The 144,179-nt window shown below is 37.8% G+C and overlaps 1 protein-coding gene across 2 annotated transcripts; it reads right to left on the reverse strand.

Annotated features, from left to right (window-relative positions):
- Positions 1–281: 281 nt before the first annotated feature.
- MAOA (monoamine oxidase A) lies at positions 282–76,088 on the reverse strand. Of its 2 annotated transcripts, XM_036271180.1 has the most exons (16): positions 75,934–76,088; positions 55,549–55,643; positions 47,904–48,041; positions 23,341–23,445; positions 22,629–22,720; positions 18,958–19,099; positions 15,722–15,871; positions 15,304–15,463; positions 14,288–14,384; positions 11,129–11,182; positions 6,588–6,645; positions 5,323–5,420; positions 3,566–3,677; positions 3,303–3,359; positions 2,967–3,114; positions 282–2,271 (listed from the first exon to the last, which is right to left on the reverse strand). In XM_036271180.1, the coding sequence occupies exons 1-15, from the start codon at positions 76,004–76,006 to the stop codon at positions 2,968–2,970; spliced, it is 1,578 nt and encodes a 525-aa protein (XP_036127073.1). In that variant the 5' UTR covers positions 76,007–76,088; the 3' UTR covers positions 282–2,271; position 2,967. The 2 variants fall into 2 exon arrangements, with proteins under 2 accessions (XP_036127073.1, XP_036127072.1); XM_036271179.1 differs by having other exon boundaries at positions 282–3,114.
- Positions 76,089–144,179: the final 68,091 nt, after the last annotated feature.

Below are 144,179 nucleotides of genomic sequence, written 5' to 3' on the forward strand. Positions count from 1 at the left end.
TTTGCTCAAGGTATTACAAGTTAATTAGGTGAGGAAGCTTCGATGAGACTCTACACTGATTATGGCCCAGGCAGACAATACTCTAGCATTTAATCAGCTCCCAGAAAGCCCTGATAAAACATGAGAGTCAATCCAAACTGTGAGAAGTTGAATCAATACAGAGTGGCTTTTTAAACCATCATCCATGGACAGTGCCTCATTGTCACCTCCTGGTATAAGATGTCATTTAACATTGGGGCTATCAACTAAATATAGAAGCCAGGTCTGAGTCAGGGGTAGTAGTGTACTTTATTAACAAATAAAACAGTGCCATACAGGCAAAAGCGTACTTCAATTGCAAAACAAACACATATGTATATTCCCACATGTAGCAATGGGACACATTTCAGACAGAACAGTAGGTACCAAGTTCACAATCCAACTAAATGTAGTTCATGGTTCTTCCATATTTTTTCAGTGTATTATAGTCATTATTTAACAGCTGTGACAAAAACAATAAATTTTAAAATCTAATTCTTGATCTTACAATGGAGTAAGGCCAACTCAGCATTCAGAACTTTGAAGCAGAAGTGTTAACAAGGCCATGCTCTTTCAGCTGCTTAAACTGACTAGTTTCTTTGGATTAGAGAAAAGACCTATGGTATCTTGGTGTTGAGCAATCTTCTAGAAGGTGGGAGCTCTCAACAACTCCTATTTCATGTTTATGCACATCTGGACTGACATCCATTTTGATGCTCAGCCTGTAGGTTAATAGGGCTGATCTAATTAGAATAAATTAATTGGTTTTCTAAAAGTTTGAGAAGAAGGTAATTACATAATCAGTTCTTCAACATTCAAGACGTAGATATGCTATCAACTTGATTACTATTAAAACTTGCCAGTTAAGTCTTTCTCATAAGGTGTGTCAGAACCGAGTTAATCAGTAAGTGAACAGAAACAACTGAAATAGATGAGGGATGTGATTTCTCTAAGCAGTTGGGTATATGTGGCACCTCCTTATGTATTAGAGCATATCCAAGACATTGCCAAAACTCTTAAGTTAGCTAAAACACGTTTCACATGAAAGGTAAAGAACAGCAGATAAATCCTGCTCTTTGCTCTTAGGATATACCTTAAGTCCTCACACCAGGGCCATGACTTAAATTTTGAATTATGATAAGGTTAATTATGTAATAAACGTGGGTTGGTTTCCTTTGGCAATCTTTAATTCCCATTCAATAAAACAACAGATTAGGTTAAGGTGTGTTATAACTAGGATATTAAATAAAATGCTGAATATGGGAGAAGACAGAAGAAGCAGTAGACTCAACAGCTATAAAACAATCATGTGACATTTTATAGAGGGGCAAACGCAATGGTATCACTCTATTATAAAAGCGTAAAATAATTGAGGTATATAATAATTGACCTCATTAATAAAAATTCATTCAAATCTAGCTTGCTTAATACTGTGTGAAGATATGATCTTCCAATTTTTATTTAAAATTTTTGGCACATAAAAGAGTAAGTTTCAGCTATCTAGAAACTTCATTTAAAATTTTCATTCATCGATGATACAGGACAAAGTGTTACCATCTGTCCACCACCTGTGTATTTGAGTCCACTGAATCTTAACTGCTTTATTTGATCACATCTGTGTTGGTATTTTCCTCAGATATTTATATTAAGAAAAGAAGTGTTTTGTGGTTGAAACCTTTGGAAGGAGCTTTAAAAAATCTGGCTGTTTTTAAAATAAGAAAGACAAGAGGTGGTATTGTTCTGGGCCCACATTACTCCTTAGAGAACTTAGTCTTCATACGTGAAATCACTCGATTTCATGTCTTTTATAAAAAATTAATAACTAAGGTAAGTAAATTTATAATATACAGCTCTGATTGCCTTTCTGTGTCTGATAGTCTAAACAAATAACAATAAGAAATGTTTAATGTCTATTTCAGTTAATTGAGAGAAATTGGCATGCTAACATTTACTCTAAGGTAACTTTGTTGAAGACATATTTAAGTTAACAGATCTGTCTAATTCTACTATGGTGCTAGGAAAACAGAAAAAATATATATGTATGCCACTATGGGCTTTCAGATAGCCAGGGTCTACCTGAAAAAAAGAAAATACTGCTTTCTTGAAATCAGTAGAGAATGTTATATCATCAATGATGATTGAAGTGATGTCTAGCCATCTTCCAGGAAGAAGAGAAGATGCTTCATGCAGAGCTAGTCAGGGAGGCATCTTGGGGATAGTCCTGCTACTAGTTCACTTTGCTCTCCTGAGGAGCTGCACAAAAGTCACAGAAAGTCAATTCAATCATTATGCCTTGGTAAACACTATTCTCTTTAAGAAGCAAAAAGGGAAACTATACAGGCAAACTAACACTGAGACTAGATGTCTAGAAACTCTGCAAGAATTAGAAGTGGTCAAGAGATTCCTGAGGCAACAACCCACAAAATATACCCACCCCCCGCCACTGGTCTACCTCCACTGCTTTCATGTATGATTCCCTCATCCAAAGTGGGAGCTTCTCACCCTAAGAAGCTGTGAACCCCTGGGCTCTGGACCTATACATCACCATTTCCTAAGGACTGAAAAGATCAGTCACAAGCTGGGTCTTCACCTATTTAACCTCTACAGAAAGTTAAATGCTTCATTTCTGTAATCATGAGGCATTTTATGTTAAAGGGGAGAAAAACAGTACATATAAATTATTTCTGAAAAGCACTTTAACTTGAAATTAAGAAACTGATTACAAGGTTTTATTCCACCAATCAACACAAATTAGTCTACATAGACAAACAAGACAGAGCATGCTCTTTATGGATTTTAATGAGGTGACTCTGTGAGTTGTTTTTACTTTAACACAGACTAAGGAGCTACATACAGTGCATTTAGCAATAATCTAATGAGACAACCATTAATGTGTCAACCTTTTTCCTTCTGATGGTACTGGAAAAGAGTAAGCAGACACAACATACTTTAGGATCGTTCCAGAAGCCTAAACTTGTATGCCAGAAAACACAGCGCAGTTACTGATGTGGAAAATCCAACAATCTTCAGCAGGCCTGGCACAGAAGGAAGGTTTCTTTCACAGAAGGTATGTGTGATTTCAGTAGCTGGAACATCCTAGATGAATGAATATATATCATTAGCAGAAGACTCCTACATTGACAAGGAGGGGCAAAACTTATCTGTAAAATCATTGTACAATATGCCTTGGAGAGTGGCACCTACAATTACATCAGAGGTTAGAAGACAAGAGATATGAATTTTTCATGTAGTTACTGGTCTAGAGATGAAGCTGCCAAACTTACCTCTGATTCAGGTTCTTCAATGTCTTGCTTTACCACCTTCCCCAGAGCATTCAAGATCTGAAAGAAAGTGGCAATGGTATTATGAAATAAAGTTCTTTAGTTTTGACAGATTCAAGGTCCTGCTGACTACAGATGAGCCCCTTGAGTGGAATAAGGGGCAGAGTAGTAGACATACAGATTTATCAGTGTCAAGATCTAGAAAGACCGGATGCCAACAACATTGCTGGACTCATGAGGGAGGGTGACGAGGCTTCCTTCCTTACCGATCTAGCTGCTCGCTCTCCAGCTTCAACAGCTCCTTCCATATATCCACTCCAATGTGTGGCTGTCTCCGTTCCAGCAAAGTAAATCCTGCCTACTGGTTCACGAATCACCCTTCAAGGAAAGAGAAGTCACACAGTTACCTGTGAATTCACTGAGGATTAAGGAGTCATTTGCTGCCCTAATTTACGCCACAGAATACAGAATAACTCAAATTGTTTTAAAAACTCCCATGCAACTCAGCCAAAGGTGAAAGGCTCCTCCTTGTTTCTGGGTCCTGCACCCAAGGATCTGATATTTCAAGCCAGAGATCAAGCTGTCAGATCATCAATCATTAAAGATGATGTTGACCTTTTCCTAGCCATCCAAAATTGAAATATAAGAACATGCATTAAATCCACAAATTTATTTGCTATATGTCTCTTGTTGTTCTCCATTCTGCTTCCTACATTGTCTTTCCATAGGGGTGCATTCTGCATGAGATCACATCTGATGGCAGACCCCAACCATGCAGGCACTCCTGTATTGTCAGGAGGAACTGTAGTGGTGAATGGGGAGACAGGGAGAGTAAATGATTTCTGGCAAAGAAAAGACCTAAGTGATTATATGTCTGTCTCCTTAAAAATACAACCTGTGTATAGTTAGTGTCTATGAATGTACCTGGAGACTAGATGAGGGCAGGGAAATAGGTCTTCTCTACCCTAAAGGCCTTAATCTCAACCTACTGTCACACCTTTTTCTAATTCAGGAATCTGTGGCTTCTTTTATTCCCGATCCTAGTCTCATCTTAAAGTCTTCTACTTTGACTTCATAACTATTCCAGTTAATCCTGCTATCACATCACTTCTCAGCCTTTTGGATAAGATCAAGTGTAATCCTGCTATCACTAAGAAAGGGTATTTGATTCAATTAATTAAAAAAGAAAACAAATAAAAACCTCATGTAAAGAAAGGGTTAATAAATTATTCTTCCTTCATGGACACAGTAACCTTCAGTTAACTCTCTAGCTCTGTTCCTTTGGAAACCAAATTAAGGTATAATATCATCTTTGTTACCAGGCAACACTGCCTGTGCTAAAAATGTCTCCCCCAGCCCCACAGTGGTAAATCACATCTGGGCTGGGAAGACTGGCATGGACTATAAGTACCTAGTAGGAGGCTATCACTCTGGGCTTTGTTGAATGTGGTGCCTCTTGTGACTCGGCATGTCCTTTGCAGGGACCTGGGACACTATGCCTATGAGGCTGTTACAAGATATAATGGTACCTATTATTGGGTTTTTAGGCCAAGATGGACTCCCCCACCCTGTGTGGTTATCACCTCCTCACACCTTAGCTGAACACAGTGGGGATACCTCCTCCTAAAGATTAATATGATACTGCTCTGCTGGCAAGATGTTTTTAGCCCATGTCCTTCTGTGTAGACTAGTGCCCAGTACTTCAAAGTAGTTGTGTGAAACTAAATGTCTAATTGAACTCAAGAAAGACCCTTGGAGGACACCGCAGCTTGCAGAATTCTCACATGTACTGCTAACATCTGAAATACTCACCAGTGTTCTGCTATTGTTCTATGTATTGACAGATGTTCTATGAACCAACATACTTATTTTCCTATGGCCATCCAGAAATATACAGACTGACTACTTAAGATATTAGAAATAGGAATGCTGACTACTATTTCTAAAATTCCCATTGAGCTTTGTTTATATTGTAAGTTTGGTGCATGTCTTGTATTAATCAGTATAAGTGTCTGGGTAGTACCTTCCATATTGAGTCATGATGCCAGGAGGAAAGTAGGCGGTATAACAGCCACCGGAGTACTGTTCTTCACACCAGTTCTTTTCTTCATAATGCACTGGCTGAAGTTCATTGGGGAGAAAATGCCAAAGAAAAGACAAAGCTGAAATTCTACTAGTCAACAATGAAGGCTCCTATATATTTTACTTTAACAGAAAGTTTACATTTTTTTAAAAAGTTGGACCTGTTTTTGTATCACACTTAAGGGGAAACGTGACAGAATCAAGTAATGGCCTTTTGTGAGGTACCAAGTAACTAAAGATGTATACTTTGACTTTCTCAAACTCTTGACTAGGGGCGATATGAAGTATTCCAGTATCTGGACACAGGGAATTTCTAGGCAGATTCTGAAGTCTTTAGACCTAAGTCTACAGGAAATCCCAGCAATAATCAGGTCCTGGAAAGGTCTGCTCAAATCTCTGGATTCTCTAAATAACAGACTTTACTTCCCTATCTACCACCACATTACTGCTGAAAAAAATGGGGGGGGCATGTAGAATGGGGAAGGGAAGATAAACACAGTATGTAAGAGGGATTCTTTCAGAACCACTTCTCTAAGCTACAAAAGTGAATGATAGGCATTCTGATCAAACAGGGAGAATTGAAGATTAAGATATTTCTCAAGGGACATGAAAGAACAGTTCAAAGATAATTTCCTAAAAGACCCCAAGCTATCTGGTAGGATCTTCAGAAGAAATTTCATTCTCATACTTGTTTTCAGTGGTGGATTGAAAGCACTAAAATTCCTAACTATGCTGTCAATTGAGTCTACTAATGGAAAAATAAATTAGTATAACTTTGACCTGGGCTGAAAGTGTAGATTTAGTTACATTGTCAAGTATGTACTGAGGTGCCTTCACCAACAAATGATGATATATCTAGAATTTTATGTCACAGCAGTCAGATGATATTGGCAGGAGGGCAGGCCATCACTTCTGGGAACTGATCTTATCCACCCTGGAGATAATACCTGCAGCTCCAGGCTCTGACTACAACTGGATACCAGTTACTCAGTGAACATTTAAATAGCCCAAGGGACCACTATATCAGAAATTGCTTGCACCTGACAACAACTTTTAATGGCCTTCTGTAATTGTTAAAGTTGATCCTCTACTAAGCATATCCCTTTATACTCTCTTCATAAGACTGTTAGAAAACCAGAATCTGCTTTGCTTTATTTAGAGCAAATAAAGCAGAACCTGCTAGGTACTAAAGCTGGGTGTTCTTACTTGTAAAGCTTCTTCAGATCCCAGCACTTTGGAGTACAACTCACAGATTATTTTCTTCCTATAAAAAAGAACCAAAAATATTAAGGACGTAATAACTGATGAGTATAGAATAAACACTGTGAATTCCAGGGCTCTTGCTGCCAATGAACCAGATTTATCAAAGAAAATTTAAAATCAGTGGCCTTCTGTAACTACATAAAATGGACAGTTCCATGAATCTCTGCAATCTGATGAACTCCATGCCTCAATACAGTTATTTGATTTGAAGATTCAACAGCATTTTCATTCTTTTTTACATTTTTGCCTCTCTTTCACTACCCAACACCATATCTATTCAATTAAAATGAGGAAATTATTTTAAGTTAAATCCAGTCATTTTAGAGATTGATTCTAAGTCACTTTTCTGTAATATGTAGATTTCTATAATAATTCCTATTATAAGTATGTAGTATGCATGACAGTATCTTTTAACTATCCTATATTTATGTTTTACAGATACTATGAACATATAAAGCTCATTTAATCTTTTAAGCATAACATAAACTATGCTAGACCAGGAGAGGCCTATGGTCATTCCAGTCTAGTAATCTGTCACTTGAGAGAATGGTTTGTGGACACAGGACTCCAAAGGGCATTTGGGGAGTAGGCACGAGGTAATGTTATCTCAAACATAATCTTTGGTTAACCTCATAATTCCTTATGCAATTGACTAGCACAGAACACAAGCATACAATACAATATACAGATGATGTATTATAGAACTGTATCCCTGAAACACATGTGATTTTATTAACCAATGTCACCCCAATAAATAAATAGCCACAAAAAAATCAGTACACTAATTTATCTAAGTACTTCTTGGAAAATATATATTTTGAATTCATAAAAACTCTTGGTAAAATGTAAAAGTTCTAATTTACTAAAATCACCCAGTTTAGAAATGAATGGTTTTATTTGGGGATTTGTTGGAACAGGTTCACATGATGTAGTTATATACTTTTGGTATTTACCTTCTTTAGTCTTTATGTAGTTTAAATATTGAAAGTGCTCCAAAATATTTGTTGTAGGCTAACAAGTAACAGAAAAAAGAGTTGCTAAAATGTGGCAAAGGGTTTAATTCAAATCTGTAAGGCAAGCATTAAAAGCTGGACACAAATGGTCAAAAATGGGTGAAGCAAGGGAGTAAGGGAAGGGAAGGTTATACTTACTATTATTAAATCATATTTTAAAAGATGGCAATTTTATGTTGCCAATAACTTGAGAAAAAAATTTTTTTGTTAATCCTTACCCAAGGATATTTTTCTATTTATCTTCAGATAGAGTGGGAGGGAGGGAGAGAGAGAAAGAGAGAAGGAGAGACAGAAAAACATCAACGTGAGAGGGACACATCAACTGGTTGCCTCCTGCATGACCCCGGCCAGGGCCAGGGACTACTGAAACCGAGGTATGTGCCCCACCAGAATCGAACCTGCAACTCTTTGGTCCGTGGGCTGATGCTCTAACCACTGAGTCAAACCAGCCAGGGCTAGAATAATTTTAAAACATGTTCCCAGTACCTCTGAATACATTTATCCAAATGTTCATGTTTATACCATTTGCATAAATCTCAGAACTTCCATCTTGTGGATACAGTGTTAAGACAGGAGGAGGAGGCAGTGAAATGATAAAAAATGCTTATTGCCACCATTTTACCATGCAACATTTTAAGGGAGAGACAAATGCCACTACTGAGGTGATGTCACACAACATTAGGTGGCGATTTGAGTTCTAGTACAGACAGGAAATTATGGTTTCCTTTCAAGGAGCTGTTTATACTACAGATCAATAATCATAAAAGAAAGGCAGAATTGGAAGAATTCTCAAAACTATTATCCTAGGTCTAATCCAAGGCCCTCATTTCAGAGATAAGAAGGTTAGGGCTCAGTGCAATTAAGACAATTGTTCTACATGACTCTAATTAATGACAAGGCTGAGGCTCAACTCTCCTGAGCATCCCACCTGTAGTAAGCGCTCAGTACAAATTTATTGAAACAAAATCCATCCTCAGCCTAGAATGGTACCCTCTATAATACAGATATAGATGACTAATTCTTACCTACTTCTCATGAGGTTACAAGGAATAATGCAACATTTTGAATGAATTAGAAAACAAAGGTATTGACCATCATTCTGAAAAGTTTAATGAGGCTTAACTTATTTTCAGGACATGTAATAAAATCTTTATTAAAACACAGTGAAACATAAAATTGAATCAACCTACATTGCAGCTAATTTTTCATTCATGAATGATAAACCAGTTATAATAGAAATATGTCATTATTTACTGTATTTCATATTATTGAATCAGGAATGAGTTCATACAAATATATCAAAAAATTATCTTTCCCATTCCTTCTTCCCATTAAAATTAAAAATTTTTAGAAAAGTATGTAACACAAGGATGTTGGAACAATGAACTGACTGATTAGTGGGTTCTAAAAATGATAGATGGGGCAGGATCAGGAGGAGGGTATCAATGGGGAGAAAAAGAAGAAACATCTGTAACAAAAATAAATAAATTAATTTTAAAAATAATAAAAATGATAGAACATATTTTAATGATAGCCAAAAGAGGTCATTGTGTAAATAATTTTGTAGTTGAATTTACCCAGTGGTTTCTAAACCTGGCTGTTCATCATAATCATTGAAAAGCTTGTTAAAACATACAAATACTCAGGCCTCACCCCTAACCTACCTAATCATAATCTATCAGTCTCAGAAAAATATATTTTCCAAATATTCTCTTTTAAAATTTAAGTACAGTTGGTATATAATTTTATATTGGTTATATTAGTTTCAGGTGTACAATATAGTGATTTGACATTTTTATACCTTAAAATGTAATCACCCCACTAATTCTAGAAATCACTGTGTAAACTTATCACAATATTATTGACTACATTCCCCTTTCCCTTTCTACCCATCCCCCACCCCCCTTCCCTTTGGCAACCATTCTTTTGGTCTCTGTTCCTATTATTTTTTTTGTTTTGTTTGTTTGTTTTTTTCAGATTCCACTAAGTGAAACCATACAATATTTTTCTTTCTCTGACTTATTTCACTTAGCATAATACCCTCTAAGTCCATCCATGTTGTCACAAATGGTAAAATTTCATTCTTTTTATTGCTGTGTAATATTCCATTCTGTGTGTGTGTGTGTGTGTGCGCACGCGCGCGCGTGCACACAATATCAAAAATCCTATGGGAGATTTTGATGCAGTCGGTTCTGGGAACTGCTGCTCCAGTCAACGACGTATTCAGACTTCTAAAGGTTTTGCCATATAAAAATTTTTTAGAAGTTCAGATATTATTTGGAATCATAACCAAATGTCTATACCCAGGCTGGTATTTATTTTACTATTAATAAGAAAGGGAAGCAGGAAATCCAAAAGAAAATGTCAAGCATAGTGTGTGTTGTAATGAAAGAAAGTATGCATTAGATGCTATTCCTGACTTTGTGATAAGCTAGATGCAGAGCCTTGGCCAAATCATTTCCCATTACTGGACCTACAATTCTTCCTCTATCAAGTGAGTAGGTGAACACTAAAATAGTTCCCTTCCTGACATCAAATGTCATGGCAGCTTAAATAAACTAATCCATGTGCTAATTAATGTAGGTACTTCTGCAGCCTTTTTTTGACTTCCAAGGTCATCCAAGTAATTCTCAAAGCAAGGGCTGCTAATAAATTTGTTGTTTAATGTTTAAATTAAGTGCAGAGAGAAGTATACATTGGTGTGTGTATTGGTCCTCTTCAAAAGCTAACAAAGGATTTAAAGCTACTGCAAAAGGGGAAGTTCAGAAATTCTCAGAGGCAGCCCCCAGCAGCTAAATTACTGTTTCCAGAAAATATTCTATTTGACCAAATGATTCCAAGGCAAAAACAAAACAAATAAAAAAAACCCAAAACAAACAACAACAAAAACCACGAAACAAAAATACAAGGCAGAAAGAGAGAAAGAAAGAAAGATCCATTGTCTTTATTTTTTTAATTTTTTAAAATTCTTTTATACTAGGAATCTCTTCTGAGAAGGTAACATCAGAACTATGTCTTAGATAATCTAGATAATTCCCCTAATAAAAGGGAACACTTTTATGTACGTAAGTTGAAACAGGTTCAGACACATATGTATGGATTTGCTTTTCAGAAACAGTGCATGTTAGAGAACTTTAGTAAAGGGATAAAGGTCTTGCACAGTGATCAGGTCTGAGTCTCTAAAACTTTTTTCACAGCTAACATCTGCTATGATTTTTCTCCATCTATCTTACAGGGAAACCCTGGCATCTCAACCACTGTAAAATAAAAATATGTAAAACAAAATTAATATATGCCTATGGGGAAGGACTGTGTCGAGGGGGCTGTAGTAAAATACAAAAAAAAAGTTGATTTATTAGGATTTTGAGAATATTAGTGAATTATTGTTTTTCATAATGCTATTATACTGTTAGCGCAACATGCACAATATAAAGCTAACCTGTTGCATAAGTTTCAGAAGTAAATTCTTACCTTTGGTCTTTTTGGAGTTTAGCTAGTTGGACAGCTTTTCGAGCAAGAATGAAGCTGTAGAGAGAGGTTACATTTGAACAATTATATGACAACAGTTTGAGTTGCCTCTTCTTTTGAAGTGCTCTTGCCTCCATATACTGAGCATTAATAAAATCTCCCACACCCTCCCAATATTTCCCTCTACTAGAACAAATGCCATGCTGTCTTCGGTCTGCCTCTGTATCCAAAACCTCTGCTGAGCTGTTGCTCCTAAATGACAGATGGCGTCCTATTTAATATTTACCCCGAAAGATTGGCAGCTTTTGGCATATAGTAGGAAATCAAATGTCTGAAAAATTAATGTTGCATTAAATGATTATCCTGGTAATGACTATTGCCTTCTGTCAAATACTTGATAAAAGCTAGAAAAACAAATATAAATAAGTATCTGTATTGGATGCCATGATGGGCCAGCCAGATTCCTCTTCAGGACCAAGCACTCATTGCCCACAGCTCACAGCTGAATCCTTCTCCAGCAATTCCACTCTGCAGCAGAGAACTGCCTGCTTCAAGATCCCTTGTCCCCCCCCCCCCCCCAGAATGACTAGCGCAGGAGCGCAGTGGGTATAAGACCTAACTCCTTGCTTCAGTGCAGGATACCTCTGAAGGATCATCCAGATCCAGAGCTCACTGTGGGATGGATGGCTTATGCCTCCATTGGATCAACACTGAAAACCAATCTCTTCCTCTGCTTTATCCTGATTTATTCCCTTCTGCACAGGTAGTGATTCCCAGAGCACTTCCCAACAAACCTCCTGCACCCATATCTCATCTTTGAGTTGGCTTCCCTAGTACATTCCCCAAATTTAGTAACTCAGTAAAATTCAGTTATAACCTGTCTGCTTCCCTTTAATCAAACAGACTATATTTGTTATATTAATATTACTAATTGCATATATATTTTAAATAAATAAATTGTGATAAGACATCCTTAGTTATATTATACTACTACTAGAAAACACTTTTTTAAATCCAAATAAGCTAAGGGACAATGATACCTCCATTTGAAAAATGTTTAAAAATTGTATTTCTTTTGTTCTAGACAAAAAAGACAAGTAGATCAGGACTGAAAATGAAAGGGCTAAAAACAAGTATTTCATCCTCTCTCTCACCCCCAAATTAAACTGTTTCTCAATTTGATTAGCAATTCCTTTAGAGCTGTTATTTGAGATCATTTTAGAAAGCAAAGATATAAAAACATATTTACATTAATCCAGAGAACAGTATTTTAGAGGAAGTTGTTTAAGAAATTTGAACTATTGTACTTTATGGGAAATAACATTTTTTGCTTGATTTAACACCTTTTGTTATGGCTTGCTAGTAATGATTTTGGTTAAATTTTAGGTTTATGCAAGAATCAATCATTTTAGACTTATGTGATTATTTCAATGAAAATCACCAATATCTGATGAAAGATTAAATCATTTGGCTAAAAAAACTTCTTAGATCTTGGCTGCTTTTTACAGCTCCTTTTCTAAAGGGCAGTTAGTGTAGGCTATTTCTGTCGAATCTCAAGTTGAGAATTAAATAACCTCTTTGACTTACTTCCATATGGACAACTATCCTGTAAGTTTCTTCAATGTTTTATTGAGGAAATCAAACACACTGGCTTTGGGTTGAAAACATTTCACAGCTGAAAAGTCCAAATTCTTTTCTAGTTTCCAAAAGGCACTAATTATCTCAAACACAATACTGGGCAATTAATACTCCTATCTTCAAGGCTTTCCTTGCTCAGAGCAAAGAGCAGGGTGGTGGCAATATAGTTTCAAGGCAAGAACAGGGTGGAGGCAATTGTCCAGATAAAACATTTTAGAAACTGCCTAAATAACCCCATTACTATATGGAAGGCTTCTGCCATACATATCCTTGTTTATAAAACTGGAGAAAACCCAGAAGGGCAGATGCTACAATATCTAACTCCCAGGGAAAGAAGAACATCATTGTTCTTTCATTCACAAGCAGACTGATCTTGATTGAGTCTCCTAAAATCTCTACCTCGACCTCATGCTTTCCTTTGGCATATAGCAGGTGATGCCAAACTGCAAACTGTAACCTTTCCTGCCCAGAGGGGTTAGAAATGAAGAGGATGTTTGGTTCCTATGGCTATTATGTTGTGAACACCTGCCCTTCTAAGTGAGGCTGATGCTGTTTCTTATATTTTATAGCCAGAGAAGTGGTTATAAAATGTTTTGTTGGCAGTCTGGTTGCCTAGCCTGTTTTCTGTGTCCCTTGGGTCATGGGTCTGCTCCTTTTGTCTTTTGTAATTTCCCTTCAAAGATGCAATATGCATGAGCTCAACTCTCCCAGGGGTAAAGGGGAAAATCACTGGTCTCTAAAAGTCACTCGAATGCTATATGAATTGTGCTCTTTTGTGGCCATGTGGTGGAATAAATAACCGTTTTGGTGGTATAGCTTTGGGGAGGGCTAAAAGATATGGCAACTGGGAGGCTGTGGCACTCCTTACCAATCTGTGGGAGCCCCTTTCCCTCTCTGGACCAGTCCTCAAAGGACAGAGCAGCTGTGTGTCAGATTGAGAGCAGAGGAGAAGAGCTTTCCCCTGGACCATCCCTGGTGAAGGAAGTCATAGAGTGACCTACTAGAAAAAGTGCCATCTACTTGAGGACTGGATCTCCTTCAAACTGCACTTACTAATTGGTTATCCATCTTACATCCCAGAGAAACAATGAACATATTAACATTTGCTCTGTAGAAATGTTTGGAATGGAGAAAAGGATAAATCCCAGAAACCCCAACTTTGGAAGATTTTAAAGAATAAAACAGTTCTCATTCCAGAATGGTTGTGGACATTCTGCTTCTAAGCAGGGTTGTCTATCATACTACCTATTTAGTTGCTTCTTTCACTGTTCTCAATATATAAGTTTTATGGAGGAAAAAATAGATGGGCACAAATTCGAATGTTGTCAATTTTAGTAAAGCTCCCAGTGTTCTTGTGTTATATACAAAACATTACTGTAATATTTTAATACATGGAAACATGATATATTTCTATAGGGTTAGTTGTCATTGCTTGAGCTTGATTACAAAACAAATGTTCTTCCAGTGTCCACACCAATACACCAACACCATTTGGAAAGTGTAGAACACCCAGCTCTAACTTACCCCATGATAGCGGGCAGTGATCCATCTGGCTTGGTATCATCTAGGGTTATTGAAATTGGAGCCTCCTCATCTTGGATGATCATACAACCACAGTAGTCTTAAACAGAAGAAAATAAATAGGATATTGAAACTGACCTCATCAGAGATAAATACATATATATACACATGTATATATATATATGTATATATATTTTTTTTTGCTAAGGGAAAGACAAAGCTTAAACTATTGGTTTTTGCCCAAACCCTAGATTCTATTTGATAGAATCTATTTCCTATCAAATACACACTCTTGACTATACAAGATGTCTGTTCACCCAGACACATGGAAAATGACCCATCTTGATGACCTTTACATAAATATCATGTATGACAAATACATTAGTAAAACTGTAAGATGATCTTGGAGCCCTTGAATACATAGGGAAAGAGATGGGTGTGTTAACGAGAATCACCCCTATTAACTCATGGAAGAAGTGGCAGGAAGGGATCCTTTGAGTATGGGCAGAAGGTTTATCAACAATAGCCACCATAGCATTTCAGCCTTGCCTCATTTAATCCTCACAATAACCTAAGTAGGTCTCATTGTCACCATTTTACACAAAGAGACTGATGCTGAGAGAGTTGAAGTGTCACACCACAGGCCACACAGCTACTAAGCAAGTGAAACCCAGGAATGTGTGACTTCAAAGCAATGCTCTTTCCATGGTCCCCCTTTGCCTCACTCTGCTCATGAAGAGTAAGTGGGAGAACATATGCCAGGAGTCAGGGTAATGGTGGTCCTGCAACTAGTGGGATCTCTTCCTTCCCTTTTACTGCCAGCAGGTATTCTTGGGGTTATTTTGTGTTACGAAGGGTTATAAGAAAAAAAACAACAACTGAGATTTCTGTTCCTTTCTCTACCAATTTGAAACCACTTACCTTTTTTTTTTTCCCTATTCAGTATCTAGTATAATGTTCCTTAAAAAGGTGTGGTTCCTTCAGTTAATATAATTTAAACATGAACAAATGCAGCCTACCCTTCTTCTTCCAAAAGGCTTCCTTGTAATACATCATACACTTAATGATAGCTCCCATTGGAAGACGTTGCACTAACTGGTTTCTCTCAGGTGGCAGCTCTGGAATAAAGTGAATCTTGGCTGTCAGAGTTGGAGGGATGGCACTAATAACATATTTGCACTAAAAGACACAAACGCAAAATACCACCTGGTGTGAAACATGATATTTATCATTTTGAATAACAATGAGCAGTAACAGCATATAAAATGAGGTCACTGTGAGGCAAAAAAAAAAAGGCAAGTCAACCAAGGCTGGTCATTTGGAAGATAGAGCAGGAAACATACCAGCATTAATTATGCTGCTGCTTATATTTGGTAAGAAGCTACAAAAGACACAAAGTCTATTTAATATATGTTCCTTTTGTCTAAATTTAATTACCTCATAAACTTCATGATTCAATGTCTCTATGATGACGTTGTCACCTGACTGATCAACAGAGGTGACAGGACGACTTAGTTTCACTCTGTCCCCAAGACGGCTCATTATCAATTCACTCACTTGACCAGATCCACCTACAAACTTCCGTTCCTACAGGAGAAGGCAGGAAAGAAATGTTATAAAAACCCAAGGAAGGAGTATCATATTTGCCACTGATTAGAAAACCTCCAGAAAGTCAGAGGCCATACCTCTACCCACTGTACACTTAACTGTTGAAAGAACTCATTAGGTCAGAAGCAAAGTCTACCATGAGACCTCGATTATCATGCACTGCAGTTTCTGGCAATGAAAAGCAGATATTAGTTTATAAAATCACAGAATTCAAAGAAATGGTCCCCTATACCAGTGGTCCCTTGACTGGATGCAAATAAATATCAGCAAGTCTGTGGGCTTCAATTGTCCAAGAGTGCAGTGCATGGAAGGAACCCTGAGAAAGTGCTTCTCCCATGAGATATGCTTTCTTTTTTTAAAATCCTCACCCAAGAATATTTTTCCATTGATTTCCAGATAGAGTGGGAGTGAGAAAACAAGGGAGAGAGGGAGGAAGGGAGGGAAGGAGGGAGGGAGGGAGGGAGGGCGAGAGAGAGAGAGAGAGAGAGAGAGAGAGAGAGAGAGAGACATCAATGTGAGAGAGACACATTGATTGATTGATTGGTTGCCTCCTGCATGACCCTGACCAGGGCTGGGGATATAATTGCGACGGAGGAATGTGCCCTTGACCGACCGAGGAATGTGCCCTTGACCGGAATCGAACCCACGGCTCTTTGGTCCATAGACTGAAGCTCTAACTACTAAGCAAAACTGGCCAGGGCTCTTTTTTTAAAATCAATTTTTTTTTTCTAGTTTTATTGAAATGGGGATGCGGTTTCTAACTCTCCTTGTTTCTCAAAGGCCCAGCCAAGGTTTGCCTAGGCAGATTAAAATGTCCTCTAAGAGAACAGGCTCAAGGTGCACTTGTAAATCATCTGGTCATCACCCAACGATGTTCTAAGAATCTAAATCTCAGATTTTGAGTAACTTTTTGCAAAAATGTCTGGAGGTTTCAATGCAGGGACAAAAGGGTGAAAGTTAGGCACCTGCCTGTTCTTCCAGATATTGTTAAATAGTTCCGCTGAGTAGCCCTGTAAGACCATGAGTACTCTGCCCGACTGTGATATGCTACACAAATCCAACTAATCAGCTTAATCTAACAAGGTAAATTCTTAATACAATGCATTTTGTAAGAACCAGGGGAATATACTTACCCGGTTGTAGAAGAATCTTTGAATGAAGCACAGCCCAACATTTGACAATTAGGTACCTCAATCATGCTACTCTAGAAAACCTTGCATGAGCAGGCACACAGTGATTTTTATGCTTTTATAACTAACTATTGTTCTAATACCACTACCAGAGTTCTTTATAAAAATATGTCCATAGTAGTTCAGACCTAAATTCATAATCTGTCTTTCCTCAAGAAACTGGGACCATTTAATTTATACTTTGACCTCTTTTTTCCAAGACTTACATTAAATGTTAGTATAGTGTAAATGAAAAGACCACAGACTATTTTCATGTTGTTCACAGTCTACCCTTCCATGTCTAGTATTGGTTGAACTAAATTACTAGAGAATAAATATAAGTTCTTTATAAAGATACTGTGAGTCAAATATAAATTGTCCTTTTCAAAAGGTTGTGTAGAGTTTGGCTAGAAACATCTTGGCTCCTCTGAATGAGTCAGGATACCCTGTAAAGTAAAATATAACTTTAAAGAAGTAATGTATTATTTCTGCCTATAAGGAAAGGCACAAAAATGCAACTGTCTTGCATTTGCTAAAGCTAAGGGTCAATTGGACAATAACTCTTGGGGCCACAAAAACAACTTGGGGTCTTCTAGATATCTCCTAAGGAGAGAAATAATTCACTTAGTGGAGAAAGATTCTATGCCTTGCACTGTGGAATAGAGCAAAGTTAGAAGTAAACTACTCCTAATTAAACCTCATCCCATTGAGGCATAACATTCCTAGGAAAGAGACTCTTTTTTTTTTTTTTTGATGAGAGAGACTTGAAACAATCTCAGAGGCTAAAAAATTGGAGAATTAGGATTATGGCCTCACTACTGGTTTGCTGTGTACCCAGCCAATAAGCTAAATGAGTCCATAATGGAAGTTATATGAAGCCAGGCAAATTGTAGTTGACAGTAAAACTTTATAATCTAACATGTACAATTTACTATTGAAAAAGTGGTCATAAATCACTGTGAAAAGTAGAAGAAAGAACAGTTACTTCCATTCTATAGCAGTTAACATATACGAATAACTAAAACATAGAATGGGACACAAAAGCCTTATGTCTGGAGTAGAGATCACTTTAAGCACAATACTTTTACAAGTACAATAATCCCTCCTTATCTGTGTGAGATGTGTTCTAAGACTCACAGTGGATGCCTGAAACTATGGATAGAACCAAACTCAACATATACCATGTTTTTCCTATACGTACATACACTTTACGACTTCTCTTTGGCATATCTGAACAGCCAGCATCAGTACTCTTGCACTTTGGGGCTATTATTAAGTAAAATAATGGTTACTTGAACACAAGCATTGTAATACCACAACAGTTGAGATGGCTACTAAGTGATCAACAAGTGGGGAGTATCTACAGTGTGGAGACAGTATACAAAGGGACAACTTACATCCCAGGTGGGACAGAGTGGGAGGATATGAGATTTCATCTTGTTTCTCAGAATATCATACAATTTAAACTTATGAATTGGTTATTTCTAAAAATTTCCATTTAATATTTTCAGACTGCAGTTGACCTCAGGTAACTGAAACTGCTGAGAGAAAAACCGTGGATGATGGGGGATGACTGTACTAGAAATTTTTGGAAAATAGTTATTTCAGTAATTTAGCTCCTCTTTATATAAACAGCTTAATTTTACCTACCTCCAAAAACAAAGAACTAAATTCCCAAAACCTAATTAATCCAAAATGAAACATTCTTTAGCTGTAAAATTATTTTCAAGAATAAGAAAAGGAAATGAGAAATTTTTTTTTTCAGAAAAGTTTTCTGAGATTATTTCAAGCTGCTAATTATTCATGTTCAAAATGCAGAAGCAATTATTAAGACACTGATCTGGGTGAGGGCAAAAATCTCAAATTAAATTATATTTGTGAAAGGACACTTCATACCTGGCCTCCGTTGGTAACCGAGAATATCCGAGTGGTGCCACCACACTGCTTCACATACCACAGGAACCACAGGGCAGACACCTCGTGAGGCTCAGAGGTCACATTGATGTTCACAAAGAGAGATGCAAACTGCTTAGCAGTCCTGGTCACAGAACAAGAGTGGATGTTAGGGATAAATACACATATACTTCACGGGACATTATGTTTTTAAAACACAATTTAGTATGTTAGAAAATATTTTCATGGCTTTTGAAAAAACTGACCAACTCAATTTCTGAAGGAATACATATTTTAAATCTTTGGAAACAATAAACTTTCCCCTTGCTTTTAGGAAATTATGGGCTATCTCCAAATATGCTAATCCCAGTGCAGTCTAAAGGATCAATATGTATCTCGGGGATAATTAAGGATATCTGTTCTCACATATTTGAATAAAATCATCCTCTACTCTCCACCTCCACTGCCCCCATCCTGGTACAGGCTACCAATGATTGGAACCTGGGTTACAATGGTGTCTGCTCATGGTTATCCCTACCTGGTTCTCTTATATTCCCTCTTGATGCTTCTCCAAATTGTAGCCAATTAAGTCTTTTAACAGCCCAAAACTAAAAAAAAAAAATTCCACCCTGCTAAATCCCTTTAATAGTATTCATGGAAAAAGGCAAAAGTCTTGAATAAGGCCAATTAATCTTGCACCTTAAGCATCTCAACCAGTTCTCCAACCTTTCATTACATTACTTTCTTACGGCATCTTTATGGTGCAGGGAATACTGTCCATATTTTGCTAAAATGTGCCGATCTTCTAATATCAGGCCTTTATAAAAGCTGTTTGCTGTTCTCTCTACCTGGAAAATAACTTCTCCAGACCACCCACCCTTCATAGATCCCACCATTCACTGTAGCTCATTCCTGGAACATTCCATCCTTCACACCATTCATCTTTCAGGTCTGCACCCATCCACAGTATGTAATTCTTGGAAGATAGCATCCCCTCACACCATCCATTTCCCCAACCATACCTCAACTACCTTGGTTCATTCTCAGAAGATACTATCTACAAACACCACCCATCGTTTTATTTTATTTTTTTCTTTATTGATTTTAGAGATAGAGAGAGAGATAGAAACATCAATGAGAATGAACATTGATTGGCTACCTCCTGCATGCGCCCCACTGGGGATTTGGCCCACAACCTGTGCATGTGCCCTGATGGGGAATCGAACCAGCAACCTCTTGGTGCATGGGCTGATGCTCAACCACTGAGCCACATTGGCTGGACAAACACCGCTCATCTTTTATGTTTCCTCCTAATCTATGGTGACTCATTCTTGGAAGACAATTTTCCTCTACACCATCCCTTCTTGTATCCCTCATGCACTGTGGCTCATTCCTGGAAGATACCATCCCATTACACCATTCATTCTTCTTGTGTCCATATCAACTGGCTCATGACTGGAAGATAACATTCTTCCACACTATCCAAAATGTTCCTCTCTCACTCCATCCACTGTGGATCTTTGCTACAAACACTATCTAAACACATATTTCATCTCCTATGTCTTCCCCAACAACTGTGGCTTATTCCTGAAGATACCATCCCCCACAGCATCCAGTCTTCCTGTCTTTCCCCTACCTCCATCCACTGTCTTATTCTTAGAAGATACCCACTCCCCCATACCATCCATCTCCCCACCACCACACCCATGGTTGCTCATTCCTAGAAGATACCATTCCCCCACAGAATCCCACCTTCCTGTATAGCCCCATAAAATGTGATTTATACTTGGAAGATACCATCCTTCTACATCATATATCCTTCCTGTCTCCCCCCACAATCACTGTAGAGCATTCCCAGATTATACCACTCCCTCACATAACCTCTCTTTTTGTACCTACCCATCCACTGTGGCTCATTCCAGAAAGTCACCTCTACCACCTAGCCTTCTTGTCTTCCCATCCACTGTGGCTTATTCTTGGAAGATACCTTGTACACACATTATAGAGTCTTCCTGTCTCTCTCCCATCCCATCCATTGGGGTTCTATGCAGAAATATCATTCCTTCACTCCTGGAAAGTTCTTCCCCCTCACTTCATCCAGTCTTCCTGTATCCCTCACCCCATTAATTACTTCATTCTTGGAAGATACCACCTGCACATATCATCCATCTTTCCTGTCCCCTCCCCCATCAATTGAGCTCATTCCTGGAAGACAGTATTCTACCAGTGCATTCACCCTTACTGCCTTCCCCCATGTACTGTATTTCATTCTTGGAAGATACCATCCTCCCACAACATTCATCCTTAGCCATCTACCCGCATCCATTGTGGCTCATTCCTGAGTGATATCATCCCCTTACACCATCACCTCTTCCTGTCTTCCCCTTCCTGTCTTCCCCAATCCTCTATGGCTCATTTCTGTAAGATACTATCCACTAACTCCATCCATCATCTGTGTCTCCCTTTATCTACTGTTGCTCATTCTTCAAAGGTACCATTCCCCCATACCACCCATCATTTTTGTCTCCAACTATCCACTGTGGGTCAGTTTTGGAAGATACCAATACCCCACTCTATCTACCCTTCATATCTTTCTCCATTGACTATTGCTCATTTCTGGAACATGGCATCCCACCACACCGCCCATCTTTCCTGTATCCCCTCCATTCACTGAGGTTCATTATTGGAATATACCATCCTTCACACCATCCATTATTCCTATTTGTTCCTAGTAACTGGCTCATTCTTGGAAGATACTATCTGAACACATCATCCATCTTTCATATCTCCCTCCATCCACCATGGCTCATTCCTCAAATATACCATCTGCACACACCACCCACCTTTCTTATTTTCCCCATCCACTGTAACTTGTTACACTAACCATCTTTGTTGTCTTTTTATCCACAAAAAAACATTCCTGAAAGATACCATGCCCCTACACCTTCTACCTTTCATTTTTTCCTCCCATCCTCTGAGGCTTATTTTCAGTTGATGCTCTTTTTGATTTCTGTTTAAATATTGCTTCATCGAAGAATATTTCTTTTATTCTCTGACATTTCAGGTTCATTGCTATAGTGACTCTCCTGGCATTATGTAACTTTTTCTAAATGCCAGTATCCTTTTAGAGGAATGTAAACTCCATGAGAGTAGAAGTCTTGTTTAACAAATTCACCACTAACCCTCAGTGCTTGGTACATGCCATCATATAGCAACCCCAAACGGTGACTGCATAATCTGAAGTAACTCAGCTAATAACACAGATTCTCACTGGAAACATTATATAGTTTATTTGTTAAAATATACCAGTATCCCTCTAGTTTCATATTTTATATCTATATGGAATTACTTTAATATCTTTCCAAATTGCTTCTTTAGCTGACTGCTATATAATCTGAAAACATAATTACTTGTTTTATTGCAAATCACACAATCCTTTCATTAAAAAAAGGTTCTATTTCATTCACCTACTTTCTTATGTTTTACATTCATTTTATGTTCAAACCTGCTCTGAAATCTCTAAGTGCCCTCAATGCTGCTACTGACTGAAAAAAAAATCATTGTTTACTCTTAACTCTTTTCCAACTGCTTATAAGGAAAAATGCTGTAATTCAAGATAAGATGGAAAGAATTAGCATGGAAGATAAAAGTAAATTTTAAATAGTTAAGATTACTGTGTCCAGCAGATTTTATCAATGAGTTCTTTCATTGTAATTCTGTCCCATTCTTCAGCATGTGGGGCATTCCATGGTGCATCAGCTGGAATCTGTAGAGAAAGAAGGGCTCATATCCAGATGCAATGGTTATTGCCCACTGCCCTGCCAAGATGCCTTGAGAAGAACCTCTGCAAACTTGTCCATGATGGAATGTGTGATTGGCATACAATTCAATGTATATTTAGTGGTGAGGTTGGGATTATTATTGAAAGATAACACCAATTTTAAGTCCCCAATTTAAGTTTGACAGAGTGATGTTATAAAGCCGGAGACTAAGTGAAAAAACTTCAGGGAAAATAATCATTCTCTCCTTTACTACTAAAGTGGCATCACATATGGATAAGACAACTATAAGTAGGATACCTAGCAAACAAGTCACATAGACTCTCAGTGGCATAGAATGGAAAGTACAAAGACATTAGTATTAGACAGATGTGGGTTTGAATCCTGGTTCCTTTGCTGTATGGTCTTAGGGAAATTACGTATCCCCTTGGCATTTATTTTCCTTGTTTGCAAAGTGGAAATACTTCCAATTTTTCAGACTTGTTGGGCTTACTGAAAAGTATGCATCATTACCCAGAACAATGTTCCCTGTACTGTGGAAGGATATTAAACAGTAACTATTGATATTTGAGGAACAGGTCACGTGCAAGCAGAACACAAAGTTTACCTCCTTTCCCATGTTATCCATTGTCCGCCACAGATTGTTGTAATCCAGATATGCGATGGGGTTCCAGACTGGAGGGAATGCACCCCGAAATGGGTAAGTTTTTCCCTGCAACATAAAAATAAAGAATAGTGCCTTAAATGAGGTTAGCATTTTAAAAACTCAAAACCAACCAACTTAAGAGCCATTTTTAAAGTAACAGGATCCTCTAGTGTGTCTAGAGGATCTAGAAGGCTTAAGTGTGTCTAGAGGGCTGAAGCAAAACTGAACATCAAGGCAGGGACATAAGACATAACAGCATTTGCATTCATGTGTGCACACTTGCAAGTGTGTGCATGCATACTCCAATTGAATAAAAATACATGCAGCCAGTAAGTGACAAATAAGTAATGTTCTCCTCCAATATAACAAATTCAAATAACTTGGCAGATTACGTGATCTGATTTCTTCTCTGAAATATAGTACCTTGTAATGCTGTAATACTTTTTGAGACTTCAAATTCTTTATTATCATTACCACCACCATTATTTCTAACATTATTATGATCTTTCTCCATGCCTAGCACAGGTGTAAGCTCTTCATATGCATTACCTCATGTAATGCTTACCCCAACCCTGAGAGGTAAGCACTATTAATATTCCCATTTTATAAATGAAGAAATTAAATCCTGGGAATATTAGCTAGAAAGTAGTAGAATGGAAATTTCCTATTCCTAAAGCATTTGCTCATAAGCATTAAGTTTTCTGGCCTTCTGTATGGTTGATGAAATGTTGCAATAGGCTTGTTCTAAAGACATCTTAAACTTTCCAATTTTTGAAACAGAGAACATTAACGTGTGAAACTCATAAACCTTCCACTCATATCATTTATAATTCTAAAGAGTAAAAATGGAGACTAAAATGCTCTAGGGTGCCTGGCTGGTGTGGCTCAGTGGTTGAGTGTTGACCCGTGCACCAAGATGTCACCAGTTCGATTCCTGGTCAGGGCACATGCCCAGGTTGTGGGCCCGATCCCCAGTGGGGGGCATGTAGGAGGCGGCTAATCGATATTCTCTCTCATCGATGTTTCTATCTCTCTTTCTCTCCCTCTAAGATCAATAAAAGAAAATTTTTAAAAAATGTTCTGGGGTATAAGACGACCAATGAGTCCCGGCTGGTGTGGCTCAGTAGATTAAGTGTCGTCCCATGGACTGAGAGGTCCTGGTTTGATTCCTGGTCAGGGCATATGCCCGGGTTGCAGTCTTGATCCTCAGTGTGGGCCATGAGGGAGGCAGCCGATTAATGTTTCTCTCTTACATTGATGTTTCTATCTCTCTCTCCTTTCTTCTCTCTCTCCCTTCTTCTCTCTCTAAAAACATCAATAAAAACATATTTTAGAAAAAAAAAAAAAAAAAAAGACTACTGACAAGGAAACAATGTCATCTTTGGAAAACGCCATAACATGTTCTGAGAGAAATGGGCAGAGACATTTTACCCAGATCACCAAAATAGCAATGGAAAGGGGAGAGAATGAGGTTAAATAATGGCTCACAATCAGTCTTCACAACAGCTGGTTCTTATTATAATTCTTCCCTTCATTAAAATTGGGAAACATCTACATTTTCCTCTATAAGATAAATTTATATTGTTAACATCTTATAAAAAACTGATCTTTGCTTTGAAAAAATATTTTAAAAAATTAATATGTTTAATTGTCTGGGGGCATTAAGAAATGTATTATAAATACAATTCAACAAAACGTGTCCCACATTCCTAATGAAGTTCTTCTTGGGAAAATGCCAATCACAGTATAATTTCATGCAAGGTCCAAAAGACCCCCTGAGCTTAGCCTTGTTAAACAGAGGTGGAAGGAGAAGTGAAGATTTCAGCAAGAGAGAAGATTCTAGCCTGACAATTTTTTTCAGGAATGGAATATTCTAAGATCATGGAATATTCTAAGAAGATCATGAAGACCCACCATGACATTAATTTTTATCTTACTGATAGAGGCATCAAGTTGATAAAGGGATTATATTAGTTAATATTTTCTGGCTTCTCTGCTTTTATTCCACAGAAAACTTAATCTGCTAAAGAAATGCATATATGTGGAAACAGTCACCTACATGTCACCTCTTCCTTTTTCACAAGCCCATGGAAGACTTATTTCCTCCACAGCCTTCTTCTAAATTAGAGAATTTTTGAGACTACTTTTTGCATGTGTGCATTTCCAAAGTAGTGCAGTAGGAGGGCCTGGGGATGTCTGTTAGCTGAGAATGGTCTGCTAACCAGCTCTTCTCAGCCTCTTAAATGTAATGGCATAGTTTTCTCACAAAGGTGTCAGCAGTTTCTCAATCCTAATCCATTTATCAGCAGAAATATGTTTACAACACAAAAGAGTGAAGCAGCAACTTCAGGAATACTTCCACATGGCTACTGCTTTTTAAAAATAAAAATAAAAAATCTTGAACAAAGGTTAAGTTCATTTTTTGCGCCTATACTGTACTCTGAAATGTTCTTACCCTTCCAATGTGGCCTTTAATCTTTAAAGGATAATGTCTTTGATACAGCACAAATTGTTGATGTCGAGTAGAACATGATGTCCTTGAAACTGTGCCCAAAACACTTACTTCCCTTTAGGAAACTACAACATCAATCTACCAATGTTCATAATACAGGAGACTGTTGCCAGATGACAGTTTATGGCTCCCACGTTATTCTTTATCGTTGGTCATGTAAGATAAGCCAAGTTTATAGTAAGGAAGTAGCATTTACTTATTGGCATGTTAGAGGGTTTTATCTCTGTGTATTTTTATATTTTAGTTAAATAAAAGGAAGTGAGTGTTATTAAAGAGTATCATAGGCCACTGAGGAAAGCTGCCAACTATTTTTCTTTAATCATCTTGGAAATAAACAGATATGTTCTGGGTTGGTTTAGGAACATGTCTCTCCAACCCATATTAATTCCTTGGCACCCTTGTAGTCCCACTGTTTTGAGACAAGCCTATAAGAGAAATATTTCAGTGGTTTCTTCTCCAAAGTTCATAATAATGCTTTAAGTAAAGAAATAATCTAAAAAGAGACCCATTAAATAGAATGATAGTATTGTGTTGTGTTAATACTTAATAAAATAATTTTCTTCTCTTTTCAAATGCAGGTAGCCAAGCTCTTTTCAAACATGCATAGTTCTACTCTACCTTTAAAAAGCCATCATAATCGACAAGGAAAAAAATCTATCCCATTGGAATGTGCTGGTTCTCCCAAGTCTTCACTTAGTTCCCATTCTTTGCAAGACCCTCCCTTCTCCCATCTACTGACTGCCCCCGGGCCCGGGCCCAAGTCCCAGCATTTTCCTTTTCTTCTGCCCAGCCATTTCCCTGGGAAACTCATCTACCATCTGGGTTTGTTATAATATTTGCACACTGTTATGGTTTGCATTTTTTTTATGCCTCTGCTCCTTGTATGTTTCTGAGTACTACCAAATGTTTATCTACAACCTTTCACATTAATTCAAGGGCTGGTAACACATTCCTGAATGTTTGTTCATGCTCTGGTATTTCATCTTATTTTTAGCCCCTCTTCTCAGGATTTGCACAGCTATCAGCTTACACAGTGGGCATTTGAGTTGTGCAGTCCCATCTTTGGTAAAAGATAACCATTAAACTCAGGTATAAATGAATACACATCATTAAGAATTAAATGTTTCAACCAGTTATGCCATCTTTCCTAAGGGATTCTAGTTATATACAGAAATTACAAACAAAACGATTAAGATAGAAATAATATGAATTCTTCTGGAGGCTGTTGGATAAGTAAAGATAATTGATAGAGCATTTTAACAGCTTTAAGCTATCATGCACATGCTCTACAGTTCATCCATTTAAAGTGTACATTCATTGAAATAAGATGAGACAGACAATTGTGACTGCAAAGGCCTCCAGCACAGCAAGGGCATCCAAGTCGAGAGACAACTTGCTCAGCTGTTCAGAAGAAGTACTTGTTCCAGACCAGCTCCAGTGAGAAGCTTAAAGGTACTCAGCACTGGCAAAACCAATAACCCCAGAAGGGAAACTTTGCTCCAAAAGAGAGGTTTTTGCTTCAGGAGAAAACTCTTCAACAACAAGGAGACTAGTTGCTTCAAATTCAAAAAAAAAAGAAATTGATATCATGGCTCTTAGCAAAATAGTGAGTAAAAAAAAAATATTAACTTGAATCCAGCTGAGAGCAGTAGATCAAAGTAAACCTATTGTATAGCTAGGCAAAGAAATAACTGTTTCTTGCACTTCGCTCTTGCCTGCTTTTCCTTTGTTTTATATTTTGTATTTTCTATTATTTACAGTTTATAAATGTTTTGAAATTATAAAAAAATAAAGTGTACAACTCAATGGTTTGTGCTAATATTCACAGAGTTGTGCAACCATCACATCTAATTTTATAACATTTTGTCACCCCAGGAAGAAACCTTTACTCATTCATAGTCACTCTCCATTCTCCCCCACCCCATTTGAAGAACTGCCAAACTATTTTTCAAAGCAGCTGCACTATTTTACATTCCCACCAGCAGTGTGTGAGGGTTCTAATTTCTCCACATCCTCACCACTAGTTACTGTCTAACTTTTTTATTATAGCCATCCTGGTGGGGACAAAGTTGTGTCTTATTATAGTTTTGACTTATGTTTCCCTAATGACTAATGATGGCCAAAGTTAAATCAGGCTTGATAAGTGGAAGGTCATGTTGCTGAGCCCATCCTCGTTGCCATCACACTTTTTAGAGGGCCAACTGAGAAAGTGAGAGTGGAAAGAGATGGTGTGATGGCTTTATACTGTGTCAATTTGTTCAGGCTAAACTGGATTTCCCAGAATTTTCTTTATTATATATTTCTGGATAGGATAGGTCACAAGAGAGATTCTTATGGGAGATTTAGAGAGCAAAAGTGAAGCAGCATTCATTTTGTAGTTCACACACATTGTTGCTTATCTCATGGCACAAGATAGTGGCCTATGGCATCTTGCCATTTTCTACATTGTATTAAAGTAATTTATGTACATGTCTTACTTTTATGACTAGTCTCAATGCACCTGAGAAGAAGGACTATGCCCCACACATGTTTATTACCTTCTACACTGCCTTATAAATACCAAGGTTCCAAAAAAATGCACGTTAAATGACTAAATAAAAGGAGGTATGGAATTCTTGCTTTTATAGCCCATCTCACATCACATTTAGCTCTCCCAGGCCACAGAAAGTGTCTAAGTTTTTCTATATAAATGACATTCTCTTTTCCCAACTCAGACAAGACCTTCTAATGAATTCCAAGTTAAAACTAATGTTTAATATCAATTCCACATACATGCCTTTTCTACAATAGCCATAATCACTATTACCATAAAATTTAGTAGAATTCACTAGGCATAAGATGTTGAAGGGAAAAGAAAAAGATGGAAAACTCAGTTCCTTAGGGAACCTAAATCTCTAAAATCATTTCTTATGTTAGCATTTCTCACTCTGATCTTTATGAATATTATATAAAAACGAGTTCCATGGCCATAAATTTAGGAAACCTTGGCTTATAGTTAAACAGCTTAAAACATTTTTTTAACTTCCAATCCTCATAGGACTCCTAATTTGCTAATGAACATCTTGGCTCTCAAAGACAGAATATGGAGCACTTCCAAAATTTATCTAACCAACAAATTCCCTCTTTGGCAAAGAACTTTTGTGATTCATGTTGCTAAGAAAATATTCCCTTGCCCTGACCAGTTTGGCACAGCAGTTAGAGCGTTGGCCCTTCAAACAAAGAGTCACAGGTTCGATTCCGGTCAAGGGCACATACTTTGGTTGTGGTTTGGTCCCCAGTTCTCAATGTGATCATGTGGGAGGCAACAAATCGATGTGTCTCTCTCACTTGTGTTTCTCTCTCTCTCTCTCTCACCCTCCCTCCCACTTTCTTTTTCTCTCCCTCACACTCTATCTGAAGATAAATGGAAAAATATCCTCAGGTGAGGATTTTTTTAAAAAAGAAAAAGAAAATATTCCCTTAAGCATTCTTTCTTCATATTCTAGCTGGCACTGGCTGGGGCCTGGGAAAACATGAGCTAGAAAGAGGAGCTGTGATAAGCAGAAGACTTATTTTCCAAATGCTACAAATGAAAACATAATATTTTTTTAAAAAATTAATCAATTTATTTTTGTCAAAGAAGTTTCTCCTTTTTCTCCCACTGATTCCCCCCTCCCTGAAAATATATTCTAATGTGTACCTCTCCTGGTCAAGAGCGTACATCATCCCACAACAATTAGTAAAATAAGAGACATAAAATAAAATCATTTTCACTTCTATCTAAAACTGAAAGTGCTCTGTGCTGAGTTTCGGGCCTGGACTTCTGCCCCTTGGAACTGGGCAGTACAAAGAGAAAGTGCATCAGAACGGGTCAAAATGGTCAAGGGGTATTAACTGAGTGCATCTGCCATGTGGATCCTGGTGACTGGGAAGATGCTGTCTGGCCCTCTACTGGGTGGGGTTACCTCAGAGATGGCTCCTTTGATCATGATGGTGAAGACATGATGAGGACTTGCAGTGGGAGGGAGGGGGGACCAGGAGCCATCAGATTCTTAGCACAACCTTTCTAACACGTGTACATCAATAAGTGTTTTTTTTTAAATCTACAGATTGGGAAAAGTCACAGATACTCGAGACTTCTTTGGTGAGTGCCCAAATAATTACGTAGATTAGCAACTTCACCCATGTCTGTGCCCCAGTGATTTCATCTCATCGTTTCTGAAGCCTGATGCTTTTTCAGAGACATTTATCTGTTGAACATAGCAGTGAAAACTAGGCCACTAGGTACTTCGGCAAATGCACAAAATTAAATCTCAGCCTGAAGTTTACTGCGTATAATTTGAGCCTGACACGTTACATGAGAGTTATGGGAATGAAAGGAAATTAACTAATAGTTCAGTAATTGTTCTGTTTGAAAAATCTGACATGAGAAACATGTTGTTTTTTTTTTTTAATAAAAAGGACTCAGTTCCACAGCTTTCAGGATAAAAGTCTACTAGGTTTTCACAAATTATTTTTTCACTGAGTTTGACACAGTAGTCAAAAATCTTGGAGTCCACGTCTGAGAGAGAAGGCTATATAGCAGCATCAATTCTGTTAAGTGGCAGAATGGGATAATGACAGAAAATATTTTCTGGCTGGAATGGAGTGTGCTTATAGGAAAATGGAATTTTCCTTCTTCAGGAAGTGCCCAGCATGGAGCAGGTATGAAATTTATGGGACATGATAAGTTTTTTAAAGTTTCAACTGTTAGAAGGCTATTCTGCAAAAGTTGGAAAATTCCAGACCAATGATTGAGCCTTTCGGTTTAGATGGTGGGTGCATGATCAGGGGTGGGGGTAGGGGCTTCAGAAGGGGAGAATAGGGAGGAAGTAGAAAGCAAGAAGTAGAGAGGTAAGAGGAGATTGTAACTTCAAACTAGCAACTACATTCTAAGCTGCAAGGTCAAAACTTCCAGGAGTTGGTTTATCATGGACATTAAGCAAGTTCTCTTGAGGAAGGTGCTTATGTAATGTTTCATTCCGTTCACAAGGTTCTTTTTGCCATTAGCCAAAATGTTGAAGCCCAACTTCAGGAGGTGATTGAAAAGTTTCACAGCCCAGTGAAAGAAATATTTTGTCTTACATAAACCAAGACAGAAGGGTGACTCTAGAAAACTTCTTAATGAATGGTTAAAGAACAATTTCTGTAGTAATTAACTCCCTATTAAAAATGAATGGAAGGAAGATGAAAACAATTCTGTGGATGGATGATGGTAGCACAGCAGGGTGAATGCACTTAATGTCACTGAAATGTACACCTAAATATGGTTGAGATGGTAAATTTATTATGTGTATTTTGCCCTAATTCTTTAAAAAATTAATGGAAGGAAAATATTTAATAATTAACCTGACTTTGCTACATATTGGACTGTCACTTCAACTGAGTAAAAACTTTATTCTCTTAGAAACCAAATCAGAGACTTATCCCTGAAAGTTTATAGGGAAAGAAAAAGAAAACTTTGAGAGAAAATAGATAATGCTGACCTAGCTTTCTAAACAAGGCTTTTTTTTTTTTTTTTGGTACATGCGCCTAGTGGGAACTGAACCCCAGACTCTCTGGTCCGGAGGCTGACGTTCCAACTGCTGAGCCAAATTGGACAGGACTAAACAAGGCTTTAAGAGTAATTTCTGTCACTAAGCTTTCCTATGACTATAAGTAAATGAAGACCTTTAAAATGGTAGGGAAGCCCTGGCCGGTTTAGCTCAGCAGCTAGAGCATCGGCCTGCGGTCCAGAGAGACCCAGGTTCGGTTCCTGCTAAGGGCACGTACCTTGGCTGCAGTTTGTCCCTGGCTCTGGTTGGGTCGTGTGGGTGGCAGCCACTCCACGTTGATGTTTCTCTCTCTCTCTTCCTCTCTCTCCCTCCCACTCTATCTGAACAAAAAATAAAAAAATGTCCTCGGCTGAGGGTTAAAAAAAAAAAAAATTAAAATGGAAGGGAAAACTTAAAGGAAGTTACTAAAACAATTTTTTTACAAGCTGTATAGTACATACAGCTTTATATTGAATATATGACCAAAGTAAAAACATGTAAATATTTTTAGTCTCTCTGCTTTTAAAAACCTACATAAAATTATAATTTAGAGAGAAATAAAATAATCTTTCTTGCATTACCTCATTTCTACAATCAAAAAAAAATTTCTTATCATGAGCATAGGCCCATTACCACTTGCTTGTCCCTACCTAATAGTTTTTTTTCCATCTTTTACCCTGACTTATAAAAATTACTTTAAATCGAGGGAAGCAACATGGCTGAAGCCTAAGGAAGTTCTGTCCTCTTGCTCCAAGCACAGGAGGACCAGACTTGAGGAGAAATTGCAGAACATTCAACTTAAATAACCACCTGAAAATAACTGTTTGGAAATACTATGAGCAGGAGCATGGAGAGGGGACAGGAAAAGACACAAAGTGGGTGACTGAGCCCATATAGCTGCACAGCAGTGGCTGGGAAGACAGAGGGAAGGTGCAACAGCACAGCTCCTGCTCCTGGAGAGGGGGGACTCAGCCCCACACAAAGATCCCCAAATGAGAGTAACAGAGAAGGGAAGGGGAGCTGAAGCAGCATCAGATAGGGGGAATCAGAGGTGATTCAGGCCACCAGTGGCACTCAGCACAATCCTAAGTTAAAGCCAGTACATATTTACACCACCAGCCTGGAAAGATCCCGATTGTGAGAGCCAGAGAGGCCACAAAGCAGAATGGCACACCTGAGGAGGGGTCTGAGGGAATCACACAGCAGGGAATCTGAGGGCCTGGGTATTTGCTGAAAGAACTTTGACAGGGGCTATCCAGAGTGCCTAGGGAAAGAGGCGTGTTCCTCCCCACCTTGAATTAAGAGGAGGCATCCCTTCCCCTACCCATGGAACTGCTCTTGGCTGGAAATTGGTACCAAAGCCGCAGGGGCTGGCAGCACTGGGGATTTGGACATCTGCCCTAGTAGGAGCCTGGGCAGAAGCCCCACCCAGGGAGACCAGGTCATGCTGAAAGATTAAGGAGCCAAGGATTTTTTTCTATTCTCTCTCTCTTTCTCTCTTTTTTCTATTCTCCCCTGCTTGGGGTGGTGACCAAGGTGCAGCAACCCAGGCAGAGCTGAGACATTGGAAAGAGAGGAAGTTACTGCTTGCCCCTCCTATAAGCTACAGGCAACACCCCCAACACAAATATATTTAAACCACACTGACTGTCTGATACCCTATAGAGCCCAGTACCCTGGCGGGGGGGGGGGGGGGGGCGGGAAAGCAGCCGAGAACAAATATATACAAGTGGCACAAGTGGCGAACCAAAGGCAACCCAGCTTCTGTGCTAGGGAAGCCCAATTCATAGGACTACCTGGGATCTCACCTTGCAGGGCTTCAGCCAGGAGGCTCAGGGCCAGGCAGAGACAGGGATTCACATTGGGCTGCACTAGTGAAGTGCCCAAGAAGACAGAGACTCACACACAGGGGGCCAGATCTAACAACATCTGGGCAAAATCCAGTGAACTCCAGAAATTGCAGATTCTAGGGGTTTTTTTTGTTGTTGTTGTGGCAGTTGTTTTGGTGTGTGTGTGTGTGTGTGTGTTTCATTTTTTTTAATTCAATTTGTTTTGTCTTTTCTTTCCCCATTTTTTTTTACTTTCTTATTCTATAGTTTATTCAATTTAGCATTATTTCTTTCTAAAATTATTATTTCAGTCATTATTTTCTACCTTTTTTTTTTTTATACTTATCCTATTTCTGGTCTCTGCCTTCTTTGCTTTCATACATTCTTTTTTCTTTTTCTCTCTCCCTTTCATAACTCTTTTGGTCTCTTGCATTCTAGTATTCTTTGTGTGTGTGAATGTATGTGCGTGTTTTCTGTTTGTTTGTCTTTTGATCTTTTTGTTGAGGATGGTGCTTTTGTCATTCTTGATGCTGAGAAATATATATATATATATATATATTCAGGTTCTTTTTGGTTTGGTCTGGTTTTGCCTTACCGCTTTACTTTCATTTTTTTCCTCCTTCTTCTAATTTATTTGGTCTCACACCTCCTAGTATTCTACTTGTTTGTGTTTGTGAGTGTGTTTTTTGTTCATTTATGTATCTTTTAATCTTTGTGTTGAGGTGGTTGATTTTATTATTGTTGATGCTGATTTTGGGGGGCTCCTTTTTGATTTGGTTGGCTTTTGATTTGTTTTGTTCTGTCAACACTGGTATAACTGTTGGGATGACAGGGTTGACAGGGGAGGGGTTGAGACTCACAGTTAACAACTCTGAGGGCTGAACCCACGCACGGATGGACAACAGTAATCAACAACTAAATTCAACAGGAGAGCACACATGACACACTCAATGGTCATTCTTAGAGTACCCAGCTCAGAAGATCAAGAAGACTAAACCTCTGTGTCCCACAAGAAGGCCGCCTCACCATGACTGGGAGGCATAGTAGCTTACTTGATATATGCCAACTTGCCTATGCATCCCAATACGCCTCATCTGGCCCTGAACTACCAAACTGCTAAAATGGTGAGACCAAAAATAAAACCCTAAATGAAAGAAAAGAAGGAATCAACAAAAAAGGAACTGCATGAAATGGATGCAAGCAGTTTGTCAGATAAAGAATTCAAAGCAATGAGGTTAAGGGTACGCAAGCAACATGGTGAGAATTACAAGCAATTTAATGAAAACTACACGAGCATAAAAAAAAGAGATAGTAGCCATGAATATAAATCTAGTGGAAATGAAGAATGTCATAGCTGAAATAAAAAAACAAACAAACAAAAACCCTGAAAGGACTTAATAGTAGATTAGAAGAAGCTGAAGACCCAATCAGCGAGTTAGAAGACAAGATAGAAAAAGACACACCAATAGAGCAGCAATCTGAAAAATAAATTAAAAGCAGAAGGAGAGGTTAAGGGAGCTTTGGACAATGTGAAACATAACAACATTTGCATCACAGGAGAAGGATCAGAGAAAGAAATAGAGAAACTGTTTGAAGAAATAATGACAGGAAACTTCCCTACTCTGGTGAAGAAAAAAGACAGACAAGTTAAGGAAACACAGAGATTCCCAAGCAAGATGAACCCCAAAAGACCCCGACCTAGACCCATTAATTAAAATGGCAAATGTTAAACACAAAGAAAGAATCTTAAAGGCAGCAAGAGAGAGAGAACGTTACATACAAGGCAGCTCCCATTAGACTGTCAGCTGATTTCTCAATAGAAACACTGCAGGCCAGAAAGGAGTGGCAAGAAGTATACAAAGTAGTGAAAAGCAAGGGTCTGAAACCAAAACTACTCTATTCATCAAGGCTATCATTCAAAATCGAAGGTGAGGACAAACTGGAGTGGCTCAGTGGTTAAGCGTTGACCCATGCACCAAGAGGTCACTGGTTCAATTCCCAGCCAAGGCACATGCCCAGCTGGGGGGCCTGATCCCCAGTGGGGTGCATGCATGAGGCAGACAATCAGTGTTCTCTCTCATCGATGTTTCTATCTTTCTCTCCCTCTCCTTTCCTCTCCATCTAAAAATCAACAAAGAAAAAACAAACAAATTGAAGGTGAAATAAAGAGCTTCACAGACAAAAAGAGGATAAAATAATTTTGTATCACAAAAACTAGCACTGCAAGAGATGCTAAAGGGTCTGTTGTGAGAAGAAGAAGAAATAGAAAGAGAAGAACACAGGCATAAAGAATAAAAATGGCAACAAATACGTACCTATCAATAATAAGCTTTAAAAATGGCTTAAGTGCACCCTGGCCGGTTTGGCTCAGCAGTTAGATCATCGGCCTGTGGTCTGGAGAGACCCGGGTTCGGTTCCCGCTAAGGGCATGTACCTCCGTTGCAGTTTGTCCCCGGCCCTGGTTGGGTCATGTGGGTGGCAGCCACTCGATGTGTCCCTTTCACATCGATGTTTCTCTCTCTCTCTCTTCCTCCCACTCTATCTCAACAAAATGTTGAAAAATGTCCTCGGGTGAGGATTAAAAAAAAAAAAAAAAATGGCTTAAGTGTTCCAATCAAAATACATATGGTAGGTGAATGGAAAAGAAGCCATAACCCATGTATTTGCTGTTTACGAATGACCCACTTCAGAACAAAAGATTAAAAAAGAATGAAAGTGAAGGGATGAAAAAATTTGTTCTATGCAAATTGCAACCAACATAAGCTGGTGTAGCCATACTTATATCTGATAAGACATAAAAATGAAGGCCATAATAAGAGACAAAGAAGGTCACAACATAACATTAAAAGGATTGACCCAACAACAGGTTATAGCCCTTGTAAACTTATATGCACCAAATATAGGAGCACCAAACTATATTAAAAAAACTTCTGGAGGTCCGGTTGGTGTGGCTCAGTGATTAACCATTGACCCATGTACCCAGAGGTCACGTTTTTGATTCCCAGTAAGGACACATGCCCAGGTTGTGGGTCCAATCCCCAGTGGGGGGTATGTAGGAGGTGGCCAATTGATGTTCTTTCTCATCAATGTTTCTATCTCTCCCTCTCACTTCCTCTCTTGTTAAATCAATAAAGGAAAAATAATAAAAAATAAAAAATTCTGGAGAACTTCAAAAGACATTAACAGCAATACAATCTTAATAGGGGACTTTAACCACCACTGACATCACTGGATAGAACTTCTAGACAAAAAAAATTAACAAGAAAATAGAAACCCTAAACAATGCTTAGATCAGCAGGATTTAATTAATATTTACAGAACATTTCACCACAAAGCTGCAGAATACACAAACTTCTCAATTGCAGACAGGCCATTCTCAAAGATAGATCACATGTGAAGACACAAACTAAGGGGGGAAAAAATCCAAAATGGTGGCAGACTGAATGGAAGCTACACAAACCATCTCCCAGGACCAAACTGGAATTACAACAAAATAAAGACAAATCATTGGGAAAAAGCAACAGAAGCATCTTATGAGGACAATATAAACAGGGACACTGACTTGATCTGGGTAGGACTGTGGAGGCACGAGAAAGGGGCTGGGAGCAACAGACAGCAGCAGCCTTAGCTGTGAACAGCGCCCACGAGGTTACACTCCCAAGCATCTCCACAGCACAGAGCTGGGACAGAACTTAAAACAGCCACAGCCACTCACCTTGGGCTCTGGCAGGGGGAGGGCAGACTGGACTGCAACTGTGTGGGGACATTTGGGATTGGAGGACACTCAGAGCTTTTGCTAAGCTGCAGCCACCCAGGACAGTGGCCATCTTACTCCTTCCCAGGGCTCTGAGGAAAGGCAGCTGTCCCTCCTTGGAGATTCAACCCTATCAGGTTGGGCCATTGAAATGCAAATTGAGGCTCGTTAACAAGTATCTGCCCCACCCTCAAGGAATCCCCTTATGCTGAGCACCTGAGGGAGTTTTTCATGCACCTGAGACCCAAGGATCTTCAAGTAACCACTACTGATAGCCTCTAGGTAAAAAGCTACAGGATACCTGAACCATTCCTGGGCCAATAACTCTAACCAGGAAAGTAAGACTTGACATTGGTGTTTAATGTGGGTCCTCTCTCGCTCATCCAAACCCAGGAGAAGGAGCCACAAACAGCAGAACACCAACACCCACAGGGAAAATTTGGCAGGCTCAAAAGGCCACTGTGCTAGCCAAAATGGAGAAACAACGAAATAAAAGCCAAATAAAAGAACAAGAGACCTCTACCAAATATGAGATAAATGTGGAGCAGTTAAGCAAGTTAACAGAGCTAGAATTCAGAGCCATGATCTTGAGGAAACAGAACAGCATGAGTAAGGATATCAACACCATGAGTAAAGACATAGAAATGTTAAAAATCAACCAATTGGAAATTAAAAACCACCAAGAAGAAATGAAGAATGATATCTCAGAAATAAAGAACACATTGGAAGGTCTAAACAGCAGAGTAGAGGAAACAGAGAACCTGATCACTGAATTAGAAGACGGTAGAATAAATCAACAAATCAGAAAACCAAAAGGGAAAAAAAAATTAAAAAACAGGAAGACAGCTTAAAAGAACTGCGGGGCAACTAGAAACGTGATAATATTCGCATCATAGGAGTCCCCAAAGAAGAAGAAAATGAGCAAGGGTGAGAGAATATATTTGAAGAAACAATGACAGAAAACTTCCCTAATTTGGTGAAGGAAGAGGCATTCAAGTTCAAGAAGCACACAGAGCCCCAAGTAAGAAGAACCCAAGCAGGCCCACACCAAAACACATAGTAATTAAAATGCCAAAAATTAAAGACAAAGAGAAAAGCGTAAAAACAGCAAGAGAGAAGCAACAGGTTACCTACAAAGGAAACCCCATAAGGCTCTCAGCTGACTTCTCAACAAAAACATTACAGGCCAGAAGGGAATAGCATGAGGTAATCAAGGACATGAAAAACAAGGATCTAAATCTAAGATGACTCTACCGAGCAAGGCTATCATTCAAAATAGAAGGTCAAATAAAGAGCTTTTCAGAAAAATAAAAAAAAAAGGCCAAGGGAATACATTAGCACCAAATGAGCACTGCAAGAAATGTTAAAAGGACTGCTGTAATTAGTAGAAGAAACAGGAATAAAAATATAACCAAACTAAACAAAAATGGTAATAAATAAGTACATATCAATAATCACCTTAAAAGTAAATGGACTGAATGCTCTGATAAAAGGACACACAATAGCTGATTGGATAAGAAAGCATGACTCATCTATATGTTGTTTACAAGAGACCCATCTCACAGCAAAAGACTCACATAGGTTGAAAGTGAAGGGATGGAAAAAAATCTTCCAAGCAAAAGGAAAGGAAAAAGAAGCTGGGGTAGCAATACTCATATCTGATAAAATAGATTTCAAAATGAAGGACATAACTAAAGACAAAGAAGGCCACTACATAATATTGAAAGGATCTATCCAAGAGGAAGATATAACCTTGATAAACATATATGCACCCAATACAGGAGCACCAAAATATGTTAAAAATCTTCTGGAGGACTTCAAACCAGAAATTGACAGCAATACAATCATAGCAGGGGACATCAACACCCCGCTGACATCACAGGATAGATCCTGTAGACAAAAAGTTATCAAGGAAATAGAGACTCTAAATGAAGCACTAGACCAAATGAATTTAATAGATATCTATAGAGAATTCCACCTGAAAAAGACCGAATTAACATTCTTCTCAAGTGCACATGGGATATTCTCAATGATAGACCACATAATAGGACACAAACTAAAACTCTACAAGTTGGAGAAGATTGAAATCATATCCAGCATATTCTCGGATCACAATGGTATGAAACTAGAAATCAATTGCAATGAGAACATGCAAAGACATTTGAATATTGGAGTCTGAATAGCATGTTATTAAGCACTGAATGGGTTACTGAGGAGATCAAGGAAGAAATTAAAAACTTCCTGGAAACCAATAAAAAAGAGCACACAACACCCAAAATCTATGGGATGCAGTATAAGCAGTTCTGAGAGGGAAGTTCATAGCATTACAGGCCTACCTCAAGAATAAAAATAAAATAAAATAAAAATCTCTAATAGACTATCTAACTTCACAACTTAAAGAATTAGAAAGCAAACAAAAAGAAAACCCCAGAGCAAGTAGAAGGAAGGAAACAGTAAAGATCAGAGCAGAAATAAATGACATAGAAACCAAAAAAAACAATTCAAAGGATCAATGAAACAAAGAGCTGGTTTTTCGAAAAGATAAACAAGATTGAGGGACCCTTAGCTAGACTCCCCAAGAAATAAAGAGAGAGAATCCAAATACACAAAATAAGAACTGGAAGGGGAGAAGTAACAACTGACACCACAGAAATGCCAAAGATCATTAACAACTATTATGAAGAAATATATGGCAACAAATTCGACAATCTAAGTGAAATGGAAAAATTTTAGAAACACATAGTCTCCCAAAACTGGACCGGGAAGAGGTAGAAAACTTGAACATACCAATAACAAATAAGGAAATTGAAGATATAATCAAGACTCTTCTAGCAAACAAAAACCAGGCCCTGATGGCGTCACAGGGGAGTTTTACCAAACATTCAAAAAGAACCAACACCCATTCTCCTCAAACTATTTCAAAAAATTCAAGAAGAAGAAAGACTTCCAAACTTGTTTTATGAGGCCAGCATAATTCTAATTCCAAAACCAGAAAAAAACATTAGAAAAAACGAAAACTTTAGACCAATATTCCTGATGAACATAAATGCCAAAATCCTGAATAAAATACTAGGAAATTAGATCCAGCAATACATCAAAAAAAATTATTCAACATAACCCAGTGGGATTCATCCCAGGGATGCAAGGCTGGTAAAATATTTGCAAATCAGTAAATGTGATATACCACATAAATAAAATGAAGAATAAAAACCACATGATCATATCAATAGAAGCCGAAAAAGCATTCAACAAAATCCAGCATCCATTTCTGATAAAAACGGTCAATAATCTGGGAATAGAGGGATCATATCTCAACATAGTAAAGGCCATATATGAAAGACCTATAGCCAACATCATACTCAATGGGCAGAAACTAAAAGCATTTCCCTTAATAACAGAAACAAGACAGGGCTGCCCAATTTCACCACTCTATTTAACATAGTACTAAAAGTCTTAGCCACAGCAATCAGACAGGAAGAAAAAACAAAAGGGATCCAAATTGGAAAGGAGGAAGTGAAACTGTCATTATTCGCGGATGACATGATATTATACATAGAAAACCCAAAAGACTTCATCAAAAATCTACTGGACTTAATAAATGAATTTGGCAAAGTAGCAGGATAGAAAATTAACATCAAGAAATTGACGGCATTTTTATACACCAATGATGAACTCACAGAAAAAGAAAGTGAAAAAACAATCCCATTTACCATTGTGGCAAAAAAAAATTAAGATACCTAGAAATAAACTTAACCAAAGAAGTAAAAGACCTTTTTGCAGACAACTACAGGAAATGGAAGAAAGAAATAGAGGAAGATATAAAAAAGTGGAAGCACATACCTTGTTCATGGATTGGAAGAATTAACATCATTCAAATGTCCATATTACCCAACACAATCTATAGATTCAATGCAATCTCCATCAAAATACCAATGACATATTTCACAGAAATAGAACAAATACTTCAAAAGTTCCTATGGAACCAAAAAAGACCCTGAATAGCCACAGAAATCTTGAAAAAGGACAAAGTAGGTGGGATCACAGTAGCAGATATTAGATTATACTACAAAGCTACTGTAATCAGAATAGCCTGGTACTGGCACAAGAACAGGCATATAGACCACTGGAACAGAACAGAGAAGCCAGAAATGGACCAAAGACACTATACTCAATTAATATTTGACAACAGTGGCAAGAGCATACAGTGGAGTAAAGACAGCCTCTTTAATAAATGGTATTGGGAAAACTGGACAGCCACATGCAAAAAAATGAATCTAGACCATCAACTTACACCATACACAAGAATAAACTCAAAATAGATAAAAGACTTAAATGTGACTCATGAATCCATAAAAATCCTAGAAGAAACTGTAGGCAACAAAATTTCAGACATCATACGCAGCAGAATTTTCACTTCTACATCACCTAAGACAACAAAAACAAAGGAAAAAATGAACACACGGGACTACATCAAACTAAAAAGCTTCTCCAAAGCAAAAGAAACAAGAACAACAACAACTACCAAATAACCAAAACAGAACCCAAAGTAGATGGAAGAAAATAATGAAGATCAGAACAGAAGTAAATGACAGAGAGATTTAAAAAAGATACAAAAGATCAATTAAACCAAGAGCTGGTTCTTTGATAAGATAAACATGATTGATAAACCTTTAGCCAGACTCACCAAGAAACAAAGACAGAGGACCGAAATTAATGAGATTAGAAATGAAAGAGTTGAAGTAACAACTGACACAACAGAAATATAGAGGACAGTCCAGCCTTTGTGGCTCAGTGTTTGAGCATCAAACCATGCACCAAGAGGTTGTCAGTTTGTTTCCCAGACAGGTTCTGCCCAGGTTGTGGGCCTGATCCCCAGTGGAGGGCATGCAGGAGGCGGCCAGTCAATTTTCTCTCTCATCAATGTTTCTCTCTCTCTCTCCTTCTCACTTACCCTCTCTCTCTCAAATCAATAAATTAAAAAAAAAGAAAAAAGAAATACAAAAGACAGTAAGAAAATAGCATGAACAATTATATGGCAACAAATTAAACAACATAGGCAAAATAGACAAATTCCTAGATCATACAGTCTTCCAAAACTTAACTGGGAAGAGTCAGAAAACTTAAACAGACCAATAACAACTAAGGAAATAGAAGCAGTAATCAATTATTTCCCTGTAAACAAAAGCCCTCATCCACATCGCTTCACAGAGAAGTTTTCACAGTCAAAGAAAAAAATCACACCTATTTTCCTCAAACTATTCAAAAAATTCAAAATGAATAAAGACTTCCAAGCTCTTTTTATGAGGCCAGCATACTCCTTAAACCAAAACCAGATCAACACTACAAAGAAAGAAAATTATAGGCCAATATCCCTTAGAAACATAGATGCCAAAATCCTCAATACAATATTAGTAAATCAGATCCTGCAATAAGTTAAAAAATTATACACCATGACCAAGTGGGATTTATCCCAGGGGTGCAAGGCTAGTACAATATCTGCAAACCAATAAATGTGATACACCACATAAACAAAATGAAAAATAAGAGTCATATGATCATATCAATAGATGCTTAAAAAGCATTTGACAAAATCCAGCACCCATTTTTGATAAAAACTCTCAGCAATGTGGGACTAGAAGGATCATATCTCAACATAATAAAGGCCATATATGACAAACCTACAGCCAACATCATACTCAATGGGCCCAAACTGAAAGCATTTTACTTAAGAACAGGAACAAGACAAGGATGTCCACTGTCACCACTGTTACTCAACATAGTACTGGAAGTCTTATCCACAGCAATCAGACAAGAAAGAAAAATAAAAAGCATTCAAATTGGAAAGGAGGAAGTGAAGTTATTATTCGCAGATGACATGGGATTGTACATAGAAAACCCTAAAGACTCCACCAAAAAAGCTACTAGATTTAATAAATGAATTCAGCAAAGTAGCAGGATACAAAATCAACATACAGAAATTGTGGGCATTTTTATACATCAATAATGAACATACAGAAAGAGAAACTTAAAAATCCTATTTACTATTAACAAAATAATTAAGATACCTAGGAATAAACTTAACCAAGGAGGTAAAAGATCTGTTCTCAGAAAACCATAGGACATTAAAAAAAAAAAAAAAAAAAAATAGGAGAAGGTATAAAAAAGTGGAAGCATATACTATGTTCATGAATTGAAAATTCAACATCATCAAAAGGTTCATACTACCCAAAGCAATCTATAGATTCAATGCAATCCCTATTAAAATGCCAATGACATATTTCACAGAACTAAAAAAAACATTTCAAAAGTTTACATGGAACCAAAAATGACCACAGCAATAGCCACAGCAATCTGGAAAAATAAAAATAAAGTTCAAGTGATCATGAGTCTGGATATCAGGTTATTACAAAGCCACTGTAATCAAACCAGCTTGGTACTGGCACAAGAACAGGCATATACATCAATGAAATAGAACAGAGAACCCAGAAATAAACCCAGGACTTTAGCTCAATTAATATTTGACAAAGGAGTCAAGAGCATACAATGTAGTATAGACAGTCTCTTCAATAAATAGTGTTTGGAGAAATGGACAGCTACATGCAAAAACTGAAACTAGACCACCAACTTACACTATACACAAGAAAAAACTCAAAATGAATAAAAGACTTAAATGTCAATCATGAAACCATAAAAATCCTAGAAGAAAATGTAGGCAGTAAAATCTCAGACATCACAAGTAGCAGAATTTTTACTGATACATTGCCTAGGGCAAGAGAAACAAGGGAAAATATTAATAAATGGGACTACATCAAACTAAAAAGTTTCTGCATAGCAAAAGAAATCAGCTTCAAAATGAAAAGGGAATTAACCCACTATATGGGAGAACATATTTGCCAATGATATGTCAGCTAAGGGGTAAATTTCCAAAATATATAAGGTACTTAAACAACTCAACAAAAGGAAGACAAATAATTCAATTAAAAATGGACAGCCTGGCCCTGGCCAATTTTGCTCAGTGGTTAGAGCATTGGACCATGGAGCAAAGAGTCACGGCATCGATTCCAGTCAATGATATGTACCTTGGTTGCAGTTTGGTCTCCAGCACTGGTTGGGGTTGTGTGGGAGGCAACCAATCAATGTGTCTCTCTCACATAGATGCTTCTCTCTCTCTCTTCCTCTCTCTCTCTCTCTCACTTCCTCCTATTCTATCTGAAGATAAATGGAAAAATATCCTCAGGTGAGGATTTAAGAAAAATGGAGAGCCTGGCATTGTGGCTCAGTGGTTGCACATTGACCCATGCACCAAGAGGTTGCTGGTTCTATTCCCGGTCAGGACACATGCCTGGGTGCAGGCTCAGACCCCAGAAGGGGGCATACAGGAGGCAGCCAATTGATGTTTCTCTCTCTTTGATGTTTCCATCTGTCTCTCCCTCTCCCTTCCTCTCTCTCTAAAATCAATAAAAACATATTTTTAAAAATCAGCAAAGAACCTGAAGAGACACTTCTCCAAACAAGACATACAAATGGCCAAGAGACATATGAGAAAATGCTCAATGGCACTAATCACCAGAGAGATGCGAATTAAAATAACTATGAGGTATCACCTTATACCTGCCAGAATGGCTGTCATCAACAAATCATCAAACAACAAGTGCTGGTGAGGATGTGGAGAACAAGGTACTATAGTACACTGTTGGGGGGGGATGCAGATTATTGCAACCACTATGGAAAACAATATGGTGTTTTCTCAAAAATTTAAAATGGAACTGCCATTTGACCCAGTGATTCCATTTCTCCTAAGAAGCATGAAACACCAATCAGAAAGGCTATATACACCCCTATATTAATAGCAGAACTATTTACAATATCTAAAATCTGGAAACAGCCTTAATACCCATCAGTAGATGAGTGGATAAAAAGCTGTGTTACATATACACAATGGAATACTATGAAGCTATAAGAAAGAAAGATCTCTCACCCTTTGAGATGATTAGGGACCTGCAGAGTATTGTGCTAAGGGAAATAAGCCAATCAAAGAAAGACAAGTATCACCTGATCTCACTTATTTGTGGAATATAATTAACAAAATAAGCTGATGAACAAAATAGTGCCAGAGATATGGAAGTAGGGAACAGACTAACAAATCTCAGTAGGAAAGGTGGGTGGTGGGTAGGAAGTGATAAACCAAATAACTTATATGCATAACCAATGGACAGAGACAACAGTGCAGTGAAGGTGAGGGGGAGAGGACAGGAAGGGGGAGAAGAGTGTCAATAGGGGTAAAGGATGGACATCTGTAATTTAAAAACTTAATTTAAAAAAATCAAGGCAGAAAAAATTAAAGATAAAGACAAGATCTCTTTTTTATAAAAAAACAATAATCAAACAAACAAAAACAATTAAATCCTCTTTTTCTTTCTTTTTAAACTAAGCAGAGTGTAATGGCATAAAATAAAATACTCTTATCTTGAACATACTTTCACTAATAAGAGTATATAAATCATTTATGAAAAAAGTATAGCCAACAATTCCAAACCATGCACTAGACCTCTGGACTTAGAATTTTAACACAATAATAAAATCCACCTGCTGAACCTAACTGCTGTAGCCTGGGGGTTGCTCAGATGTCAGGTGCTCATTGAAGGCCAGAAGGGTTCTAGATCTTCTCAAGAGACTCAGATGTCAGGTGCTCACTCAAGGCCTGAGACTCAAGATCTTCTCAAGAAGAGAAGAAGCCACTCTCGTTAATGGCACCACGTATGGCTACCAGGCACCTACTTCATCCCTCGGGTCCACAAGAGCCCCTGCTGCCAAATTGGCAGGTAATTTTTGTCATGTCTTGGAGCAGTTTATTAGAGGGGTTCACGAGTTGACTTTCTGCCCATAGAATAAAGAACAAAGACGTGTAGCCAAAAGAACCCTGAGCTTAAGAGCTGAAAAGCCTCACTTTGGCTCCTAAATTCTCTGAGCTTTTGTTTTCTCATCTGTAAATGGGTAGAGATAATGCTTATTACTTTATAGGATCATTGGGAAGCTCAAGTGAGATAAACGATGTATAGGCACATTACAGGTGGAAGGCAATACAAATGCATGGAGTCAGAAGAGATGAATTTAGGAGATGAATAGAAAGGAGACAAAGACATGGTAAGTAGCATCCCTACGAGTGCGTAAACACCTTTGGCTTCTTGAGTTTCCTACTGAGAGGAGTTGAAAGTAAAAGTATAACTTTCTTTAAAGACAAAAAAACACCTGTGAGTTGGTTTAGAAACGTTTTAGAAGCAGCTTAAAAATAAGTGTCTCGCCCTGCCCGGTTTGGCTCAGCGGTTAGAGCATCGGCCCGCAGACCAGAGTCCCGGGTTCGGTTCCCACTAAGGGCATGTACTCTCAAAAAAATAAAATAAAATAAGTGTCCCTAGCCCTGGCCTAGTTGCTCAGTTGATTGGAGTATTATCCCATACACCAAAAGCTTGCAGATTCAATTTAATATCCAGTCAGGGCACATATCTAGGTTGCAGGTTACATCTCTGGCTGGGGTGCTATGGGAGGCAACCAATAGATGTTTCTCTCTCACATCAATGTTTCTCTCTCTCTCTCTCCCTCTCTCTCTCTCCCTCCCTCCCTTCCTCTCTCTAAGCATGTCCTCAGGTGAGGATTAAAAAATAAATAAATGCCCCTAATCCAAAAGAAACACTATTGTAAGCAAGTAGTAAAAGACATAGTTATACCTGGCAAACATTAAGACAAACAACAAAAAATACATCCTCTGCTTTCAACACAGCCTACTGGTTAAACCAAAGTTCAGCTCTTAGCAACAATAACAAAAAATTACTTAACATTCCAGTATACACACATTCTGAAAAGCCTTTGATTATAGTCATTGGCATAGAAACCTGGAGTAAATAGCTGTGGGGAGAATAGAATAAATACAAGGACAAAATGTTTGCTGAGCTGTTATTATCAGGAAAGCCTATGCTGTTTCAAATAAATCTTTATCATACCATTCTCTAAAAAACATGTGTGGTATATATTTATAGTCTCTATTTTACTTAGAGAGGATGTAAAAGCAGGGAGAAAAGTCAGAATGTACGAATTTGCCAATTTCTTCTTCAAAGCAGCTCCTGAAAAATGCCTTGCTCCATCTCTGGCAGTGTTCTCCATCTCCACCCCCTACCCACATTATTATGATCAGAAGCAAGTGATGGAAAAAAAAAATCAAGCATTTCCTCCTTCTTCCCCAAGACTTGGCACTGCAAAATTTAATAAAATGTTCCTACAATCCAATTAAACTCACTCATAAAACAATCATAATAATGGCACATTTTATTTACTCATGCATAACCAAGCTAAACTTTGCCAGAGTCAAGGCTAGGTACAGAGGAAATTATCAAGGCATGTAAAGAAATGTCAGGTAAGAAGGAGAATGAATAACCAGTGAGAGTCTTAAAAAGTGGTCTCAAACTGTTGTGTTCTTTGGGGCCTTAGAATTGCACATAGGGGCTGTGTGTGTGTGTGTGTGTGTGTGTGTGTGTGTGACAGGTACCCCCCCACTCCAGGGAGGGGAGGAAAGGAAACTGAGAGCTGAGAGTTCCCATCCATACTCCAGTTGAACAGGGGTTGGGATGCAGCCTTCAAGGGCTGCTGCAGTAGGTGATGTGAAGGAGAGCCAAGCTGAGACATGACTCCTTGTAGTAATTCCAGGAATCCACTGGGATTTTTTTAAAGATAAAGAATAAAGAAAAGAAAGGCAGAACACTACTTTAAAGCCAAGAGCCTATTTTTACGGTTGCTTCGAGAAAATACAACTCAAAACAAATCCAAATATTTTCCCAATTACAATACTCCCCCATTAGTCCCTTGAGTAAAAATATCAGGCTTACCTTGACATATTGTACAATACGTTCATTTACATTCACTTTGTAAGTTTTTAAGCCCAGCTCCTTAGACAACCTTAGGATCCTGTTCTGGGTGGGTCCAACATAAGCCCCTCCAACATCTACGTAATCAACATGTTTATTCTGCAGAAAGAGAAAAAAATATTCAGAAGACTTTAGTTAAAACTTGAAAAAAAGTTTCTGTTATAATAAAGCATTTACTTTTTATAATTTAAATGTGCATTACATCTCTGATAAATTGCAACTGAAAATAGTAATCCTTTCTCTTTTACTCAAGAAGTGGGTACAACCCTATAGGGTATTTATCAACATGCAACCTCATTTGCATAGTTATTGGTGAGTCTGATTCAGCAATGATATACATAAAAAATAAAAATAAAAAACACTGTAGTACATCCTGCCAATCTAGACCTTTCTAAAAATGTTTAGGTCATTTTTTTATGCTTTTCTTTGGGGTATGTTGCTGGATGAGCCACCCAGAGATTTATTAGGCCTAGTTCTCTGATATCCAACAGATGAAATCTTAAACCAGCCCACACTGATGGGCTCTTGATCTGATTTTAAAACACTTGTAGGGAAGAATGCATGATAGGAAAAACCTATGCAGTGGTATTAAAAAGATCCATGGATCTAACAAATGAGTTTATAAATTCGCAAACCTTTTATTCTTAAACTGAATTTTACTTTACCTCTCTTAAATGCAGTTCTACATTTTTCCATTTTATTAACACATCCCCTAATGATTCAATCAATAATTTAAATATTGGTGAGTTATAACTCTTTCATGTGTTTGTAATAACTTTTTATGGATCTGTTTCTACTTTGTCGTTTATACCTCTTCATGTTGCCTCTTCTCTTTGTTTGCCTGATTACTTTTACTGCATGCCACTCAGTGAATTTGAAAACAATATGGACATAATTTTAATCCCAGGAGGGTGATATCTTTCTTAGAAACAATTTATGTCTGCTTCTGCCCAACACCTAAGTTCACTAAAAATACCAAATAACTCTATTGCATTTTCTGTGCCTGAATGATTTGAAGTTGGGCTGAAATGCACACCTGGCCTAATTCTTTTGCAATTTTCCCTTAGTCCTAGGATGCAGTCCAACCCGAAGTACAAGGGATTTACCAACACATCCCTCCATACACACAACCTTTTCTGGAATCTGGACTTGACCTTCAGTTGCCCTAGCTTTGTAAGACTTTTTAATGTACTACTCAGCCTCTCACTTGCTTCTTTAGTGGTCAGCAAACTACTCCCTCCCCACCACACCATCAGAGCAGAAATAAATGACATAGAGACCAAAAAAAAACAATTCAAAGGATCAATGAAACAAAGAGCTAGTTTTTTGAAAAGATAAACAAGATTGAGGGACCCTTAGCTAGACTCACCAAGAAACAAAGAGAGAGAATCCAAATACACAAAATAAGAAATGGAAGGGGAGAAGTAACAACTGACACCACAGAAATGCAAAAGACCATTTCCCCGAGTAGGGGGGAAAGTAGGTCAATCTTTTCCTTCTAGATGTAGAAGGGTTGGGAAATTTTACTTAATCAGTTCTTTTCAATAATATCATCAAGTATTATTCAACCTTGACTTCCTGAAGAAACTCAACTTCATACTATCTTATTATTGTAGGGAATGCTTTGCTAATTTTTTGTTTAAGATTTTCGTATCTATGTTTATAAATGAGATTGAGATCAACCCATGATTTTCCTTTCTTCTCAAGTCCTTGTTTATTTTTTGCATTAGAGTATTGCTAATCTCATGCAGTAATGATCATACTTTCTTCTATTTGTATATAAATTGAATGATCTCTTTTTAGGTAGGATACACCTATAGAGCTATCTAGGCTTAGTGTTTTTGTTGTGGGAAAATAAACTACAGATTCAATTTATTTTGAGGCAAAAGCACTAATATTTTCTATGTCTTCTTAACTCAGTGTTAATTTTGATAAACTATATTTTTCTTGTAATATATGCATTTCATGTATGCTTCAAGACTATTGGTTTAAAGTTCATGCCATCTTCTTTTCATTTATTAATTCTTTATTACATCAGTAGTTATATCTTCATCTTTATCCCTTTAATTGTTTTTTTAGGATGTCTCTTTTTTTTTTTGAAAAATATTATCAGACACTTGTTTAATAAATCACTTTAAAGAATCAAACTTTGTTTCAATGATCCTCTTTATTAGGTATTTATTTTCTTATAATTGATTTGTGCTCTTTTTCCTCTCTATTTTGGACTTATTACACTCTTAATTTTCTAATTACTTGTATGCTTAGCTTACTCATATTGAATTTTTTTTTTCCTTTTCTATTTAGGCTATACATTTTCCTCCAAGTATTGTTTTAGCTATACCCACAACTTTATTTTAGTATTTTTATTATTGTGCAGTTCTAAGTATTTTCAAATTTCCATTACACTTTCTCTCTAAATCCATGTTTCTAAAAGTTTTATTGTGTTTTAATACCCACAGATGGAATGGTTTTTAGTTAGTTTTATGCATACTTTATACATGTCCATTAGAATAAGATTAATTGTGCTCAGCTTTTTTTATTATATTTTTTTCTTTATTGATTTTATAGAGAGAGGAAGGGAGAGGGGGAGAGAAATAGAAACATCAATGAGAGAGAACATCGATTGGTCCCCTTCTGCATGCCACCCACTGGGGATTTGGCCCACATCCTGGGCATGTGCTCTGATGGGGAATCAAACAGGTGACCTGTCGGTGCATCAGTCGATGCTCAACCACTGAGACATACCAGCCGGGCTTGTTTATTATAAACTTAGAAATGTATGTTAAAAATCTCCTATTCTGTCCCTGGCCAGTTTGGCTCAGCAGCTAGAGTGCTGGCCTGTGGACCAAAGAGTCGCGGGTTTGATTCTGGTCAAGGGCGTGTACCTCAGTTGTGGTTGTCCCTGGCCCCGGCTGGAATTGTGCAGGAAGCAAGCAGTCGATGTACTCTCTCACATTGATGTTTCTCTTCTCTCTCCCTCCTTCCCACTTTATCTGAAGATAAATAGAAAAATGTCCTCAGGTGAGGATTAAAAAAAAAATATTCCACTCTGTAGGCATTTATAATTTTATTGTATTTTATTTTACTTAATTTCTTCACCTTTTCTTTTTTTAAGCAGGAGGAAGAGAGGGGGTAAGAGAGAGAGAGAAACATCGATGTGAGAGACATCGAGTGGTTGCCACCCACAAGACTCCAACCGGGGCTGGGGTCAAACTGCAACCGAGGCATGTGCCCTTAGCAGGAACTGAACCCGGGACTCTCTGGTCCGTAGGCCGACACTCCAACTCCTGAGCCAAACCGGCCAGGGCAATTTCTTTACCTTTTTCACCCAGCCCCACAACTCCTCTCCCCTTTGACAACTGTCAGTCTGTTCTCTACCTATGAGTCAGTTTCTATTTTGTTTGTTAGTTTACTTTGTTTATTAGCTTTCACATGTAAGCGAAATCATACAGTATTTGTCTTTCTCTGACTGGCTTATTTTGCTCAGCAGGGCATTGTAAGGGAAACTGGCTTTTACTCTGAGGAGAGCCATTGGAAGGTTTTCAGTAGAAAAGTGCCAAGTTCTGACTTAGGTTAGTTAGGAAGGTTCATTATAGATGCTGCACTAAGACTAAATTATAAGAAGCAATGGTGAAAACAGGAAAATCAGTTAGAAGGCTATTATAGTAATTTGCCCTACAGATGATGGTGGCTCCTATCAGGTGGCAGCCATGGAAATGGTGGGAAGGGTTGAGTTCTGGATCTATTCTGAAGGCAGAGCCCAAAGAATTTCCAGACAGAATGAATGGTGAGCATGACTCAATGTTTTTTTAAAGTTGTCATCCACTGATATGGGGAAGTCTGCTGGAATAGCGTAGTATTGATGAAGAAGATCAAAAGTTTAAGTTTGAGATATCTGTTCAACGTCCAGGAGATCTGCAAATATCTAACTTCCTTGACAGAGCAGCATATATATTTTATTCAGCATTTTACTTATTTCAATGGGGAGAGTTAATCAGAGTTTTCATTCTGCCATACCAGAAATGAAGTGTTCCTTTGACCTCTTATTTTGTCCCTTATATAACTCTTATGTTCCCTTTTACTAAGTACTGGTGCTGTCCTCCCAAGTTTCTCCAAGATCATTTTAAGATGTGAAATCAGTACTCCAATAAATCTCTAGGCTTTAATAAAGACAGCAAGAAACTCTTGGGAGTTTTGAAACACGATGTCTTTAGAACACTGATATTATCTTTAAAGTAAATAATACTAAATGAAGCAGTAAAAATGTGAAACATTTACAGAATGTTTCTTTACAAAGTCAAAACATTCTAAAAGAGGAGCCCCGGGTTCAGTTTGAAGATACTGGAACTGTAATACCATATTCTGCCATGTACCTCAGTCTTTAGGGTCTTGTTTTCAATCTCATTACTCAATTTGAAGAGGCCTCGAACATGTAACCTTATTAGGAAACAAATACACCATGCCTGTGGTAGCCCTGCAGGCATTCCAACTTCATTAATTTGGTTCTGAAGAATTATAGATGAATCACCCCAGAAAAAAATGGGAAGTTTTGAACCAAGAGAAGATCTATCTGAATCCAGCTGCCAAGTGACAATATCAAATTTGACATTTCAGTACTTAAAGGTCCAGAGTAAATATGGCATCTCCTCACCAAGTAATCCTAACTGATTATGCTATTAGAAGCAATTGTAATAATATTCAATTTAGTTTCTTATTAAATGCCATTTCTGTCCCTGCTTCCTAAAGCCCTTTTTATCTCCTATTTATTTTTAATCTTATAAATGTTAAATCCTAGTTTCTCAGTATTTCAGAGTTCCTTTCTCATATACCTAAGGGGAGTTATAATATCTTGATCAATACACAATAATTCCTGTATAGCATTAACACATATAAATTATACAGCATGAAAAAGAGGCCTGGGGCAATAGCATGTTAGAATTCTCATTTCCCTTATACAAAGAAATTTGTTCTTAACTGAAAATCTGCAATATGACTGATGTTCTTATTTAATAACCAAAAGATTTTAGAGATAAAATAAAAAAGTAGGGCTAAGGGACAACTTAATAACTAGCTTCGCAATGAAAGAATATTTTCTAGAAAATGACAGGAGAATCCTATCTAATAAGGTTGTATAGGCAGAATATGCAATCCTTCTTCTGAACTACAAACACTTGCCTTCATTTAGAATTTGAGTTGGAAGGGAACTTCAAGTACATTTAGATTGTATATCACTGCTCAGATGAGAAAACTGAGATGTAAAGTGCTAATAGGACGTACCCAAGGTAAGACAGTGTGTCAAGCCAGCACAAGGGTCAGAATCAGAGTCTCCTCACTCTGAGACCAATAGTTTCCCAGTGGACTATATCTGAGGAACTATTCAGAAATTCTCCAGATACAATTAATTTGGATTTATAGTAATTTAAAGCCAGCCAGCAAGCAAACAAACATACATCATAAAGCAGCACTTCTATAGTATTCCCTGGAAAAATGTAGATTCGGTTTCAGCAGGTCTGAGAAAGGGCCTAATATTCTGATTTTCTATCAAGCTCCCGGGTGATTTTGAAGTTGCTGGCCTACAGGACGGTTTGAATAGCAAGGCTGTAGAGCACACTTAGAGTTGAGCAAAGTGAAAATAGGCCCATGATACATCCTTGTATATCTAAAAAGGTAGGGAGTGAATGACAGAGGGGAGCATAGAATGGTGTGACTGAAATAGCTAGTATAATATCTGAGTTTAGATGTTGGTTGGCTATTCCATATCCATTCATATTCCCTTTCCTATATCTGCTTTTATTATGCATCCTGAAAATGTTAAATACCTCCTTTCCCAGGCTCCCTAGCAGCTAAGGTAGCTATGTGCCACAACTCTGGCCAATAACACTCAACCAAATGTCTGCTGGGGTTTTCTGGTAAAGAAAAAAATTCAATTGCAGGTAAGACTTAGACCACCTCTTCATGCTCCTTCCTGCTTAAAATGAGGATTTGATGCTTAGAAAGGCAGCAGCCATCTGGTTATCACTAAGCAATAAGCCGACATATAAAAAATGACCAAGCAGAAAGACTGAAAGAGCATAGTCTTGATAACAAAGCTGAACCCCTGCACTAGCCTGGACTACCTACCAACAGACTTCTTATGTAAAATAATTGAATGTTGGTATTGCTTAAGCCATTCTTATTATCACTGCGTAAGCCATTCTGTTATAAGTCAGAGACATATTCTAATTAGAAAGATACTTTCTCTCCTTCCAGTCATTTTAACAGTTCAGTTTTGTCCTTATGGCCAACCCCCAGCCTTTAACACTCTATTTGTGTGCTCTAACAGTCTCATAAATGACCTTCTAACTGCCAAACACAAAAGTCTTTTCAGTCTTCATCGTATATTAAATGCACCTGGTATTTGACTGCTTATCATTCATCCCTTCCTCTTTACTGATTTCCATGGCACTGCTCTAAGTCTGGTACCCCTCCTCTGCCTCCATTGCTTCTATCTGATTCCTCTGCCTCTGTCCCCTTATTTGCATATTCCCCAAACTTTCATGTTTGGTCCTACTTCCTTCCCATCCTATGTCCTCCCACTGTGTACTTTCATCAGCTCTCACAGATTCAACCACCTGCAACCATCTCCCTGAATAATAGTAAACAACAGTTAATGTGCATTTGTCCAGAATGGTGATATAAACCCAAGTACAGGCATACCTTGGAGAGATTGCGGGTTCAGTTCTAGACCACAGCAATAAAGCGAATGTCCAATAAAGGGAGTCACATGATATTTTTTTGTATCTCAGTGCATATAAAAGTTATGTTTATATTATATTATAGTTTATTGTGTAATAGCATGATATCTAAAAAACAATGTACATACCTTAATTTTAAAATACTGTATTGCTAAAACAAATGGTAACTATCATCTGAGCTTTTATCAAGTCAATCTTTTTGCCAGTGTAGTTTTACCTTCAATTTGTAAAAAATGCAATGTCTGCAAAGAACCATAAAGCAATGCACAATAAAACAAGGTATGCCTGTATAAAAAGCAGTGATGTAGTGAAAACTGTGTTTCTTCTCATGTCTAGCTGACCTTACCTGAGTGAAAAGTATCTCTGGCAGCAGCATGCCTCTTAGGGAACAAGGGCCAAGTTAAAAGTTGCACAAAAAAATATGCTACATTTGTTTCTCCTTACTGTAGCTATACTTCTTTTAAGCTATGAATCCTTGGATAAATAAATAAGAAACCTATACTAAGTGCATGTGTGTGTGTGTGTGTGTGTGTGTGTGTGTGTGTAGTGGGTGTATAGTTACTTTGAGTCCACTCAAACCATAATCCCAACTGTGACACTACATACTATATTTAGGTCTCTAGTATGGAAATTATGACACTGTACTAAATATATTTGTTCACATTTGTGTTCTTCATTAGAATGTAAGGCTGTCACTCTTTTGGTGAGTGCTTGTTGAAAAGAAGGGACACTTATTTGATGGAGTAGTTTATGGCTATGGAGGACAAATGGCTTTACTGCATGAACTCTTGAGATCTCCTAGTTCTGTGTATTCCAATGATCCCACTTCTAGTTTATGTGAGATATTATGTATAAGTATTTAAATCACTTACTCTTATGGTATACGTTCTACCTCCAACTCTGTCCCGGGCTTCTAAAACCAAAACATTAACTCCATGTTCAGTTAACAGTTTAGCAGCAGACAATCCTAAAAGAAAAAAAAATAAATAAAATTGAGGAACATAGTAACATCTAAATATGAAACATTCAAGATTTAACCAGGTCTATACATAAAATTAATGCAGGACATCATACACAACCCATTGATTTTGCTGTGTTTCTGATAAATTCTGACCATACCATCATTAATTGAGCCACCAGTTTTATACTCTATCATATACTTTTATTATCTATCATAAGGTTGGTTAACAAAGTATAATAATTTTTAAAATACACTTTTTGGTTTTTGATGTTAATCAAATCACACTTGAGAGAACTCAGTGAACCTTAAATCAACCATTATTGTGCATCTCTTCCAGAAATTCTGATTGTATACAGAAGATTAAGTTGTTGCGGAAACTTTCCCTAGCTGCACCTCAGTATATCTGTACTTTTCTCAACTTAAACCCCTCCCCTTATAATTACCTTCTATGATTTAATATCTGTATTACATGCTTGCTAGATCATGCTTTCCTCACTAGAGTCAAAGTTAGAAAAGGTAGAATTCATGCTTCATACTTTATTCATTCGCTTAAAGCTGAGAACAGATTTTCACCTATACATAAAAACTTTTGTAAAAGATTGATTTTAAACCAGTATAGTAATAACAGAAAATCAGAGAAAATGTTGTGAATTAACATTGTATCAAAGGTGCATGCTATCAACATAACTTATCACTGATATTAATTTTGACCAACTGGATGAGATAGTGTTTGCCAGGTTTCTGTACTGTCAAGCTACTCTTCCGCCCTCCCTTTCCATGATATACTCTTTGGAAGGAATTCTATACACAGCTTACACTTAAGAAGATACAGAGAAATTGCCCAGCCAGTATAGTTCAGCGGTTGAATATTGACCTATGCACCAAGAGGTCACTGGTTTGATTCTGATCAGGGCACATGCTCAGGTTGTGAGCTAGATCCCTTGCAGAGGCTATGCAGGAGGCAGCCAACTGATATTGATGTTTCTCTCTCTCTAACCCTCTCCCTTCTTCTCGCTCTAAAAAAAAAAAAAAGATACAGAAAACAGACTGATGGTTGCCAGAGTCGAGGGGGTTTGGGAGGTTGGGTGAAAAAGTTGAAGAGACTAAGAACTACAAATTGGTAGCTACAAAATAGTCTCGGAGAAATAAAGTACAGCATGGGGAATACAGTCAATAATACTGTAATAACAATGTACTGTGGCAAGTGGGTACTAGAAATATTTGGGGATTCACTTTGTAAAGTATATGATTGTCTAACCACTATGTTGTACACCTGAAACTATTACAAAATGATATTGAATACAAACTGTAATTGAAAAATTAAAATAAAAATAAAAGAAGTGGGAAGTTATATCCCAGTTCCCTGAGGGTGAAGTATGGACAAAAATGATTTAGAATTCTGCTCAAGAGATTTGTCTCTTCTTATTTATGTATTTATTTATTTATATCATTATGGATTCATAAATAACTGTTTTATACCTTGGGTTAAACTCCAATACCATGTTATTTATTTTGTTGCTCAAATCCTTCCAGTTTTGGTCACTGGGAGCTCTTCCAGTTGGCTTGTCTGTCACTTTGACATGCTCCCATCATTTTGTGTGTATGTGTCTGTGTACTTCCTTAATTTCTGGTATTACAAGACGTTCCAGCCTTATCTTGCCTCTCTCTATCTTAGCCCTAGGATCAACCATTACTCCAATGAGTCTTGGTTTTTTTTAATGGTTCTTTTTATTAGAAAACAAGATCTGGGCTCCCGGTGTGCCCCATCGCTACTGGGGTGTCATTGCTTGTAGTCTCTCTCAGAGTAAGAAAACTTATTTTTAAGTTTACATTTTTTATACTTCTAATGCTATTTTATACCTAGTGATCTTTATACTTCTACTACAAAAGGCCAGAAGCAGACTACAGAGATTTTAAAAAGTATTAGAGAGAATATTAGGTTGAAAGCAAAAAAAGAATGACACCAGAAATAAGATTAATAAAATGATACAAATGATACCTAAAAGTGTATAAAAGTGGTTGAGAAGAGAAACTACTCTAAGTGATTTTTAAACCTAGTAATTTAATAGTTCACTTCTAATGACATATAGTCTAAAACCAAACAAGAACTGCAAACATTTTGTTAGTAATCACTTCGTTGGTGTTAGTATTGGTGTTGTTATTTTGAGGCTATTATGTATGTGGTGTGGGATAAAGGATCTGACTACTACATTCAAAATGCAAAAACCTGAAAACAGGAAAATAGCAGATCATAGCAAGGCAAATCTTTTTATTTATTTATTTATTTATTTATTTATTTATTTAATCCTCACCCGAGGACATTTTTCCATTTTTTGTTCAAGTAGAGTGGGAGGGAGGGAGGGAGAGAGAGAGAGAGAGAGAGAAACATCAACCATCAACGTGAAAGTGACACATCGAGTGGCTGCCTCCCGCATGCACGACCCAACTAGTGTCGGAGACAAACTGCAACCGAGGTACGCGCCCTTAGTGGGAACCAAACGAGGGTGTCTCGGGACCGCAGAGCGATGTTCTAACCGCTGAGCAAAACTGACCAGGGCGCAAGGCAAATCTTTAATAATTTTGCAATTTAAGTGGTGTAAATAGGGATGATGAGTTTAAAACAATACAATTCCACTCCTGATTTCTCTCTCTTCGATCATTTGGATTTTACAGAGACCCAAATAAAGTAGGTTAAGAGATTCATTAGGGAGGTTTATACAAAGCAAGTCTGCTAAAAGCACACCTCATTTGAGAGTTCAGGCAATGACAGTCCTGGTTATTAGATCAGGAGAGCCTGGGTGAGAGTGTGCAGCCAGCATTGGGGTTGCCATGGCAATCCCAAACCAAGCTCCAGCTTTAAAGCCAGTGCCCATGGAGATTGCTTACCACAGATTCTGCAGTGCTTCTAGTGTCCTCAGATGGCTACATATCTTTGAAATGGTATAGAAAATGATCTAACATACATAGTGTTCTTGGAGAAGGAGTTAATAATATCTGCAATGAAGCCTTCAAGGAAAAGATCCTTTGCTTCCTGGGATATAAATCTCAAGTACCTTGTCACTGTGGAACCTAGCTTGACACTTGCTCTTGCCTTCTTTACCTCTCCAAAGGTTTTTTCTTTATCTTACCCCTTTAAGCACATTCGCAATTTTCTATTTTAGAAAAAAAGAAATTGGTCTATTTCAGTCATGCCACCATTTCCAGTTAAATTTCTGGTTTTCCTCCCACAACAGATGACCTAGTGTCTCTACTTCCTCACCAGAACAAACCTTGAAAAGTAGCATATTCGTAAGAAAAATAATAATAATGTCCAGTGACCCTACTGTCAATATAGACAAGTGATATAATCATTTGTCACACTCCGTCCCTGTTATCCTGTTTCATTTTTCTCCTTAGCACACATGCCACCTGGCATATTATAAATATTAAAAGTGAGCAAATTCTAAAAACTACTAGCACATTTTCTGGTCTTTGGACCAGTGTTGCACTTTTTAGCAAAAAACAACAGAGAATATATGTGCACATATTTGTTTGGTACATACAACCATTCCTATCTATCCATCCATTCAACCATCCATCCATCCATCCATCCATCCATCCATCCATCCATCCACCTGTATATACATTTATATTTTCTGCTTCCTTTCAGAAATAATGATCTGCTTTAGAAAATGCCAAATCTTCTAATCCCTTTGATAAGTTCAAAGACAGTGTTGTCTTAAATGATAAATAGATAAAAACTAACAATTAATTTCAATTTGTCCTGAATTGGACAGTTTGTCTAGATGGCACTAATTTATTAGATTATTTATTGTTCAGCATTCATCTTCACTTTAGATATATGGATCTCACCCAAGTTAGAGAATACAAGTATCCTTTAATTCATTATTCACCTTATTTTTTTGTTGAAACTTAAAATACACCGAGGGCACTCCACATTGCTATTCTCAGATTTTGCACACTAAGATGCACTGCACTATGGTATATTCCAAAATGTTGTATGGAACACTAGTCCTCAATATGTTCCAGGTAAAGTATCAATGTTCATGGAGGTTAGAATATCTCATGCTGTTTCTCTTTCTGGGAAATATGTGCTGTGCACTAGCATATTAAACACCCTGATACATCCTACAGTGAAGAGACCTGTTTAACTCAGCATTTCTCTACCCTCTGCCTTAAAAGAAAAAAAATATATACCTCATGACACACTTTATGAAAGCTGATTTCATATCTTAAAAGATTGCTCAAATATTTACAGTAATAAACCCTCCTGAGTAGGTTCCCAGGTGAACGATGCCTAGAGTACAAGCTAGGAGTATTGAAACAGATGAGTGGATAAAAAAAGCTGTGGTACATTTACACAATGGAATATTATGCAGCAGTAAGAAAGAAAGCTCTCTTACCTTTTTAGAAGACATGGAGGGACCTGGAGAGTACTATGCTGAGTGAAATAAGCCAGTCAGAGAAAGACAAGTACCACATGATCTCACTTATTTATGAAATATTATGAACAAAATAAGCGTTGATCAAAATAGATCATGGAAGACATGGAAGTAGGGAACAGACTGACAAATCTCAGAAGGAAGGGAGATGGGGGGGTGTTGGGAAGAGATAAACCAACAAACTTATATGCATATATACATAACCAGTGGACACGGACACAGACAATAGTTTGGGGAAAGCAGGAGGGGGTTGGGGGAAGGAGGGGGTCAAAGGGAGATAAAAGGAGGGGACATCTGTAATAATCTCAACAATAAAGATATAAAAAGATATCAAATGTAAAAAAAAGATTATTGAAACAAACCTTTAATGTAGCTCTAGTTTGTGCTCTGCTGACTCTCCTAGATTTTTCTATTTGTCCTTTTTAAGTTTATTTTTTTAGAGAGAGAGAGATAGAAACATCAATGTGAGAGGGAAACACCAATTGGTTGCCTCCTGCACACCCCCTACTGGGGATCAAACTCGAAACCCAGGCATGTGTCCTGACCAGGAATCAAATTGGGACCTCTTATTCCATGGGATGATCCACTGAGCCATACCAGCCAGGCTTACTGTTGATTCTTAAAAGTGACATGTTTCTTTAACTTTGACATTTGTCACCACCTTGGAATGTGTATATTATGTATCATATTAAATTTTTAAAGTTAATTTTCTATTATTCAATGAAATGGTCTCTGGCCAACATAATTCTGCACTTTTGGATTCTTGGACTGAATACTCTGAGGACAACAAATATTCAACATCAGCTCATGCTGAAGTTTTAGAAGCAATATTCCTGAAGCAGGAAAACAGAGAGAAAAAAACATAAATTTTGCTCAGGCACATAGTGACCACTCAATCAAGAAATATTTATCAAATGAAAGAATGAACAAATACATGCAAGAAAAGAGGCTTTAATTTAGGCCATAGGTCATACTGAACTCATTTAATCTGGAAATGGTTACTTTAAACGTCATCTTCATTATATTTCAGAATTTATCCAAAATCCACAGCACTTTCGTCAAACACCGTTTCCTCCATGAAATCATTTCCTTGTCACTCATTTACCGCTCCCTTCTCTGTATCACCACTGAAACCCTGACCCAATCTCAAACACCAAGAGCACTTCAGGCTCATAGTTATAACACCTACTACATAGAAAGGGTCCTATGCCTCACGTGGCCACTGGAAAGACAAATGAACTGGCAAATAGACTAGAGAACTTAACTCTTCCATTTGGGTCTGAATTTTGTCAAATTCTTCCATGACCAATTATCTTTATAAGTTATTACAAATGCATATTAAATCAGGGATGTATACAGTCATGCACAGCATAATGACATTTTATTTATTTTTCTTAAATGATTTTAGATAAAGAGGAAGGAAGAAATAGAAACATTGATGAGAGAGAACATCAATTGGCCCCCTCCTGCAAGCCCCCCACTGGGGATTTGGCCCACAACCTGGGCATGTGCCCTGACTGGGAATCAAACCAGCAACCTCCTGATGCGTGGGTCGATGATCAACCACTGAACCACACTGGCCAGGCCACTGTTCTATTTATTATGATCTTAATGTAGGAAATGCAGATGCCTTATATTTCAGCCAGGATATTTTGACTTTTTGTCACTGTTTATTTAAAATTCTTTACTAGTAACTATCTAATGACCTAATAAATTATTTGAATTCTTATTTTTCACAACTTTTGTGAAGTCCCAGTATAAGACCAAAGTATTTACACTACAGGAACAGTGACATTGAAGAAATTCCCATAACATCAGATATTTATCTGGTGTAGAAAAAAAAGTCTATGCATAAAAATATACTTTTTTGTTTTTTTGGTGAAAAGGTCTAATAACTTTCATCAGATACCCAAAGGGACATTTGCTCCAAAAGGTTAAAAACCACTTATCTAAACTATTCAGTCACTAAGCATTACTACACATATTAGGAACATACTAGGAATGACTTTTTTTTTAAAGAAGTAAATTCTTTATATAAAGACCATTTGACTGAATAGCGTGCCCCATATTTTTAATTCAAATGTTCATGAATCAGTAACATTACATGCAATTATTCTAAAGTATAAATTACTGTGTAACAACAGTCACTACTAGGTTTTAGGTTTTAGACCATCAAGCCTCAAAGTAAAGCAATAATAAGGTTTACTTTAGTTCTCTGAATGACCCTATAGAGCAAGCCCAGGGAGGCGGGGAACAAAAGCAGTACTATTCTAATGGTCAAAATGTAGGAGTCCAAAGTCAAGTTATACCGATAAGAATTTTGTGGCATGTGGCAATTCATTTGACTCTCTGAATATCAGTTTTTGTACTTGTGAGCTTTTATAGGTTGCAATTCAGTGACCCGTGAACATGGTTAATATGTAAGTGAACTCTCAAAGCTTATTATCTGGTTTTCATGTTCTTATTGACACTCTTACCTAATCAGTTGATTAAATGTTGCTACAAAGTGGGGTTTTAATTACTCTGGCCTAGTAACAACTAGAAAAGGTATTTTAACTAAGGTTCAGAGGAGCCATGGGGAAAGTGTGAATGAGCTCCTATAAGAAAGACCCAGGTACTGACTTAAGTTAGTGTAGGACATCAATATGATACATATTGCAAACCACTTTCAGAATACAACATGGAAGAAAAAAATGTTGAGGAACAGTCTGAAAGAGAAAGCTGAAGAGACAGACTGTTAGAAAGCTGCAATTACTTAAAAAGACTGGAAGATATATCACATAGAACTTAATCAATGTCTAATTTTACAAAGTGGCAAAATCATGGTTCAAAAATTTTAAGCTGTCCTGATTCATAATGTTAGACAACAACATACTGAGGAATACATTATCCAAGGAAAATACAAATTACTGATAAAACTATAAAATATTTTTCAAACTAAAATGATAAAACAGTCCTAATGATCAACCTGTCTAAAACCTCACTACATTTAAAAATGCAACTGAACTTCTTTTGATTCATTTTGTGCAGTTCTAATAACTCAAAGGTAAGATGAAAAGTAACTGTCATTATGAAATCTATCCATTTCATATATATGAAAGTATAGTTTTCAAACAAGTGTTGAATAGATGTCTACACATTTGCAAATTCCTGTGTGTGATATAAAACATAACTACAGTCTTTCTGGATACACCTGAATCCAAACACTGGCAAGATATGTCATATGTAAAATATGTTTATGTCACACCTGCACAAAGATTGCATGACCCAATATTTGCCAATAGCAGGCTTCCATATTTCTTTTTCTAAATAATTTGTCTCTGTGATCCAATTATATTATAGTTATACTATACTTATATAATTTTACTATTGTTAAATATATTTTTCATATTAGCTGAGGATTATGAAATGATTCAAATTAATTAGTATTGGGAAAATGCTAAAAATGCCCATTAAATGTCAGATAAACCCAAAAGCTCATTCAACCATGAATATATAAAAAATCAGAACCCAAATAAATGTAATTCTTATATTCTTTGTTTAACATCAAAAGGTTTATAAAGTAAAAGTATCTTAGTTTATTTTTGAGAAAAAAAACAAAAAACAAAAAACTACAAAGTAGGGGCAAAGAAGTACCCTAAAAGGCAGAAAGTTAATACTCAGCCTGCATTCAACCTCAGAGTATCTAAATAACTAAGGCAAAAGAATGAAGTGCATTTTTTAACGTAAGCTTTTCTTAATCACTACAAAACCACAGGTATGTGCTGTCAAATTCTGAATTAAAATGCTCTTAGCACAAATGATTCTTCATGGTGAAATATTTCACCAAAAAAGTAAATTGTGGTATGTTGTGGACTTAATTATCAAAATTCAAAACATTATTAGTTGATTCCAAAATGGCGGCGGAGTAAATGGCAGCTGCACAGACCATCTCCCGGGACCAAACTGAAATTACAACTAAAATAAAGACAAATCGTCGGGGAAAAGCAACAGAAAAGCAGCTTGCGAGGACCATATAACCAGGGACACTGATGCAATCCTGTTAGGATTGTGGAGGCACAAGAGGGGAGCTTACAGACAGCAGCGGTCTTAGCTGTGAGCAGCACCCTCGGGGTTAAACTCCCAAGCAGCTCCACAGCACAGAGAGCTGGGACAGAGTGTTAAAATAGCCACAGCCACTCACCTTGGGCTCTAGCAGAGGAAAGGAAGACTGGACTGAAACTGTGTGGGAACACTCGGGATTTGGAGGGCGCTCAGAGATTTTGCTGAGTTGCACCCATGCAGGACGGTGGCCATCTTACTCCTTTCCAGGACTCTATGGAGAGGTGGCAGACCCTCCCTCAGAGATACAATGACACACAGGTGGGCCGTTGAAATGCAAATTGAGGCCCATTATCAACCAGCATCTGCCCCATCCTCTGGAAAAACGCTTACTCTGAACACCTGAGGAAGTCTTTCATTCCACTGAAAACCAAAGGCTCTTAAACTAAACACCACGAATAGGTTCCAGGCAAAAAGCTAGAGGATAACTGAACCTTTCCTGGGCTTGCAACTCTACCCAGGAAAGTAAGACTTGACAGTGGTGTTTAACATGGCTCCTCCCACGCTCATTCAAACACAGTAAAGGGAGCCATGAACAGCAGGACACCAACACCCACAGGGAAAATTTAGCCAAACTGGTGAAGCAAAGAAACAAATCCCAAATGAAAGAACAAGAGACCTATACCAACGATGAGAGAAATGAACTGCAGTTAAGCAAGTTAACAGAGCTAGAATGCAGAGCAATGATCTTGAGGAAGGACAAGAGCATGAGTAAGGACATAAACACCATGAGAAAAGACATAGAAACATTGAAAATCAACGAATTGGAAATTAAAAACCACCAAAAAGAAATGAAGAATGACATAGGAGAAACAAAGAACACATTGGAAGGATTAAATAGCAGAGGAGAGGAAGTTGAGGACTGGATCACTGAATTAGAAGACAGGGTAGAAAAAATGAACCAATCAGAAAACCAAAAGGAAAAAACAATTAAGAAACATGAAGATGGCCTTGGCCAGCTTGGCTCAGTGGTTGGAGCATTGGCCCGAGGACCAGAGAGTCTCAGGTTTGGTTCCCTCTAGGGACATGTACCAAAAAAATAAAATAAAACAAAACAGGAATAAAGCTTAAGAGAACTGTGGGACAACTGGAAACATAATAATATTCACATCATAGGAGTCCCCGAAGAAGAAGAAAATGAGCAAGGCTTAGAGAATATATTTGAAGAAATACTGACAGAAAACTTCCCTAATTTGTTAAAGAAAAAAGATATTCAAGTTCAAGAAGCACAGAGATCCCCAAGTAAGAAGAACCCAAACAAACCCACATCAAAACACACAGTAATTAAAATGCCAAAAATTAAAGACAAAGAGAGAATCCTAAAGGCAGCAAGAGATAAGCAACAGGTTACCTACAAAGGAACCCCCATAAGGCTCTCAGCTGACTTCTCTACAGAAACTCTACAGGCCAGAAGGATACGGCATGAGGTAATCAAGGTCATGAAAAACAAGGATCTGAATCCAAGACTACTCTACTCAGCAAGGCTATCATTCAAAATAGAAGGTCAAATAAAGAGCTTTTCAGAAAAAAAAAAAAAAAAAAAAGCCAAGGGAATACATTAGCACCAAATCAGCACTGCAAGAAATGTTAAAAGGACTGGTGTAATTAGTAGAAGAATTGGGAAGAAAAATACAACCACACTAAACAAAAATGTCAAGAAATAAGTACATATCAATAATTACCTTAAATGTAAATAGACTGAATGCTCTGATAAAAAGACAAAGAGTAGCTGATTGGATAAGAAAGCATGATTCATCTATATGTTGTTAACAAGAGACACACCTCACAGCAAAAGACTCACATAGGTTGAATGGGAAGGGATGGAAAAAAAATCTTTCAAGCAAACGAAAAGGAAAAAAAAATCTGGTATAACAATACTCATTTTATAAAATAGATTTCAAAATGAAGGCCATAACTAGAGACAAAGAATACCACTACATAAAATTGAAAGGATCGATCCAACAGGAAGATATAACCTTGGTAAACATATATGCACCGAATATAGGAGCACCAAAACATATTAAAAATCTTCTACAGGACTTTAAAGGAGAAATCTAAACCAATAAAATCATAGTAGGGCACTTCAACACCCCGCTGACATCAATGGACAGATCCTCTAGACAAAAAATTAGCAAGGAAACAGAGACTCTAAACAAAGCACCAGACTAAATGGATTTTATAGATATCTACAGAGAATTACACCCCAAACTACAAAATTCACTTTCTTCTCAAGTGCACATGGGGCATTCTCAAAGACAGACCACATGGTAGGGCACAAACTAAGTCTCTACAAGTTCAAGAAGACTGAAATTATATCAGGCATCTTCTCAGATCACAATGGCATGAAACTAGAAATCAAGTGCAACAAGAACAAGCAAAGACATTTCAACACATGGAGGCTACATAGCATATTATTGAACAATGAATGAGTTACCGAGGAGATCAAGGAAAAAATTAAAAACTTCCTGGAAACCAATACAAATGAACACACAATGACACAAAATGAGTGAGATGCAGCGAAAGTAGTTCTGAGAGGGAAGTTCATAGCACTGCAGGCCTACCTCAAGAAACAAGAAATTTTTCTAATACATTATCTAACCTCACAACATAAAGTACTAGAAAGCACATAAAAGGAAAACCCCAGAGCAAGTAGAAGGAAGGAAATAGTAAAGATCAGAGCAGAAATAAACAACATAGAGAACAAAGAAACAATTCAAAGGATCAATGAAACAAAGAGCTGGTTTTTTGAAAAGATAAACAAGATTGATGGACCCTTAGCTAGACTCACCAAGAAACAAAGAGAGAGAACCCAAATACATAAAATCAGAAAAGAAAGAGAAGAAGTAACAATGACACCACAGAAATACAAAGGATCCTTAACAAATTGTAACAAATTACATTCCAACAAATTCGACAATTTAAGCAAAATGGACAAATTTCTAGAAACACCTAGACTCCCAAAACTGGACTGGGAAGAGACAGAAAACTTGAACAGACCAATAACAACCAAGGAAATTGAAGAGGTAATCAAAACTCTCCCAGCAAACAAAAGCACAGGATCAGATGGCTTCACAGGGGAGTTTTACCAAATATTCAGAGAAGAACTAATACCCATTCTCCTCAAACTATTTCAAAAAATTCAAGAAGAACGAAGACTTTCAAACTCGTTTTATGAGGCCAGCATAATTCTAATTCCAAAACCAGAAAAAGACACAACAAAGAAAGAAAACTACAGGCCTAGATTCCGGATGAACATAGATGCCAAAATCCTGAACAAAATCCTAGCAAATTGGATCGAGCAATAAATCAAAAAAATTATTCACCATGACCATGTGGAATTCATCTCAGGGATTCAAGGCTGGTACAATATTCGCAAATCAATAAATGTGATACACCACGTAAACAAAGCGAAGAATAAAAACCACATGATCATATCAATAGATGCTAAAAAGGCCTTTGACAAAATCCAGCATCCATTTCTGATAAAAACGCTCAGCAGTGTGGGAATAGAGGGATCATATCTAGACATAATAAAGGCCATATATGAAAGACCTACATCCAACATCATACTCAATGGGCAAAAACTAAAAGCATTTTCCTTAAGAATAGGAACAAGACAGGATTGTCCACTTTCGTCACTCTTATTTAACATAGTACTGGAAGTCTTAGCCACAGCAATCAGACATGAAAAAATAAAATAAAAGGAATCTAAATTGAAAGGGAGGAAGTGAAACTGTCATTATTTGCAGATGACATGATATTATACATAGAAACCCAAAAGATTCCATCAAAAATCTACTAGACTTAATATATGAATTTGGCAAAGTAGCAGGATACAAAATTAACATCAAGAAATCGATGGCATTCTTATACGCCAATGATTAAGTGACAGAAAAAGAAACTAAAAGAACAATCCCATTTACCATCGTGGTAAAAAAAATTAAGATACCTAGAAATAAATTTAACCAAAGAAGTAAAGGGCCTATTTGCAGAAAACTACAGGACATTGAAAAAAGAAATAGAGGAAGATATAAAAATGTGGAAGCACATACCTTGTTCATGGATTGGAAGAATTAACATCATTCAAATGTCCATATTACCCAAAGCAATCTATAGACTCAATGCAATCCCTATCAAAATACCAATGACATATTTCACAAAACTAGAACAAATACTTCAAAAGTTCCTATGGAACAACAACAACAAAACCCTGAATAGCCACAGCGATCTTGAAAAAGAAGAACGAAGTAGGTAGAATCACAATACCGGTTATCGGGATATACTACAAAGCCATTACAATCAAAACAGCCTGGTACTGGCACAAGAAGAGGCATATAGACCAGAGGAACAGAACAGAGAACCCAGAAATGGACCCAAGGCATTATGCTCAATTAATATTTGACAACAGTGGCAAGAGCATACAGTGGAGTAAAGACAGCCTCTTTAATAAATGGTGTTGGGCCCTGGCTGGTTTGGCTCTGCGGTTAGAGCGTCGGCCTGTGGTCCGGAGAGGCCTGGGTTCGGTTCCCGCTAAGGGCATGTATCTCGGTTACAGTTTGTCCTTGGCCCTGGTTGGGTCGTGTGCATGGCAACCACTCGATGTGTCCTTTTCACATTGATGTTTCTCTCTCTCTTCCTCTCTCTCCCTCCAGCTCTATCTGAATAAAAAATGGAAAAATGTCCTCGAGTGAGATTTAAAAAAAAAAAAAAATTTAAAATTAATGGTGTTGGGAAAATTGGACAGCTACATGCAAAAAAATGAAACTAGACCATCAACTTACACCATACACAAGAATAAACTCAAAATGGACAAAAGACTTAAATGTGACCCATGAATCCATAAAAATCCTATTAGAAAATGTAGGCAACAAAATTTCGGACATCATACACAGCAGAATTTTCACTGGTACATCACTTAAGGCAACAGAAACAAAGGATAAAAGGAACACATGGGACTACATCAAACTCAAAAGCTTTTGCACAGCAAAAGAAACAACCACCAAAATGAAAAGGCAACCCACTGTATGGGATAGCATCATTGGCAATGATACATCAGATAAGGGGTTAATTTCCAAAATATATAGAGTGCTCATACAACTCAACAAAAGAAAGACAAAGAACCCAATTTAAAAAGGGGCAGAGGAGCTAAATAGACCCCTCTCCAAACAGGACATACAAATGGCCAAGAGACATGTGAAGAAATGCTCAACATCACTAATCATCAGAGAGATGCAAATTAAAACAACAATGAGGTATCACCTCACACCTGTCAGAATGGCCATCAACAAATCATCAAACAACAAGTGTTAGTGAGGTTGTGGAGAAAAGGGGACTCTAGTACACTGCTGGTGGGAATGCAGACTGGTGCAGTCACTATGGAAAAGACTATGGTGTTACCTCAAAAAATTAAAAATGTAATTGCCATTTGAGCCAGTGATCCCACTTCAAGGAATAGAGCTTAAGAAGCCTGAAACACCAATTGGAAAGAATATATGTACCCCTATGTTCATAGCAGCACTATTTACAATAGCTAAGATCTGGAAACAGCCCATGTGTCTATCAGTAGACAAATGGATAAAAAAGCTGTGGTACAGCCCTGGCTGGTTTGGCTCAGCAGTTAGAACATCGGCCTGTTGTCCAGAGAGACCAAGGTTCGGTTCACACTAAGGGCACGTACCTCTGTTGCAGTTTGTCCCCAGCCCTGGCTGGGTCATGCAACTCGATGTGTCCCTTTCACATTGATGTTTCTCTCTCTCTTTCTCTCTCTTCCTCTCTCTCCCTCCCACTCTCTCTGAACAAAAAATAGAAAAATGTCCTTGGATGAGGATAAAAAAAAAAGTTGTGGTACATGTACACAATGGAGTACCATGCAACTGTTAGAGAGAAAGATCTCTTATCCTTTGAGACGTGACCTGGAGAGTATTATCCTAAGCGAAACAAGCCAAGCAGAGAAAGACAAATACCACATGATCTCACTTTTTGTGCAATATAATAAATGTAACAGTCTGAGGAACAGGGTAGACCCAGAGACGTGGAAGTGGGGTACAGACTGACCACCCTCAGAAGAGGTGTGGAGGGGGAGGGAAGAAATAAACCACAGAACTTATATGCATGTACACATAACCGATGGACACGAACAACAAAGCTGGGGATGGGGTGGTGGGGATGGGGAGGAGGGTGTCAATGGGGAAAAAAAGGAGAAACATCTGTAACAAAAATAAATTAATAAAAAAAATTAAATTAAAATTAAAAAAAACATTATTAGTCAATCTTCTTGCAAAATAGCTTTTCTGTTTCATGACAGAATGATTCAACCCCTGCTGATTGTATACAGTACTGAGTTCAGGGTGTCTTGTGCTTTCAATTCATTTAGTGGAGCACAGCTCATAAATAAAAATATACACTTGGAATTTCATTTAAAAAATATAAAAATACTTTTTAATCAGCCAAGACTATCCAGTGTTATGACTAAAGTGTTTTCACTGTGTACTCACTAACTGTTCACAGCTCATCAATGCACAAAAATCATAGGCAGATGTGGCACACAAGGATGATCTCAATGGCTACAGGGATCACATCCCTAGAGGCACAGTAGGCAACTATTTCCATCCCTGGAACTCTGCCATGTGCTTTAAATTAAATACTGCTCATATAGGGATCACAGTCTCATGACTCCATCTGTGCTCTTCTGGTCTCTCCTGTTTGGTTTGTCTTTTTCTCATCCCCTTATCTCTACCTGTTAAAGTCCTACTTACCTTTTCAGGTCCCAGCACTTTGTTCATATTTGTAACATTAATATTTCTCTCACTGTATTAATGTCAATTGTTTTCCCACTTGATCACTTTTTGCAAGAGGATGGGGCAGGATGCTACTCATCTTTATATACCTCTATCCTTGTGATCTAGACAGTTCCTGGTATATGGCAGAGTCTCCCAAAATGCTTGACCAAATCCAGGCACCAGAACCACCTCTGCTCATAAATGAGCTACTTTGAGGGATACAGCATTCTCTTTTCCTAGATGTGTTCAAAACTACAGACAGAGAATCACTAAGGAGATGCTATCAAGATGATTAAAATTCTAGGTAATTGGACTAGATAGACTGCCATTTAAAAACCCCTTTGGCCCAAAGACTCTTAAGTATGCATCGTCCCCTGGCAGTGGGCTTTTTTCTCTCTCTCTCCCTAAAGAAAGCCAATTCAGAAATTATCAGTTAAGGGCAGATTTAAAACCTTATATCACTGGTTTTCTGTCATGAGTTACATTTACATTAACTCATGAGTAAAAACCAGCATCTAAAGTCAGTGACTGACTCATTATACTTAAAATAACATCAGGAAATACAGACAGAAAATAAGTGTGAATTGTTAGATATAGATTATAAGCTCTAGAAGAGGAGAGAAAAATCAAGAGGAAGCCAGACTGATCAATGAAAGGATCCTTAATCAGGTAATGAGTAATATATAGAATGTACATGGTCAGAGAGAAGCACTTCCATATTAAGAAAAACAAAGACAAGGAAGAAATAGAGGGAGAATATAAGCCTGTTATAGTACTGAGGACAAGAGAGTAGTGTGATTAAGGCTCTAGTCAGTGTTGGGGATAGTGGAAAATGCTACTTTTCCAACAATCTAGGGCCAGATAATTGGAGGTGTGGAGGAGAGCTTGAAGGGCTAGTAATAGACCATTGAAGGTCTTGCAGAAGAGCGAGGTGATAAAAGAAGTGTTTAAAAATACCAAACCTGGTAGAACACTGCAGCATGGACTTGAGGGGAGAGCCCAAAGTAAAAGGTAGCCACTGTGAAGATGGTCATAACCTAGTGAGCTGAAGGGGTCAAGGTTCTGTCCTGGGGACAGAAATGTCACTGGGAATCTAGAAAAGAAAGAGCCCGGCCCTGGCCGGTTTGGCTCAGCAGTTAGAGCGTCCGCCTGCGGTCCGGAGAGACCCGGGTTCGGTTCCCGCTAAGGGCATGTACCTCGGTTGCAGTTTGTCCCCGGCCCTGGTTGGTCGTGCGGGTGGCAGCCACTCGATGTGTCCCTTTCACATCGATGTTTCCCTTTCTCTCTCTTTCTCTCTCTCCCTCCCACTCTGTCTGTACAAAAAATGGAAAAATGTCCTCGGATGAGGATTAAAAAAAAAAAAAAAAAAAGAGTGAAGGAAGTAAGGAAGAGAAGCTGAGTTGGAGGGCAAGGAGGATTTTTGACATGTTAAATATGAAGTATTAACAAGACATTCAAGCATGAAATATCCAGGAACATATAAGCTATGAGACTGGAGTTTGGAGGAAGTAAAAGGTTAAATCTGGAGATAAGAGCTTTCTATAGATAAGGGAAAGCTGAAGTTCTAGAATGAGAAAGAGAGGAGTACATAAGAGCCCCATGGTGATAAACAGCTGAACCTTGAAATCATTTCAAAACTAGAAATTCACAAGAATATGGGCACAATAAAATAGAAAAGGAACAATCAGTTTTTGGAAAAAAAATCTCAGGATCTAATTGTGTCACAGAAAACATGATTTTCAAAAAGGACTTGATGATAGATGATAGATGATAGATGATGGCCAGGGAATGTAATAGATACCATTATGTGCCTTGGCTGGTGTGGCTCAGTTGGTTGGACATTGTCCTGTGCACCAAAAGGTTGCCAGTTCAATTCCTGGTTGGGCACATGCCTGGGTTGTGGGCTTGATCCCCTGATCCCTGGGGAGATATGTGTGGGTGGCAGCCAATCAATGTCTCTCACATTGATGTTTCTCTCTCTCTTTCTCTCTCTTTAAAAATCAATAAAAATATTTTTTAAAAAAGATATCATTATGCTACTTACAAATGAGCAGGGCTTTCCTCCCACTCAACATACTATATAAAATTATTTAATTGCTGAGTGGACAGAAAAAGGGACTTTGTGGCTGTGAGCTAAACTGTTTTATGTATTTTAATAACAAAAGAGAGATATGTTAAGATGTTGCTATTCTTTGTACAAGTCAGTGATATACAAAATGAAAGATAATTTTGCTTATATGGAGTTGATTTTTAGGAATGTAATTTAGAATGGTGTTCTTCTCGGAGCTATTTTGTTATATAATAGGAGTAATACTGCAGATGATAAATGCTAGCCATATATTATAAGTGTGTGGGTAACGTATTAAAATGTAAAAGTCCTGACAAAAGTTATAGGAAACATTCAAAAACATTTACAACTGATATAGGGACTATTAAAGCATTCCTGGGATACTGCTAAACACACACAAAGATGTGTTTGGGTTCTCAAGAATCTTTAGGAAGTAATGCCTCTCTCTCATTTGCTTATGAAACAGTCTGTGTACAAGGTTTATCCAGAGCCAGACTTGCATTTGTGAACCACCTGGGAAGACACCACAGCCACAAGGCAATGTTTTTGGTCAGTTTTGGTATTAAAAATCACTCAAATCTGAATGATAGAGAATATATGATAGGAATCCCAGTACTTTTTCCATTGTCACTGATGGACTGGAAGCTGGCTTCTGGAACAGGAGTATGAACTTCTGTGCAAGAAATTCCCTTTACTTCCCCCAAATGGAAATCAGGAAATTAATAATTAATAACAACCATGGACAGATCCAGGTTTTGAAGGGCCTGAAGCTTATAGAATTTAGATGCCCTCCCTAAGGAAAAAAAAAAAAGAAAAGAATGCATAATTACAAATATAAGATTCAGTACGAAGCTGGCTATTTAGAATGAGAACCAAAAGGGACATGCAGTTGTAAGGCCATAAAGCATAAGGATCACCCGCTGATGGTAAAGGGAGAAAGGGCAGGTAATTATGCAGAGGAAAAATAAAAGATAAAACGCTCCTGAAGAAATACTGGAGCACAGAACAAGAAAAAGATAAAATATCCCTGAAAGAACCTTGAATTGTGAAATATGGATGATATGGAGATGGAGATGGCAGAGGAGACAGAACTCCTAATCAACTTAACACAACACATGCTCTTATTTTCCAGTGATCAACAATCATATTGCTTCTAGGTTTTTGGAAATACCAGTCCATTGCAGGCACTCAACAAGTGTTTGTTGAATGAGTGAGTGAGTGAGTGAGTGAGTGAGTGAGTGAGTGAATGAATAGAAGCAAGCAAAATACTTATTTTTAAAAATTTTTAGTTATTGATTTTAGAGAGGAAGGAGAAAGAGAGAGAGATATTTGTTGTTCCACACATAGACGCATTCATTGGTTGCTTCTTCTTGTATGTGCCGTGACCTGGGATCGAACTCACAACCTTGGTGTATCAGGATGGCACTCTAACTAACTGAGCTACTCAGCCAGGGCTGGGAAATACTTCTTTTTCTTACTCTCCACCAGGATCTGCTTTCCTCTGATGCTCCAACATACATGCATGTTTTTGCTGGCACTGGCTGGAGCTGTCAAAGCAACAGCTTATGCCAATCTCTTCTCTGGTGATTAAGACTGTTTATCCTCAACAGGCCAAGTAAAAAGCTATCTTCACCCAAAATTAATTTGTAAGCATGCTCAAAGTCTCCTCAAAGGATTATACATGAAAATGGCTTCTGTGGGGCCACTCTACTTACTCCCTGCCTTTTTCCCTCTTTCTAAATCAGATCCTGCAAGTATACTTTAGACATTATTAATATTCTGCTGGGTTGTGGACAGATTAGCATGGGATTCTAGCTAGGGCTGAAACACTATTTGTAAATTTCAAACATTTATACCAATTATGACAACATAAGTGACAATTTAATGTATCAGTCATGATGAGGTTTCCAGGAAGATAATGAAAAGCCTCATGCACCACTCCATTGATCAGCTACAAACCCAAGCCAGGACCAGAAGAATCCAGGCTCACCAGCTGGCTCAACACAGGACAGGATTTAAGGGGGTGGGAGCTCTTATTAAAGGACACAACAGGGAATACCCTGACCTGACCTTGACTCTAACTTCACAAAGGCATTCCCTTTGGGCAATAAATGCCCTACTTCTTCCTGCAAGTTCTAAAAACAGTGGGAGTAGGTTTTTTCTTTTTGTATTGTTCTCATTGAGGTAAAACATAGGTTAATAACATTATATACGTTTCAAGTATACATTATAATTTGATATTTGTATACACTACATTGTGCTCACCACCAAAATTCTAGTTTCCCTATTTCACCACATATTTGAACCTTTTCCTTACCAATTTTTTCTCCTTCCTCTTCAGTTACCACATTTTCTAAGGAAAGGCACTTTAAAAAGAGCAGGACTAGAATAACAGTATTACTACATCAATACTTCAAAAAGCCATATACTGATGTCCTTTACCTTTTAAGGGCAAAGGACTTGAAATCAGTGAGGCAAAGTAGCCACCTCAGAAATTAGAAGTGAGAATCTTAAATAGGAGAATATTATTTAGCTACTTTGCGGCTAAGTGCTTTGACTAGAAATGCCCGTTTCTTGGTTTTGTAAAATGGAGGCGATTATATTACCCACCTGTCAGGACTGCTGAGGATTTAAAAAATCCACATAAGGTGCTAAACAATAAATGCACAGCAAGAGCTGATTAAATGCTAGTACTTAATAGTAGTAATAAAGTATTCCTCTCCCAGTTCACATCACCAACAAAACTGGCACAACCCCCATTCCTACCCTGGCTGGGGCCGCCACTAATGCACTCTCCAATACAGGAAAGAAGACCATCTCCCATCCCCAAACACCAAGGCTCTACTAAAAATCCCCTACTCAGCAAGGACCAGGAACCTCATATTACAGACAAGGTTCCCACTGACCTGAGATGCCGCCTCCTACCACGATTACGTCGAACATATGGCCCGAGGCGCTAGCCTTCTCCCGACTCGCCATGCTCAGGTTGACAGTCTTCCCGGGCGTGGGTATAGGAGAGAGGCTGGCCAAGGGAGGGGAGGACTTTTCTACCCACTCTCCCCAGGAGTCCGGGGGCGGAGCCGATTCTTCCAGGGATAGCTGGGCTGAGTCCCGCCCTGAGGGCGGAGCGGATAATTGTACTGATACCCCGGGGGAGTCCCGGGGCCGATCCATTTCTTCCACTAGCACTCGACGGGTACCTGGTTCTGAGCGCTGGGTGGATACTCGTGCCAACATTAGGGAGGAGTTCACCGGCATAGAAGGTTGTTGTTCAGAACGCCGGAGGGGGCGGGACACTGAGGGCGGGCCGGACTCTGATACTAACCCTCTTGAAGAGCTATGGACTTTGACAGCTTCTTGTACCGAACTCTGTGTGGTGCTGAGCACTGAGAGCGGGGGCGACCCCTGAATGGCCGCTAGTGAGGAGCTCAAAAGAGTGACTGGTTCTTGTACCGAACTCCGTGGGGTGCTGAGCACTGAGGGCGGGGGGGACCCCTGAATGCACGATAGTGAGGATCTCAAAAGAGTGACTGGTTCTTGTATGGAACTCCGTGGTGTGCTGAACACTGAGGGCGTGGAGGAGCTCAAAAGCGTGACTTGTTCTTGTACCGAACTCCGTGGGGTGCTGAGCACTGAGGGCGGGGGGGACCCCTGAATGCACGATAGCGAGGAGCTGAAGAATGTGACCGGTGCTTGTGCTGAAGTCCTTGGAGTGCTGAGCACTAAGGGAGGGTCAGACCCCTGAATCAACGCCAGGGAGTATCCTGAGAACGAGACAGATCTTTGCACAGATACTTGGGGAGAGCGGATTACTGAGGGCTGGGTGGACTCTTGTAATGACCCCTGGAGGGTGTTTGGTGGGGTAGGTACTTGCACCGAATCCTGGGGAAAGCTGACCAATGACGGAAGAGAGTACCCATGTCCTGATATTTCAGAAATACTACCGGGTGCTGGAGGTGTTGGTGGTGCTGATGCCCCGAGGGAGCCGGGCATAACGGGCTGAATGGATTCTTGTGCCAATCCTCGGGGTGTGTTACTGGGTGTAGGAGGTTTAGTTACTGATACCCGGAGGTTGTCAGTATCCGGGATGGAGTCGGGGGCAACCCCCTCAGAGTTGTTGGAGCCTGTGTCCGAAATGGGGGCCCGGTTGGTCAGGCCATAGGCGCGAAAGCCCCGGAGGCCCATGTCAGAGTCTGTTTCAGTTCTTAGGCCAGTACTGGGGCTGAGTTGAGAAGGCACGCTGGAGCTCCAGGAGTCGTCCGCATCGGGTGTGAGACTGTTCGAGTGGTTGCTGGAAAACGAGTAAGAATCGGTTCGCCACTCAGATTGGATACTGGACTCGGATGTGGAAGGCAGGGCCGGGATCTGAGCTGAGGCGGCCGCGACTCCGGGCTCCCGTTCTGCCTCTGGCCCACTCCTGCTACCGCTGCCCTGGGAGGCCTCGGCCTTGCGTAAACTCATAGTTGAGCTAGGGTGAAGTCCTCCTCTCCTCCGCCCGGCCTCTTCCGGCGCTGGCCTCTAAGGCCCGACTGTTCTTGATCTGCACTCTCCGAAGCCGGATCCAGGAAGACAAGCCTTAGTGCCTGGCTCCGCCTTCCTCAACCGCTCGCGGCGCGCGCCTTGTACTCCTGGGTTCCGGGTAGTCCGGTAGCCGGGTGATACCACTGCGAGAGCGGGGGGTTTAGCGGTGCTCGTGGAGATTCTGCGGGTGAACGGCGAGAATATGGGCGTGATCCCGTGGGGGTTTCAATCTGATGATTTTATTCTTATACTTTAACTAAAAAGAGACTGGGCCCAGAGTAGGTTTAAGGAAGCGGGTACTTCAAGGAAGCAGGCCTGGATGGCGGAGTCATAGGCCCCTTGCTCCACTTGGTTTGGCTTGTTCGTGACGTCACAAGGGGCTGGATGAGGTTTGCGCAGTCTCAGTCCGTCCCTAGAGAGGGGCGGGGTGAAGTGGTAACTGTCACTTGGGGGAGACTTAACAATTATCGGTTTTCTATGAGTTTTTTCAAGCCGACGTGCTTAACCAATATTGAAGCAGTAGTTGAGAAAATTAAGAACTAAGCTATCAAAGATTAATTGGGATCTGCAGTTTAAAAGCAAAGGTCGAGTGATAGCTGAGGTGCAAAAACAAAACAAAACAAAAACAACACGTGTTTCCCCCCTTGAGAAAAGAGGAATTTTCAGAGCGCATACTTTACTCTGCAACTAGCCCCCTGTCTTCCTAGTTTTATCCCTTAAATTTCCCATTTTTCCCAATAGAATTGAATTTGTCATCACTAAACCCTCAAAAATAGATGTAATTATGACGGATTCAAAGTAAATAATAATACTAGGAAGTTAACTAGTATCTGTTCCCACCTATAAACTTATTACCCACCCACCTCTCATCCCATTCTGTATCAAACAATATCCTGTCGAAGAAACTGTAAGGAAATACACTTAGTCTTTTTTTTTTTTTTTTTTTTTTTTTTTTTTTTTTTTTTGGTACGTGCCCCTAGCGGGAACCGAACCTGGGACACTCTGGTCCACAGGCTGACCCTCCAACCTCTGAGCCAAACCGGCCAGGGTTAGACTTTGTCTTTTCTTTATCCAGTTTTAATAGCTTTTACTTTCTAGAAACAGAGTTGAGACAGACAAATAGGTATCATTTTTATCCTGTTAGACTTTGAAGCAGAACAAGAAAAAAATAATATTCATAAAAAATTCAGCCCTTTTAAATATGATCTGTCCAAATTTCTCCTTATTCCTATTATTTTCATTCAAATATTTGATTTCATACTATATGATGGGCACTGCACAAGATACAGAGGATACACAGGCGACACATGACAATTGGAGACCTTTATCAATCATACAGTCACTAGAGGAGCTAATAGAGGAGAGATAGACAACCTCACCCTTGTAAATCCAAACTCTGATCGATGTTATATTGGAAAGATCCATAGTGCTAAGAAAGAGTTAGGGTGTCCTGACCACTCTGGATGTTAACTTTGGGAGGAAGGGTGCAAAAATGTTCCAGAAAGAGGGAACAAAGTGGGCAAAGGCTGGTGGTAGATGGAAGCGTTGTATACTGGAGCCGCTGAAAGGCAGCCAATGGAGCTATAGCAAGGGGAGAAGCCAGGTACAAAGGTGTTGAGGTCCACTGGGCCAAAGTATAATCTCAGTATGTATTCTAAAGCAATGTAAGCCACTGCAAGGTTTTAAGCAGGGAGTAATATGACTAGATTGGGTTTAGAAAAGGTCTATCTGCCTGCAGTGTGAATAATGGATTGAAGAGGACTAGAGTAGATAGATACAGGGAAACCAAATTTTGGAATTCTTCGAAGAACAAGTGATGGTGTCTTGGACTACGGTGGGTGGCAGCAGTGGAACTGAAGAGATGTGCACATATTAGAAACATTTACATGTAAAATTGATAGGACTTGGTTGTGGCTAGGATTTGGGAGATCTTGAGCATGTTTTTAGACATGTAGAGTTTCAAGTGCCTTTGAGACATCCAGATGAAGGTAAAAAGTAGGCCTGAGATTCAAAGCAGGAGTTTGGCTGGAGATAAAAATATGGGAGTATTATTAAATAAATGATGGATCGGTAGAGATATGAGTATTTTCTCTATTCATTTTGTTTATATTGTACATTATGTATGTCTTTTGTACTAAAAAATAAAAAGTATTTTAAAATAGATAAATCAAGGAATAACTGTGACGTCATACAAGTATTATTTCCTCCCTTTTGTGACCTGGGGCAAATTATTTAACTTCTCTGTGTGTCTCCTCACTGTACAATCTCATAAATTGTTGTATAAGTTAGGGTTCCAGCAGGAAATGGCAAACTCTAGATCATTTAAAAAGAGTTTTCATATTTGTGGAATATAATGAACATAACAGTCTGAGGAATGGGGTAGTCCCAGAGATGTGGAAGTGGGGTACAGACTGACAATCCCCAGAAGAGGGGGTGGTGGGGGAGAGATAAACCACAGAACTTATATGCATGTATGCATGAACAATGGACATGGACAACAAAACTGGTGACAGGGCGGGGAGGGAGGGGGAGGGAGGTATCAGTGGTGGAAAAAAGGAGAAACATCTGTAACAAAAATAAATTAATTAATTAATTAAATTTATGTCTATATTTACATAAAGACTGTGTAAGAATATTTTAAATAATTCATAAAGAAGAGTTTTAGGAAGAGACTAATCCTTCCATCTGGTAATCTCTACAGTATAAAGCAACAATAAGTAAATCATTGTGGCATTGATAGCAAAGTAGCAAGAATAAGCAGGTCAGTGTAACAGAAGAGATGGTCCAAAACCATATCTCAGTACTTATATTACGTAAGGTAAAACAATTCTGTGGAAAATAGAAGGATTTTTCAACAGTTATGTGATGATTGGTAAACTATTTGGGTTTTTGTTTAGGTATCTATTCAGATCCTCACAATAGAACACATATCAAAATACATACCAGTATATCAGAATTAAATAATTAAATTTTAAAATATCAAACCATCAAAAAACAAAAGAACACAAATTTTATCGTTCAGGTCTCTAAGTTTAAAAACAATGGAAGGAAGAGTTGAAGGACAGATATAAGCACATAACATTTCCGTATATCTAAAATGTCATAAAAAATGTTAAAATGTAAATTGCAATAAACTATTTGCAGTGAAAATAACAAATGAGGGGTTAATATCTTATTATTAAAGCACTTACAGAAATCAACTACAGAAAGGCATAAACTGATCATTCACAACAGAAGAAAATGAAATGGTTATTAAATATATTATTCCTGATAAATATATTGATTACTGATAAAATATTTCATTAGTAATCAAGGAACCACTGATTAGAATAGTAATGCCATGCTGATTCTTCACCTTTCAAAGTAATAAAGGTAAAAAACATTAACTTGCTTAATGTTGTAGTGAGGGCAATAAGAAGACAGTCATTCTTTTTTTTGTTTTTTACAATTTTTAAAAATATGTTTTTATTTATTTTTTTGGAGAGATACAAATATATTTTTTAATTCATTTTTAGTTATTTATTTATTTTTAAATTAATTTATTTTTGTTACAGATGTTTCTCCTTTTTTCCACCACTGATACCTCCCTCCCCCTCCCTCCCCGCCCTGTCACCAGTTTTGTTGTCCATGTCCATTGTTCATGCATACATGCATATAAGTTCTGTGGTTTATCTCTCCCCCACCACCCCCTCTTCTGGGGATTGTCAGTCTGTACCCCACTTCCACATCTCTGGGACTACCCCATTCCTCAGACTGTTATGTTCATTATATTCCACAAATAAGTGAGATCATGTGATATTTGTCTTTCTCTGCTTGGCTTGTTTTGCTTAAGATAATACTCTCCAGGTCCCTCCATGTTGTCTTAAAAGATAAGAGATCTTTCTTTCTTAGAGCTGCATAGTACTCCATTGTGTATATGTACCACAGATATTTTATCCATTTGTCTACTGATGGACATTTGGGCTGTTTCCAGATCTTACCTATTGTAGTGCTACTATGAATATGGGGGTACATATATTCTTTCTGATTGATGTTTCAGGCTTCTTAGGGTATATTCCTAGAAGTGGGATCATTGGGTCAAATGGAAGTTCAATTTTTAATTTTTTGAGGTAACACCATATTGTTTTCCATAGTGGCTACACCCGTCTGCATTCCCACCAGCAATGTACTAGAGTCCCCTTTTCTCCACATCCTCACCAACACTTGTTGTTTGATGATTGTAAATATATTTTTATATATTTAAATGAATTTTAGAATCATTTCATCAATTAAAAACTGTCTTGGTTAATTTAATTAGGATGATAATTATTCCTAAATATTAATTTAGGACATTTTTATTTGGCAGTTTTATTTAACATCTTTAAAAGAGATGTCTTTATTTCCAGAAAATTTTTAGGACATTGTTTTATTCATCCCTAAATTAAACAATTTTTTTGTGGATAATATGAGTCTGTGTGTGAGTGTAAATGCATACATGAATCCTTTCAATTTGTAGAGTTATAATTTTGGGTTTTTATCAATCCTCATACTAGGACAGTTTTCTTCTACTCTAACATGTCTGTTTTATTATTACATTTTTTCTTAAATAAGTTAATATTTATTCTGCTTTGCTCTGTCCCCCCCATACCCTTGACTTGAGTCTGTTTTCAGTAGTTCTTCCTGAGAAACACCTGTAATTATGTTATTAGAGCATCTTTCTATGTCCTTTATCATCTTTGTTCTTTTCCTCTGAATTCTGAGAGAGCTAATCAAATTTATCCTTGATATTTCTGATCTAATTTTTGTCAGTTCTAATTCTATTCTTTATTGTTTCTACTGCAGATTTTGACTACACTTTTTCAGTTTAAGATTTTTAACTTCATTATTTTATCTAAGTCATTTTTCACTTATGCCATGTATATCTCAATGTATTTTCTCCTATGATTTTCTAATTTTGTTTTACTGATGCTTAGTTTTATGCATTTTTTCTGGTGACAACATCAACAGTTTTTGAAAATGCTCTTCTTTGTCTACAGACATATATTGCCCTCTCATTCACTGCTACTTCAAGTTGGAAATGGCAGAACCCCTATGAGGAGGAATTTGGTGATTTGACCCAGCAGTACTGCTTCTAGGCATTTAATCAAATGATGCACTTCCACAAACGAGAAAAACACATGTTCAGGGTTATTTGTTATGGAATTATTTTTAATAGCAAAATATTTTAAACAGTTTACATGCCCATCCATGAGAAACTGGTTGCATAAACTTTAATATATCTACACATCAAAACACTATACTGCCATTAAAAAACAATGAAGCTCATCTCTATGAAATGATATGAGTAATTTTCAGAATATAAGTGATAAATTCAAGGTTTAAAACAATATATAACATATATGTATATATATTTGTGTGTGTGTTTGTACCTTCATGTAAGAAAAATATTTACTTATATTTTCAAAAAGCCACATAGGGAGAATATATTTTCAGAAAGCAGTTGCATTTTTTAATTGATTTCAGAGAAAGGGAGGGAGAGAGAGAGAGAGAGATGAAAAACATTGATCGGTTGCCTCCCACATGTTCCCCAAATGGGATCAAACCCATAACCTGAGTAAGTACCCTGACTGGGAATCGAACCCACCACCTTTTCATACACAGGATGACGATCCACCCTACTGAGCTACACTGACCAGAGCTTGGTTGCATGTTTATACACCAATAATGAAGTGTCAGAAGGGAAATGTAAAAAGATCCAATTTACAACTGCATAAAAAAAAATAACTAAGAATACATTTAACGAAGGAGGTAAAAATACTACGCTCAGAAAACTATAACATAGTGAAGAAAGAAATTGAAGAAGATACAAATAAATAAAAGCATATACCATGATCATGGATAGGAAGACTTACCATTGTTAAAATGTCCATACTACCCAAAGCAATCTATAAATTCAACACAATTCTTACCAAAATAAGAATAATGTATTTTATAGAACAAGAACAAATAATTTAAACATGTATATGGAACCACAGAAGACCCTGAATAGCCATAGCAATATTGAAAAAGAAGAACATAAAAAGCTTCTGCACAGCAAAAGAAACCAGCATTGAAATGTAAAGTGAACCCACTGTTTGGGAGAACATAATTGTCAATAATACATCAGATAAGAGGTTAATTTCCAAAATATATAGAGTACTCATACAACTCAACAAAAGAAAGACAAAGAATCCAATTAAAAAATGGGCAGAGGAACTGAATAGACCGCTCTCCAAACAGGACATACAAATGGCCAAGAGACATATGTAAAAATTTTTGATGTCACTAATCATCAGAGAGATGCAAATTAAAACAACAACGAGGTATCACCTCACACCTGCCAGTATGGCTGCCATCAACAAATCATCAAACAACAAATGCTGGAGAAAATGTGGAGAAAAGGGGACTCTAGTACACTGTTGTTTGGAATGCAGACTGGTGCAGCCATTATGGAAAACAATATGATGGTTCCTGAAAAGATTAAAATTTGAACTGCCATTTGACACAGTGATTCCATTACTAGAAATATATCTTAAGAAGCCTAAAACACCAATCAGAAAGTATATATGCACCCCTAGTTCATCGCAGCATTATTTACAATAGTTAAGATCTGGAAACAACCCAAGTGTCCATCAATAGATGAGTGGATAAAAAAAGCTATGGTACATTGAAACAATGAAATACTATGCAGCTGTAAGAAAGAGAGATCTCTTACTCTTTGAGACGACATGGAGGGACCTGGAGAGCATTATGCTAAGTGAAATAGCCAATCAGAGAAAGACAAGTATCACATGATCTCACTTATTTGCAGAATATAATGAACAAAATAAGCTGATGAACAAAATAGATCCAGAGACATGGAAGTAGGGAACAGAGTGACAAACTTCAAAGGGATGGGGTGTTGGTGGGCTGGAAGAAATAAACCAAAGAACTTATATGCATATGTACATAACCAAGGGACACCGACAACAATATTACTATGAAGGTGGGGGTGGGTCAGGAAGGGGGAGGTGTGTGTCAATGGGAGAAAAAGAAGGGATATCTGTAACCAAATAAAAAAAGAAAGAAAGAAAGAAAGAGAAGAACAAAATTGGAGGTATCATGTTACCTGATATTAAACTATACTGCAAGAACATAGTAGTCCAAACAGCATAAAACTGGCATAAAAAGAGACATAGATCAATGGAATAGAATAGAGAACCCAGAAATAAACCCATGCCTATATGGTCAATTAATATATAACAAAGGAGGCCACAACATACAAAAGGGTAAAGATAGTCTTTTCAATAAATGATGTTAGGAAAATTGGACAGATACATGCAGAAAATAAAAATAGACCACCTTCTTATACCACATACAAGAATAAACTAAAAATGGATTAATGACATAAGTGTAAGACTTGAAACCATAAAATTCTTAGAAGAAAGCATAGGCATTAAAATCTCGGACATTTCTCATAGTAATATTTTTTTCTGATATATCTTCTTGGGCAAAGGAAACAAAAGAGAAATATAAACAAATGGGACTATATCAAACTAAAATGTTTTTGCACAGCAAACAAACAAAAATATCATCAACCAAATGAAAAGACAAATCACTGAATGGGATAACATATTTGCCAATGATACATCTGATAAGGGATTAATATCCAAAATTTATAAAGAACTCATAAAACTGAACACACACAAAAAACAAACAATGCAATTAAAAATGGGCAAAGGACCTGAATAAACACTTCTCCAGATGACATACAGATGGCTAATAGACATGAAAAGATGCTCAATATCACTAATTATCAGAGAAATGCAAATTAAAACCAAAATGAGATATTACCTCACACCTCTCAGAATGACTATCATCAAAAAATCCACAAACAACAATTGTTAGTGAGGATGTGGCAAAAAGGGAACCTTCTTGCACTATTGGTGAGAATGCAGACTTGTACAGCCACTGTGGTAAACAGCATGGAGTTTCCTCAAAAAATTAAAAATGACAGAGCTATTCCACTTCTGAGAATATATCTGAAAAAACCCAGAACACTTATTTGAAAGATTATATTCACCCCTAATTTCATTACAGTGTTATTTACAATAGCCACAATATGGAAGCAACCCAAGTAACCATCAATAGATGACTGGATAAAAAAGTGGTGGTACATATATACAATGGAATGTTGGTCAGCCATAAAAAGTGAAATTGTACCATTTGTAACAGTGTGGATGGACCTAGAGGGTATTATACTAATTGAAATAAGTAAGTCAGAGAAAGAGAAATACCATATAATTTCACTTATATGTGTAATCTAGCAAACAAAATAAATGAACAAACAAGATTAAAACAGACTCATAGACACAGAGAACAGACTGATGGTTGCTAGAGGGGAGAGGGGTTAGGGGACTGGGTGAAAAAGGTGATGAGATTAAGAAGTACATATTGGTAGTTACAAAATAGTCATGGGGATGTAAAGTACAGCATAGGGAATATACTCAATAATATTTTACTAACTATGTATGGTGCCAGGTGGGTACTGGACATATTGGAGGGAACATTTGGTAAAGTACATGATTATCTAATCACTATGCTGTACACCTGAAACTAACAAATATTGAATGTAAACTGTAATTGAAATTAAGTAAAAAGAAATATAAGAAGGATAAATTATAAATGTTGAAATGTGTGAGAATGGGATAGAGGGGTTAGGGATGGAGTGAAGTTTCTCTGCGCATTCATTTTAAAATAGTGCAATTCCAATTAGAGGTCTTCATTGGTTTAAGTAAACCTTCATACTTGCAAAACTACCATGGGCCACATTTGGCATCAGCCTGCTCAGAGAGCATCTTGACAGCAGTGTCCAGTGTTTACCTTCCACGGGAGTCCTTACAGCAGCAGATCATAGAGCAATACAAATAGCAGTACTTTAGCTATTCTTTTTAGTACCCCTAATTGTAGTTTAGGTTCAAGAGAACAAGTTTTACATCAACAAGTGTGGAACCTAGCTTGGAGCAGAAGCCTTCCTTAGTAGTAAAAAACCTTTTGTAATTGTTCCACAGGCAAATTATCCAGGGTTTCTCATATGGGACATTCAAATTGTAGTAGCTGCCACACCTAGGGCAGCCCCAAATTCTGGCATTTGCATCAAGTATTTATAGTTTATTTACAGTTCATACCAGTCCAGACGCTATTTACCAATCAGAGGGTGTTTTTTGTCATAAGAAATGTTGCCTAATAAAATTGGAACAATTTGAGTATCAAAAAGCATTATAATAGTTAATAAAACATTAATACAAAAGTTTTAGTCCATTGTGTTATGTCAAAATAAATAAGTTAATAAAAGGTAGGGAAAAAGGACTTAAAAAGAGAACTATCATATAGTAAATATAAAAATTTATTTTTTAAAAAACACCATTTTCAACTCTTGTAGTAATCGATTTAAGCAAGGATATCAGCAGATGCCAAAAATTTTGAGTGAAAGATTATTAGGAAACAGTTTATCCACATGGTCTCCAAATATTACTTCATAAATTATTTTATTAATTATAAAGGAAAAAAAAATTCATTTACAGTTAAGAGATCTGATGATCACCTTAACCAGATGATCAAACTTAATATCACTCATCATCAATAGCTAATATAAAATGTCCTTTGGTGTGATACAATAAGTACACAACCTCACTTATGTAATATTCTTACCAAAAAATGTCTAACCTGAGTCCAATCATGAGGAAACAATCAGATAAATCCAGATATAAGACATTTTACAAAACAACTGGCATAGATCATTTTTAAAAAGTCAATATTGTAAAAAACTAAAAGGCAAAATTAAGAGAATAAAGGGACATAATGACCAAACACTGCTATATAGGATGTCAGGTGGTAAAAGCGTCCTGAATGAAAATCATGCACAGCAAGAGGAAAGAGTAATAGTGTGGGATTTAATATTTTGTATAAGGTGGTCAAGGAAGGCCTTTTTCATATGGTGACATTTGAGTAGAGATGTCAAGGAATTGAGGGTCAGAGCCAAGAAAATACGTGGGAAGAACAAAAGAAGAGCAAATACAAATACCTAAAGCTAAAAATATTCTTGACTTGTTGAGGAACAATAAGGAGATCCACAATGTTGGAGTGGAGTGGACAATGGAGGGAGTAGAAGTAGATGAGTGTACTGAGGGGGTAGGCAGATCTTATAGAACCTATGCTAAGAATTTTGGATTATTTTTCCTCTGAGAGATGGGAAGCTATTCAATATTTTGAGCATATAAGTAAAATGATCTAACTTTCATTTTAAATGGATAATCCTAGCTACTTTGTGATGGATAGACTATTAGGACCCTTGCCCACGAGTCTGGGTGATTTGGGACTGCTTCATACAATAGAGCTTGGTGGAAGTGATGTTATGTAACTTCTGAGGCTAGGTCACAAAAGGTCATGTAATTTCCCCCTGATTCTCTTGGGATGCTTGCTCTGGTGAAATTTGGCTACCACATAGAAAGTTTGACTAAAATCCCCATGCTGGAGAAGCCATGTGTTCAGCATTCCATCCAGTCAACAGCCTAAGGTTAGCTCACAGCTGATAGTTACCAATGACTGTTAGGTCCATGAGTGAGCCATCTTGGACAGCTAGCCCAGTTGAACCCTCAGATGACTACAGCCCCAGCTGACACCTGTGTACAATAGCTTAAGAGACTTTAAGCAAGAACTGCGTAGCCAAGTCCTTCCTCAAGTCCCAACCCACAAAATCGTGAGCAAAACAATGTGGTTGTTAGATACTACTACATTTGGGGTAATGTGTTATGCATGAATAGTAACTAGAAAACTGTGAAAGATGACAGTGACTTGAATCTTGGTTGTAGAAGTGCAGGTGGCCAGATGTAATCAGATTCTGGAAAAATTTGGAAAGTAAAGCCAACAGAATTGGGTATGGGGTGTGCAGGAAAGAGAAGTGTCAAAGATAACTAAGCTCACTAGGATGAGGCAAATAAAGCAATTTTCTCAGGTGCAAAGTTTAAAGAGCACCAAACACTGAATGATGAAGACACATAATATTTCAATACATTATTTTAATAAATAAAAATTAATGTGACAATTTATTATGAACCAAATATCAAAATGTTAAAGTCATAATTATTAATTGATTTTTTTCTTTTGCCTTCATGCTCCAATATGGCTAGGTATAGCACTCCTCCTGGTGTTCCTAATATGCCCATTCATTAGTTTTACTCATCTCAGAAGATAGAAGATACATATTGGCCACTCTGTTCAGTTTCCCTGTATGCCATCATTGCTTACAAGCTTTCCTCATGTTCTCAGGTCATTGGGGTTCATAGCATATTCTTTTTAGATTTTTCCTACTGACTGTCCCCCTCTTTTCCAGAGCATTTGCATGTGAGACCAGGATGCCTGCAAACTCTGTGTTGCTGTCATTTCTATAGAGGCGATTACATGTCTAAAATATTTAACACAAGATTGACAGATGCCAAATCAGTCTCAGAACACTTACCTGCTCACTCTCCTCCAGCCTATACACATTCCTTCCAACAGAGGCACAGCCCCCACAGTCACAGGGGCCATGATTTCTCTGAAAGCAAGAGGATGCCTCCACCTCTCTCTGAGCTACTGCATCTAGCCACTATTTGAAGAAGGGCCCCATCAGGGAAGAAAAAAAAAAAAGGCACACACGAATTAGGATAATTTGAGGAGGGCTTAGCAATCAGAATATTTACCAAGGTGTGGGCAGAGTGCAGGGAGACTATGAAGGATAGTGAGCTACCCCTGAGGAAGTAATAAGAGAGCTGTTATCACCCCTAGGCAGGGCTAGAATTAATGGAATCTGAAAGGATGAAGTCATATGGAGAGGACCACCTTGAGAGGAACTGTGAGCACTGGTTGAGGGACACAGGAGCTTCTGGAGACCTCACAGGGAAGGAACCATGGACTAAGTACTCTAAACTTACTCCCTCTAGCCTGTTATATCCCCATTGAACTCCCCATTTGGGCAAACTCGACCAGAAACCAGAGTATATGGAGGCCTGTTGCACATGAGAGGACAGCCTCTCATGGCAGAAAGCAGTATGTAGAAGAATGGAAAATAGATCTAGAGGGGTAACTGCAGACATCCAGGAAAAGTGGCTTTCAATTAAAGCAAGACTATGTACCAGATACCTTGTTTTCACAACAAAACATTATCTTGGCCATTTGCAGGCCTAGTATCCAGAATTTATGTATCTTTTAATAAATGTGTTTTAACTTGCACACAACCTAAGTCTTTGTTTGCCCTTCATTCACTATAACACATTTGGTTAGCAAAAACAAAATCTCTAGATGTGAACAAGTGGTATCTGCTAGATCTGAAGGGGACATTAAAATCTATATTAATCTTCACTTCCCAAATTTTTAAGTAATCTACTGTTTAAAGTCTCTCTTGAGTCCAGCCAGTGTGGCTCAGTGGATTGAGTGCTGTCCCATGGACTGAGAGGTCCTGGTTCAATTCCTGGTCAGAGCACATGCCCAGGTTTCGAGCTCAATCACCAGTAGGGGGTGTGCAGGAAGCACCCAATAGATGTTTCTATCTCTCTCTTCTTCTCTCTCTCTCTAAAAGAAAAAAAAAACAAAAACAATAAAAACATATTTTTAAAAAAAGTCTCTTTGAGTCCAGCCAGTGTGGCTCAATGGTTGAGCGTCAACCCATGCACCTAGAGGTCGTCAGTTTGATTCCTGGTCAGGATTCATGCCCAGGTTGTGGGTTCGATCCCCAGTGGGGACCATGCAGGAGGCAGCCAATCGATGTTTCTACCTCTCTCTCTCTCCCACTCTGTCTGAACAAAAAGTGGAAAAATGTCCTCAGGTGAGGATAAAAAAAATAATAAAAATTAAAAAGTCTCTTTGATGTGTTCTATCAGAAATTAAGATTTAAGAGTGCAGTGAAAGTTTCCTAACTCCTGGGAGAGTGGATTGGTACAAACTTAATAGAAAAACAATTTGGTGATATATATCAAAACCTTAATAATGTTCACTCCTACTATTCTTTCTATTTCTGGAAATCTTTCATAAAATACAAACACAGACAAAAGAGATGTTCAATTATTTTTATAATAACTCCTTCCAAAAAAGAATCCCTACAATTCAGAATAACTAAACATGTAACAATAAGGAAATTGATAGGAATATGTCACAGATGCAACAATGGAGATCATACAGTCTTCAGAAATTATGTTTATAAGGAATTTTCATGGCATGAGAAAATTATTATTATAAGTTTGAGTGGTATGTGGTCTCAGTTGCATAAAGCAAAATGTATAGGATGGAGAATTGCTGAAACATCAAGCTAAAACTTTAAGTTTTTATTTTGAAATCATTAAATAATTAGACTCACAGTAAGTTATATTAATAGTACAGAGAAGTCCAATGTATCCTTCCCCCAGCTTTCCCCAACAGTAACATCTTATTTAATCATAGTATATTATTAAGACTAGGAAATGTACTTAAATAGATTGGTACATACTTACCAGCATTGCTGAAGTTATTTCTGAATGATAATACATATAAGCCCTTAGCAATCACGCTTGATTTATATGCATATCACGATTGAAATACTAACACTTCAATTTTTAAAATGCTATAATTTGATAAACTCCAAGTAAGAGCTATAATCTAGTTAATTGTATTGCCAATGTCAATTTCCTGGTTTGGTTCTCCATTCTCCTCTCCACTCCACCTCCCCCATCACCAACATGTACATTATCTGCACTAGCAAGAGCAGCACAATGTTTCATAATTTTTCACTGTGCTGTTTCCTGGGCTTTATTATCCCTGCATATAAAGTTTGCCTGAGTGTTCTCTATTCATTCTTCTAGACTAAATCATTATCTCCTAATGAAGATGGTACAGATTGGGTTCTCCAAAATGCAGTCACCGAGCTGAAACTAGGAATATAAGTTTTATTGGGAATTAGACCTGTGAAAGGAAAAGGGCAGAAGCAAGATTGGGCCGGAGCTGGCAGGAGGCAATGAAGTCTTCTGCCCTTCCACTGGGCAAAGTTTGCCCATTAAAGGAGCCCCAAGTTGGGTGGAAATGGCCAGCCCAGAGTAGCAGTGCCTTGGTCAGTCATTCACTGGGGGTTTCCCTAAGAAGACTGCTTTGCTTAGTCATTGACTTGCACTTTACCAGGAGTATTGTGAAGTTGGCTCTAAAGCTGAGATAGAGCCTGAAGATAGAGCCACAGCTAGAGGATATCAGCTAAACACACTCTTCACTTCTTGGCAGAGGGTCCTTTATTGAAGAGGATGATGAGTGGCACATTTCCATACCTGCCACAGCACCCAGAGCTAACTTCATGGGCATGTGACTTGTGCAGTTCCACAAGGCCCCATGTTCAGAAGGGCCTTGCCCTTGTTTTAATGCCCTACAGTCACTGTCTTGGAATTTTTAATAATTTTGTCTTTGAACTTGTGATTTGTAAGTAAAGCCCAATGAGACAATGGGACATGCACATGAACTGAGGAGGTAAGCCCAAAATACCTGTATTCTGTTTTGTTGCCTCATTTGCATATAGCATTAGTGATGCCCTTTTCAAGCAAGGGGTTTTGCTTTATCATTTTGTACTGAACCATGGAAATTATTAAGTTGGTTCTGACAGCAGCCCTTCTTGACTAGGCTCCAGTCCTGAATAAATTACTATCCCGTGATCCTACATCTTCTACTACAAATATTAAATATTTACTATAAATAATATACATATTAAACATTTCTGTTCATATGTCTGTTGCCACCTTATGAGGTAATTGATTTTTTAGTATACTCCACTCTTAAAAGGCATAAATGCCAACAACTTATGCATTGTTTCTGTTCTTTTATCTGTCTTGTATTCCTCTAATCTTTCACACATTTTCTACTGCATTATAAATTGTTAAGAAAACAAAATTCAACTGAGTGACTTTTAAGTATCTTATTGGCTTTATTCAACAACATGAATTGGGCAACATCCAATGGAAGATAGAAAAAGAGCTCCAAGGAGCTGTACAAAATAAAAAACTTTTATAGGCAGAAGGAAGCAGGAAAAGGTAAGTTGTACTAGGGGGAAAAAAAAAAAAGACTGGTTATTACAAGGTTACTTCCCTTTAGGGAATGATAGAAATCTACATGGCAGACTGCCTAACTAGTGCTGATCAGACAATTTTTTATTATTTTGTTTAAGATTCTATTTGTCGGAGAGCCAAAACTGTAATAAAGCCTCAGTGTGGTGACATGGGGTTTAGCATAAGTGACTGCATTTGGGGCCTGTTGTCATGTTTATAACAAAATAAAAGATCACTCTGATTATCTTTGTGGAAGAGACAGTTATTCCCCAATATCTGTTTTTTATCTTTTCCTGAGAAACAGAACCCACAGGTTTTGCTGCTCGGAACAAACACCATTATTTCCAAGCCTCCCTGGCAGTTAAGTAGACTTAAGTTCTGGCAAACAGATATAATTGGAAATGTCATGTGAAACTCCTAGGAAGTTTTCTTAAAGGGAGGAATTGTCCCTCTTCTTTCCTTCTTGATACTGGAATATAGACTTGAAGGCTAGAATTTATGTTGCTATCTTAGACCATGAGATGTAAAGAAGCTGGCAGAGTAACAAACGGAAGGAGTTTCTAGACTTCTTTTACAAGAGGGATGCAATTTCTTTTTTGTTTAGGCCACTACTATTTGGGTGTTTCAGTCACAAGCAGCTAAACTTAATCCTTCTGATACAGTTCTTTAAATGAATCTGGAAGAGTAAGTGTCTGCTGTTGCCCAGCTCAAGAAGGATACTCCCAACCATTCGTATTTAGTTCCATTTTACCAAGGGCTAAAATTCTCCTTTTGTGCCCCTCATCCTCATATATTGGTCAAGAGTGGTATGGGAAAGGGGGCTTATAAATGTCTAATATTGTTGAAAGGTGGGTTGTTCATAGGTTGGCAGGGGTGAGAGGAGAATCCCTTTTACTCAGCACTCTGGTTATTGTGACAGAATATTCATTTCTCACATTCTTCAGACCTTCTTCCATTTGAGTCTTTATTTGGCCATATCTTTCCACTCTGTCTAGACTCTGTATCATCTAATATCTGGGACCGGAAAATCTGATACACACATTTCTGAGACTCTTTATTTGACACAAAAATTAAAAGTTTCTTTGAATATTTTTATGTACCTTTATTTCATCTTCAGTGTTGACTGAAAGAGTGAAATTGGCCCTCAATGTATCAGTGAGAATGAAGAGGGGGAAGGGGAAAAACAGAAAAACAGAACACAATCAGAATAATAGTTTAAAATCTAGCTCAATTGTGGGAAGGAACCATATTGAATATCATGGTGATAACCAGTGATAGTATCATTGAGATATGATATGTATGGATTGGGACTTCTGATCAAGATGGTGGCGCAGGTAAATGCGGTATCGTGTCCTTCCACAACCACATAAAACTTACAACTAAACTACAGAACAACCATCATTCAGAACCGCCTGAAATCAAGCTGAATGGAAGCCCTACAACTATGGAATTAAAGAAGAAGCCGCATTGAGACTGGTAGGAGGGGCGGAGGCAGACGGGCTGGTCCCATACCCACGTGTGGTGGATAAAAATCAGGAGGATACCTGGCTGTGAAGGTCCTCCCTGAAAACTGAGGGGTCCACGTCCAACACTAGGCACCCAGCTCAGGGTTCGAGTGCCTGGAAAGCAAGTCCCCATAACTTCTGGCTGGAAAACCAGGGGGAACTGAAGCTCAGGGAGGCTGAGGTGGCTGGAGCCCCAGGCAGCTGCTCTTAAAGGGCCTGCACATGGACTTAACAGACTCACTCCCTCTCAGCTTGGAGGGGAGGCAACTCGAGTGGTGCCAGAGACATACAGGGAAGAACTGAGCTGTTTGGCACTGGAGCGAGGGCTGCAGAGGGGCCTTTCTCCTGGACAAACGTGCAGTCAGAGGCCTTTGTTCCTTTGGTGAGCCCTTCCCGGGGGCGGCAGACAGCCGCCATATCTGGGACTCGAGCAACCTGGCTCACACTGTTTGCCCCACCCTGGTGAATCCCTGAGGCCCCGCCCCACCCAACTCTCAGGCCCACCCAAGCTGTTGCCAGTTGCTTTACCATAGGATTGTTCTGTCTTGAATCCTGCTTCAGGTTTTCCTAAATTCTTTCAAACAAGCAACATCTGGTCTCAGTTAGCCCCTTACCTCTCGTTAAGTAATACATAGAAACAAACACAGGGAGGCAGCCAAAATCAGGAGACAAAGAAACAGGTCCCAAATGAAAGAACAGAACAAAACCCCAGGAAAAAAAACTAAGTGAAATGGAGATAAGCAACCTAACAGATGCTGAGTTCAAAATATTGCTTATAAGGATGATCAGTGGACTTAGTGAGAACCTCAGCAAACTTAGTGAGGGCCTCAAGAACATAAAATCGGACCAGTCAGAAATGAAGGAGGCACTAACTGAAATAAAGAATAATTTACACAGATTCAATAGTAGAGTAGGTAAAGCCAAGAAGCAAACCATTGATTTGGAATATAAGGAAGCAAAAAACACCCAATCAGAACAGCAAAAAGAAAAAAGATCCAAAAAAATGAGGATAATGTAAGGAGCCTCTGGGACAACTTCAAGCATGCCAATATCCGCATCTTGGGGGTACCAGAAGGAGAAGAGAGAGAACAAGAAATCGGAACCCTATTTGAAACAATAATGGCAGAAAACTTCCCTAACTTGGTGAAGGAAACAGACATACAAGTCCAGGAAGCACATTGAGTCCCAAACAAGATGAACTCCAAGAGGCCCACACCAATACACATCATCATCAAAATGAAAAATGTTCAACACAAAGAGAGTATCTTAAAATCAGCAAGAGAAAAGCAGTTAGTTACCTACAACAGAGTTCCCATAAGACTGTCAGCTGATTTCTCAAATGAAACTTTGCAGACCTGAAGCGAGTGGCAAGAAATATTCAGAGTGATGAAATGCAAGAACCTACAACCAAGATTACTCTGTCCTGCAAAGCTGTCATTTAAAATCGATGGCCATATAAAGAGTTTCCCAGACCAGGAGAAGCTAAAGGAGTTCATCACCACCAAGCCATTATTATATTAAATGTCGAAGGGTCTTCTTGAAGAAAAAGATAAAAAATATGAACAAACAAAATGGCAATGAATTTATATCTATCGACAATTGAATCTACAAACAAAATAAACAAGCAGAACAGAAACATTCTCATAGATATAGAGAACATTTTGTTGGTTGCCAGATGGGAGGGGGGTTGGGGGAATGGGTATAAAAGTTGAAGGGATTAAGAAGTACAAATTGGTTGCTAGACTGACAAACCTCAAAGGGAAGAGGGTTTGGGGGATGGGACGAAATAAACCAAAGAATTTATATATATATATGCATAACCAATGGACACAGATAACAGTGTGGGGAAAGGTAGGAAGGGGACGGGAGTGGGGAAGAGGGGATCAATGGGGGAAAAATGAGGAATATCTGTAATACATTCAACAATAAAGATAATAAAATAAAAGAGAGAGAGAGATGTATGGATTGAATTAAATTCTTAAAAGAGACTCCCAGATACAAAAAAAAAATTAATAAATGTATGTGGTTGATTTCCTTAATAAGTGATAGATGACTAAGGTTTGGATAAAGGAATAAATGTGGAGCTGTAAAATGGGAACAACATCATCCTAGCTGCTCAGTGGCTGAAGTTGAAGTTTCTATCCCCAGACCACAGGGGCTGCTGTCCCTGTTAAAGAAGTTCTACAGTGGCGGAGGATCAGGAAAAGATATGGTTTTCTAAGCACACCAAAATTATTCCTTTCCCAGACTTCTGGTCAGCAATAATATTAAATCAAGCCCTTTGAATAATTGTTTAATGTTGGCTCTGGCTGTCTACATCAATAGCCCCTACAGGGGCCATGTCTGACATTTATAAATGCATTTACTCTTCCCTTCACCTAAAGAGAGTCGGAGAACCCTCTGATTCATGTGGCTCTAGGCAATTTGAAGTCCAGTCTCTTCTTTAAATCATCCCTTTAGCTTTCAATATTTCAAGACAGAATTTGAACAAGAATGATTAAAAAAACCAGGCAGTGCTCTCATTTGGACAGATAAACAATTAAGCTCAAATCAGTATCATTTAAGAGACGCAGCTCCAGGCATTCCCACTGATGGGGACCAGGAAGGCAAAGTAAAATGCTAAGGTAAACAAACAATTATCTACACAATTTGATCAATATAGAACCGGAAAGCTAGGCAAACAAGACCTTCCTTAAAAGCATCATCATTAAAAAAATAACATCATCTTAAGAGACTTGAATTATATACCAGATAACTATTTTCAATTTCCTCAACTTGTTTTTGTATAAACACTGTTCAAAAGAGTTGAGTGCCTGTGCTGATTATTCTCCACTTCTTGCTCCTCCACATTGATTTTCCATCCTTCTCTGTTCTGCTCTGACCTCCATGGAATATACGGCCTTGGTACCCCTGCCTTTTAGCTTCTGGTTGTGCCATGGGGTTAGGGTTTGACAAAGGACTGACGTGCAGGTGAGAAAGGTCAGGGCAATTATGTCATCACCATCAACATCACCCCCCCACCTACTTAGATAAGGTTGTGGCCATGGTTGTCTTCCTCTGACTCCTGTCCTGGCATCTTCCACAGCTCCAACTCTCAGCCAGAATCTCTTTTTTTTTTTTTTTTTCATTTTTTGTTCAGATAGAGTGGGAGGGGGAGAGAGAGAGAGAGAGGGAGAGAGAGAGAGAGAGAGAGAGAGAGAGAGAGAAACATTGACGTGGTGAAAGGGACACATCGAGTAGTTGCCACCCGCACGACCAACCAGGGCTGGGGACAAACTGCAACCGAGGTACATGCCCTTAGCGGAAACCGAACCCGAGTCTCTCTGGACTGCAGGCCAATGCTCCAACCACTGAGCAAAACTGGCCAGGGCTCAGCCAGAATCTCTTAACATCATTTCCTTCCCATGCTTCCCACCATTCCTAAACCCTGCAAGCTTCTGAATCCTTTGTTGGTTTCATTAACTCAGCCCATACCTTTGTAAATATCCCCTTCTTATAAAGTTTATTTCAAAATCTTAGCTGAGTTTTTTATGTTTTTCTTATTAGGATCCTGTTTAATGCTTAACTGGATCAATATAACCTACTGATAAGCAACATTTTGCACCCATGCTTGCTTTCTATATTCTATTTTTGAATAAGTCTCTTAAACATATTTCAAAAATTAAGTTGTAATCACAGTGCATATCCATGGTGAATATACTGTTCTAAATGTACTGAACTGGAAAAGATTATTACAAAGAGAAAGTGTGACTTGACATCTGTTACCACAATCCTTTGAGTGAGGGTGAAAATTCTTTAGAACCGTTTGGATTGGTGAGTATGTGCACAATCCGCTTCATTGTTTTCATTTGTTTCATGGTCCCAATAAAAGATGCAGAGCACCTGTGTCCACAGAAATCCTTCCAATTTACATCTGTGATATATTAAAATAATTTAAAAATTTTTTAAAAATTTTTAGGGAGAACTAAAATCTGAAATCATGATTATTCAATAATCTTTTTAAAGAAGGTGAGAATGGCATAGGGACATCAGAGACAAGGCAAGAAGAGAGAGTTATGGATAAAAAGACATTGCTAGATACTATGCAAGTAGCAGAGTTGCCAGCCACTACACAATCTCTTGACCAATTCTTTATGATTTAAAAGGGGAGGGATCTGAAAAGACTTGGTTATTGTCTCTGAAAATGTAGTTTGGTGTATAATGGGGATCTTCACAAGACACACTAGCGGACCCAATGTGGGAAGTATAAAAATGAGACGACGTTAACATTAGGGGTTATTAACTTGGGGCCAACTAATAGTATTTAGAAGGATCTGTGAACTGGAAAAGAAAATTCACATCTTCATTTTCACTAACCTTTAACTGAAATGAGCCTTTATTTCAATTAGGAATGTAAGTAACATATTATAGTAGTATTAGCAGTGCCTGTGACTTTACAACCAACAAGAATTACATGTCATATAGTAATTCTTGCAGCTATCTTAAAAACCCTTTATACTCATCACAACACTTTATGATTAGTCAGAAAGCCCACTGCTATACCTTGCTATTTAATGCACTAATAAACAATCACACATATTATTGTATTATAATATTTTTAATACTTTGATGTGTTTCAATGTAATCGGTTTTCTTTCTAATCTTAGATCTTTTATTGTATTAATTAAGAAATATTATTATCCAGACTTCTGAAGGATTCATGGCACAAAAATTTTAAGATCATCTGCCTTAGACAAGCTCTGACTTGGAAATCATTGAATGTTTTCTAGTCTCTGTTGATTTTTAGGTCCCAATGACCTCTTCATTTATTACCCTTTGAATGATCAGGATAGATGTTTGACTTCTGTTGTGCCTAGGAGAAAGTAACTTTCATGGGAAATATTCCTAGGAACACTGTCCCCTGGGGATAGAAGAATTTATTCTCTATTACTTTTCCTGTTCTCACACCAAAATATGCCACTTTGGCACAAGTATTATTTTGAGCTGGAGGCAAATGAGAATCAACAGATGCAAAGTGAAGCCTTCCAGAACTTTCCACCTCTAACTAAAAGCAGATATTTCTGAGAAATGAGGACTTCCATTAATCCTCCCTGCCAAACAAGTTTTATAACCATGAAGAAGATGGAAAGTTAGCACTAAAATGAACCTGCACAAATAATCCTTATTTTCCATGAGTTTGTGCCATGTGTTTACCTTTCTACAGTTTGCTGCCTTTGGAAACCCAAACCCCCTTTCCTTTGTCTTGTCATAATCTCTACAAATTTATTTATTTGTTTATTAAGGTATTATATAAACCCAAGTTCTAACCTCTCCTTTGAGTTACCCATCATTAAATACTCCTATTTATAAGCATGATGCATATGTTTATAAAATTCTGCTTGTTTGTTTTTCTTATCAATTGTTTTCTTTTTAGTCTAAATCACAAGGCCCCTACTAGACAAACCAAAATGGGTAAAGAAAAGAGTCTTTCTTTCCCCAACAGCACGTTGCGAAACTTACTTGCCCACAGTTGAGGATAAAACTGCCAAGTTTAATAGTAAAAGTTATGGTTGGCTTAGAAATACTTGCTGTCCCAGCAGAAACAGAAATCTGCCTTTTCAACATTTAGACTAAAAATTTTGTGCCCTATTACCTTTGAGTTACATGTAGTCACCACCGCAGGCAAATCTCCAGTTGTTACAACAGGAATGCTTTCACCTTGAACTTTTATCAACAATGTGGATTGTGTATTTATCTCTATTTGTATTGTCCAGCTTCCCAACTGGATTGCACACTTATATATAATAGGCACTGTCTGTGTCTAATACTTAAGATGTCTGCTTCTGTAGCTGGCACATCAAATCAGGGATGGCAGACCCTCCCAGGCCTCGGCCCTTCATTTGCTATCACTCTCTTTCTCTTTCTCTACTTGGCTCTAACCTAAGTGAAATGTGAAATCTTTCAATTGGATTTAAGTTTTAAATACTAATGGATGTCTTAGGAAATTGGTCATTGGTGGAGTTTTATTAACAGAAGAGATAGTGCAGGATGATAAGTGTCCTCACATGTAGTTCCTAGTCATATTTTCTGGTCTATCTAATAGTTTACAATTTGTCAGGTGATTGCCTGCTATGTACTGCATGGGCTTTTTAATTTTTTTATATCTCTCTGTCTTGGATGAAGAATTTTAGATTATATATAAACTAATATTTTATTTGCTCAGTATTCTGCTTTGTACTCCCAAAATCTCTGAAGAAGGGTTTATATTGTTGGTGATATTTTTATAGAAATCTCTATTTCTCCCATCGTGTTATGACCTACTGAATAGAGTTACTTAATGACTGTCCCATCCAATGGATTCTTCCAGCTCTACTGCTACTTTGTACATAGCTCTCAGAGCTATCCTTAAAACAACAAAAAAACCAAGATACATAAATTTTATATCCATTTCAGTAAATTAATTAATTTTTTATTACAGATGTCTCCTCCTTTTCCCCCCATCGACATCCTCCTCCCCTCTCCTGTCCACCCTACACCCCACCTTGAGAACCCTGTTGTCTGTGTCCATTGGTTATGCATATAAGTTATTTGGTTTAACTCTCCCCCCCATCAAGTCTCCCTCTGAGGTTTGTCAGTTTGTTCCCTACTTCCATATATCTGGATCTATTTTGTTCACCAGCTTATTTTGTTCATTATATTCCATAAATAAGTGAGATCATGTGATACTTGTCTTCCTCTGACTGGATTATTTCACTTAGCATAAAACTCTCCAGGTCCCTCCATGTTGTCTCAGAGGGTAAGAGATCCTTCTTTCTTACAGCTGCATTGTATTTCATTGTATAAATGTACCACAGCTTTTTTATACACTCATCTACTGATGGGCACTTGGGCTGTTTTCAGATCTTAGCTATTGTAAATAGCGCTGCTATGAACATAGGTGTGCATATATTCTTTCTGATTGGTGTTTCAGGCTTCTTAGAATATATTCCTAGAAGTGGAGTCAAATGGCAGTTCCAATTTTAATCTTTTCAGGAAACACCATATTGTTTTCCATAGTGGCTGCACCAATCTGCATTCCCACCAGCAGTATACTAGAATCCCCTTTTCTCCACACCCTCGCCAGCACTTGTATGATGATTTGTTGATGGCAACCAGTGTCATAGGTGTGAGCTGATATCTCATAATCATTTTAATTTGCATCTCTCTGATGGTTAGTGACATTTAGCATTTTTATATGTCCTGAACGTTGTTTGTCCTGTTAGGGTAAGTATCTATTCAGGTCCTCTGCCCGTTTTTTAATTGGATTGTTTGTCTTCCATTTGTTGAGATGTATGAGTACTCTACATATTTTGGATATTAACTCCACATCTGACGTATCATTGAGAAATATGTTCTCCCATACAATGGTTTTCCTTTTCAGTCTAATGCTGGTTTCTTTTGCTGTGCAGAAGCTCTTTACTTATTTTTTTTTTCTTTATTGATTTTTAAAGGGAGAGGGAGAGAGAGACAGAAATATTGATGAGAGAAAACATCGATTGGCAGCCTCCTACATGCCCCATACTGGGAATTGGGCCCACAGCCCGGGCATGTGCCCTGACCTGGAATCGAACTGGTGACATCTTGGTTGATGCTTAACCACTGAGCCACATTGGCCAGGCAGAAGCTTTTTACATTGGTGTAGTCCCATTTATTCATTTTACTTCTAGCCCTAGATGATATATGTGTAAAAATTTTGCTGCATGTGATATCTGAGATTTTTCTGCCTACATTTTCTTCTAGAATTGTTATGGTTTTATGAGTTACATTTATATCTTTTATCCATTTTGAGTTTATTCTTGTGCCTGGTGTAAGTTGGTGGTCAAGGTTCATTTTTTTTGCATATAGCTGTCCAATTTTTGTAATACCATTTATTGAAGACACTGTGTTTACTTCATTGTATGCTCTTGCCTTCTTTGTCAAATATTAATTGAGCTAAAGTCTTGGGTTGATATCTGGGTTTTCTGTACTGTTCCACTGGTCTATATGCCTGTTCTTGTGCCAGTATCAGTTTTTTTTTCATAACAGTGGCTTTGTAGTATAACCTGATATCCGGAATTGTGATCCTTTAAAATTTGTTCTTCTTTTTCAAGATTGCTGTAGCTATTTGGGTCTTTTTTTGTTCCATATAAACTTGAAGATTTAGTTTTGTAAAATGTGTTGCTGGTATTCAAAAAAATTTTTTTCCTTTATTGATTTTAGAGAGAGAGATAGAGAGAGATAAAAACATTGATGAGAGAACATTGATTGGCCGCCTCCTGCATGCCCCCCACTGGTGATTGGGCCCACAACCTGGGCACGTGTCCTGACTGGGAATCAAATTGGTGACCTCTTGGTGTATGGGTCGATGCTCAACCACTAAGCCACACCGGCCAGACTATTGTTGGTATTTTAATGGGGATTACATTGAATCTATAGATTGCTTGGGGTAGTATGGACATTTTAATGATGATAATTTTTCAATCCATGAACAAGGTAGGTATATGCTTCCACTTTTTTTATATCTTCCTCTATTTCTTGTTTCAATATCCTGTAGTTTTCTGAGAACAGGTCCTTTACTTCTTTGGTTAAATTTATTCCTATGTATCTTAATTTTTTTGTTGCAAAGGTAAATGGGATTGTTTTGTTTTTGTTTTTTTAGTTTCTCTTTCTGTGTGTTCAATATTGGTGTATAGCCCTGGCCGGTTTGGCTCAGCGGTTAGAGCATCAGCCTGTGGTCCAGAGAGACCAGGGTTCGGTTCCCGCTAAGGGCACGTACCTCGGTTGCAGTTTGTCCCCGGCCCTGGTTGGTCGTGCGGGTGGCAGCCACTCGATGTGTCTCTTTCACGTTGATGTTTCTCTCTCTCTCTTCCTCTCTCTCCCTCCCACTCTACCTGAACAAAAATGGAAAAATGTCCTTGGGTGAGGATAAAAAAAAATGGTGTATAAAAATATTACCGATTTCTGGATGTTAATTTTGTATGCCAGTACTTTGCCCAATTCATTTATTAAATCAAGTAGTTTTTCGTGGAGTCCTTAGGGTTTTCTATGTACACTAGCATGTCATCTGCAAATAATGACAGTTTCACTTCCCCCTTTCCAATTTGGATTTCCTTTATTTTTCCTTCTTGTCTGTTTGCCATGGCTAAGACTTCCAGTACTATGTTGAGTACGAGTGGTGAATGTGGACATCCCTGTATTGTTCCTGTTCTTAAAGGAACTGCTTTTTGTTTATGCCTATTGAGTATGATGTTGGCTATAGGTTTGTCATATATGGCCTTTATTATATTGAAGTATTCCCAAGTTGCTGAACATTTTTTATCAGAAATAGGTGTTGGATTTTGTCAAATGCTTTTTCAACATCTATTGATATGATCATATGATATTTATCTTTCATTTTGTTTATGTGGTATATCACATTTATTTATTTGTGAATATTGTACCAGCCTTGCATCCCTGGGATAAATCCCAGTTGGTCATGGTGTATAATTTTTAATATATTGCTGGATCCAATTCACTAATATTTTCTTGAAAATTTTGGCATCTATGTTCATCAGGATATTGGCCTGTACTTTTCTTTCTTTGTAGTGTCTTTATCTGATTTGGGGATTAGGATTATGCTGGCCTCATAAAAAGAGCTTGGAAGTCTTCTTGGAATTTTTTGGAATAGTTTGAAGAGAATAGGTGTTAGTTCTTTGAGTGTTTGGTAAAACCCCCCTGTAAAGCTGTCTGGACTCGGGCTTTTTTTTGTTGTTGCCAGGATTTTATTGATTACTGCTCGATTTCCTCTGTTTTTAGTGGTCCATTCAGGTTTTCTGACTCTTCCCCGTTGAGTTGTGGAAACTTTTTTTCTAGAAATTTGTCCATTTCACCAAGGTTGTTCAATTTGTTGCCATATAATTGTTTATAGTATTTTCTTACAATACTTTGTATTTCTGTGGTGTCAGTTGTTACATCACCCCTTTCATTTCTGATTTTATTAATTTTGCTCCACTCTTTGTTTCTAGGTGAATCTGGCTAAAGGTTGATCAATCTTGTTTGTCCTTTAAAAGAATAAGCTATTGGTTTCATTGATATTTTGAATTTTTTTTTTTTTTTTTTAGTCTGTATGTCATTTATTTCTGCACTGATCTTTATTATTATTTTTCCTTCTACCAACTTAGGGTTTTTTTGTTCTAATTCTTTAAGTTGTGGGGTTAAATAGTTTATTAGAATTTTTTCTTTTTAGGTGCTTAAACATTCAAAGCTTAGAGTTGGGGGAAAGCCAAGTTGAGAGCTAAAGAGACCTAATTGGATGGAAATCAGAGCAAAGGCTCAGACATGGGAAGCTCAGAGAAAGTTTCCCCAATGGCTGTCTTCTTAGCTACGCTCTCGTGGTTTTATAGGGGCTGCCTATCTGTAAGGGGACTTTCACCCAGAATACCCTAAAAGGGATAAGTAGCCTCAGACATACTCCCTAGATGGGAGGTGCAGGGTGGTGATTCTATAGGGCTAGAGAGTGCATTTATTCTCCCAGAATGCAATACCAAAGTGGGATGCGAGATGGGCTAGACAAAAGGGCCTCATCACAAGCCTGCCCTAACACATATAAGGACTTTCTGTATAGTTGGCATTAAAAATTGACACTGCCCATCCAGTACAAAATCAAAACTTGTGGGAGACTTTTTGCATGGCATCAATTTTGTTAAAATCTGCTCTGCCATCACCTGCCACAAGGCAGGATATCTCTGCATTCTGCATTTCTTTATCTCTGCATTTTGCATTTCTTTAAGTAACCATTTACTCAACAAGCCAGTCTTTGCTGACCTTTTGTTCCTTTTGTGGCATTTCCTGGAATTGCTTCAGGCAAGCTTGGTGCTTGGCAAAAGGTGCTTCTTGCCCTACATATTGTGTGAATTACCCCTGAATAAACAAGACTTGATCAGAGCCCTGTCTTGTCTCCATTTCTTGTGTCTCTTGTCCCTCCTCATCCTCACTCCCCCTCTAGAGTCCTCCTTGCTCGACCTGCTGGACGGGTCAAAAACTCTTTTAATAATCACTTGAAATGTGAAAGGATTTAGGAAGCTAATGGTATTTACTTTCATTCTATTTCATAACTATTTGGGGAGAAAAGAGTTAAGTTAAAGAAAGAATACAGCTCAGATTTCTTACATAAAGATGTCCACAGCATGAAAAATGTCTTTTGGAAAATGAAAATTTAATTAGAGACACTGGTAAAATCTCTGGTGGAAGATAGGAAGATTCAGTAGGTGAGAACTTTAAGAGACAGCACACTTTATGAATAACGCAATAGTTACACTTCGCCATTTCTTTCTGCAGATTTACATTTCTGAAAACAAAGGGTCAAAGTACATGGGAAAGGCATTTGAAGCCCCGGAAACCTCTAAGCTGGCAGAACCAGCCTCCACAATATATTTGCAGCCGGCCTTCGAACCAGCCTCTACAACATATTTGTAGCCTGCCTTCCCAGCTTAATTCCTCTTGCACATGCTCTGGGCTACAGCAGGCTAAACCACAGGAGGTCTGTAAACACCCTGAGTTTTCTCTACTCCACCCCCACCCAACTCTTGTCTGTGCCTCCCTGCCACCCCTCGCTGAAGTCAGGGTCCATGCCTCCTCCTCCTCCACTAAGCCTCCTTCAGCTGCAAGTGAAACCCTCCTTATGGCATTTTGTTCATCTCTTATGACACCTGTGATTTTTTATTTCTTATAATAATATACACCATATCCCTTCTGCTAGACTATAAAATCCCTCTGTGTACCAAAACCACGAAGAAGGTGCTCAAGACAATTATTTTCTGAATAGAAATAATAATAAGAAAAACCAACAGCTGGTCATCAGGTGTTTTGTTTATGTTTACCACCCTCATTTGTTCAATTTTTGAATGGATATTGTAGTTCTATAAAATGCACGTGGTTTGAAAGAGTAAATATTTCTAGGTGGCTTGTTGCAAAAACAGTGGTGTCCTATCCTAGTATTAAGAGGTGATCACTTTTAGCTCTTTTTGTCCTTTATTTTTCTATTATCTCTATACCTCTCCAATGCATGCTTACTGCTCTCTTGATTTATTATTCTTTGGCCTTATCTGTTGTTACCCTACTCTACAAGGTACAAGTTAACTCTACCACACCATTCCATTCTGCCATGCATGGCCACTTCTTCAGGACAGCCTGTAATCCATTCAAATCTTAATTTGATTAGAGTAATATTCAGTGTTAACATAATTATGAGCTTTGGCATATACCATGATTAACTTTCCTTCTTTATTAAAAAGAAAATATTTTCCCTGGTGTTAGTAATTGTTCTCTCTTTTCTTAGTTTTCTGTATACTCATCTGTAATTAGACCCTAAACTCTCCTTCAACCCCGTCAGTATTTTCAGAGATATCAGGTATTCAGTCAACTTTCCTTTATTGAATAAATTTCTCCTGATGACTCCTGACCAGCTCCAGTCTGGACTGCCCTCCCCTACTGCACTGGTGCCTTGTAGGAACTGCCTGCATCCTCATCACTGGAACCCCTTTTCCTCTTTCCGGGGCTGGAACCCATGTGTTTGTCTTTCTTGGTTTAGTGTAGGAAACTCTCAGAATGCTTCCTAGAGAATCATGCACAAAAAGTAAATTTCTCAAGACCTGGAAGGTCTCAAAGTATCTTTGTTCTACCCTCTGGCCTGACTGATAGTCTGGCTTTGAATAGAATTCGAATTTAAATAATTTTCTATCAGAACTTTAAAGGAAAAGTGCTGTTCCATCGTTTTCAAGCCTCTAGTAGTTTAGTTGAGAAATCCAAAGCTATTCTATTTCCTGTTTTTTATATGTGAACTTGTGTTTCTTCCTCTGGAAATGTGTACAATCTTTCCTTTGTCCCTGTGGTTAGAAACTTCACAGTGATATACCTGGATGCAGGTTGAATACTGTGCATCGTGGTGAGCACTCACTACAAAAATTTAATAATTAGTGTTTAAAAAAATTAGATTTTCAGAAATATTGTATGATGCATAAGTATATATCAGATTATTTTCTACGACACTTCGAGTTTGTCATTACAGAGTTGCTTTGAAATGTAAAGAACTAACATTAGTATTCACATAATTTTGTGGGGTTTTTTTTGTTTGTTTTTTTTTGACAGGAGATGCTGTAGGTCCTCACATGTTTTTAGAAGCTGAATGTAAATAGCAGAGACATGCAATCGTGATATGATTACCGACCTGGACATTTGAAGCCTTGAACTCTGCTGAAATTGCCAGGTGTTTTACATCAGAGCTGGATCCTATGACAGGAGCAGCTGAGAGGCTTCAGCAGGAAGGAGCTAAAATGGTCAAACAAAACAATCAAAGATCTAAAGATCTAAAGATCCGAGGTTGTTTGTGTCCATTCTTGTAAATTCATGGCTGAGCCTTGATAAGTAAGGATGTGGCAGATTGCTCAGCATCAGCAAATATGTAGAATAGAATTTGTCTGCCAGAAAAATGCTCTAAGAGCCATTCACTGGAATAAATGAAACTGCTAGAGGGACCTCCACAAATATGAGATTTAAACATTAATATGAAAGCTATCATAAATAATGCCTCCAACAAAAATCAGGGTCCTATAAAGAGGTAAAGAAGAATGTTGCATTGCTTTGTAAAGAAAAAAAAATCCTATAAATTAGAGAATATGGAATTATAATTACAGAATGTTCTGATTAATTCACCCATAAAATAAGATGTATAGTAAAGGTTGCCAAACCTTAACTGGTGACATAATTCAGATCTGTCAAAAGACCTCCAATTATTCTTCAGGGATATTAGTTTGTCAGTTACAGAGCTGGTCCCACTAATCTTGAGGACAAGAGCAGGACTTGGACTGGCCGTTTTTGGAGGAGGGAGAAGACCTTAGGATATGGGTGACTACCATTGCCCCCTTTGATCAAAACGTCTTCTACAGTTGCTGCTATCAATCATTGATTTCCTCCTTTCTTCAGATCCCTTCCTTCCCATCCTGGACAAAGTGACATTTTTGGCTCTGACCGTGAAATATTTCTATTATTTTTATTTTTCTATCCATATTTTCTTTGTCATTTTCTTCATGTCAAGTTTAAAATAACTTTTCCTGGAAGCATGTTTTACTACAGCTTACTGACAAAAAAACAAGCACCAGATTTAACATGCTTCGAGGTGATATATAACGAAGCAATGTAAGAAGAGAATGGGTGAGTCTCAGATGGTGAAAGAAACAATGTTTTATATAATTCTACATGTTAATTCTTTTACTGAGACTCTTTAAGTCTTCTGAAAAAAAAATTAAATCATTCCTTTGCAGTTCCCTCACAGTCGGCCTTGTCTGCATTCCACACTCAAGCCTGATTTTATTTTATTTTATTTTTATTTTTCCAATGTGACCAAAAAATAGGTATAATTTTTATTGATTTACCAAAAAAAGAAAGAAAGAAAGGAATTACCTACCCATTTCATTCCAAAGTGACTTTTTTTTTATTAGTTAATTTTTGTTACTGATGTTTCTCCTTTTCCCCCCACTGATTCCCCCCCTCCCTCCCCGCCCTGTCCCCAGTTTGTTGTCCATGTCCACTGTTCATGCATACATGTATATAAGTTCTGTGGTATATCGCTCCCCCACCATCCCCTGTTCTGGGGATTGTCAGTCTGTACCCCACCTCCACGTCTCTGGGACTACCCCATTCCTCAGATTGTTATGTTCATTATATTCCACAAATAAGTGAGATCATATGATACTTGTCCTTCTCTGTTTGGCTTGCCTCACTCAGGATGATACTCTCCAGGTCCCTCCATGTAATCTCAAAGGACAAGAGATCTTTCTTTCCTATAGCTGTGTAGTACTCCATTGTGTACATTTACCACAGCATTTTTATTCATTCATCTAAGGATGAACACTTGGGCTGTTTCCAGATCATAGCTATTGTAAATAGTGCTGCTACAAACATGGGGGTACATCTATTCTTTCTGATTGGTGTTTCAGGCTTCTTAGGGTATATTCCTAGAAGAGGGATCACTGGGTCAAATGGAAGTTCAATTTTTAATTTTTTGAGGTAACACCATATTGTTTTCCATAGTGGCTGCACCAGTCTGCAATCCAAACAGCACTGTACTAGAGTCCCCTTTTCTCCACAACCTCGCCAACACTTGTTGTTTGATGATTTGTTGATGGCGGCCATTCAGACAGGTGTGAGGTGATACCTCATTGTTGTTTTAATTTGCATCTCTCTGATGATTAGTGATGATGAGCATTTCGTCATATGTCTCTTAGCCATCTGTATGTCCTGTTTGGAGAGGTGTCTATTTAGTTCCTCTGCCCATTTTTTAATTGGGTTCTTTGTCTTCCTTTTGTGGAGTTGTATGAGCACTTTATATATATTGGAAATTAACCCCTTATCTGATATACCATTGGCAATTATGCTCTCCCATACAGTGGGGAGCCTTTCCGTTTTGATGATTGTATCTGTCGCTGTGCAGATGCTTTTGAGCTTGATGTAGTCCCATGTGTTCATTTTCTCATTTGTTTCTATTGCCTTAGGTGATGTATCAGTGAAAATTCTGCTGCATATGATGTCTGAAATTTTGTTGCCTACAGTTTCTTCTAGGATTTTTATGGATTCATGAGTCACATTTAAGTCTTTTATCCATTTTGAGTTTATTCTTGTGTAGGGTGTCAGTTGATGGTTTCATTTTTCTGCATGTAGCTGTCCAATGTTTCCAGCACCTTTTATTAAAGAGGCTGTCTTTACTCCACTGAATGCTCTTGCCACCTTTGTCAAGTATGAACCTATTGCCTGGGGTTCATTTCTGGGTTCTTTGTTCTTTTCCACTGGTCTATATGCCTGTTCTTGGCCAGTACCAGACTGTTTTGATTATGGTGGCTTTGTAGTATAACCTGAAATCTGGCAATGTGATCCCTCCAACTTTGTTCTTTCTTTTCAAGATTGCTGTGGCTATTCAAGGTCTTTTTTGGTTCCATATGAACTTTTGAAGTACTTGTTCTAATTTTGTGAAGTATGTAGTTGTTATTTTGATGGGGATTGCATTGAATCTATAGATTGCTTTGGGTAATATAGACATTTTAATGATGTTCATGCTCCCAATCCATGAGCAGGGTATGTGATTCCACTTTTTCATATCTTCCTCTATTTCTTTTTTCAATGACCTGTTGTTTTCTGCAAATAGGTTCTTTGTTTAGTTTATTCCTAGGTATCTTAATTTTTTTGCCGCAATGGTAAATGGGATTGTTTTCTTAGTTTCTCTTTATGTGAGTTCATCATTGGTGTATAAGAATGTCATCGATTTCCTGACATTAATTGTGTATCCTGCTAATTTGCCAAATTTCTTTATTAAGTCTAGTAATTTTTTGATGGAGTCTTTGGGGGTTTTTACCTATAGTATCATGTCATCTGCAAATAATGACAGTTTCACTTCCTCCTTTCCAATTTGGATCCCTTTTATTTCTTTTTCAGGTCTGATCGCTGAAGCTAAGATTTCCAGTACTATGTTAAATAAGAGTGGCGAAAGTGGGCATCCTTGCCTTGTTCCTGTTCTTAAGGGAAATGATTTTAGTTTTTGCCCATTTAGTATGATGTTGGCTGTAGGTCATTCATATATGGCCTTTATTATGTCTAGATATGATCCCGCTATTCCCACATTGCTGAGAATTTTTAGCAGAAATGGATGCTGGATTTTGTCGAAGGCTTTTTCGGCATCTATTGATATGATCATGTGGTTTTTATTCTTCATTTTATTTATGTGGTGTATCACGTTTATTGATTTGCAAATATTGTACCAGCCTTGCATCCCTGGGATGAATCCCACTTGGTCATGGTGGATAATTTTTTTTGATGTATTGCTGGAGCTGATTTGCTAGTATTTTGTTCAGGATTTTGGCGTCTATGTTCATCAGGGATATTGGCCTGTAGTTTTCTTTCTTTGTAGTGTCTTTTTCTGGTTTTGGAATTAGAATTATGCTGGCTTCATAAAACGAGTTTGGAAGTCTTCCTTCTTCTTGAATTTTCTGAAATTGTTTGAGGAGAATGGGTGTTAGTTCTTCTTTGAATGTTAGGTAAAACTCCCCCATGAAGCCATTGTGGGTCTGGGCTTTTGTTTGCTGGGAGAGTCTTGATTACATCTTCAATTTCTTCTGTTGATATTGGTCTGTTCAAGTTTTCTATCTCTTCCTGGTCCAGTTTTGGGAGACTATGTGCTTCTAGAAATTTGCCCACTTCGCTTAGAGTTTTAAATTTGTTGCCATATAATTGTTCAGAGTAGTTGTTAAGGATCTTTTGTATTTCTGTGGTGTCAGTTGTTACTTCTCCTCTTTCATTTCTGATTTTGTGTATTTGGGTTCTCTCTCTTTGTTTCTTGGTGAGTCTAACTAAGGGTCCATCAATCTTGTTTATCTTTTTGAAAAACCAGCTATTTGTTTCATTGATCCTTTGAATTTTTTTTCTGTTGTTGTTGTTCTCTATGTTGTTTATTTCTGCTCTGATCATTACTATTTCCTTCCTTCTACTTGCTCTGGGTTTTCGTTTTGTTTGCTCTCTAGTTCTTTAAGTTGTGAGGTTAGATAGTCTATTAGAGATTTTTCTTGTTTTTTGAGGTAGGCCTGGAGTGCTATGAACTTCCATCTCAGAACTGCTTTCGCTGCATCCCATAGATTTTGTGTTGTTGTGTCTTCATTTTAGTTGGTTTCCATGAAGTTTTTGATTTCTTACTTGATCTCCTCAGTGACCAATTCATTGTTTAATAACATGCTATTTAGCTTCCATGTGTTCAAATGTCTTTGCATGTTCTTCTTGCAATTGATTTCTGGTTTCATGCCATTGTGATCTGAGAAGATGCTTGATATGATTTCAATCTTCTTGAACTGGTAGAGACTTAGTTTGTGCCCTACCATGTGGTCTATCTTTGAGAATGTCCCATGTGCACTTGAGAAAAATGTGAATTCTGTAGTTTTGGGGTGTAATTCTCTGTAGATATCTATTAAATCCATTTGTTCTAGTGCTTCATTTAGAGTCTCTGTTTCCTTGCTAATTTTTTGTCTAGAGGATCTATCCAGTGATGTCAGTGGGGTGTTGAAGTCCCCTGCTATGATTGTATTGCTATCGATTTCTCCTTTGAAGTCCTCCAAAAGATTTGTAATATATTTTGTTGCTCCTATATTGGGTGCATATATGTTTATCAAGGTTATATCTTACTGTTGGATAGATTCTTTCAATATCATGTAGTGGCCTTCTTTGTCTCTAGCTATGGCCTTCCTTTTGAAGTCTATTTTATCAGATATGAGTATTGCTACCCCAGCTTTTTTTTTCTTTCCGTTTGCTTGGAAGATTTTTTTCTATTCCTTCACTCTCAATCTATGTGAGTCTTTTGTTGTGAGCTGGGTCTCGTGTAAACAACATATAGATGAGTCATGCTTTCTTATCCAATCAGCTACTCTGTGTCTTTTTATGGGAGCATTCAATCCATTTACATTTAAGGTGATTATTGATATGTACTTATTTATTGCCATTTTTTTTAAGTGTGGTTCTGTTTTTCTTCCCATTTCTCCTGCTAATTACAGCAGTCCTTTTAACATTTCTTGCAGTGCTGGTTTGGTGCTAATGTATTCCCTTAGCCTTTTTTTTTTGTCTGGGAAGCTCTTTATTTGACCTTTCATTTTGAATGATAGCCTTGCTGGGTAGAGTATTCTTGGATTCAGATCCTTGTTTTTCATGACCTTGATTACTTCATGCCATTCCCTTCTGGCCTGTAGTGTTTCTTGTGAGAAGTCAGCTGAGAGCCTTATGGGGTTTCCTTTGTAGGTAACCTGTTGCTTATCTTTTCCTTCTTTTAGGATTCTCTCTTTGTCTTTAATTTTTGTCAGTTTGATTACTATGTGTCTTCGTGTGGGCCTGTTTGGGTTTTTCTTACTTGGGGCTCTCTGTGTTTCTTGAATTTGAATTCCTTTTTCCTTCACCAAATTAGGAAAGTTTTCTGTCACTATTTCTTTCAATATATTCTCTACCCCTCGCTCATTTTCTTCTTCTTCGGGGACTCCTATGATGCAAATATTATTCTGTTTCCAGTTGTCCCACAGTTCTCTTAAGCTGTCTTCCTGCTTTTTAATCTTTTTTTTTTTTTTTGGTTTTCTGATTGGTTGATTTTTTCTATCCTGTCTTCTAATTCACTGATCCGGTCCTCAGCTTCCTCTACTCTGCTTTTTAGAACTTCCAATGTGTTTTTCATTTCTGATATGTCATTCTTCACTTCTTCCTGGTGGTTTTTAATTTCCAACTGGTTGATTTTCAACGTTCCTATGTCTTTTCTCATGGTGCTCATGTCCTTACACATGCTGTTGAGCTTCCTCAAGATCATGGCTCTAAATTCTAGTTCTGTTAACTTGCTTAACTGCACCTCATTTATCTCATATTCGGTAGAGGTCTCTTGTTCTTTCATTTGGCTTTTGTTTTTGTGTTTCACAATTTTGGCTATCACAGTGTCCTTTGGAATATGCCAAATTTTCCCTGTGGGTGTTGGTGTTCTGCTGTTTGTCGCTCCCTCTTCTGGGTTTGGATGAGGCGGGGAGGAACCACTTAACCCCCACTGTCTAGTCTTAACTTTTGTCTAGCTTTTTTTGCTTGGAGGCTATTAGTAGAGTTCACCCGAGGAACCTTGGTTTCTGTTGCCTGAAAAACTCCCTCATGTTCTCAGTGTAAGAGGATTTCCAGAGGGTGGGGCAGATGCTGGTTGTTAATTGGCCTCAATTAGCATTTCAATGGCCACCAGGTAGGTTGAATCTCTGAAGAAGGGGTGCCTCCTGTCCCCAGGGCCCTGGGACGGAGTAAGATGACCACAGTCCTGAGTGGCTGCACTCAGCAAAAGCTTGAGCACCCTTCAAATCCCAAGTGTCCCCACACAGTTCCAGTCTAGTCTGCCTTTCCCCTGCCGGAGACCAAGGTGAGTGGCTCCTGCCAATTTAGCCTCTGTCCAGACTCTGCATCATGGAGCAGCCTGGGACTTTTTACCCGAGGGCGCTGCTCCCAGCTAAGGGCAGCCGAGTCTGCGGCACCAGCCGAGGGCGCAGCACTCAGCCAAGTTCACAGGACTCAGCCGGGGTCGCGGCTGCAGCCGAGGTGGCAGCAGCTTCCAGCCAAGTTCCCTGGTCCCTGCCGAGTTCGCTGGTCCCAGCCAAGGCCACTGCGGACCGTGGGCTCCCGGCCCCCTCTCAAGTCCTCACAAGCCTACCAGGATTGAGTCAGTGTCCCTGGTTATGTGGTTCCCCAGGCTGCCTTTCGATTGCCCCTTGCTGATGATTTGTCTTTTTTTTTTTTTTGTAAATCCAGTTTGGTCCTGGGAGATGGTCTGTGTAGCTCCATTCACTCTGCTGCCATTTTTCTCCTATGCAACATTAAAAACATTAATCTTTGTTCTATCCATGCAAATTTACCACAGAACAAATGCTCAGCACTTCTGCCTGGGTCTCCAGTTCTCAAATAATCATGCACTGAAACATCCCTAAAACTAAGTCCAAGCATAATCGTTGTTTAAATTGCAGGTTTGTATTAACCTATTTTCAAAGTTTTTCATTGTATCACTCCTAAAACAATATTTTAAGTAAGATATTTTCTGTTGCATTCATATTTTAGCTATTTGCACTCAAGGCCTTTCTATTTCCCAAAATCAATACCTTTAATGTTTTATAAAGTATTGTTTGAGGTCAGGTTCCCATAAATTTGACTCTGAGCTGAAACTTAGTGTATAGCTTAGGGTACAGGAAGTGTATTCAGTATCATTCCCAGGATTGACATCTGTGGGGAAGTGAAGAAAGCCATAGCTAATAGAGGTCAAATGTGCACAGCAAAGGTCTTAGCTAATCTCCCAGGCAGCTCTGAAGCTGGGATGGCCCTTCAGAGTTTTTATACCACCCTGCGCTAAGGGTACCAGGTTTCCCACTCCAAACTTAACCAGTCATTGGATGAGATCTACTCCTAGAGAGGGAGCACATCCTTGAGGTAGTTGGCTGTCTTTGGCCTTTGGTAATTCCTAGATTGGGATTCAGCTAACAGCCACCAACATTTCTGGCAGTTGGAAAAATGAATATCTCAGTCCTCAAGGTGGAATCTGGGATGATGGATAACAGCATTCACTACAGAATTGAAACACTGGCAAGAATTGTAATTTGAGGCAAGTGACTTCTCTGCCATATCTACTCTTCCATGGGCCTGAGAGTTTGAGTGTGGCTTTGTTCAACCTAATTTGGTCTCAGGTCTTCTCTCAATTCTGGGTCTTAACTAATGTTTTACCTTAGAACTTTGGAACAAGTTTAGATTTTTCTTTGGACTTAGAATTCTCATTTATGAGAGTTACATGGGGGCTCTGTAGTTATGTAAACTTTATTTGAATTACACATACTCACTTTACTGGCCCAAAAAGAGGTCTGTACCAAGCCCTTCAAATCTAATAGGATTTTGGGAAAACTGGCTTTCCCAAGATATCTATATATCAAACTGGGCTTTTCTCTCTAATATCCCACATCCTCACTTAATCAGGACCAGATACTCCTTGATCGGGTTGCAAATCAATTAGCCTTTTTTTTTTTTTTTTTAATTCTCACCCGAGGTCATTTTTCCATTTGTTGTTCAGATAGATTGTGGGGAGAGAGAGAGAGAGAGAGAGAGAGAGAGAGAAAGAGAGAGAGAGAAACATCGACGTGAAAGGGATACATCGAGTGGCTGCCACCCGCACGACCAACCAGGGCCAGGGACAAACTGCAACCGAGGTACTTACCCTTAGTGGGAACTGAACCCGGGTCTCTCTGGACCGCAGGCCGACACTCTAACCACTGAGCCAAACCGGCCAAGGTATAAATCAATTAGTCTTGAACTTGGATATTGAAGGAGTGGTTAACTAGGCATTCATTGACTTAAATGTTTCTATCAGCTTTGAAGTGAAATTTCTAGGCTCCAACTGAAGATAGTTATTTTACAGGATAATTTCTGTTTATATTTGTTACTATTTACAACCAGGAAACAGATGTATAAAGGTCCCTAGAAATAAAAGATGGCTTTACTCAGGGTCTAGCTATATTTATAGTAACACTTAATGAATGCTTGTTGAAGAATACTTCTTTCATTGCTCAAAATAATACCAAGTGCCCCTTAAAGGAGGTGAGGAACAGTCACGGGAGATGTTAAGGGAAATCTTGAAAATGGGGCTACTCACAGAGAGCATCTTCTTAGCAGATCCTTTTCCCTGAGATAGCCCAACTGCATTGGCTCTGCTTCTTCTCTTCCAGATTGACATTTGCTCATACAAAGAGTACCAATAAGCATACTAAACTGCTCCTGGAGTCAGAATAACTTGGCTCTAGGCCTTCTCCATGTGCAACTATAAAAAAATCAGGTAACTTCTTTTAGTCTCAGTGTTGTATTCTGTAAAATGGGACAGTAGTCCTGACCTGGTTCCTGTGGCTGTTCTAATAGCATTACTGTATTGATACCTTATTTCTTGTGAATAAGTAAAGCACAAGGTGTTCTGATTAAGTCAAGTTTTCAAATAATAGACCCACCTAGGTTGTATAATATTAGCTATTTTTAGTGAAAATATTTTAAAAACTATATTATATACTTGAAGTTTTGAAAATAATTCACAACAATAATAATCTTTTTGATGACATAGGCCACCATTATGAATATCAGTTATGATACTTTAATATGATATGGTCCATATTTTTTGCAACTTTTAAAATATATTGAAATATAAATCCAGAGAAGTGCACAAACCATACAACTGCGTAATTAGCAGTGAAATATAGAAAGAGAACATTAGCAGCACCCTGGGAGCCTGCTCCCTTCTAGTCACTACATGAAACCCTCCAAAAGAAACCATCATTCTGATTTTTAGTAGCTTAATTTTGCCTTAAATGCAATCTCGTTGTAATTATTTTATTTAACAAGAAAAATTTATCATCCTTTTATATGCTCTCACAACTTTGTTATGTTTAATTCCATATACTTTCATTCTGCCTTGTTTATTAATTAATTATTTTTAATTTTTTTCTTTATTGATTTTTAGAGAGAAGGTGGGGAAATGGCATAAACTTTTTCATGTATTTTTAGACATTTCCTTCAGCACTCTTCCTTTCATACTCATTAGGGAAAAAAAAAATATTCCAGACCTAAAGTCAAGTAATCAATTTCCTGATTTAAACCATCACTGCCTGCCAAAATAGTTAGGCATTAAATAGATAACTGAAATTTCAGGGGAAAATATGCTATTCTTTTAATGTACAATTATGCTAATTATTCTAGCCAGTTCTTTCATTTTTAAAACCTATTATTATAATCAAAATTAAACTTGACAGTCCTCCTGTGATAGAGAGTTTTAAATTATTAAAGTGAAATTTTAGTATATTTTCCCATAATTGTTAACATGCATTTTTATTTGATGATTTGCTTCTGTCTCATAGTATAAAATAATTGAATATATACATTGAATATGTATAATTGAATATATATACTTAAATATATATAATTAAACATATATATGAATATATATAATTGAAAAAATATATATGAATATATATATTGGTTTCTGCCTCTGGTTCCTGTCACAGAGCTCCTAAAACCTTTGCTATTTCCTAAGTGATAAAAGTACTAGCAGTTTTTTTTTTTTTTTCTGTAAAATTCTGTTTTTTTTAAACTTTATTTTTATTGTTGATTCTATTACAGATGCCCCCATTCTCCTTCCCCCTTTGCCCACCTCTACCCAGGCCTTCACCTACCCCCTTCCCTCTGGCCATCACCACACTGTTATCTGTGTCTATGGGTTATGCATATATATTTTTTGCTAATCCTTTCACCTTCTTGCATCCAGTCCCCCTTCCCTCTCCCTTCTAACAGCTGTCAGTTTGTTCCATATATCCATGCTGCTGTTTCTATTTTGTTCATCAGTTTATTTTGTTCATTAGATTCCACATGCAAGTGAGATCATGTGGTATTTCTTTTTTTTTTTTTTTTTTGACTGGTTTATTTCACTTTGCCTTTTGTTCTAATGAGGCAATGCTTGATGAGTTCCTGGCTGGGAGCTATCCACCAGAAATATCAAGCTGTGATAAGAAGTTTGGAACTTTCTGTCTCATCCTCTACCCTCCAGGAAAGAGAGAGTGGCTGAACATTGACTTAATGATAAGTGATGAAGCCTCCATAAAAATCCAAAAGGCATGGGGTTTGATGAACTTCCAGATTACTGAATACATTGAGGTGTTGGGAGGGTGGTGTTCCGGGATGGTCATGGAAGCTCCCCACCCCTTCCACATACCTTGTCTTATGCATCTCTTCCATCTGGACATCCATTTTCATCCTTTATAATAAACTCATAAAGAAACACTAAATAAGTGTTTCCATGAGTTCTGTGAGTCATTTTAACATATTATCCATCCCAAGGAGGAAATTATGAGAACCCTTATTTATAGCTGGTAAGTCAGAAGTATGGGTGACAACCTGGCACTTGGGATTGGCATCTGAAGTAGAGATGGGGAAGTCTTGTAGACCTGATCTCTTACTTAGAGGATGTGACACTAAGTCCAGCTAGATAATCTGATATTAAAATGAATTTAATTATAGGACAACCAGCCAGTGTTTCAGAGAACTACTTGGTGGGGGAAATCCCGCACATATTTGGTGACCAGAAGTGTCAAAAGTGAGGTGTCCTATGTGAGTAATAAAAGACACACACGTAGGACAAGTGAGTTTTTACTACTGACTTTGCAAGTTATAGAGTTGAAGTGAGAAAATAAATACTAAAAAAAATTACTAAGTGGTAATTGGTGGAATATCACATAAGAAACTTTGTAATGTAAAACCACTAATTCCTTTAGAGCTCAACAATGTAAATTTTATTTCATCCCTTTTATTTTCTATATTTCCTTTAGTTTTTAAATTCTTAAACATAAATAAAAGAGTCATTGCAATGTGAAATATCTGTTTAAAAACTACAAATGCAGCTCCATGTGACAAATTTTTTTTCACGTGGAAATCCTTGAACCATAATTTAAATATCCCAGCTGTCACTTCACTGAATATATTATCTAAATATAGAACAATTATTAATCACATGATGACTACACATATACTGCAAAAATGTATGGAAAAGAAAAATGAGACAGACATACATATTCAACATTGTAAATATGTCAAGGTAGCATGTAGATATATTTCTCTAAAAACATACAGCAAAATAATAATAATAATAATAGTAGTAATCTCAAAATTAAGACTAATCCTGAAACTTTAGGACCTTGGCCTTTCTCAATAAATTACAGTAAGGCAGTCCTGCATATACACGTATATAACACACCATTAATAATTACATCCTTCACCTAAGGTAAGATCTTTTGGTATATTAGGGTGTGAGTTATTCACTTCTGAAAACTTCCCAGGAAAGCCTAATCACTGACAGATAAAAGCATTTTTAGTTTTTTAAAATTTCAAATTCAGATTTGCCAAATTCTAGTGTTAGTCATAGGCCCATGGAAACCCTTTTCTTCTGAAAATGTTTTGTCCACTGCCAAGTTTACTTCATGGTACTTTTACTTCATGGTGTTTATTATACTCCAAAACTATAATTATTTCCACCTGTGTGATTGCATTAAGATATGTCTGTAATAAGTGATGATGTTTTACTTATAACCTCTGAATAAAGATAAGTACATTGATTAATGATCATCTGCCATTACTATTAGTCACCCAGTGCTGCGTGATATATCACCTCAAAATTTAGCAACTTAACGCAACAAATATTTGCTACTTCTCAGTTAGTATGGGTCAGGAATCTGGGTGAAGCTTAGCTGTGTCCTCTTGCTCAAGGTCTCTCATGAAGCTGCAATCAAGGCATCAGCTGGGGCCACACTCAGTTCAAGGTTCAATTGGAGGAGGAGCCACTTCCCAGCTCACTCATGTGGTTGTTGACAGAATTCAGTTCCTTGTGTGCTTTTGGACTGGGGGCCTCAGTTTCTCCCTGGCTGTAGGGTGGACACCATTCTTAGTTTCCTGTCATGGGGGACTTTCCATAGTGCAGCTCACAATAAAACATCTGGGTTCATCAGAACAAATAAGCAAGAAGAGCCAGAAAGTGTGAGGAAGATAGAAGTCACAATATTTTTGCTTTAATTTCTTGGAGATTTCCTCATCCATATTTTCCAAATGTTGCATTGAGTTTTTAAAATTTTGCTATATTGTTTTTGAGTTCTAATAACATGTTATGAATGTTTCTTCTGTTATAGTGTCCTGGAATTTTTATTTATTTATTTATTTGCTTTTGTTACAGATGTTTCTCCTTTTTTCCCCACTGATTCCCCCCTCTGCCCCCTCCCGCCCTGTCCCCACCTTTGTTGTCCATATCCATTGTTCATACATACATGCATATAAGTTCTGTGGTTTATCTCTCCCCCTTCACCTCCTCTTCTGGGGATTGTCAGTCTGTACCCCACTGCCACATCTCTGGGACTACCCCATTCCTCAGACTGTTATGTTCATTATATTCCATACATAAGCGAGATCATATGATACTTGTCTTTCTCTGTTTGGCTTGTTTCGCTTAGGATAATACTTTTCAGGTCCCTCCATGTCATCTCAAAGGATAAAAGATCTTTCTTTCTTACAACTGCATAGTACTCCATTGTGTATATGTACCACAGCGGTTTTTTTTTTTTTTTTAATCCTCACCCCAGGACATTTTTCCATTTTTTGTACAGATAGAGTGGGAGGGAGAGAGAGGAAGAAAGAGGCAAACATTGATGTGAAAGAGATACATCGAGTGGCTGCCACCCACATGACCAACCAGGGCCGGAGACAAACTGCAACCGAGGTACATGCCCTTAGCGGGAACCAAACCTGGGTCTCTCTGGACCGTAGGCAGATGCTCCAACCGCTGAGCCAAATTGGCCAGGGCTATCACAGCGTTTTTATTCATTCGTCTACTGATGGACATTTGGGCTGTTTCCAGATCTTAGCTATTGTAAATAGTGCTGCTATGAACATGGGGGTACATATATTCTTTCTGATTGATGTTTCAGGCTTCTCAGGGTATATTCCTAAAAGTGGGATCACTGGGTCAAATGACAGTTCAATTTTTAATTTTTTGAGGCAACTCGACCATCAACTTACACCATACACAAGAATAAACTCAAAATGACTAAAAGACTTAAATGTGACTCATGAATCCATAAAAATCCTAGAAGAAACTGTAGGCAACAAAATTTCAGACAACATACGCAGCAGAATTTTCACTGATACATCACCTAAAGCAACAGAAACAAAGGAGAAAATGAACACATGGGACTACATCAAGCTCAAAAGCTTCTGCACAGCGAAAGATACAATCATCAAAACGGAAAGGCTACCCACTGTATGGGAGAGCATAATTGCCAATGATATATCAGATAAGGGGTTAATTTCCAATATATATAGAGTGCTCATACAACTCCACAAAAGGAAGACAAAGAACCCAAATAAAAAATGGGCAGAGGAACTAAATAAACACCATGTCCTGGAATTCTTTATGGATTCAATATTTTCTCTTAACTCCCTGAGGACATTAATAGTTAAAATCTTTAAATATTTGTATTAATTATGGTTTAATTAAAGAGGCAGAACCACAAGGACAGATATACGTGTGTGTGTGTGTGTGTGTGTGTGTGTGTGTGTGTGTGTAAATCATTGTATCTGATTTTAGAATGTAAAGTCCACAGGGCAGGCAGTCAGGAAGGAAAGATGGCTATGAAGTGGGGAAGAAAAAAATGCAGGCTGGAATCTCACAAAGACAGACTAAAATCCATGTCAGTTTTTGTTGCCCTTGATGGTGGTGTGGATGTTCTGATTCATCATGGAGTTGAACACACATAAACTGTCTCAGAATTTGGTAAAGGTGAAGGAGGATCCAGGGAAATGTAGAATAGTTGCAGGTCTAGCCACTCATTGCCTAACACCAATGAGTGTGAGTCAGCAGATCAACAACATATGTAAGCTACAAAAGGGCCAGGACTTCCCTCTGTGCTCCAGATTTCCCAATAATTTCCCTTGTGACTGACCCTAATTGAGAACAGACAAGAAAGGGCATTTTGGAAAATATAGTTCAGACTAGCCAAGTTGACACATTATAATGCCACAACAGTTACCAAAGCACTTCTGTCGATTGGTAGCTAATAAAAAATACCACAGCATTTAAAAATGCATCTTACAGGGATTTATTCATCCAACATTTATCAAATTCCAATAAGTAATAGGTTCAGTCCCTGCCTTCAAAGATTTCACTGTTCCATGAGAAAAAGAAACAAATCAATGGTGAACAAGAGTCCAGAGGGAGTTTCAGAGCCCTAAATTCTCCAGTTATAATCACCTATTCCTCAGTATCCACATCACAATTTGTAGGATGAAAAGAAAACCAAAGTTCTGCATGTTTCTGGAAAAACCTCCATCTCCAACCCCTCTTCCTTCATCATAGCCTTATCAGTATCCACTTATCTTGGGAACACCAGGAATAATCACAGAGTGATCTGTAGTCCATTACTTTTTTTTTTTTAATTATTATTCCTACAGACCCTAATTCCCAATTAGTTATCATAACAGTGACAATTCCTATCTCAACTTTCATTTGTCTTTCTTGCACTGGTTTTCTCTATAGCACTTACCATACTTTAACACACTATTTATTTGCCCTGGCTGGTTTGGCTCAGCGGTTAGAACGTCAGCCTGTGGTCCAGAGACCCGGGTTCGGTTCCTGCTAAGGGCACGTACCTCGGTTGCAGTTTGTCCCTGGACCTGGTTGGGTCTTGTGGGTGGCAGCCACTCGATGTGTCCCTTTCATGTTGATGTTTCTTCCTCTCTCTCTTCCTCTGTCCCTCCCACTCTGTCTGAATAAAATGGTAAATGTCCTCGGTGAGGATAAATAAATAAATAACACACTATTTATTTTATGAAGTTATATCTTTACCATTAAAATATAACCTTTAAATGAGCAGAAAATTTTTCTGTATGATCACTTTTATATCTCCAATGAAACTGCCTCACCCAGAATCTATGATCAATAAATATTTGTAGAGTGAAAGCAAACCATCCCCACACTTCAAGAGGCAATCTGCAGTACCATGGCTTTATTGAACTGAGAAAGAGATGGAATGAATAAAAGATATTTGTATACTATATTTATAAACCAGTTTAGATGGCATAAATGTTCTGGAAACATTAAGTTTATTTTTATTTTTAAAATAAATAATCCACAAAAACAACCTTATTTTACCTTCTGAGGGAAAATATAGAAGAATGCTTATCTTGTTCTTTGGTGTATTGCCAGACAAACAGTTCCCTTTCGATTCATTTTTGTTTTATAATTTTTTATTAATTTATTTTTGTTACAGATGTTTCTCCTTTTTTTTCCCCATTGACAACCTCCTCCCCACCCACCCGCACTCCATACCTGGCTTTCTTTCTGTTGCTTTAGGTGATGTATCAGTGAAAATTCTGCTGTGTCTCATGTCCGAAATTATGTTGCCTACATTTTCTTCTAGGATTTTTATCGATTCACGGGTCACATTTAAGTCTTTTATCCATTTTGAGTTTATTCTTGTGTATGGTGTCAGTTGATGGTCTAGTTTCATTTTCTTGCATGTAGCTGTCGAATTTTCCCAACACCATTTATTGAAGAGGCTGTCTTTACTCCATTGTATGCTCTTGCCTCCTTTGTCAAATATTACTTGAGCATATTGTCTTGAGTCCATTTATGGGTTCTCTATTTTGTTCCATTGATCTATCTGCCTGTTCTTGAGTCAGTACCAGGCAGTTTTGATAGCAGTGGCTTTGTAGTATAACCTGAAATTTGGTAATGTGATCCCTTCAATATTTTTCTTCTTTTTCAAGATTGCTGTGGCTATTTGGGGTCTTTTTTTGGGGTCCATATGAACTTTTGAAGTATTTGTTCTAGTTCTGTGAAGTATGTCCTTGGTATTTTGATGGGGATTGCATTGAATCTATAGATTGCTTTGGGTAGTATGAATATTTAAATGCTGTTAATCAGTAGACAAATGGATAAAAAAGCAGTGGTACATATACACAATGGAGTACTATGCAGCTGTAAGAAAGAAAGATATCTTGTCTTTTGAGACGACATGGAGGGACCTGGAAAGTATTATCCTAAGGGAAACAAGCCAAGCAGAAAATGACAAATACATGATCTCACTTATATATGGAATATAATGAATATAACAGTCTGAGGAATAGGGTAGGCCCAGAAACACGGAAATAGGGTACAGACTGACAACCCTCAGAAGAGGGGGTGTTGGGGGGTGGGAAAAGATAATCCACAGAACTTATATGCATGTATGCATAACCAATGGACACGGACAACAAAGCCGGGGATGGGGTGGGCGAGATGGGGAGGAGGGTGTCAATGGGGTAAAAAAGGAGAAACATCTGTAACAAAAATAAAATTAAAATAAATAAATAAATAAATAAATAAGTTTTTAGTTTGAAAAAATAAATAAATAAAAATAAAACAGAAAAAAAAAATGGTGTTGATTGATTTTTTTCAATCCATGAACTTGTTTATGCTTCTACCTTTTTATATCTTCCTCCATTTCTCTTTGCAATGCCCTGTAGTTTTCTGAGAACAGGTTTTTTACTTCCATAGTTAAGTTTATTCCTATGTATTTCATTTTATTTTTTGTTGTTGCAATGGTAAATAGGATTGTTTTTTGTTTGTTGGTTTCTCTTTCTGAGTGTTCATTATTGATGTATTAGAATGTCATCAATTTCTGGGTGTTAATTTTGTAACCTGCTCCTTTGCCAAATTCATTTATTAAATCTAGTAGATTTTTGATGAAGTCTTTAGGGTTCTTTATGTACAATATCATGTCATTGGCAAATAATGACAGTTTCACGTTCTCCTTTTTGATTTGGGTCCCTTTTATTTTTTCTTTTTTTCTAATTGTTGTGGCTAAGACTTCGAGTACTATGTTAAATAAGAGTGGCAAAAGTGGGCATCCCTGTCTTGTTTGAACTATTGTGTCGTGCCTCACAACTTATTTTCTTGTGCTACTAAATTACTCATGGTCTTCCATGAAAACATGTGAATACCATTCTTGCTATCCTCATCTTTCTTTACTTGAGCTCAGTCTTAGAGGAGAAATGTGGTTTAGCCAGGTGTTAAATCAGGCTGAGTCCCTACAGAAAACAGATAGCACACAAATTAGGATAATTTAAGGAGGGTTTCTTTTGAAAGGGTTTAATTAAAATGTAGGCATAGTAAAAAGGACTTGAGATAGTGTAAAAAACAATGAATAGAAGCTACTGTCATTACTATTAGACCAGAAGAGATGAAGGAAAGGAGCTGCTACTAGAAACTAAAATGACAGAGAATCCTGTATGGCAGACTCCTTAAGAGAAACAGTGACCTCCTACCACATGGCAAGCCCAAGGCAACCACACAGGGAGGAGATTATGGGAATAAAAGCCTGATGGCACTCATCTTTATTCTTCTTATTTTTCCACCGAATTCATGTACTGCTGTCTCCTCTGGTTTCCAGTCTATATAGATTACATTCTTGGAGCAGAAAGCAGTAAGGAAAAGACAGAAAATGGATATGGAGGGCAAAGGGAAATACCCAGCCCAGGTGTTATTCCAAAAACCTTGGCCATTGGCCTGCCTTTTGTTCTTTTTTAATGTGTACATGCATATCTGGTTAATATCTCTTACTAGACCGAATGTCTCAAAGGAAGTGATTGCTTCACCCAGCTCTACATCCACCAAGCCTAGAAATGAGAAGTTTTCAATGAATTTAACTGACCAGGTTTACCTTTATCTTTCCCTATCCTTCCCTTCAATTTGGAAGTGCCCTTTCTTGAATGACTGCATTTTGAGGATCTTGTTCCTGGTGTCTCTCCCTTGGCCGTAGGTACGGTGTTACTATACAGTGACAGAACACTAATCCTGGTCCTGAATTCAGGTGAGGACCTAACAATCAAAGCTTATGCTGCATGGAGATGTAATGCATAGCATGGTGACTGTGGTCAATAATATTGTATCACATATTTAAAAGTTGCTAAAAGAGTAAACCTTAAAAGTTCTTGTCACAAGAAAAATTTTATAACTCTGTATGGTGACAGATGGTAACTGGACTTACTGTGGCAAATATTTCACAGTGTGTACAATTGAATCATTATGTTGTACACTTGAGACTAATATAATGTAATATGTTAATTATACCTCAGTAAAAAAAAAAAAGACATTTGACAAAGTTGTTTTCTTTATTTTTATTGTTCGCACTTTTACAGATGTCCCCGTTCCTTCCCTCCTTTGCCCACTTCCACCCAGACCCCATCCCTCTTCCCTCTGGCCATTACCACACTGTTGTCAGATCTGTGGGTCGTGCATATATGTTCTTTGGTGAAACCTTTCACCTTCTTTCATCCATCCAACCCCTCTGCCCTTCCCTCTGACAACTCTCAATCTGCTCCATGTGTCCATGCCTCTATTTCTATTTTGTTCATCAGTTTTTGTTTTTTTTTTTTCATTAGATTCCACATATAAGTGAGATCATATAGTATTTGTTTTTTTGACTGGCTTATTTCACTTAGCACAATAATCTCCATGTCCATCCATGCTGTCACCAAATGTTAGATTTCCTTCTTTCTTATGACCACGTAGTATTGCAGAAAAAAAAGAAATTAAATACTAAGCACATGGCACTGAGCACACAAAATGTGACTTCAAACATTTTTACATATGTCTCTTGGGCATTTGTATGACCTTTTTGGAGAGGTGTCTATTTAGGTCCTCTGCACATTTTTAAATTGGGTTCTTTGTCTTTCTTTTGTTGAGTTGTATAAATACTCTATATATTTTGGAAATTAGCCCCTTATCTGATATATCATTGGTGATTATGCTTTCCTAAATAGTGGGTTCACTTTCCATTTTGATGGTTGTTTCTTTTGCTATGATGAAGCTTTTTAGTTTGATGTCGTCCCATGTGTTCATTTTTTTTCTTTGTTTCTCTTGCCTTAGGTGTTGTATCAGTGAAAATTCTGCTGTGTGTGATGTCTAAAATTTTGTTGCCTACATTTTCTTCTAGGATTTTTTTGAATTCACGAGTCAAATTTAAGTATTTATCCATTTTGAGTTTATTCTTATATATGATGTAAGTTGGTGGTCTAGCTTCATTTTTTTGCATGTAGCTGTCCAATTTTCCCAACACCATTTATTAAAGAGGCTGTCTTTACTCCACTGTATGCTTTAGCCAACTTTGCCAAATATTAATTGAGCAAAATGTCTTGGGTCAATTTCTGGATTCTCTGTTCTGTTCCATTGCTTTATATGCCTGTTCTTGTGCCAGTACTAGGCTGTTTCGATTAGATGGCTTTGTAGTATAACCTGATATCTGGTATTGTGTTCCCTCCTACTTGGTTCTTCTTTTTCAAGATTGCTGTGTCTATTCAGGGTCTTTTTTGGTTCCATATAAACTTTTGGAGTATTTGTTCTAGTTCTGTGAAATATGTCATTTGTATTTTGATGGGGATTCCATTGAATCTATAGATTGCTTGGGGTAGTATGGACATTTTTATGATGTTAATTCTTCCAATCCATAAATGAGGTATATACTTCCACTTTTTTATATCTTCCTTTATTTCATTATTTTCAATGACCTGTAGTGTTCTGTGAATAGATCCTTTACTTCTTTGGTTAAGTTTATTCCTAGGCATCTTAATATTTTTTCCACAATGGTAAATGGAATTTTTTTTTAGTTTCTTTCTGGGAATTTGTTGTTGGTGTATAGGAATGTCGTCGATTTCTTGATGTTAATTTTATATCCTGCTGCTCTGCCAAATTCATTTATTAGCTCTAGTAGACTTTTTATGGAGTCTTTAGGGTTTTCTATGTACAGTATCATATCATCTGCAAATAATGACAGTTTCACTTTCTACTTTCCAAGTTGAATTCCTTTTATGTTTTCTTCATGTCTAATTGCTGTGGCTAATACTTCCAGTGCTGTGTTAAATACTCAGAGTGGCAAAGTGGGCATTCTTGTCTTGTTCCTGTTCTTAAGGGAAATGATTGTAGTTTTTGTCCATTGTGTATGTTGCTGGCTGTAGGATTTTCCTATATGGCCATTATTATGTCAAGATACGATCCCACTATTCCCACATTGCTGAACATTTTTATCAGAAATGGGTGCTAGAGTTTGTTGAATGCTTTTTCAGCATCTATTGATATGATCATGTGTTTTTGTTTGTTTTTCAATTTTTTCTTTATTGATTTTTGAGAGAAAGAGGAAAGGAGGGGGAAGAGAGAAATAAAAACATTGATGAGAGAGAATATCAATTGGCCACCTCCTGCATGCTCCCCACTGTGGATTGAGCCCACAACTTGGGCATGTGTCCTGATGGGGAATTGAACTGGTGACCTATTGGTGCATGGGTCGACACTCAACCATTACACTACACTTGCTGGGTGATCATATGGTTTTTATCTTTTCTTTGTTTATGTGGTGTATCACATTTATTGATTTGCAAATATTGTACCATCCTTGCATCCCTGAGATGAATTCCAGTTGGTCATGGGGAATAATTTTTTTGATGTATTGCTGGATCCGATTTGCTAATATTTTGTTAAGGATTTTGACATTTGTGTTTGTCAGGGATAGTGGCCTATAATTTTCTTTCTTTGTAGTGTCTTTATCTGGTTTTGGGATTAAAATTACATTGGCCTCATAAAATTAGTTTGGAAGTCTTTTGTCTTCTTGAATTTTTTGGATTAATTTGAGAAGAATGGGTGTTAGATCTTCTTTGAATGTTCAGTAAAACTCTTCTGTGAAGCTGTCAAGATCTGGACTTTTGTTTGCTGGGAGTTTCTTGATTACATCTTCAATTTCCCTCGTTTTTATTGTTCTGTTCAAGTTTTCTATCTCTTCCTGGTTCAGATTTGGGAGAGTGTGTTTCTAAAATTTTTCCATTTTACCTAGATTGTTTAATTTGTTGGCATGTACTTGTTCGTACTATGTTTTTTTGTTTGTTTGTTTTTTATCCTCACCCAAGGACATTTTTTTCATTTTTTGTTCAGATAGAGTGGGAGGGAGAAAGAGGAAGAGAGAGGGAGAGAGAAACATCGACGTAAAAGGGACACATCGAGTTGCTGCCAACCGCACGGCCAACCAGGGCCGGGGACAAACTGCAATTGAGGTACTTGCCCTTAGTGGGAACCGAACCCGAGTCTCTCTGGACTGCAGGCTGATGATCTAACTAACCGCTGAGCCAAACTGGCCAGGGCCATACTATGTTTTAATGTTTCTTTGTATTTCTGTGGTGTCAGTTGTTACTTCTTCTCTTTCATTTCTGATTTTATTTAGGTCTTCTCTTTTTGTTTCTTGGTGAGTCTGGCTAAAGGTCTATCAATCTTATTTATCTTTTCAAAGAAACAGCTCTGTTTCATTGATCTTTTGAATTATTATCATTCTTTAATTTCTATGTCATTTATTTCTGCTTTGACCTCTACTATTTTTTTTTCCTTCTACTTGTTCTGAGTTTTTCTTTTTGTTTACTTTCTAGTTCTTTAAGTTGTAGGGTTAGAAAGTCAATTAGAAGTTTTTCTTGTTTCTTGAGATAGGCCTATAGTGCTTTCAATTTCATCTCAGGACTGCTTTTGCTTTGTCCCATAGAATTTGTGTTGTTGTGTGTTCATTTTCATTGGTTTCCTGAAAGTTTTTAATTTCTTCCTTGATCTCCTTGGTAACCAATTTGTTGTTTAATAACATGCTATTTAGCCTCTATGTGTTTGAATGTTTTGGCTCTAATTGATTTCTAGTTTCATGCCATTGTGATCTCAGAAGATGCTTGATATGATCTCAATCTTCTTGAACTTGTAGAGACTTAGTTTGTGCCCTAACATGTAGTCTATCTTCAAAAATGTCCTGTGTGCACTTGAGAAGAATGTATATTCTGCAGCTTTGGAGCGAAATGTTCTGTAAACATCAGTTAAGTCCAACTGATCTAGTTTGTTATTTAAGGACTCTTTGTCCTTGTTTAATTTTTTGTCTGGAAGATCTATCCAGTGATGTCAGTGGGGTGTTAAAGTCACCCACTATGATTGTAATGCTATTTGATCTCTCCCTTGAAGTCCTCCAGAAGTTTTTTGATCTATTTTGTTGCTTGTGTATTTGGTGCATATATGTTTACCACGATTATAAGCTCTTGTTGGATTGATCCCTTTAATATTATGTAGTCTCTTATTATGACCCTTGTTTTGAAGTCTGTCTTATCATATATGAGTATTGCTACACCAGCTTTTTTTTTTTTTTTTTCATTTCCATGTGCATGGAAAAAATGTTTTCCATTTTTTCACTTTTATCCTGTGTGAGTCTTTTGTTGTGAGGTAGGTTTCTTGTAGACATCATATCTATGGGCCATGCTTTCTAATCCAATCAGCTACCCTATGTCTTTTGATTAGAGCATTTAAGCCATTTTCATTTAAGATTATTATTGATAGATACTTATTAGTTGCCATTTTTATTTTTTACCTGCTTTCCTTTCTCTCTCTCTATTTCTTTTTCTTCTTACAGCAGTCCCTTTAGCATTTTTTGCAGTGCTGATTTGGTGATGGTAAATGTCTTTAGCTTTTTTTTTTTGTCTGTGAAGCTCTTTATTTCACCTTCAATTTTGAACGATAGCCTTGCTGGATATAGTAGTCTTGGGTTCAGACCCTTAGCTTTCATTACTTTATACACTTCATGCCACTCCCTTCTGGTTTGCAGTGTTCTATTGAGAAATCAGCTGACAGTCTAATGCCTGCTCCCTTGTAGGTAACTTTCTGTTTCTCTCTCGCTTCAAGATTCTTATTTTGTCTTTGATGTTTGACATTTTAATTATAATGTGTCTAGCTGTGGGTCTTTTGAGATTCATCTTGCTTGGGACTCTCTGTGTTTCCTGAACTTGTGTGACATTTTTCTGCCCCAAATTAGTGAAGTTTTCTGTCATTACTTTTTCAAACAGATTCTCTGTTCCTTTATCTGATTCTACTCCTTCTGCTACTCCTATGATGGGAATGTTGCTATGTTTCGTTTTTTCCCAAAGCTCTCTTAAACTCTCCTGTTTTTCAATTTTTTCTCCATTTGCTGCTCTATTTGGGCATTTTTTTTTCTAGCTTGTCTTCTAACTCACTAATTCAGTCTTCAGCTTCTTCTATTCTGCTCTTGAATCCTTCAAAGGTACTTTTCATGTCAGCTATGTCATTCTTTATTTCCTCTTGATTTTTATTCATAGCTCCTACATCTTTTTTTCTTTAGCTGATGTAGTTCCCACTGAACTCTTTATAATTCTCATTAAGTTGCTTGTAGTTCTCACTGAATTGTATGAGCACCCTTAAAATCATTGCTTTGAGTTCTTTAATTGACAAATTGCTTTATTCCATTTTATGTAGTTCCTTTCCTGGTGATTTCTCCTCTTCTTTCATTTGGGTGTTATTTCTTTGTCTCACCATTTTAGCCATCTGGTAGTTCTAGGCCCTGTGAGGGATGTTGGGATGTGTAGACAGGTCAGTGTGTATCAAACAAGGCTGCTGTGCCTCTCAGACTGTTTTGGTGCATGGAGCCTCTTGCCTGCTACGGGTGTTGGAGGATTGACTACTGGTGGCTGGTACTGGTCTGTCATGGTAGGTCCTGCTGGGGCATGTGGGTCCCACTGGTGCCGCTGGCTGCTGGGTTGTACAGGTCCCACTGGTGTTCAGGCTGCTGGGTTGCACAGGTCCCACTGATATGCAGGCTGCTGGCTTCTCCAGGTCCTGCCAGCACGTGGCTGGGGGACACTACTGCCTGATGGGGCTCAGCTCCTGATAAGCCTCTGCTGATGCTATTGGGGATGGGTCTCAGCTGCCAATCTGTGCTACTGCTGCCTGAGGATGAATGTTTGCTCCCAAGCCTCTGCTGCTTGAGGTGTGTCTCAGCTATGATCAGGCTGCTGCTGTGGGGGCAGGCACTTTGACAGAACTGCCACTGTGCACTGGTCTGTTTTGACACAGCGGGGTCTGCTGCAATGATGCAAGCTGCATTAGTGGACTCAGGTCACTTGGCTGTAGCCACTCCTGCTGCCTTACCCCAGAAAAGACCAGGATCTTCCAAAATGGCAGGGACCTTCCAGCCATGCTGGGAGAAGTACTTTACAAGCTGCTTTCCACGTTAGCAAGTTGTTCCCTGTCCACAGCACAGGAATCCTCTGCCCCACCTTTCTGCACTGCTCGAGGTTGCTCATCCACATTCATGTGCACTCACACACTCGCTCACACTCTCACACACTTACACACTCACCCTTTCTCTGGTCCTACCTGCCACCATCTTCTGCAGCAATCTCAACCAAACGTTCTGGCTATTCTTATTAGGGGGAAGAAACTCTATAAAAGGTAGAGTCATCATGGTCGGGAAATGTCCTTGATGTTTAAGGCTTTAATAGGCACAGAGAAAAAAATCACTAAATAAATATTTCGTGCATAAAAATTTAAGCAAGCTAACTTATGCCTTTTCTAGGCATCTGGCAGGACTTTCTCACTAATTGGTCCTTTGCTGCCATCTACTGGTATCCTGGCACCACAAGCAGGACTCTTCAGGAAATTGAATATAGTCATACCTCTACTACTGAGGTTGGGTCCAGAAGTGGAAAAGTAGACCCTGTTCAAAAGCAAGCTGACCCCACTGGCCCTAGTTTCTTGTTGGTTATAAATCAGGAAAAGCAAGTATTCCAAGAAGTAAAATAAAATTGTTCTAGTCTTTAATTACAAACCCTAAATCTTGATTGCATCCTACTACTATAGCTTTAATGAAAGACTAAACTAGCTATAGACATCTCTCTGCCTCTCCACTGACTACTGTGTCTATGATTGCAAGCACAGATATACCATAATTTTCTGACACACTTGAGTGGTTGCCTAAAGGGCAAGAACTGGCTTATGGGTTCTTTTTATTTTTAATTGTGGCAAAATATACATAACACAAAATTTACCTTCTTACCCATTTTTCAGTGTACAATTTAGTGGCATTAAGTACATTCACATTGTTGTGCAACCATTATTCCTTATACAGAACTTTTTTATATTTTCCCAAACAGAAACTCTGTCCCCATTAAACACCAACTTCCCATTCTCTCCTGCCCCCAGCCCCTGAAAATCACCTTTCTACCTTCTGTCTTTATGAGTCTGACTACTCTAGGGTCCTCATATAAGTAGAATCATACAGTGTTTGTCTTTTTGTGTCACTCTTGCTTATTTTACTTAGCATAATGTCCTTGTTGAGTAGCAGAAGCAAATTCCCCCACTTTACCCTCCTTAAATTCTTATATCATAAAATAATAAAATTGATACAAGATTATATTAACAGGAGATAAACCAATTTAATATGTGTACATTGGAGAATTATAATATGATGCTCATATCATAAAATGAGACTTAAAGAAGTGTTGGAACTAAGTACCTTTATATATATTTTTTTAAATTTATTTTTATTTTTTAAATTAATTAATTTATTTTTGTTACAGATGTTTCTCCTTTTCCCCACACTCCTTTTTATATTTTTTAGACCAAGAAACAAATTTGTGAAAAATTGACAGGACAAAGAAAGTTAGTGCTTATTAAAAAGGCATCTAAGTATGTTTGGGTATTTGTTAGTGAGGAATCTAAACAGTGTACTTGGGTTGTAAATTAGTAAAGGTATTATAAGTTTTGTTTATACATGTTTTTTTAACTCTGGATTTTATAACAATGTTGATAAGGCTGTCTCTCAGTCCTTTGGAAGTAGAGAGGGCATCTATCATGAAGATTTATTTCCTGTTTTGAGGAGAGAGGAGAGAGAGAACTCTTCCATCTCTTGCTGTTTCTCAGATGATTTTAGTTCAAAATAATCAATATTCTATTGTGGAGTATCTTGAAATAGCCTTCCCTTGGCCCTGACACCCTCAAGGTTCATCCATGTTGTAGCACATGTCAGAATTTTATTCCATTGTATGCCTATAAATGTGCAAAAAACAGAGAGGAATATAGTAAGTTATTATTTTATTTATAAAAAATGCCAAAGAAAATAGGAAGCACTAAGAAAGGAAACACTGCAGATATAGTTAAATTTCCTTTATCCTCCTCCCCAATCCCATTGTTTTTTCTTCTTTCACAAAGGCAACCACTGTGCTGAGGTTGGTGGGTTTTCTTACATTGTATATTGTTATATTTTATTACATAGTTAGTTTTCCAGAAACAAAATATGGTATTGTGCTTTTATGTTCACATAAACAGTATATGGTGTGTGTAATTCTGAAGTTTGCTTATTTTACTCCATTGTTTTCAATATTCATCCATGTTAGTACATGTAGCTCTTGTTCATTTAGTTTTACTGCTTTATGCTATTTAAGCATGTACATATGAAAAACTAACCATCCTCTTATTGCTGAACATTTAGGATGTTTCCACTTTTTTGTTGCTGTTACAAATAATGCTGCCATGAACATCCTTGGAACATGTTCTCTTGAGCATAGACATTTCCTTTGGTCTACAGTATATACTCTGGATTAGAATTGCTGAGCTGTAGATCATGCACATCATCACTTTTACTAGAGATTGCTAAATTGCTGTTAGTATAGCAAAATATCTCTTCAAATTTCAACAGTGTTTGAGAGTTCCCATTTTCCATTCTCTTGCCACCAATTGGCATCAAATTTTTAATATTTGACAATCTGTTGGGTATTAAATTTTATCTCATTGTTTTCATTTTCGTGATTTCTAGGGAAGATAAGCATCTTTTCTTATGTTTATTAGTCATTTGGGGTTTCTTTTCTATTAAAAAAGTCCTAGAAATGGTTAATATTTTAGAAATTGAGGGGGTTCTAAAACATAGTAGACTTCTGAAAGCTTGTGATGAGTACTGACCTATTCATTTCCAACAGCATTAAATAAGAGCACTACAATTCTGTGTTTCATAGCTTGCTGCCACCAGATGCCAGCACTATACCACAGTCTTAAAGTCCTGTTTGGCCAGAACTTGTTTTCCATAAGGTTCAAGATGGGTCTTAATCACAGTACAACTATGAATTTCTGGACATTTATGTAAAGAACTTGTAAAAAACTTGTAAAAAATAAAATATACTTAAACAAATGCTATTATCTTTAGAACAAAATGTCAAAGCAACTTAAGCTCTGAGTCTAAATATCTAAGTAAATATTAGATTCGTTTTCTACTGTGCTAATCTTAAAATTAGATGATAAAATATTAAAAGTAAACATCCTTTGAATGAATATGGACCAGAAACTGTGTTCAGCATTTTTCACATGATGCCATGTAATTCTTACCATAGTTGTGTGAGGGATTAAGTAAATTGCTCACTAGCACACACCTAGTGAAATGTCACAGCCATGGATTTCAACACAAGCATGCTGGTTCCAGTGTTTGTATTCCTCACCATTATGCTGCTCTGGATCTTAACACATGCAATTATGCAATCAACCCATATCCAAATCCCCTAGAGAGTTTGTGTTTAGGGGTAAAAGTAAACTTGAGCTAAGAAGGTGGAATCCTTTCTAAAATTGTCTCCTTGTGGTATTGACACATCTGCTTATTTCTGAGGTCAGCTGTATCTTTTAGTAACAAACTTTTAAAAACATTTCCTCCTTTCAAAATCAGTTTCTGGAAAAAAATAACCCAAAATTTGTTCATGCTATCTCTTTGCGAGCTTTCTATGAATTTTTTAGCACCCAGAAAGAAAACATTTGTTTGCTAATGCTGCATGTGTCAGTGTAGTTTCCAGCAACTCTTTTCCCCTCTAACTCACAAGATTCCAAGTCTTCATTTCTATTCTCTTACTTGAGTTGGGTGTTCAGCATACAATCACATTTGCTAATTGCCACTAGTGATTGGGCTTCCTTTAGAAACTTGATGCTGCTGTGTAGGGGGAGGAAAAGTAATGTTCCTTTTACCCTTCTGAGTTCTTGGCTGAGACTCCTGTAATAGAAGATTAACAGGAAAAAAGCAAATAGAATTTTATTGACAAATAAACCTCATGTATACATGGGAGATACCCAGAAAAATGAGTAACTCTTTGAGGTGGCTTAGAATTCAGGCTTAAATACCATCTTTAACTAAAGACAAAAGTAAAGAAAGGCATAGAGTGGAGGCCAGTTCTGTGATGTGACCAGGAAAAGCACAGTAAACAAGAGTAAGATTTAAGTCCTTGCAGATTTAAGTCCATGTTTTCTCCAGTGATTAATCTCTTGTAATTTGATTCAGAGTCATCCTTCTCTTCTTGGTACAGAGAGGGAGACATTCTTACAAATGGAGATTTCCTTTATAAATTTAAATTCCCCTAAATGAAGAGTAACTTCTCTATTTTCAGAGTTTTCCTTGTGTCTGCTGTTTCTTAAAATAATCAGCTCAAATTAATCCTTACACCAAAGAGGCATATTTTCAGGTGGCATATTCTTCTATTCTTCAGCTGTATTTTGACAAATTGGTAATACTACTTCTCCCAGTGAAATTGAAATTTGCCATACAAGAGACCTCTTGGGCATCACTGCAAATATCTTGGTTCTGCTTCTTGTTCCAGCTACTGCTTTGGTGGCCAGTTTTGACCCTGGCCCTGAGCCCACACTGAGGCCTTCCTTTCTACACTTGGGACTTTTCTGGCTCTGATTTATATTTTACAATGGACTTAATACCAGTAGGATGTCCTTTGATCAAAGGAGGACAGGAACTAATGGGCAAATACTTTCCTCTTTTCTTTCATAGATGGATACTTTTTAGACACATTTTGTGAGGTTCCTCAGAAGGTCCTGAAGATCAATCTCCAGTCAGTAACCCATTGAGTCAAAACTGAGTCATCAGTAGTAGTGGCCAAATTGATAACATATCCTAATAATTGAATTTCCCTCCTTCTATCCCTTCCCTCCTATTCCTGAATAGTATTTCCAAATAAACTGCTGTTAATACCCATGACTAAATACCACTAGGAATATACCTGCAATAATAATTTTAAAAAGTTTGTTGTTTAGCTTGCAGAGACAAGATAAAAAACACTCCAGGAACATCTTAGTAAGAGGGGCGAAGTAGGAACTTCTTATAGGATGTGGGGTTGTGCTGGTTGATCCTAAGGAGGATTTAACAAAGTGGGTACTGGTTCTGGTTTGGATGTCATCAGGAAGCAGGGGCAATTCAATTTTTGGTTACTTTTTATAATTTTTATTTAGGGGTAGGGGGATTAAAGTGAGACTAATGATGTCATTAATAAGAAGTATCAGTCATTCATGTTAATCATAAAAGGGATGTTAAGGTATTTTGTGTGCATGTGTATGTGTGTAAGTGTATGTGTTGTAGAGTGGCCTTGTTCCCATCACATTCCAAATGTGGCTACAGAGTACTTGTCTGGACATTGTATTCTATGAGCATTTCTTATATTCAGTTAGGAACATTATGGTCTAGCCATCAGCAAATGGTTTTTCACTTTCTCATCACCTACTTACAAAACTAAGCCCAGGTCCCTCCAAATCCAAACCTGAGAAAATATAAAACAGGCATTAAGGTGGGACTAGTTCCCTTTTTAATCAAGGAATCCTGGTTTTCTCTTATGCCTGGTCTGCCTTTGCACATGTGGTTTCTTCTGAGAATTCCTTTTCTTGTGTCTAGTGAAAAGCTGCCTACTCTTCAGTATTTAGCCTAGACATTCTGTAACAAGGTATAAAAGACAAAGCTGTTTGAAATCAGAGTATATGTCTAGATCATCTTTATATCATAATTAAATTGGAAATTTATCTAAACTAATATTAATCAAAATAAGCATTTAATATGTACAAGGTATTAGATATGGTTCCAGAAACCTGACTACAAACCAGACTGTTTGGTCAGGAATCCAGTAAATAATGAAAACATCAAGTTTAAATTTGGTAGCTTGATAGTAAAGAACATCTATCACTTACCCACAAAGTACAATTCTTAGGCAAATTCCTTTATACTTTTCATACAGGATTATTCTTTGTCACTTAAGCTGGTCAACCTACTGCCCCTTCAGCATATTCGTCATCTTCTCGTCTCAGTACTGTGCTCAAAATATACCCTTCCTCAAGAAAGAAGGCATTTCCCTATCTCTCTGCCTCTTACCTTTTCTGGACATAACAGATTAGTGCCATGCAGACAGTAGATATGAGAGAATGTGGTCTAAATGCTAAGGAGAAATAGAATAATCTGATCCCAGCTCTCAAATGTTGGGACACTCACCCCTCACTTTTCACTCCCCACTGTCCAGGCACTATGCTTCATGAAATATGGGACAATATAATGTCTGCATGTGTGATAATCTCTCTGTGAGCTTCATGCCTCTGTTTTGTGGAACTTAGAGTCACCAAATTTCTTGTTCAGTAATAAATCTCAGAACAAACTAGATTGTATTAACATGACTTGCCACTCAGGTAGCCCCAACTGACCAATGCCTGAGTCCTGAGGTGATATGCATTCTGATAAAAATAGGCGAAACAATCATATTGAAATTCCTGGGACTTGGGACTTAAAACAATGCAGTTTTAATTCCAAAGTAATATTTAAAATACAAAGATGAGGGGAGAGGGATGGTCTTCACTTATGAGTAAAATATAGCCTATGTATGGTGGGGTAGAGTAACTGTATAACCCAGTGAGTTACCTCATTAAGTTCTTTCAAGGGATGGCAATATCAGGACCTTCACCAATGATGACAGATTTTTATAATCTGAAGGACATTGCCTCTTGAGGGCAAGAGTAGGCAAACATCTAAGCTACAGGGAAGCGCAGTAGGAAGAAAGAGAAATGGCTGATGCCATGAAGTGGGAAAGAGAAATATATTTCTCAGGCAAGGTGTCCCTTCAGACTCCCAGAATAGTGTCTCCCTCCTTTCGTCTACCACTGCCTACGTCTGAATACTCTGTTTTCAGCAGGCATGGGAGAAAGATTTAGAGAAATATTACTGATGATTGTGACTTGTACAATTCTATATTTATTTATTTTTAATTTTTTTCTTTATTGATTTTTAGAGAGAGAGAGAGAGAAAGAAACATCGATGAGAGAGAACATCGATCGGCCATCTTCTGCAAGGTCCCACTGGGAACTGGGCCCACAACATGGGCATGTCAACTGACCGGGAATTAAACTGGCGAACTCTTGGTGCATGGGTCGATGCTCAACCACTGAGACACACTGGCCAGGCTACAATTCTATATTCAAATGGGATCTTCAGGAATCAGGATACGTCATTTGAAAACAAATGACAGAAGTCTGCTTTCAGGGGTTCTTGTTGAGGTATAAAAACATAGCTTTATATATAAATGTTTTCTGAATTACATTAGATGCAGGGGAAATTAATGTCCTAAAACACAATGCCCTTGTTTTTGTAATAACCCTCAAAAAAGTGGTTCAGTTAGTGCTAATGGTCAATCTTATTGCTATACCTTGAGAAAAAGAAAAGCAAAGAACCTTCTTGGGGTTCTAAAAGGTACCACTTGTCTTGCCATGAAATTAATTTCTATCTCTATCAAGTGACCTTTAATGATTGAAGTGTTGTTCTCGATCTGGTGTTAGTACCTCTGCTGTTACACATAATTATAGACCATCTGAAATTTGCTGGCTCCAATTTATAGTTCTTTATCTACAATGTTTTATTATTTAGCATCCATTTATGGATACTTCCTTAGATCAAATTCCATGTCTAGGAGGAGCTTTGAGGCAGAATCTTTAGCCTTTTTATAAACTCATAACCATATTCCACTTCAGTATTGTATATCCTGGCATAGAAGCCACCATCCTGGTTCAGTCTCTTTCTTCTTGCATGAAGGTTTTTATCATCAAGGTGTGGCTATCTTTTCTAGCATCAGGTCATAGCCAGAAACACCTCTAACCACCAAATAGTTTTCAATAATTTTGAGGAAATAGTTTGTAATCTCAACCTCTTCTCTCACAGAAGGTTTCTAGAAAATTTTTCTATGGCTTTCTCAGAAAATATCTAATTTTATAATTAATGAAAATGGACAAGAATTGAGGTATATCTAGGTGATTCTACAACAACTATCAAAAGAACTAGAGCTCCAAATCTTCCTTCCCAAACACCAAGTTTCTATCTGCCTTGCTACTATGCAACCAGAAGGGAACATTTAATTTATTCCCTACAAAACAAGGAGGGTCTGCTCCAAGGTGATTTAATGTCTCCATTTCTATACATAGGATTCTTAGAGAAATGATTACTTATAAAGTATCAGGAAAATATTGGCCTTATTAAATACCCCATAAATTGTTCCTTTATTGTTTATGTAGAATGTAAAAGAGTCTTGAGAAGTTTACCAGTTAGTTCACTTTTGTGGTCATTGGAGTTGTTTATTTTAGGCTGCCCACTTTCCATATACATGGTAGGATCAAATCTCCTGTCCCATTGTGGGTAGGTGGGACCATGTGACCCATTTTGGCCAATGAATCATGGGGTCTTATTAGTATGAACCATTAGAGCTATCCTTCTACCACAGCTACTGGCAATGTTTCAAATGGCTTCTCTCTTAGCTAGGGTCTGGAACTTGAGGACAAAATATAATAGAATCCCAGCCAACACATGAAAAAGATGTAATGTGATTGAGAAATGAAACTGCTCTTTCTATCACAGTCTTGATAGATTTGGTTATCATGGTAACCATGGAGGTGTGTTGCTTTGATCTCTCTTTAACAGAGAAGCTGCTGATCAACTGTAAAGTGAGTGGTACAGCTAGCTGAAAGCCTCTAGGTGCAGTACCTTTAGGATCCATTGCAGCATTTGAGTCAAGGCCGTGCACTTTTCCAATAGACTCTAAACAATGACTGCGCATGGTGGGAACATATTAGGGCTTGGCTATTTCTTCCCAATGTGAGACTCTACTAAAGGACAGTCTTTGCTTCAGTGCTCTTCATTGTATTGGTCAGACTTGTCACACCTGCATTGCATTATGCAGCTATGCCTGCTAGATTCAACATTCTTCCTTCTTTCCCTTTACAGGACTTTTATTGGAACCAGGGTCTGAAGTCTTTCTATGTCTAATACTGCCTTCTTCCCATTTATCTTTCACAGACATTATTCCCCAACACACGTCTTATACTCTGAACTCATTCTCAGTGTCTTTGTACCAGTAGACCTAAGCTAATACCATTATGCTATGGTAAAAGCCAACTATTTTGTGCACATAGTGATTAGGGCACAGGGACATGTACTATAGCATAGAGGATGCTAGGGAAAGGAAACTATGAGAAATGGGCAGGGATGAAGCAATATCCTTTAGGGATAACTGACAGTTACATTTAAACTAGCAGAGCAGTTTAAGAAGCCCAAAACTGTTGGTTTGATAGTTGCCATGTTCCTGAATGTGTTTCCCCCTTTATTTGAAGGGGACTGCTCCAGCTTTTCTCATCAAGGTCAAACCCAACCTCTGTTCATTTAATTATCAATGCCCATTCTGTTTGTGGACTGAACTGTATGGGTGTCCACCACTTTCCCCTAATCCAAAGTAAGAAGAAGAATCATTTTCACAGTTAAAACAGAAAATTAACTTATGAGAATAAAGGAGAAAAGCTCCTGTCCTGATAGTTCACTATTTCAAAAAGCATACTATGGCCCTGGCCGGTTTGGCTCAGCGGTTAGAGTGTCGGCCTGCGGTCCGGAGAGACCCAGGTTCGGTTCCCGCTAATGGCGCGTACCTCGGTTGCAGTTTGTCCCCGGACCTGGTCAGTCGTGCGGGTGGCAGCCACTCGATATGCTCCTTTCACATCGATGTTTTTCTCTCTCTCTCTGTTCCTCTCCCTCCCTCCCACTCTACCTGAACAACAACAACAACAAAAAAGCATACTATGGACATATAATGTTTCTTAAAAATGAGAAGAATAATTTGTTCCCTCTACTCCTGAATAGTTATTATTTAACTGGGAATGAGACCACACAATAGGTCAAAAGGACATAATCTACAGCTTCTGATATGGTGATAAAATAATATACTTTGGGTTTTAATAATCATCTTAGGTAGCTACTGACTCATTAAGTATGATATGCCCTACAGGTTGTCCTTACTGACACTGAACCAGAAGTTATGGCCCCATGTTTAAGTGTTCCACAATTACCTTCCTCAGGATGTTAATTATCAACTTGGATTTCTCTCCTGGATGACTCAGTGGGCTATAATAGCCATGATGGTAAATACCTATGGCAGAGCTGCAAAGCAATCATCTCCATAAAAAGGGACTGGATCACTAAGACAGAAATGTTCCCATAAATCCTAGTTCCTGACAAGTCTCAGGGAGGCACTTCCTGCAGCTAAGAGAAGTCATTTGGCAGATTGAGCACACTCTGCTTTACTGAACTAGAATTATATTGCTTTACCACTGCTCACTTATCTATTGGAAAATATGTCTTGAAAAGAAAGATTTTCCCTTGAATTCTAGCTCTCTTGCTCATTCACTCACTGTTTACTGTTTCAGTTGTGTCTTTCAGAAAGCAGCAATTGAGATGGAATTAAAAGTGCAAGTCCTCAAATAATGTGGTTTTGTTTAACATCATTTTATTATAACATTGATGAAATGCTATAGAGCCTGGCTGGTGTGTCTCAGTGGTTGAGCTTCGATGCATGCATCAAGAGGTTGCCAGTTTGAGTCCCAATCAGGGCACATGTCCAGGTTGTGGGCCTGATCCCCAGTGCGGGATATGCAGGAGGAGAGGTGGCCAATCAATGTTCTCTCTCGTCGATGTTTCTCTCTCTTCCTCCCTCTCTCCCTCTCACTCTATCTGAACAAAAAATGAAAAAATATCCTCGGGTGAGAATATAAAAAAAAGAAAATGCTATAGGAAATTAACTCCTCTTTAAATCAATTAGGCTATGGTAAAATTGATTTTGTTATATGTCATTTTTCTTAAAGTCACAGAATCTATCAACAATGTTAAATGAGGACTTACTGTAGTTTACTGGGGGAATAAATGCCCGTAGGCGTTAAGACAGAGGAAGCAGAATTGGACAGGGTGCTGAGCTAATTCTTGGGGACTGAGAAGCAGGACTGGGTATAAGAACTTCAGACCATGATACATGTATGGCAAAGTTTTGGCCAACCCATTGGGGACCTCCAGAGCAAAGGTTGCTCATTAAAGAAATATCATAGTGAATGGAAATGACCAGACTCTAGTGCCACTGCCATACTCATTTAGCAGCTGGGACTTCCTGGGAAGCATGGTCTTGGCTCAAAATAGGGAAACTGTCAGCTAACTGCAGTTCTCACAGCTGAATGACATCCATCGAAGGGAGATCTAAGTGATGCACCTCCATGATGTCTACATAGATTGTCATCTTTTTGTGAGTGCAAAATAGATTCATTTTTTGGGTTACCATCAGGGAATACCTAATGCAAAAATAATGACAGAGTGGTAAATATGATCTCACAGAGTCTTCAGAGTCTTAAGGTCAGGGATTGAGATGAATGATACTTGGAGGAAGCCTAGTGTTTTAGGATCCTCTGTGGCTCTACCATTACTAGTTAGGTAACCTTTCACAAGTCATTTCTCTGAGCCTTGGTTTCCTGATAAATGAAATGGAAAAATCTATATTGAAATATAATTGTGAAGTAGGTTAAATTTCAGTTTTAAAATTTTTCTTTGTAAAGCACCTGCTATAATTTTTTAGTGCATCCTCTTTCTCTGTTTTTTAATAGGTGAAAGCTGACCTTTACATTAAGCTCAATTAGCCTGATTAAGACCAGTTTGGGAGCTGGTGGTTCAAGAAGAGAAATGCTGGTTTATTTCAGTGTTATTAAAATCAGATGTTTTAATAAGTATTTGCATGCTGGATTTCTTTCATGTGCAACAAAATTTAGATAAGGCACAAGGCATTTATTGGTTTATGTAAGCAATCTGTAAGGCCAGAGTTAATAATGAATTCAGAAATAATTATTATCAGGGGCTGAAATGTCAGAGAACCCTCACTCTTCAGCTTTTTTCTCTGCTTCTTTGTTTCAACTTTATTCTTTCAGGCTATCATTCTTTCCAA

Source organism: Molossus molossus, unplaced genomic scaffold (genome assembly GCF_014108415.1).
Source record: "Molossus molossus isolate mMolMol1 unplaced genomic scaffold, mMolMol1.p scaffold_m16_p_2, whole genome shotgun sequence".
NCBI classification, from domain to species: Eukaryota; Metazoa; Chordata; class Mammalia; order Chiroptera; family Molossidae; genus Molossus; species Molossus molossus.

What these genes read in the sequence shown, in the direction of transcription:
- MAOA (XM_036271180.1), bottom strand. Translation starts at nt 76,006, where the DNA reads ATGGCGAGTCGGGAGAAGGCTAGCGCCTCGGGCCATATGTTCGACGTA. An exon ending in GTAGAACGTATACCATAAGA is followed by an intron (nt 48,042 to 55,548) that starts GTAAGTGATTTA and finishes CTCTTTCTGCAG; the next exon opens with AATAAACATGTTGATTACGT. An exon ending in AGCCTTTTGGAAGAAGAAGG is followed by an intron (nt 14,385 to 15,303) that starts GTAGGCTGCATT and finishes CTTCTGTTTAAG; the next exon opens with ACTACTGTGGTTGTATGATC.